General features: G+C 52.8%; 2 protein-coding genes and 1 pseudogene across 13 annotated transcripts; 2 read left to right on the forward strand and 1 right to left on the reverse strand.

Annotated features, from left to right (window-relative positions):
- Positions 1-22,789: 22,789 nt before the first annotated feature.
- Positions 22,790-39,975, forward strand: MDFI (MyoD family inhibitor). Of its 4 annotated transcripts, none has more exons than XM_009451234.5 (5): positions 22,790-22,979; positions 24,445-24,531; positions 31,878-32,055; positions 35,361-35,585; positions 39,055-39,913. In XM_009451234.5, exons 2-5 carry the CDS (start codon positions 24,502-24,504, stop codon positions 39,309-39,311), a joined length of 690 nt encoding a protein of 229 aa, XP_009449509.1. In that variant the 5' UTR covers positions 22,790-22,979; positions 24,445-24,501; the 3' UTR covers positions 39,312-39,913. The 4 variants fall into 4 exon arrangements, with proteins under 4 accessions (XP_009449509.1, XP_009449506.1, XP_009449507.1 ...); XM_009451231.5 differs by having other exon boundaries at positions 22,794-22,979; positions 31,873-32,055; positions 39,055-39,975; XM_009451232.5 differs by lacking the exon at positions 22,790-22,979 and adding an exon at positions 24,141-24,358 and having other exon boundaries at positions 39,055-39,912.
- Positions 39,976-52,415: 12,440 nt separating this feature from the next.
- LOC107975281 (nucleophosmin-like) lies at positions 52,416-54,163 on the forward strand (annotated as a pseudogene).
- A 15,439-nt stretch (positions 54,164-69,602) lies between these two features.
- TFEB (transcription factor EB) lies at positions 69,603-121,407 on the reverse strand. 9 transcript variants are annotated; one of them, XM_063813022.1, is made up of 10 exons: positions 119,879-119,988; positions 118,442-118,560; positions 76,676-76,910; positions 76,338-76,592; positions 75,397-75,477; positions 73,571-73,691; positions 73,416-73,472; positions 72,757-72,832; positions 71,714-71,861; positions 69,603-70,703 (listed from the first exon to the last, which is right to left on the reverse strand). In XM_063813022.1, the coding sequence occupies exons 3-10, from the start codon at positions 76,886-76,888 to the stop codon at positions 70,224-70,226; spliced, it is 1,431 nt and encodes a 476-aa protein (XP_063669092.1). In that variant the 5' UTR covers positions 76,889-76,910; positions 118,442-118,560; positions 119,879-119,988; the 3' UTR covers positions 69,603-70,223. The 9 variants fall into 9 exon arrangements, with proteins under 9 accessions (XP_063669092.1, XP_063669091.1, XP_063669093.1 ...); XM_063813021.1 differs by lacking the exon at positions 119,879-119,988 and adding an exon at positions 119,457-119,710; XM_063813023.1 differs by lacking the exon at positions 119,879-119,988 and adding an exon at positions 119,457-119,703 and having other exon boundaries at positions 118,442-118,532.
- Positions 121,408-121,896: the final 489 nt, after the last annotated feature.

The following is a 121,896-nucleotide window of genomic DNA, read 5'->3' on the forward strand; positions in this document are numbered from 1 at the left end:
GCTTTCAGTGTTCCAACATTTCCGGGGAAGTATGGACCAGAGATTGAACGACACTTCAGATTCTACCACACCCTCTGTTGTATTCATGCCTTCCCTTCCATCTGAACCTCTGTCCTAGGCAACTGCTCCAGAAACTTCCCTTTTCTTCTGAGGCCTCGGAAGGAATGCCCGCCAGCACATTGGTAAATTCATGCAAAAAGATGCCCAGAGGGGCCCCTAGTCAACCAGTTCTGCATATAGCTCAACTCGGAGTCCCAGTGTGGCTTAGCGAGGACACCCTGCTTGACTTGCTTGGGGACATATTAGCATGCTGAACAGTCAAACTTATCCCTCCCCTCTCACCCACCAGAGAGAGCGTCCAGCTAATCCAGAGGGAGGAGGGATTTCAGGGTCAGCTTGGTGACCCAAGAAGCATGTTGGGCGGGATGCCTGAGTCTGAGACAGAAAAGGCTGAGGGGAGCCGAGAGTTCAAGAGAAAGGAAGCAGATGACGCTTTCCCCAAAGGGAGTCTGACGTGATCCCTCAGCTCATGGAATCCAGCGGTTACCCTTCTGAGCCTTGGTTTTCTCATCTGTAAAGTGGAGCTGGAGATAACACTCTCATAACGCAAAGAAATGATAAATGATTGAGATGATGGATATGCTAATTATTCTGATTTGATCACTACACATCATATGCATGTATGAAAATATCACTCTGTATCCAGTAAATATGTACAATTATTACATGTCAACTAAAATTTAAAAACTACAACAAAGAAATGTTTATTTGTGCAGTTTCTACGCCAAAAACTCCTCAAACTTCAAACAAGAACGTGACCAATTTTACATGATCATATCAAACAGTCTCCCTTATTTTTAGAGCAGAAAGAGTCAATGGATTTAATTTAGCAAATGGCCGGGGCGGGGGATGCTTAAAATAATTTTATTATAAAGTTTTCATATTAAAAAAAGATAACACTCTCATAGGAATGTTGTGGGGAACATTGTGTTGTAAAAAAATAACACGTGGAAAGCTCTACACGGTGCAAAAATCACTTTCAAATGTGGTGACTTAAAACAGCAGCTAGGCTGGGCATGGTGGCTCACGCTTGTAATCCCAGCACTTTGGGAGGACGAGTTGAGAGGATCACCTGAGGCCAGGAGTTCGAGACCAGCCTGGCCAACATGGTGAAACCCCGTCTCTACTAAAAATACAAAACTTAGCCGGGCGTGGTGGCGGGTGCCTGTAATCCCAGCTACTCAGTAGGCTGAAGCAGGAGAATCCCTTGAACCCGGGAGGTGGAGGCTGCAGTAAGCCGAGATAGCGCCACTGCACTCCAGCCTGGATGACAGAGCGAGACTCCATCTAAAAAAACAAAAACAAAAACAAAAAAACAGCAGCTACCCATTATGTTTTGGCTGGCATTGCTCATTTGTTTGCATTCAGCTGGCCATTCAGCTGGGGTGGCTGGAAGGGGTGGAGGCTGGCTGACCTTCTTTCTCGAGCAGGGTGGACTGACTTCTTGTATGGTGGCCCAAGGCTCCAAGAGAATACAGGCAGAAGCAGCCAGGCCTCTTAAAGCCCAGGCTGGAACTGACACTGCAACACTTTTGGTGCGTTCTGTTGGTCAAAGCCAGTTCCAAGGCCAGCCCAGAATCAAGGGGAGGGGAAACAGCCTCTACCTCCTGGTAGGAGGAGTGACACGACCTAGGGAGAGGAGAAATTGTGGCTGTCTTTGAAAACAGCGTACCCGGCATGTAAGTTTGGACAAGTGGTGGAAGCCTGGCTTGCCCAACTGGACTAGCACCCTCTCCCAGACTTTCCCAGACCACGCTGACTGTACCACTGGGGTCCTGAAGATGATTTGGTGGACCTTGGGAAGCAGCAAATTTGCATTTTGAATTCTCTTTCAATTCTTCTGACACCATCAAAGAGAATCATCTCAGCCTAGTGCAGCCTGTCTGCAACGGCTCTCAAGCACCAGTGAATCGCTGGGTCAGAATTTAGCAGCATCTGGCAGCAAAAGTATTAAAATGTAGCACCTTGCTTTGTTTCCCCAGCATGTATTTTTAAGATTGCCAAGTGACACTGGCTTTCCGTTCCTGAAGGCAGTAGGGAGTTAGCTAAATAAAGAGAGCCACTTCAACACAGGCATCAGAGCCCAAGGGCTGCTCAGCTCCAGGCTACAAGCTGTCTTCTGATAACACCCCTTTGTCCCCAGAGAAATAGTCAATACCCACAGACCTCACACCCTTAATCTGTCCTCTTTACCACCCTCACCCATCAAACATTTCCTCCTCAATATTAAATTCCAGCCCCACAGAGCTTTTGTGGCATATTTGCAAGCCTCTTCCAGAAACTTCTCCATGCTGTACTCTCCCCAAACACTCTCCCCACTCTCTCTTCCCATGGAGGGTGGTGCAGTGGGTCCTGGGGCCAGAACACATGGGTAAAGTCCTGGGTCTATCACCTGCCGGGCACACCCCACCCCTCACATTTGCAGCCCAGGGCAAGAGTGCAAAGGAGCCTCCCAAAGGAGGCGTCTTGATAGTTAAGGGTTACAAATAAAGCTGTCCACCCATTACATAAACTATGTCCCAGCTTCCTAGCTGGCAAACATATCTTCCTAGTAACCAAAAAATACGTGTGTGTGTGCACATGCACCTGCAGAGCTAGGTTTTCATATGATAAAAGATAGCAAAATATAACAGTAATTGAATTTATTTATTTATTTATTTATTTATTTATCGAGACAGGGTCTCACTCTGTTGTGCCAGGCTGGAGTACAGTGGTGTGATCTCAGCTCTCTGCAACCTCCGCCTCCCCGGTTCAAGAGATTCTCGTGCCTCAGCCTCCCAAGTAGCTGGGACTATAGGCATGTGCCCCAACACCTGGCTAATTTTTGTATTTTTAACAGAGATGGGATTTTATCATGTTGGCCAGGCTGGTCTCAAACACCTGGCCTCAAGTGATCTTCCTGCCTTGGTCTCCCAAAGTGCTGGGATTACAGGTATAAGCCACGGCTCCGAGCCTAAAATCACCGAATTTAATTAATACTGCATGTCTGTGGGTCCTCTTGATGGGCTGTCAATGTTTGGATGAAAAATCAATAAAACATCTATGATTCATGAGGTATAATATTGTATTCTGTAACATTTCTTTTTCATGCTCTCATTTCAGTAAAATCAGGTATGTTTTTATAATCAAGATTTTCACGTAATGTATTAATAGTAATAATATAAAGATTAAAAATAAAATAATTGTGTTCAAAATATACATTTAAATGTATTATTATGAATGCATTTAAAGTAAATGTAATAAAATCAAAAATTAGAATCATTTACTTTAAAATTTCAATTTTTTATTTTAAAATATTCACCATTATCTATTACAATTGAAAAGGAAAAAATACAAATTATAATTGGTGAATACCAGTTAATTATTTGTCTGTACATGAATATCACACTGTAATTTTATGGTAAGTCTTGAAATCAGTTAGTGTTAGTCCTCCTATATATATATTTAATAGAAACAGGGCCTCACTATGTTGCCTCATCTCAAAGTCCTGGGTTCAAGTGATCCTCCCACCTCCACCTTCCGAAGTGCTGGGATAGCATCAGCCACCTTGCCCAGCCCATTTTTGAAAGGTGTTTTCACTGAGTATAGAAACCTAGCTTGACAATTTATTTTTTCTTTTGGTACTTTAAAGATATCTTCCCATTGTCCTATGGCTTCTTGCCATATAGGTCCTATAGTTTCTTGCAAGAAATATATTGTCATTCTTTTTCTTTGTTTCTCTGTGTGAAATGCTTCTTTTCTCTTTGGCTCCTTATGCAAGTTGAAATACACAGGTTTTCCAAATACAATTCAATACCAAATACACTGGCTTTCAGAATTTTTTTTTCTTTGTAGAGACGGGGTTTCGTTATGTAGCCCAGGCTGCTCTGGAACTCCTGAACTCAAGGGATCTGCCCACCTTGGCCTCCCAAAGTGCTGGAATTACAGGCCACTGTGCCCAGCCAGGTTTTCAGCAACTTGATTATGATGTATCTTTGTCTTTGTGTGGCTTTCTTCATGTTTCTTCTGCCTGGGTTTGTGAGCCTCTTGAATCTGCTGTTTTTAGTTTCCATCATATTTGCACTTTTTGGGGGGTGGCGGGGGTAGGACCGGGTTTCACTCTGTCACCCAGGCTAGAGTTCAGTGGCAAAATCTCGGCTCACTGCAACCTCTGCCTCCCAGGTTCAAGCATCCTCCTGCCTCAGCCTCCCAAGTAGTTGGGAATATAGGTGCATGCCACCACACCCAGCTAATGTTTGTATTTTTAGTGGAGACAGGGTTTTGCCATGTTGGCCAGCCTGGCCTTGAACTCCTGGCCTCAAGAGATCTGTCCACCTCTGCCTTCCAAAGCACTGGGATTATGGGCATGAGCCACTGTGCCTGGCAAATTTAGAAAATTTTTAACCATTATTTCTTCAAATATCATTTTTTATCTCCTCACCCTATCTGGGTCTCCAATTACACGTGTTAGATTGTCTGATATTACCTCCAATGTTACTGATGCTCTGTTTATTCCCCCCACCCTCATTTTCTCTCTGTATTTTATTTAGATTTTTTATTGCTATATCTTCAAAATAATTTATTTCATAGTATCTAACCTGCTTTTTATCCACTCCAGTGTATTTTTTATTTAATATACTGTATTTTTTTATTTATTTGAGATGCTGTATTTTTGTTCCTGGAAATCACATTTTCATTATTATAGTCATGATTTTCTCTACCTTCTTGAATATATGAGTCATATTTATGTCATCTCTTTCAGTGTCCTTTTCTGCTAATTTCTTCATCTCTTCATTTCAGGGTCTGTTTCTACTGATTGATTTTCCCATTGGTTGTGGGTCACACTTTCTATCTCTTTGTATGCCTTTTGTTGTGTTTGTTTGTTTCTTTGTTTGTTTTTAGATGCTCTTTATCAGATTGAGGAACTTTCTTTCTATTCCTAGTTTTCTGAGAGTGTTTATCAGGAATAAATACTGGATTTACCAAATGTTTTTTCTGCATATATTGCAATGATCACATGGTTTTCACTTTTTAGTTTGTTAATATAGTGAATTAAATTTGATTGATTTTCAAACATTAAACCAACTTTGTGTTCCTGAGATAAACCCCACTTAGCCATGGTGTATTATACTTTTTATATGTTGTTGGACTTGATTTGCAAAAATTTTGTTTAGAATTTTTGCATTTATGTTTATGAGGTAATTGATCTGTAGTTTGACAGGACTCTGAACATTGTGAACTTTACATTGTTTGGGGCTGCATTTTGTTGCATTCCTTTAAGTAGTGTCAGACTTGGTTCTGGCCACACAACACATTTGGAATCAGATTTTTACTTCTGATGCTTACTTTTAAGATTTGTTAGGGCAGATACAGAGGAGCTGTTAGTCTAAGGTTAATTTAGACCTCTACTAAGGCAATACCCGTTTGAGAATTGTACCTGATATCCCATGTATTACAAGGTCTTTTCGTTCTGCCTTTTGGGAACAGAAACTAATCTCAACCCTGTGTGAGCTCCAGGCACTGCTCTGCCTTCTGTGGTTCTTTCCCAGGCCTTGCCTTTCATGCATGTGCAAATCAGTACTCAGCCAAAGATTTAAGAAGACATCTCTGCAGATCTTTGGATATATGCTCAGCTCCCTCCTCTCTGGTGTTCTGCCCTGCAAATTCCAGCCCGTTGGCCTCTTGAACTCTGTTTTCTCAATCAGCAAGACTCCAAACTCTGTTTGGATTCCCTGTCCCTGTACTGAAGCCTACAAACTGCCTCAGGCCGTGAGCTGGAGGTAATTATAGGGCTCACCTTTTTTGTTTCCCTTTTCTCAGAGATCATAGTCCTGAGTTGCCTTTGTTCAAAGTCTGAAAAATCATTGTTTCATCTACTTTATCTGGAGCCCTAGTTTTTCAAGGCAGGACAGTAAACCTCATCTCTGTAACTTCACTGTGGCCAGTAGCTGAAGTCTTGCTTTGTTAGTAAGTTTGTTTTCTGGGTGGCTATGATGTGCAGAGCCTTCAAACATTCAGACCTCAGGTCAGAGGCCTCTCTGCCTATGTCTAAGAGCATTGCTAACTCATTGCATTACTTTGGGCCAGTTACCAGTCCTCTCTGTGCCTGAGTTTTCCCTACTGTCAAATGAAGGGAACAATGATTGTATTGACCTTGAGGGTGGTTGTGAGAAATGAGCAAGATATGACATGCTTAACACCTAAAACAGTGCCTGGCACACAGTGAGTGAATGTTCAATACATGTAATTATTTCAGGGACAATCAAGACCGTCCAGCTAGGGCTCCCTCAATCTACCCCCTACCTTGCCTCAGAGAAAGAGAGGTTCTGCTTTTTTCATAAGGCTGTCAAATCCCCTGGCTGATGAGGTAAAAAGATACTTTTTGGGGGCCAGGCAGGGTGGCTCACACCTATAATCCCAGCAGTTTGGGAGGCTGAGGCAGGCAGATCACCTGAGGTCAGGAGTTATAAACCAGCCTGACCAACATGGTGAAACCCCGTCTCTACTAAAAATACAAAATTAGCCGGGCGTGGTGGCGCATGCCTGTAATCCCAGCTGAGGCAGGAGAATTGCTTGAACCTGGGAAGTGGAGGTTGCGGTAAGGCGAGAACGCACCATTGCACTGCAGCCTGGGCAACAAGAGCAAAACTCCATCTCAAAAAAAAAAAAAAAAGATCCTTTTTGGTCATATTTCCTTTTCATTCCCTTCCCTCTACCTCTGATTTTCAGTCCCTCTCTCCACACTCCTTTTCCTTCAGACGAAAACATACTCCTGTCTACTGCCCTCTAAATGCAAACAAACAAAAACATTCCCTCTGTCCTCCCTCCCTCTCCAGCTCTTTTCCTCTTGCTATATTTCCTCTCACTGCCAAATTTCTTGAAAGAGTGCTCTGTGCCTTCCACCTTCCATTCCCCACCTAACGCCCTGGGACGTCTCCACAAGCCCCTGCAACACAGACACTGCTCTCTCACCAAGCCCCGGGCACCTTGTGGCCTCTCTTTTTTCTTTCTTTTTTTTTTTTTTTTTTTTTTTTTTTTATTAATTTATTTATTTTTATTGATCATTCTTGGGTGTTTCTCACAGAGGGGGATTTGACAGGGTCATAGGACAATAGTGGAGGGAGGGTCAGCAGATAAACAAGTGAACAAAGGTCTCTGGTTTTCCTATGCAGAGGACCCTGCGGCCTTCCGTAGTGTTTGTGTCCCTGGGTATTTGAGATTAGGGAGTGGTGATGACTCTTAATGAGCATGCTGCCTTCAAGCATCTGTATAACAAAGCACATCTTGCACCACCCTTAATCCATTTAACCCTGAGTGGACACAGCACATGTTTCAGAGAGCACAGAGTTGGGGGTAAGGTCACCGATCAACAGGATCACAAGGCAGAAGAATTTTTCCTAGTACAGAACAAAACGAAAAGTCTCCCGTGTCTACCTCCCTCTACACAGACATGGCAACCATCCGATCTCTCAATCCCTTCCCCGCCTTTCCCCCACTTCTATTCCACAAAACCGCCATTGTCATCATGGCCCATTCCCAATGAGCTGCCGGGTACACCTCCCAGACGGGGCGGTGGCCGGGCAGAGGGGCTCCTCACTTCCCAGTAGGGGCGGCCGGGCAGAGGCGCCCCTCATCTCCCGGACCGGGCGGCTGGCCGGGCGGGGGGCTGACCCCCCACCTCCCTCCCAGACGGGGCGGCTGGCCAGGCAGAGGGGCTCCTCACTTCCCAGTAGGGGCGGCCGGGCAGAGGCGCCCCTCACCTCCCGGACGGGGCGGCTGGCCTGGCGGGGGGCTGACCCCCCCACCTCCTTCCCGGACCGGGCGGCTGGCCGGGCAGAGGGGCTCCTCACTTCCCAGTAGGGACGGCCGGGCAGAGGCGCCCCTCACCTCCCGGACGGGGCGGCTGGCCGGGCAGGGGGGCTGACCCCCCCACCTCCCTCCCGGACGGGGCGGCTGGCCGGGCAGAGGGGCTCCTCACTTCCCAGTAGGGGCGGCCAGGCAGAGGCGCCCCTCACCTCCCGGACGGGGCGGCTGGCCGGGCAGGGGGCTGACCCCCCCACCTCCCTCCCGGACGGGGCGGCTGGCCGGGCAGAGGGGCTCCTCACTTCCCAGTAGGGGCGGCCGGGCAGAGGCGCCCCTCACCTCCCGGACGGGGCGGCCGGCCGGGCGGGGGGCTGACCCCCCAACCTCCCTCCTGGATGGGGCGGCTGGCTGGGCGGGGGGCTGACCCCCCCACCTCCTTCCCGGACGGGGCGGCTGGCCGGGCAGAGGGGCTCCTCACTTCCCAGTAGGGGCGGCCGGGCAGAGGCGCCCCTCACCTCCCGGACGGGGCGGCTGGCCGGGCGGGGGGCTGACCCCCCCACCTCCCTCCCGGTCGGGGCGGCTGGCCTGGCAGGGGGCTGACCCCCCCACCTCCCTCCCGGATGGGGTGGCTGGCCGGGCGGGGGGCTGAACCCCCCCACCTCCTTCCCGGACGGGGCGGCTGGCTGGGCAGAGGGGCTCCTCACTTCCCAGTAGGGGCGGCCAGGCAGAGGCGCCCCTCACCTCCCAGACGGGGCGGCTGGCCAGGCAGGGGGCTGACCCCCCCCACCTCCCTCCCAGACGGGGTGGCTGGCCAGGCGGGGGGCTGACCCCCCCACCTCCCTCCCGGACGGGGCGGCTGGCCGGGCGGGGGGCTGACCCCCCACCTCCCTCCCGGATGGGGCGGCTGGCCTGGTGGGGGCTGACCCCCACCTCCCTCCTGGATGGGGTGGCTGCCGGGCAGAGACGCTCCTCACTTCCCAGACGGGGTGGCTGCCTGGCGGAGGGGCTCCTCACTTCTCATATGGGGTGGTTGCCAGGCGGAGGGTCTCCTCACTTCTCAGACGGGGCGGCTGGGCAGAGACGCTCCTCACCTCCCAGACGGGGTCGCGGCCGGGTAGAGGCGCTCCTCACTTCCCAGACGGGGCGGCGGGGCAGAGGCGCTCCCCACATCTCAGACGATGGGCGGCTGGGCAGAGACGCTCCTCACTTCCTAGATGGGATGGTGGCCGGGAAGAGGCGCTCCTCACTTCCTAGATGGGATGGCGGCCGGGCAGAGACGCTCCTCACTTTCCAGACTGGGTAGGCAGGCAGAGGGGCTCCTCACGTCCCAGATGATGGGCGGCCAGGCAGAGACGCTCCTCACTTCCCAGACGGGGTGGCGGCCCGGCAGAGGCTGCAATCTCGGCACTTTGGGAGGCCAAGGCAGGCGGCATGCTTCGCCGGGTGGTCAGAGCTATTCGCCCATAGTCCGTAGCCCAGAGCCGGGGCTGCTCGGCTCTCCGTCCCGGGGGGCCGGGGCCGGGCTGGAGGCGTGCGAGCCTCTCATCGCCGCCTCCTTCTTTCTTTTTTTTTTTTTTTGAGACGGAGTTTCAGTCTTGTTGCCTAGGCTGGAGTGCAGTGGCATGATCTCGGCTCACCGCAACCTCCACCTCCCGGGTTCAAACGATTCTCCTGCCTCAGCCTCCCTAGTAGCTGGGATTACAGGCATGCGCCATCACGCCCGGCTAATTTTCTATTTTTAGTAGAGACTGGGTTTCACCATGTTGGTCAGGCTGGTTTCGAACTCCTGATCTCAGGTGATCCACCCGCCTTGGCCTCCCAAAGTGATGAGATTATAGGCGTGAGCCACCGCGCCCGGCCAGTGGCCTCTTATTTATCCTTGCTCCACTCAGCCTCCCTGGAGAAGAGGGAGAAAGGCTGAAACCTGTTCTTAGGGCTTCCATGATTCTATCCAAAATGGCCTTTAGACCTGGACAACCAGGGTCCCTGATAGAGCAGGGAGCTCACGGGGTCAAAGAAACACACCTCCCTGGGACGTGTAACTTGTCACTGGGCCATGGGCCAGGTAACCAATGTTTGGACATTATTTGCCCCAATAGCCCTAGGCTCTCTTCTAGAGCCTGCAAGGGCTTCCTCCCTCAGTTTGTCCTATTCTTCTTTTTTTTTTTCTTTTTTCTTTTTTTTTGAGATGGAGTCTTGCTCTGTCATCCAGGCTGGAGTGCAGTGGTTCGATCTTGGCTCACTGCTGCAACCTCCACCTCCTGGGCTCAAGTGATTCTCCTGCCTCAGCCTCCTGAGTCGCTGGGACCACAGGCCCGTACCACCACACCCAGCTAATTTTTTTTATTTTTAGTAGAGACAGGATTTCACCATGTTGGCCAGGCTGGTCTCAAACTCCTGACCTCAAGTGATCCACCTGCCTCAGCCTCCCAAAGTGTGGGATTACAGGCGTGAGCCACTGAACCTGGCCTGCCCTACTATTCTTTTTTTTTTTTTTGAGACGGAGTCTTGCTCTGTCGCCCGGCTGGAGTGCAGTGGCGTGATCTCGGCTCACTGCAACCTCAGCCTCCCAGGTTCAAGCAATTCCCCCTCAGCCTCCCAAGTAGCTGGACCTACAGGTACGCGCCACCACGCCCAGCTGATTTTTGTATTTTTGGTAGAGTCGGGGTTTCACCATGTTGGCCAGGAAGGTCTCGATCTCTTGACCTCGCAATCCGCCCACTTTGGCCTCCCAAACTGCTGGGATTACAGGCGTGAGCCACCGTGCCTGGCCTATTATTCTTTTTATTTTCTAAAATATTATTTCAATTCCTTGAAGCTTATTGAAGCTTCCACGTGCCCCAGCATATAGCTATTTTTTGTAACAGCTTTATTGAGATGTAATTTATGTATCATACAGTTCACAGATTTAAATACTATTCAACGGTTTTTCATTTATTCAGCGTTGTGAACCATCCCCACAGTCAAGTTTAGATCCTTTTCATCTCCCCAAAAAGAAATCCTGCACCCATTAGCATCACTTCCCCTTCCTCCCCTCCCCCAGCCCCATCATCTATTTTCTTTTTATCTGTCTGTTTTCTGTTTTTCTTCCTCCTCTTGCTCCTCCTTTTTCTTCTTTCTTGTTGATACACAAAAAACTGCACCCATCTCCTATATACAATTTGATGCATTTGGACTTATGCATATTCCTGTGAAAACATCACCACAATCAAGGTAATAAACACAGCCATTACCTCCAAAAGCTTCTTCATGCCCCTTTCTTTTTGGTTTTGTTTTATTTTCCTCCTTTTCCTCGCTTTGTCCTTATGAGGCTAAAGTGTGATTCTGGTACATGTCCCCTGGCCTAAGGAGTAACCAGGGGCAGCTGTTTATAGGTGGAGCTGTTTATAGGCCAGAGCCTGAAGGCATTGCTGGCACTCGCATGCTCATTCACATGACGCTCCTCACTCTGCAAGATAAGCCAGGAGTGTGAACAGAAAGAGGCTGGCTGTGAGCCAGAGGCGGTTCGTGGGGTTTCCTGGGTCCTGCAGATGTTAGGGGTGGGTGTGGTTCTGCCCTCTTGGCTTGCCTTCTGGCTCTTGGACTGCTTTTCCCTGACTCCACTGACTTGGCTCCCTCGCTTATCTTCCTAAAAAAGGATTCCTCCAGAGCCAGCTTTTCACATCCACAATTTCCTTCCTCTGTCCCCCTCTCTTGGGGCACTCACTGAGTAGTGAGGCAGGTCTCCATCCACACTTCTCCTTCCTCCTTCAGATGGGAGCTCCTGGTGGGGGGGCACTGCTAAGTCCCCTAGCACAGAGCTAGCACCCAATGGGTATGTGGTCAATATTTATTGAATGACAAAGGGAATGGTTAAATGCATTTCACTTATTGGCACCCATGATCTGAATTCACCCTGCTAAACTTGCATTTCCCCAGCAGATGTGAAGAAAAGATTAAGAGCGGGAGTTCTGTAGTCAGACTGCAGCTGTAAACCCAGCTTACCATTTATAAGCTGAGTGTTCTCTAGGGCAGGTCATTCAGCTGCTCTGTGCCTCAGTTTATTCTTCCGCAAAATGGGGACAATACTGGCACCTACTCAATAAGGATGCCATGAGACATAGAAGATCCATGGGCCTCTGTTTCCCTGCCTCTGTGCGTTTGCTTGTCCTACCTGGAATGCCTCTGGCACTATCTTTGCTTAGTGAAGCCTAACTGTTCTTAAAGGCCCAAGTTAAATGCGCCACGTCCTTGAAGCCTTCCCAGATTGCCACAGCCTTATGCCTCCTCCCCAGTTAAATAAACATGGTATGCTTCCTGAAGGCGGCTACAACCCACACTGCTCCAGGCTGTGGTTATGCCTGTCCACACCTCACTATCCCCACAGAGACTGAGCTTCTTGAGGGCAGGGGCTCAAGAGTTGGTGCTCAACAGATGCGTATTGAATGAATGAATGGTTCCAGGATATTCCAGATATTCTGGGGATGTTCTGTCAAACCTACGAGACTGTCTTTTAGATACTCTTGAACTGAGGCCTCTAAGATAGTAAACACACCACTCCAACTAATTCTTTGGATTTAAAGGGACTTTGGCTTACTGAAGAGCTTATTTTGACTTGTTGAGAGTTAATTATCAGCAAGGAGCTAACCTGGGAAAGAAGAAGGAAGGACAAGAGGTCTCTCCCTCTGTCTATGCTATTAATATAGAAAGAGTATTACATGGTGTGAAGATCACATGACACAACATTTTAAAAGGCCTAGCGGAGCACTTAGCCTGAAGTTGTCCCTCAAGAAATGGTAGACTCATTGATTTTTTTTCGTGGTTGTTATTGTTAGGAAAAACTGAGCTTGCAGGGATGGAGGGCTGATTCATTCGTAGTTGGTAAGTAGTCATTTTTGCTTTAGGACTATGGTTCCACTTCCAGCCTTGTGCTTGTCAGTACCTGAATTAGTTTCCTATCGCTGCCGTCATTCCATCAGCGGCTTTAAACAATGTGAGTTTCCTGTCTTACTGCAGTTCTGCAGGTCAGAGGCCCATCACGCGTCTCATGGGGCTACGCTGAAGTGTTGGCAGAGTGCCTGCCTTTCTGGGGCCTGGCTCCCTCTCTCCACCCTCTAAGGTGGCCAAGAGGGGTACAGTCCCCCACTTGCTGCCTGCCTCTGCCCTCTGCTAGGCTGTCATACTCTCTCTCTGATCTCTGCCAGAAAACGCTCTCCACTTTTTTTTTTTCTTCTTTTTTGAGACGGAGTCTCGCTCTGTCTCCCAGGCTGGAGTTCAGCGGCGCGATCTTGGCTCACTGCAAGCTCCACCTCCTGGGTTCACGCCATTCTCCTGCCTCAGCCTCCCGAGTAACTGGGACTGCAGGCGCCCGCCATCATGCCCGGTTAACTTTTTCTATTTTTTAGCAGAGACGGGGTTTCACCATGTTAGCCAGGATGGTCTCAATCTCCTAACCTCATGATCCACCTGCCTCGGCCTCCCAAAGTCCTGGGATTATAGGCGTGAGCCACCGCGCCCGGCAAGGCTCTCCACTTTTAAAGATTTATGTGATGAGATTGGCCTACCTGGATAATCCAGGCTAATCTTCCCATTTCAAGGTTCCACGCCCTTCATCACATCTACAAAGTCCCTCTTGCCCTGTATGGTAACATACTCATAAACTCCTGGGGCATCTTTGGGGGGACCCTTGTTCGGCCTAATGCAGTACACTATCTATCAAGCTGTCCTAAGCATGTTTTCTATGTGGACACTTATCTCCCCTCCAGACTGTCTCGGCATCATCACACTAACAGTAAATCATTATATAGGGCTTGCCACACGCCAGGCACTGCCCTAAGGACTTTACATTTCTAACCTTATTCAACATGCCCCAAAACCCTCTGAGCTCCCCACTCCTTAAGCATAGGCTGCACATAGTGACTTCCTTCCAAAGAGTACAGTTTGAAGAGGAGAGGGGTAACTTGACTGTGGAGAAACCTGATAAACACGATCTCAGCCAAGTGACCAAGGTTAACATCAGTGGTTATAAGTCATGGTTCGTAGGATGTGCTATTGATATGATTTGATGACTATTGTTTTCTGTTGTTGTCGTTTTTGAGACGGAGTCTCACTCTGTCACCCAGGCTGGAGTGCAGTAGCACGATCTCAGCTCACTGCAACCTCTGCCTCCCGGGTTCAAGCGATTCTCCCGCCTCAGCCTCCTGAGTAGCTGGGACTACAGGTCCATGCCACCACACCCAGCTATGTTGTCCAAGCTGGTCTCGAACTCCTGACCTCGTGATCCGCCCGCCTCGGCCTCCCAAAGTGCTGGCATTACAGGTGTGAGTCACCGTGCCTGGCCCATGACTATTGTACTTTACCTCTGTGGTCTTCCTCCCAGAAACCCATAAGCCCAGTCTAATCATGAGAAACGCATCAGGCAAATTCCAACAGAAGGACATCCTGCAGTATACCTGCCCAGTGCTCCTCAAAGCTCTCAAGGTCATCAAAAGTAAGAAAAGTCTAAGAAGCTGTCACAGCCAACAGCAGCGTAAGGAGACATGACAACTAAATATGATGTGATGTCCTGAATGGGAGCCTGACATAGAAAAAGAACATCAAGTAAAAACTAAGGAAATATGAATTAACTAGGGGCTTTAAAACAATACTAATAATGTATCAATATTGGTTCATTAATTGCAACAAATGTCAATAATTGGGAAAACTGGCAGTGACATAGATGGGAACTCTCTGTACTTCTTAATTTTTCTGTAAATCTAAAAGTGCCCTAAAAAATAAAGTTTGTTACAAAAAGTTTTAAATGTAATAAAATTCTAAAAACAGATGCTATCGGCTGTGTGGGGTGGCTCACGCCTGTAATCCCAGCACTTTGGGAGGCCGAAGTGGACAGATCACAAGGTCAGGAATTCAAGACCAGCCTGACCAACATGGTGAAACCCCATCTCTACCAAAAATACAAAAATTAGCCAGGCGTGGTGGCGCACGCCTGTAATCCCAGCTACTCAGGAGGCTGAGGCAGGAGAATCGCTTGAGTCCAGGAGACGGAGGTTGCAGTGAGCCGCCATTGCGCCATTGCACTCCAGCCTGGGCAACAGAGAGAGACTCCGGCTCAAAAAAAAAAAAAAAAAAGATGCTATCACTATGCCCATTTTACAGATAAGGAAACTGAGGCACAAAGAGGTAACTTATGCTATGAATGGCAGACCCAGGATTTGAATTCAGGCATTCTGGCACCAAAGTCCATGCTCTTGACCACTGTGTTTTCAACCTGTCTAGAGACTACTGTCCAATCTCCCCCATTAGCTCAGGAGTTCCCCAAGGGCAGGACTCTACCTCTACCCTTAGACTAGAGACAGGGCTGTGCCTGTCTCCCTTGAGGGACAAGGGCCGTATTTCTCTATCAGACTGGGCACCATCTCCAGGCCCCTAGACAGTCCAGAATAGAATACACGCTGGGTTTCAAGAACAGACCAGTACTTCTCAATCAGGAGTGCTTTTGAACCCCTGCCTCCCCCCAAGGCCAGGGGACATTTGGCAATGTCTAGTGGAGGTGTTTTTGGTTTCATGACTGGGGGTTGGGGGAGTTACTGGCATCTGGTGGGTAGCAGCCATGAATGCTGCTAAATATCCTACAATGAGCAGGACAGCACTCAACAAAGAATCATCCAGCCCAAAAATGTCAATAGTGCTGAGGTTGAAAAACCTTAGGATAGACCCTATGTCTAATTCTCTCTCCCGTTTCCCTCATAGGGACAGTCATATGTGTCTAACCACATGTAAGAATTTTTGGGTTGGGAAATATGGTCGCCATAAGTATAGGTGTAGCGGTGACTCTGCCATTGAGCGCTCCACCCTGGGGAACTGAGGAGGGAGGGGCCAGCACGGGCCTCACACCTGTCTCTCAGTCCCTGCCTCAGTTGCTATGCCCTGATTTCCATCATGGCCCTTTTGGCAGAGCCACCGGGATGTCCTATTTCTTGGAGCAGAAGGAAGTTACCAGCCTGTAGGAGGTCACGGCTGAGTCACCCCTTCTTGCCCTCAGCTCCAAGAGCACATGGAAACGTGAAAAAGGCATCAACGTCATGGCTTATAGCTTGCTTGGGGCAGCCAGATCCCAGAGATATGGCAGGGAGTGGGCAGCTGCCAAGTCAGCCCTGTCCTCAGCCAAGACCTTTCTGAGGCTAGCCAGCAGGACATGTCATGGCAGCTGCATGGCTTTGGGCAAGTCAGAGCTTTCTAGACCTTGGTTTCTTTGTATATTAAAAGTAGAGAGTGGGATGGGCTCATTCCTGTAATCCCAGCACTTTGGGAGGCTGAGCTTGAGCTCAGGAGTCCGCGACCAGCCTAGGCAACATGGCGAAACTCCCTCGCTACAAAAAAAAAAAAAAAAATTAGCTGGGCATGGTGGCGTGCACCTGTAATCCCAGCTACTTGGGAGGCCAAGGTAGGATGATCACTTGAGCTTCGGAGGTTGAGGCTGCAGTGAGCTGTAATCGTGCCACTGCACTCTAGCCTGGGCAACAGGGTTAGACGCTGTCTTCTCTCTACTTGAGAGAGGACAAAAGTAGGAAGAACATTTCTTTGAGCACTGGCTCAGGCACCTGTTCTAAGTGTTGGAGAAAGTGTAGAAGACAAGATAGAATCCAGTCCTCAAGGCGATCTGTTCTAGTGAGGGGAGACACAAAACACATTTGCAAACAATGCACTTACTTCTAGCGTAAAGGCTGTGAAGCAGTTAGGTTGAAAGACAATAATCTGGGGGAGGGAGGAGAGAAAGAGGCTGGGGTCCGCTTTAGCTACTACGGTGTGCTGGTCCTTTGCCTGTTGGCTCTGAGATTCATTCTTTCCTTTCTTTCTTTTGCAGGGCCCGGGAGCCTGCAAATGACACTTCCCGAACTCCAGTTAAGTTCAGCCAATGGGATAAAGTGGTGAGAGATGGGAAGGCATGAGGAAGGGAATAGCAGCTTTCTCTGCTTCTGGAGGTGACTTCCGCAGTGGCAGCAGCCGTGGAGGCCCTAGGGTAGGCGTTCCAGCAGCATCCCTGGGAGGGCAGGCTCCTTGGTTGTGGCTCAGTGGCAGCGTCCTGTCTCGGCAGCGGCAGTGGCAGCGTCCTGTTTCGGCAGTGGCAGTGCTTCCAGCTGCTCACCAACAAGTGTGTGCTTCTGGTTCCAGCCCACGGGCAGCAGCAGCTCCCTCAACTCAGAGCATCGCCTTCTCCCTTTGCGCATTCATTTTTCCAAGACATTTGTAACCAACTCCCTAAATTAAACAGTCTTCTCCTTGAGGTGCCTAGACTGCCTTCTGTTTTCCTGATTGGGCTCCAATTGATATAGAGGGCAATAAATGGGGTAATTAATGTGAAACTTATTTGCTTCTTCTTATTGCAAGGGCCAGAGCAGAAAGGAAACTCCAAACCCAAACTCTCAGTGATTCCCCCTTAGTGGAAATCTGATATCATCCCACCCATCAGCTTGACTGCTTTAGGCCAGGCCACCTGTCACCCCAACTAGAGTTCATGGGCATCTTCAGAGACCAGGATACACAAAAAAAACCCACCCAACGCTCTCCTCCACTCTCCACCTCCCTCCTCACCCACAGTCCTGTCTTATTCTCTTGGCTACTAGGAAGTGCTTTCTGATTATCCGACTCAATTCACTTTCTATACTTCCCATCGATTTTGCCTTATTTATTGTCTTCAATAACATTAGATTACCCTAAAAAACCTATAGACTTGAGGCTGGGCGCAGTGGCTCCCAGCATTTTAGGAGGCCAAGGCGGGCAGATCTCGAGGTCAGGAGATCAAGACCATCCTGGCTAACACGGTGAAACCCCATCTCTACTAAAAATACAAAAAAAATTAGCCGGGCATGGTGGCAGGCACCTGTAGTCCCAGCTACTCGGGAGGCTGAGGCAGGAGAATGGCGTCAACCTGGGAGGAGGAGCTTGCAGTGCAGCGAGATCGCGCCACTGCACTCCAGCCTGGGTGACAGAGCGAGACTCCATCTCAAAAAATAAATAAATACATAAATAATTAAAAAACACCTACAGACTGGAAACAGGACCACAGAGGTGGATGCAATTCTCTCTTCCCATCCCCAACACCACTCCCCAGATGCCTGAGTTTCCACCCTTGGAGCAGTCCTTCCAATTAAGGCAAATATTCTTCAATGGGGCTTTCTGGGGTGTCCAGGAATCTCCCCAGCTTGTATTGGAAATGCTACATTTTCTTAAGGGGGAGGTTTTTGGAGAGGGTGCTTATAGCTTTCATCAGATTTTCAAAGAAATGTGGGCTCCAGGAAAAGCTTAACCAGTAGGGTAAGGCAAGCCTGTTTGTTAAATACATATATTCCTTCAGTAGCACATCATTGTCTCCATAGTGGGGTTTAGGAAGAAACATATATTTACATTTACTTTTATTTATATTAGGTTCATTTACACTTACTTTTTATCTCACTTCTTTACTTTTCTACTTTGATCCAGCTTTTTCTGGGGAGTGTTATGGATTGAATTGTGTAATTTCCTGCAATATGTATAAAAATCCAAAAGATATGCTTAAGTCCTACCTCCCAGTACTTCAGAATGTGACCTTATTTGGAAATAGAGTCCTTTCAGATTTAACCAGGTTAATATGATCCCTAATTCAATATGACTGGTGTCCTTATAAAAATTTGGACACGCCGGGCACAGCGGCTCACACCTGTAATCCCAGCACTTTGGGAGGCTGAGGCGGGTAGATCTCCTGAGCTCAGGAGTTTGAGACCAGCCTGGGCAACATGGCGAAACCCCATCTCTACTAAAAATACAAGAGTTAGCCGGGCATGGTAGTGCACACTTGCAATCCCAACTGCTTGGGAGGCTGAGGTGGGAGGATCACTTGAGCCTGGGAAGTAGAGAGGATGCAGTCAGTGGAAATCACGCCACTGCACTCCAACCTGAGCAACAGAGAGAGAGACCTCATCTCAAAAAAAAAAAAATGTGGACTCAGACACAGACATATATAGAGAGACACTGATGTGAGGACACACAGGGAGAGACAGCCGTGTGACTGGAGCAATGCATCCACAAACCAAGACGATTCAAGGAGTGCTGGCAAGCCCCAGAAGCTAGGAGAGACAAGGAAGACTTCTCCCCCAGAGCTGTCAGAGAGAGCACAGCCCTGCCCACAGTTTCATTTTGAACTTCTTGCCTCCAACTCTATCAGACAATAATAAATTGCTACCAGTTTATGCCACCCAGTTTTTGATACTTTGTCATGACAGACCTAAGAAATTAATAGAAGGAGTTATTGCTTAATAGTTAGTTTCTGTTCGAGGTGGTGAAAAGTTTTGGAAATAGATGGTAGTGCTGTTTGCACAACATTGTGATATAATTATTACCACTGAATTGTACACTTAAAAATTGTTGAAATGGCCTGTAATCCCTGCATTTTGGTAGGCTAAGACAGGAGGATTGTTTGAGGCCAGCAGTTTGAGACCAGCCTGGACAACTAAGTGAGACTCTATCTCTACAAAAATAAAGTAAAATAAAATAAAATTAGCCAGACATGGTGGCATGCACCTGTAGCTCATTGAGACAAGGTCTCTAAATAAATAAAATAAAATAAAATAAAATAAAATAAAATACCATAAGTATGAGGTTAAGGGTTTGTAAATAAAACTTAGTACAACAGAAATGTTGCCCTTTGAAGCTTCCCTCCCCTGGGGAGGGACGTGGTGGGCAAGAGTTCCCATTTGCTGACAGCCAACGCCTTTGCCACGTTTAAACAGGAGAACTAAAGGCTTGGAGAGTTCAAGTGATTTGCTCAAAATCACACAGGGTGGTAGAAGTGATTGAGCCAGGATGCAAATTTGGTCTCCATGACACAGATCCAAGCCCCATTCTTCCTATATACCCTGCCAAGTTCCTGGTACCCCAACACAATGAGACAGAGGAGGGATGCAGAGGGCCATGTCCCTATCTTCAGCAACTAGCTTGGGGAGGGGGGCAGCACATGAAAGAGAACATCACAGTCCTTTCTACACGCTGAAGGCCATGCCTGGGATTGGGGTGAGTGCTGCGTTTGGCTTCAGAAAACATGGTCCAAGTCCCAGCTCCACCCATTACTAGTGGGTAAGTCTCTTCACATCACTTCATTGTACCTCAGTTGCCTCATCTGTAAAATGGGGTTAATAACTATGCTGACTGTTGTAGGCATTAAAGGAAATAACGAATCTAGAAGTATCTGGCAAAGGCTCGTCATATAGAACACGCTCAACACATGACCGCTGAAATTGACACGCCACCGTCATCCTCCATCACCAGGGGTAGCAGGGAGGGCTAGAATCAGGCATGGGGCCCAGAGCACCCTTCATCCTACTGCACATTCTTTTCTTCAGGAAGGGGGAGGGTTAGAGCCCCATTCTCTGCTCAGTGCCCATCCGAGATGGGGGTAGAAAGAAAGAGCTGGGGGCTCTCAATCCCCACCCAGCAGCTTCTCCTCACCCCACACAAACACACCCCAATTTATGCATCCCTCTTCCGGGAGGGTCCCATTCTCCCAGTGTCCTGACCCCATTCTCCAGGCACTGAGACCACAGCTGTAGTCCAGCTGCAGAAGCCAGCCCAGCAGACCGGCCCTCTGCCAGAGACAGGAAGTGGGGGAAGAGCTGTGCGTTCTGCTGGCCACCAAGGAGGGGTGGGCGCCAGAGGCTGGAGCTGGGCCAGACCTTGTGGTCTTGCGGAATGAACTGCAAGGGAGGAGTTGTGCGCTGGCTTGCTCCACTTTGAAGGGTATTGTGAGGGGCAGAGCCCATGCAAGGCAGTTCTGTCCCCTTTGTTGCCTGGAAGGCTCTGGGGTGGAGAGTGGGGAATAAGCCCTGGAAGGCAGGAAAGAATACTGAGGTGGGAGTCTGGAAAGCTGGGATTTGGTAAGGTTTTGCCACTAACTCACTACATGACTTGCATTAGCTCTTTCCCCTCTCTGGCCTCTGTTTTCCAACCTCTGAAATTGGAAAATGTATTGCACATTCTGTGGCAGACACATCTCTAGGGAATACACTAGTAGACAAGCCAGTCCCTGCTCTCAGGGCCTTTCACTCTACCAACAGATGAGCAAATATAGAATAGGCCAAGTGCTGAAAAAGTCTGGGTAGAATAATAAAATGGTGTTGGGGGCAGAGAGTGAGAAGTCTGGGATGGCCTCTCTTAGAAGCTGACATAAGCAGAAGAAACGAGGAAAGGGCCAATGTGGGTATCTAGGGGATGCACATTCTGGGCAGAGGAAAGAGCAAGGGCAAAGGCCCTGAGGCGAGAAGGTGCATGGCAAATTAACCGAGAAAAGGAAGTAGCATGGCTGGCAGGGAATAAGTAAGGGGAGATGAGGGCCAAGGCAGGTGGGGCCCAGTTCATGGAGACTGAGGGACTTTGCACTTTATTCTGAACTGATCGGTGGGCCCCGGGGAAGCTGGGCCTGGGCTTGGGTGCAGAGCCCACTTGGTGCTGTGCATATGTGTGTGTGTGAGAGTGTTGGGTGGGGGAACACCTTTGATCTCCCCTCATTTACCCTGGCTTCCTGGACAGGTCCTTCAGGAAGAGACAATAACAGGGCCGGGTCTAGGGTGAGGCATGTGAAACCTGGAGTGAATGAGGCACTTGGCTCAGGTTCAAAACTTAAGGGGGCATCAAAAAACTCAGTAATTAAGATAAAACAATATTTTCCTGCAATATATATAAAAATCCAAATTAATGCCAAAAAGTCTATGATAAACAAAATGCCAACATTTTAGATAAAGACAGGATCTGACCCTGAACTTGCATGATTAATTACCTTAATCCTGGTCCTGTTTCCAATAAAACTTTATTTACAAAACAAGGCAGCTGGCCCAAAGAACTGTAGTTTGCCCATTTGGTATATTAAAATATTGCCTTAAAATATTCCTTATCAGTCTGGGCACGGTGGCTCATGCCTGTAATCTCAGCACTTTGAGAGGCCAAGGCAGGCAGATCACTTGAGGTCAGGAGTTCCAGACCAGCCTGGCCAATATGGTAAAACCCCATCTCTACTAAAAATAAAAAAAATTAGCCAGGTGTGGTGGCAAGCACCTGTAGTCCCAGCTGCTTTAACCTGGGAAGTAGAGATTGTAATGAGCTGAGATCTCACCACCACACTCCAGCCTGGCGGACAGAGCAAAATCCTGCCTCCCCAAAAAAAATTCCTTATCTTGGCATCCCCAAAATCTTGCACACCAGGTGAGTGTCTCACTTACCTCACCCCAGTCCTGGTCCTGGGCCCCAGTGCTCATCCCTCCTGAGGCTGAGAGGCAAAGGGATTTCCCCAAAGAAATATAGTAGATGGTGGGTCTGGAATCTGAGCTCCCATGCCAGGCCTCCAGCCTGGCCATCATACCCTATCAGGCTCTGAACTGGAATGTTGATTTTAATGTGTTGATTTTTAAAAATTTTTATTCGAGTATAATAGTCATACAAACAAGTGCCTGCATCATAAATGTTCAGCTTGCTGCATCCTTACAAAATGAGCACACCTGTATAACCAGCATGTGGGATTAAATTTAAAGCATAATTTACATTTCCAACAAAACAGACATTAATACTGGGCCAGATTCAGAGGACTTTTGAGATCAAGCAGGCGACTTGGAATAGTAAGGCTCCGGGACTGAGCTGATGCAGAGTTTAGGGGCCCTGGATTGAGACTGAGAAAGCAGGGGGAGGGGTGCAGCACTGAGGTCTGGGGTTCAGGAGGGGGCCCTATACGCGGGAGGAAACGGAGAGAGACGGTGAGGATTGCCTTTGGAGGTGGGTGAGGCCCAGCGTGCGCGCCCAGGTAAGCAGGTAAGAATGCAGCAGCCTCCAGGCCCAGGCGCGGGCGCGTCCCGTCCGGGTGACTCAGCCCGTGCCAGGAAGGGGGAGTTGGCTCAGCTCTCCAGAGCTCCCGGACAGCAGCCGGATCCCGGCCGGCTCCTGGGGCACTAGGACAGACCCTCGCAGCTAGCAGCCCGGCCTGGGGGGCGGAACACTCTCTTCTTGTCCCGCCCCACCTTCCTCCGGGCCGCAACCACCCCAGCCCATCGCTGGGACGTGGCCGCGGGTGCCGAGAGCGCTGCCGGCGCCGTGGGGGCCATCCCGGTCCTGGCCCCGACGGCGCCCCAGGACCTGCGATAGCTGTAAGTAGCGACTATGGGGGCTAGGAGAGTCCAAGAAGTGGGGAGCTGGGACGCGCGGCCTCCTGCGTCCCAGCTCTCCACTTCCAGACCCGGCTGGACGCGGGACTAGAAAAGGTGGCCTGGTGCCGCTGCTGCCTTCCAGTGTGCTCACTGGCCCTCGTGGCGGGGAGCCCAGACGCGGCTCCTAGGCGGCCCTAGACAAGTATGGCCGAGACGCTGTCACCCCAGGGGGCTGCCCCACCTGAGCATCATCCCACGGGCCCGCCCAGCCCCACCTGGAGAGCCGCAGGCTCCAAAATCTTCCCCATTCTCGGGGACCAGGTTCCGGGGTCGCGCTGAGGGTCCCTGAACCCTCTCGGACTGCCTGGCAGCGGCTCCTTCCTACCACCACGGCTCACCATCCAGACGCGCCGCCCGGCTGGCCCCACCGGGAGAGGCTCCCTCCCTCCCCTTTCTCCCCGAACCCTCATCTTAGAAGCCCTCGGATTCAGTCTGGATCCCAAAGAAGGGCTGAATTCAGAGGACCTCTCTTTGCCCCCAAAGTCGGTTTTCTGACACACATTCCCACGCACAGCTGGTAGGGGGAGGAGGGTCGAGGATGCTCTGGGCTGCTGCGGCACAGGGCAGGCTGGTTGGTCACTAACCGGATTTCCCGGACAGACAACTCTGGCGCTGTGGACGGGTGGCCTGGGAGCCCAGATCCCTGTCCCTGGCTTAGGACCCCGGGAGGAGACCGAGGGGGTGGGTAAAACGTGACTGAGAAACTTGATCGCGCCCATCTTTGGGGCAAAGAGATTTGGAGGCCGCAATTATTCAGACAGTTCCACGAAGTGGTTGAGGTTTCTCTCTTTCTCCTGATTTTCCAGAAACTTTTGCAGAGTTTGGACAGGCAAAGGAAAACGTGCAGCCCGCGGATCTCCGGGCCTCAGAGAGCAGGGAGTTGGGGAGACTGAGGCCCCGCTCCGAGAGCGCGGAGGAAGCGCGCCCAGCCGGCTTCCTGTGGGGGCTCGGGCCTCGGGCGCCCCGCGGACAGACGTGTCCGGCTCCTGGCTGGGCCAAGCCCGGCGCGGGGGAGGGGACCCGCAGAGGGGCGACTGGGAAGGCGAGGAGGGGGCGGGGAGAGGGTGGGCCAGGGAAGAGGGGAGGGGAGAGGCGAGTAGGGGAGGAGCGAGGGGGGCTGGAGGGAGAAAAGGAAGAAGGAAGGGGCGAACGGCGTGAGCTGGCGCCGAAATGGGAGAAAGCAGCGAGTGAGAGGGGAGGGGGCGCCAGGCGAGCACCCGGGAGCCAGCGGGACCTGGGCAGGGGCGCCCGGAGCAGGCGCGCATGGCGGGGCCCGCGCGGGGATCCGGCTGGAAGAGAGCGTAGCGCGGCTCGCACGAGTGAGTGGACGTGGGAGGCGCGCATCTGCGGGGGAATCGCCCCCTGCCCGCCTCCGGCGCCGCCCGCTGAGCCCTGTTTTCCGCAGGTCCGGGGCCGATGTACCAGGTGAGCGGCCAGCGCCCTTCTGGCTGCGACGCGCCCTATGGAGCCCCCAGCGCAGCCCCGGGCCCAGGTAGGACCGGGAGTGGCGAGCGAAGCTGGACAGGGGCGGGTGGGCGGCTGAAGGGGCCGGTTATTAGTTCTCCTCTCCGTCCCCAGACGCGGGGAGACCGTTCCGGGGAGCTTGGTGGGGGTAGGGACGAAAAGTCTGGGTTTGAGGACTTGGTCCAAGGAGAGTAGGGGGCTGGGCGAGGGAGGCAGGGCCCTGAACAGAGGCTGCGGCTGCGCCAAGTTGGCTCCAACTCCCCGCAACTCCCGACACCAGACACACACACACACACACAAACACACACATACACTCCGCGGTGTCTGTCTGTCCGTCTGGGATTTGTGTCTCAACTGTTTCTGCCCAGTGTGTAAATATTTGTGGGGGCCTGGTGTGGGGGAGGGGGCGTTGTCTGAATCTTTCTCTACTGCCCTTCCCCCAGCCCAACCAGAGCCCAGCGCTTCCCGAAAACTTTTGTCTGCCGCGAGCGGCTGCAGGACCCAGCCCCTCCCCTCTTTCTTGCTATCCCTTCTCCCTCGCCTTCCTTCCCTCTCGTGCCGGCCAGCCCCCGCCGCCCCTGCCCTGTGCACACACACGCACCCCAACCCAGTGTCTTCAGCCCAAGTGAAATGCCCCGTCCCGCGCCTGGCGCCGTCTGTAACCTACCCGCGATTCCTGGGGGAGCCTCTCACGCCAAGGACGGTTTGTGACTCCGTGAAGGGGTTTGGAGTAGGGGCCTCGCCGGCCCTGGTTCTCAGTCCCTTCCCCTCACTGGCCAGGTGCCTAAGCCGAAGCTCCCAAATGGAAGTCCGGGTCAAGGAGAAGTCAGGAACCTCTGGGATGTGTTCAGGGCCAGGGGAACCGCGTGCAGGAGTGTGGACCCGGATTTCATCATTGGAATCTCCACTGTCTAAGTCGTTGCCTTCCTCCCCACCAGCGCCATTCCCCCTTTCCCCTCTTTGACTCTGAATAACGAAGGTCTGCTCCTGAACCTCTGACACGAGCTCCCTGCCTTGCCTTGGACAAGCTCCTTCCCTTCTCTGGCCTCAGCCTCCACATGCGCCCTCGAGGCCGGCCTGCCTGCCTGTTCTAAGAGGCCCCTCTCCACTCCCCACCTACTTGGTATGGACGCCTAGTTGTCTGTCTAGGACTCTGGTCCTCTAAACCAGAGTGAGGACAAGTGGAAGATGTCTGGCCAACAGCCAGCACATACATGAGGCCAGTGTGTCTACAGCCCATCTTGGCCAAGCCTCAAATTGCCTGCTGTCTCTGTGGGGCCCCTGCAACGGGGCCTTCTGCAGGATGAGCGCCTCCAAGAACTGGACTCCTTCAGCCCAGAGGGACAGCTGGGGGCAGGGCACTTGGAAGGGTCCTTCTCTGTGTCTGGGAACCTTCCCTGTCCTGCTGGGCCTCCCTCCTGCCTCCTCCCTTCCTCAGCCTCCTGCTCTCCCGTCCTCTTACTCTCTCCAGCTTTCTCCCTCCCCTTATCCATTTTCTCTGCTCTCCCTCCACTACCTCATTCCAAGATCCCCTTCCTTGTTGAAGCCACTCTCAGCTCCAGCAGCAAGAGGAGAGGGCTAACTGCACAGAACCGGGGCCAGCGTGGGCAACTGGGAGGGTTAAGCTCTGGGCTGTAACTTGAGGCCCCCCAGCACCCCAGCAGACCCCCTCCCCAGCCTGGGCTGGGCCAGACAATGCAGCTTTCATAACTCAAGGCTTCGCTCTGCCACCGCCTTGGGAGAATGAGCCTGCTGCCCAGGAAGCCCAAACCGCAGGAGACCCAGCCAAAACCCCACAGATGCCTGAATTTGAGACCAGAATCCCCCACGCTTTACTCCCTGAGTGCTGACAGAACAGCAAGGCCACAGCGCTGCCCCAGGGGCTCTGCTGGCAGGACAGCCAGGGAGCAAGTCGGTCCCCTCCCTCAGCCACCCCAGATGCAGACAGGGCACAAGCGGACTCAGGGCAGATCTGGTAGGGGCAGGTGGCCAAGCCCCCACACCTTTGGCTCTCCTAGTGGCCTCCTCCCCACCCACCCCTGAGAGCCCCAGGAGCCTGGCTCCCTAGCCCACAGGCACATTTTTGCCCAGCATTGGGGCGTCACATTCCTGTTCATGGCTCTAAATTGAATTTCCTGGGGATTTGGAGCCTTCAGACCTAAAATAAAACCAACTTGTCCCAGACTAACTGGCCAGCTCAGGCCCTCTTTAGTTTTCAGCTTGGTGGCCTGGGAGTGTGACCATTGGATTCGCATCAACCATGTGTGCATCAAAGGAGTCCACCCTCTCTGACTTTCTTGGGGTTCAGGTCCAGATGCCACCCCTAGTCTTCATTTCTTTCTCTTTCTCCTTCCCCTGACAGGGGCATTCCAAACTCCAGAAAGTACTCCCCAGTAGGCATTTGCCGAGTGCCCCCCTGGGGATGCAGAGATGAATATGGACACCACTCCAAGGGAGTGAGTTGGGAGGGCTGTAGTCTGGTTGAGAAGCCAGGATTTCACTAGCAAATTGTAATTAACAAGAGGGGACACTGGAGCTAAATTCTTAGCAACTGGGTCAGAGAAAGCTGTCTAGAGGAAGAGGTGAAGTTTGAGCTTGGTCCAGGATGAGTTGGGTTTGGAGAGTGGGAGGGGTAGGACCTTCTGGTCAACAGGAATAATATAAGCATGGGTGGACTGGTCAGAAGATCCGGCAGTGGCCCAGACCATGGGGAGGCCGGTCTGCCTGGAACACAGGATCCTGGTACATTGATAGATTGAAGGTCCAGACTGAGGCCTTGAATGCCAAGCCAAGGAAAGATTGAAGTGTGGGGTTCCAGCCACCACTCTCTGACCATATGAGGTTCTGGCCTTCCCTTTCCAGAGACGGTCAGAGTTCCAAGTGGGAAGCCCAGATCCACGGTCCACAAAGACAATGACAAGGGCTAAACTTAAGGCAGTAGGCCGTGGAGCTCTGGAACACAGGCCTCTCTCCACACCAGCCAGGGATCTTTTGGCTGAAACTCCCATGGGCACTGTGCAGGCTTGAAACCATCCCACCTGAAAGAGGTTCCCTCCTACTCCCTGTTGGTCCAGGACCACCCCTCAACTTGGTGGATGGCAAGCAGAGAGAACCCACAGAGTCCTTGCTGAGGGTGTGAGTCTCGGCCTTTCCTCTTGGGCTCATGGATTTAAACATGGCTCTCCCACTCCCATCTGGGGCGTCTTTCCAGAGCTCCAGGCATTTACCAGAATCTTACCCCGTGTTAGGAATGAGAGTGTATTGAAGCAAAGGGGCTGTTGCCTTTCCGTATCTCCCCTTTGTAGATAGCCACCCTTGAGAGAGGAGCACAGGGCTGGGGGCTTCTGCTCGGAGCCAGCATGTGTGGCACCCGGTGCAGATTAGAAAAAGGAACCCGCTTGGTCAGATGGAGCAGGTGCACAGTTGGGTGAGCAGATGGCACCTACTAGGAGGGCAAGGACTTCAGCCACATCCGCTCATCCCCTTGGCAGGCACCTTCTGCAGTACCTGAATTGCACATCCACACGGGGGGCCTCCTTCACCTTTGCTGGCCACCCCCTTGCCTCCTGCCCACCCCACACTTCCACCCTCCAGAAGTTTCTCCCCTGAGATGTTCTCCCCTCTGTGGCTGGACAGCGGTGTCTCTTGGTTACAGAATGGAAAAGTGGGCTCTTGGCGCCTCTGCCCCATCTGTTCCAAGCAGGAGCTGCTTCTCAGTCCACACCTAGGGGTCTGGGCCACCCGGGCAGTGTCTCCTCTGCAGACCAGGTCTTCCTGCAGCTGCTTCTTCCTTTTCCTTCTGCTTCCCTGTCTCTGGATATCTGGCACAGCTCCCTCTTCTGCCCTCCGTGCTGGTTTGCTGGGTCCCCTCTGTGGCCCCTCCTGGCTCCGGAGGTTCTCTGTCCCTCTGTGTGTCTCCAGGTCAGGATTATTGGACTTGGTTTTCTTTCCTTCCTCATTTTTCCTCCACGGTCTGATGCCTGGTAGGCTTCCTGCGGGATGGGCCTCCTCGGGCCTTGGTCTGCACTCTGTAATTTCCTGTTCCCACCAGATCCAAGGTCACCAGCCCTGTAGGTGACTGTCAGGAGAGGCTGCCCAGAGAGCGGAGACGCTTTGGGTAAGGCAGGTGGAGATGTGAACTCCAGGCTCCTTAAACCCTCTTCCTTGCCTTCTTCCCTCTCTAACACTGCGGGGAGGAGGGGGAGCAGGGCAGGGAGCAGAAGTCCTGGCTCTCTCTACCATAGGACTCACAGTGTCACCTCTGTGAGCCCTGGTGACCTCAGCAGGAAGCCTGGGAAGTGACCACAAGGCCTGTCATGCCCCGCTATCATTCTAGGCTTCCCAGCCTCAACACCACCCCGCAGCATGTGGCTTCCTTGCTCGCTCTGTAGCGGCTCACTCGGGGGTCTTGATTCCTGCTGCTCTTCTCAAAACTCCCCCTGTGTGCTGCTGATTGGTCAAGACTCAGTGTGAGTATTGCCTGCCCCAGGAAGCCTGCTTGACACACTCACCCATCTGGGCTAGGTGCCCGTCTTCTGTGCTTCCACCATTCTTCCAGATGCCCCAGTGTAACTCTTGCACCTCTGGGTATGTAAGAGCCACCGGCCCACCTCTCCCCTAACCGAGAACTCCGAGGCCGTGAGCTGGTCTTTCTCACTCGGGTATACCCAATACTTGTCATATTGCTGGGTGCCTCGTAGGTGCTTAATAAATGTTAAACCACACAGCACAGGAAGGAAGGAAGGAAGGAGGGAAGGAAGAAAGGAAGGAAGGAGGGAAGGAGGGAAGGAAGGAAGGAGGGAGGGAGGGAGGGAGGGAGGGAAGGAGGGAAGGAAGGAAGGGGAAAGGTCAGAAGCCAAACTACTCATTAAAAAAAAAGAGAGAGAGAGAAAGGAGGGAGGAAGGAAAGAAGAGAGGAAGGGAAGGAGGGAAGAGTAGTAGGGCTGTGGGTGAAAGGCTCGCGAACAACCCCCTGATGAGCATTTTCTTTCCTCCTTGAAACCCTGTGGCATGAGATTAGGACTGCCCTTTCCATGCAAAGTAACCCAACTCTGATAATTTGCCAGGCTGGTAACTGGTGAATGTAGGGCTTGGATCTTCTGCTCCTCACTCAGATCTTTCTGTCTCATTACACCCTGTGGGAGAGTCAGGTCCCCCAGTTCAGGGCCCAGGGCCATAGCAAGATGCCTCTGGGGGCCAGGGTCCGGAGCTAGGCAGGCCCCTGGTTTCCTGGAAATTAGGACCCTGAGCCTCCCTTTTCCTGGCAACTTGGTCTTAGCCTTCAAGAGCCATATCCGAGCTGGTGTAGACCAGGCTCAGGGCTAGGAGAGGCACCATCTAGCACCAGCGTCTCCACTTGCCTGCTCCCCCTTGTCAAAATCCTCTGATCGTCCAAAAGCTATTTGATTTCCCAATGATTAACCCAGCTATGAGGGGAGCTCTCAACAGGCCCAAAGAGCAGATGGAGCTGGAAGGAACCCACCCCTGCCTCCGTGGAGCCATGGGCCCCGGGAAGGGTTCCCAGCAAATAACTCTCCTGCCCTGCACAAATCCTAGGAGCGCCAGCCCTCCCTCCCCATTGCCCCAGCTCCTGTCTCCAGGCAAGCCCTGTGGTTTTTCCCTGGGCAGGTGACAGCATGCCTGCTGGGCCTGCCGCCCTCTGTGCTTCCCACATGGGGCCTCTGGGGTGTCCATTCCCCTGGCTGTGGGGGACCAGACCCCTTGGAACAAGGGTCATGAAGGTCACTGAGAGTCATGGCCACAGAGGGCTGTGCTCTGGGCCCAGGGAGGCAGCTGGGCCACAGGATCTTCTCCTCAGCATGCTTCCAACTCCCATCCCCCAGGCCTGCATGCCCAAGCCTCCACTGATCCCTCTAATTACCTCCCTCCTCTCTTCTTTGATCTCTCATCTCCCTCTCTTTGCCTCTCTCCCCCACCCCCACTCTCTCCCTCTCTGTGTCAACCCCTCACTATTCTCTGTGATTGATTCCATTTCAATTCCCAAGACTACCCTGTGTCTCTCTGTGTCTCTGTCTCTGCATGGACCTCTTTCTGGTCTCTCTGTGGGGTGTGTACTCTTTGGGCTTCCCTGCTGTTTCTCATCATCTCCCTGTCTGCCCATGTCCCCCTCTGTGTCACTCTGCCTCTTCCCGTGTTCCCCTCTGTGTCACCCTGCCTCTCCCCGTGTCCCCCTCTGTGTCATCCTGCCTCTCCTTGTGTCCCCCTCTGTGTCACCGTGCCTCTCCCTGCGCTTTTTTGGCCTTTGCATCTCTGAGTCTCTTGTTTCTGTGTCTCCTTGCTCCTTCTCCCAACATGATATTTGGGGAGGGGGCAGGTAGAAGGCCACCCTCTTTAGACCCCTGTCCTTCCAACTAACTGCATAGGCTGAAGTCTGATGAGAGGCCCAGGCTGCACCCTACACCCTTTCATTGCCACAGCCTGGGCCCGCCCCTGACCCCTGGCTGAGTGTGTGGAAGCTGGGACCCCTTTCTTCCTCCCTCCCTCACCTCCCATCCCCCGTCCCTTCTTCCCCCTGAGCCTAGGGGCCCTAGTCCTGCAGGCTGGGGAGCTGTGGGTTTGAAGGTGGCTCCATTTCTGCCTCCTGCCGCCCCTGCACAGTGCCACTGTAATTACATGTGGCTGCGGTTCACCTCTTCCCCAGTGCTCCGGACGGCTCCTTGTCCTCCTCCTGACTGTAGCCCCTCCCTGCTTCTCACCCCCAGGTTCCTCTGACTCCTCTACCATCATCCTCTCTGACCCAGTTTCTCCCCTGTCTCCCTCCGTGCTCTGTATCACACAGTGCTACCTTCTCTGTCGCCTCTGCCCCTGCCCCATCTCTATCTTTCTCTCCATTACTGACTTCCGTGCTATTGCTGCGTCTCACTCCCGTCTCAGGCTGTCTGTCACTGGGTCACTGTGGATCCCTTTTCCGTGCCCAATCTCTCGCAGTCCGATGCTCTATCTCCCTTTACCTCTACCTCTCACTGTCCCTTTGATTCTCCCTGTCACTCTCGATGCCTGTCCCTATCTCTCCGTTGCTGACCGTCCGTCTGTTCTCCCCTGTGTTGTGTTTCTGCCTCCTCTCCCTACTTCTCTTTATATTCTGCCATCTCTGCCCCTCCCGACACCACATGCACACGTGCACACACTCAAATGCATGCACACCCTTGCTCACTCCCAGATTGTGGTTTGGGAGCTTTCTATTTTGGAGCCCGGTGCTGTTGTCAGCTAGAGTAAGGGCTGCATAACTGATGCAGACAGACAAAGAATGAGGGTTCAGTGGGCATGCTGGGCTGTGGGGCGGGGCCCACGGCTGGGCAAACAGGAAGGCCCCAGGAAAATGGACCTCAGTCATCTGCTTTTTTCCTAGCCCAGACCCTATCCCTCCTTCCTGGGCTGGAGGTAGTAACAGGATCCACTCACCCTGCGGAGGCAGCACCAGAGGAGGGCTCCCTGGAGGAGGCGGCAACCCCCATGCCCCAAGGCAATGGCCCTGGCATCCCCCAGGCCCTGGACAGCACTGACCTCGACGTCCCCACAGAAGCTGTGACATGTGAGTCCTAGGGGGCCAGGAGGTTGGATGGCAGCATGTAGGGTTGCACTAGGGAACTCAACCCAAATGGGTTGGCAAAAATGGGTGCACCCGCTTGGCCAGAACCTTGAGTGTGGCAGCACAGGCAGCAGAAAGGGGAAGGGCACTGTCACTGTGCTTTCTGTCAAGGGGAAGACCTCCACTGCAAAGTGACTAGGAAGCAGGGAGTGTGGGCAGGCTCCAGGCAAAATGGCTCAGGACAGAGAGCATGCGGCTACCTGGAGAGAGGCACCCCCTGCCTCAGGAAGAGAGCTACGGGGCTGGGGTCGGGCAGGGAGCCAGGGCCTGATGCATCTCCATCCTTCCGGGAATCAGGGGTAAAAGGAAGAAGCCCCCAGTTGCTCTAGGGCGAAAAGAACAAAATTCAGCTCCATTCCCAGGCCTGGCTCGAGTTCTCCAAGGAGGTCCTGGGGGGAGGGAGAGAATTTTCCACCTTCACCCTCAAGAACAGGAGAAGCAACAGCTGGGATCATTTTATAACTAACGAAGATTTGCCCACATCTTTAGACACATTTTTACTTCCAACTTTCTTTCCCTGAGTGGGCTCACTTGCACTCCTAATCAGTCTGCAATGAGGCAGCAGGATGGCTACTCGAAGCCCATTTTAGAGATGAGGAAACAGGCACAGAGAATGGCCCACCCGGGTCCCAAGCTGGGAAACTCAGGTCTCCCGGCCCAACACTCTTTGCAGTGCCTGCCTGCATGCCCAGCTGGCATGACTGAGCTGGGAGCCTCCTCCAGCCAGGGCATCTGGGGCTAAGCTGGACTCCCTGGAAGTCAGGCTTACTAATCCCACTAGTGCACGGCCCTCGGTCTCCTCCAGCACACCCACTAGCAGAATTGAGAGAAAGAGGTCAGCACCTTGGCAGTGGAGGAGGGGGTCTGGTGGGAATGGGACAGACACTCCTGTGTCTGTGAGCCCTGAGTGTTTGCTCTGTGACTCAGCCCCCACGGCCATGGCCACAGACAAGCTCTGTGTCTGTCCACATCGCCCAGATCCTTCAGCTCACCGCACACTCCCGCCCTCTGGTCACTGTGCCCATGTTTAGGCAGAAGGGCAAGGGGCACTAAAGCTGGCCAAGGACTTGGCCCAGTCACCCTGTGTGGGGCCAAGAGGTGGGGGCCTGATGATTCAGGCCTGGCCACTTCCCATAGCCTTAACCCTGTTTACCCAGATGCAGGCACCAGCCACACCTCTTGCTGGAGGCTCCCAGCATGGAGCCTCTCCAGAACCCTGCTTCCCACCCTCCCCCGATCCCCCACCTTGTCCTCAGTTCCTTTCTCCCAATCTTCATGCCCTCCCCACTCCACTTCCCAGCTAGAGGACCTTTGGCAAGTTTTCCCCTCTCTGGGCCTCTGTTTTCTCATCTGTGAAATGGGGCCAGTAGTAGATCTATTGCGGTGCCTAAAGAAGCTGCTCCACCTACTCACGCCTGTAATCCCAGCACTCTGGGAGGCTGAGGCGGGCGGATCACGAGGTCAGGAGATCGAGACCATCCTGGCTAACACGGTGAAACCCCATCCCTACTAAAAAATACAAAAAATTAGCCGGGCGTGGTGGCGGGCGCATGTAGTCCCTAGCTACTCGGGAGGCTGAGGCAGGAGAATGGTGTGAACCCAGGAGGCGGATGTTGCAGGGAGCCGAGATTGCGCCACTGCACTCTGCCCTGGGCATGGAGCTAGACTCCGTCTCAAAAAAAAAAAAAAAAAAAAAAAAGAAGCTGCTCCACCTAAAGCTTCTAGCACTGTGCCTGGTACATAACACCAGTTATGAAGGTAGTGATTGTCATGGTAGTAGCAGCTTATTCCTCAGTCGCTTGTCTCCCAGCCTCTGCCCCCATGCTGGCCTCTGCCCTCTGAGCCCCAGCTCCTAATCTCTAACACTTGCTAGCTGTGTGACCTTGGGCAACTTACTGTACCTCTCTGACACTTGCTAGCTGTGTGACCTTGGGCAACTTACTGTACCTCTACCTCTCCGGGACTCAGTTTCCTCATTAGTAAAAGAAGACTAGCAATACTGAGGGGATCCGTGAGCAGCAAGTACTTAGAAGGGCTGGCGTGCAGGAAGCAGGCAGTGTGCAATGTTGTGACTGCTGCCATCACTGGAAGACCCGGCCTCTTCAGCCAAGGGAGGCACCGAGGCCACCCTCCCCTCTCCTTGGGCTCCAGGGCCCCCAAGACATCTCCTACACATTTCACATACACAGACCAGGCCTGGAGGGAGATGGGGATCCAGATCCCAGCTCCTGAGGGACTGAAGTGCCCCACATTTACAGAGGGTCCTTGGGGCCACAGGGTCCTGCCCAGGAGTCAGGACCCCTGCACAGCTGAGGGGCCCCAGAGCTCTCAGTGACCCCTCTTCAGTCCCTCCTCACTCCCCTCACCATACACACCTCCCCTCATCTCTTGAGAGCAGAACTGAGCCAGCTGGTTCTCACCCAGAACTGAACATCCCTGAGAGAGGAGCAGGAAGGAATTCGGGGTTTGGGGGGTCTCCAGGGTCACCTTGCCTGTACCCCATTGATAAAGCTGAAGTCTGGTCCCTCAGCCTGCAATGGGGACCCAGGGGTCCTGGCTTCAGGGGTCTCCCCACTGCCCTTCTTCTTGCCTTCTTCCCTCCCTCCTCTCCCAGACCCCTCTGCCAGCTGCCCATAGAGGCAGGATGGGGTTGGGGGTGCGGAGGGCAGAGGCTTGAGTGGAGGCACCAGGAGGAAGGAGCAGGAGGTAGAGGGGCTGCAGTGAGGAGCCCCTGGATTCCAGAGCCAGGCGTTCATCTCCAAACAGATGTTTCCAATAAATCACCCAGTGCGCCAAGGGCAATAACAGCTGGGGGCTTGGCAGAGGCCAAGGTGAAGATTAACTGCTTCACTGCTGCGCTCCCAACCCGAGCCAAACCACCGCTCTTCCCCAGCACTGCCACTGCCACCACTCTGCCAAAACCCCAGGATGACAAGAGCAGGAGAATGGACTTTGTGTGAGGAACAAAGGAGAGGTCCAGGGCTCCGAGCCCCTGCCCTTATACATCTGTCATTTCTGGACTGAGCACTGAACTGAGAGTCAGGAGCTAGGCCCAACTCAATTTCATGGCATGGCTCTGGACTAGTCATTTCTTCTCTCTGGGCCTCAGTTTCCCCACCTGCAGGATACAGGTCTGGCTGGGTGCTTTGGGGTGTATGTAAGAATGCAGCAGGCAGGATTCGAGCATAGCTCTGGGGGCTGAATGACCCCCACCCTTTTCCCATCACACTTTCTCTTCATCTCCCCAGGCCAGCCTCAGGGGAACCCCTTGGGCTGCACCCCACTTCTGCCGAATGGCTCTGGCCACCCCTCAGAGCTGGGCGGCACCAGACGGGCGGGGAATGGTGCCCTGGGTGGCCCCAAGGCCCACCGGAAGTTGCAGACACACCCATCTCTCGCCAGCCAGGGCAGCAAGAAGAGTAAGAGCAGCAGCAAATCCACCACCTCCCAGATCCCCCTCCAGGCACAGGAAGGTAAGCACCCATCCCATCTCTCCCTGGGAGAGGCCTCCAAAGCTGGGTTCCTCGAAGCATGACGCATGGGCCCACTGGAGCACCTTCACCAGGCTGTTGCTTAGAAATGCAGGATCTCAGCCTCCTTCCACGCCTACTGGATTGGAATCTCTGGTGGAGCTTAACAAGCCCTGCAGGGAACCTGACGCATGACCAAATCTTAGAACCTTGCAAAGTACACCTGTTGGGTAAAGGTGTACCTGCCTTCTCAAGGCCACCTCCCCACCACCCCCCAAACCCCTCCCCATCCCTGCTTTCCCAGAGTTGCTGTGACAAGGAACGGAGCCACCTGGGTTGATCCATCTTAAGCCACTCTGTTTCTGGAAACAGAAATTTTCTGTTAAGGGAGGAAAAAAGAAAATGTAGCAGAATAAAATGGTGCCAGGGCAGGGCTGCAAGGTGCAGTAGGAGGTCAGAGGATCCAGACACCCAGCCAGCCGATGCGCCTACAACACAAAGATCCTCTGCAGGGCCACAGGGGCAGCCAGTCCCCTCCTCATCAGCCATCAATTGAACATGGCCAACAGCTGCCTGAGCTCAGTGATGGCCTGACCTTTACCTCAGAATGTTCCAGTGATTCCTGTCCATGTGAAGGGACCCTGGCCTGGGCATCTGCAAAACACACTTGCACATAACATGCTCAGAAACCTTCCCACTCTGCAAAGCAGATTCTGCCCAACAGTCTTTTTCCTTTTTTTTTTTTTTTGAGATGGAGTCTCGCTCTGTCGCCCAGGCTGGAGCGCAGTGGCGCAATCTTGGCTCACTGCAACCTCCTTCTCCCGGGTTCAAGCGATTCTTCTGTCTCAGCCTCCTGAGTAGCTGGAACTACAGGCGCGTCCCACCACGCCCAGCTAATTTTTGTATTTTTAGTAGAGACAGGATTTCGCCATATTGGCCAGCTTGGTCTCGAACTCCTGACCTCAGGTGATCCACCCGCCTCGGCCTCCCAAAGTTCTGGGATTACCGGCGTGAGCCACCGAGCCCAGTCCCAACAGTCTTATTTATGAAGGAGCCATTTATTCATTTAAAATGTCCTGGCCAGGCGCGTTGGCTCACATCTGTAATCCCAGCACTTTGGGATCCACCGAGGCAGGTGAATCACCTGAGGTCAGGAGTTCAAGACCAGCCTTGCCTAAATGGTGAAACCCTGTCTCTACTAAAAATACAAAAAATTAGCCAGGCGTGGCGGTGGGCGCCTGTAATCCCAGCTACTCCGGAGGCGGAGGTTGCAGTGAGCCAAGATCGTGCCCGAGATTGCACTCCAGCCTGGGCAACAAGAGCAAAACTTTGTCTCAAAGAAAAATAAAATGAAATGTCCTAGGCACCTGCTATGTGCTGGATACCTGGTTCATGACCTCATAAAGCTCTCATGAGAGACGTAGATAGGTAATCGCCATACAATGTGATAAGTGCAATGATAAACTCACGCAGAGGATTACACAAACACAGGGGGACCACTCACACCAGCCCAGAAATCTGGGGAGGGAATCCTGGGAAGGCTTGGAGGCGATGTCTGAACATGCCTTAAAAGACCAGAAGGAGGCTCCAGCCAGGAGAGCATGAGCACAGAGCTGAGAAGTGACCAGTGTGGCTGGAGGGTGAACTGCCAAAGGTGAGACTCCTGGCAGGCAGGGGTCCTGGGAGGTCCTTACCAACCAGGCAGTGAGCCTAGACTATCTGGAGAGCAGTAGGGAGCCACTGAAGGGTTTTAAACAAGGTGGTGACCTCATTAGATTTACATTAGAAGATAACTACCCTATCCAGTTTGGAGAGAGATCACAAGACCCTAGTTCCCTCCACACAGGAATGCAGGAGAACAGGGTTAGACCCTCCACAGCACAGTGAACCTCCCAGGGGGCCCCCTGGCCAGGAGAGCTGCACGCTCTGCCCCATGGCCTGGCCCCAGCACACGGAGGGCTGCAGGACGTGGGTTCTAGAGCCAGCAGCCTGGATTCAAGTCCTAGCTCCACCACCTCCCAGCTGGTGCCCAGCGCAGCTTCATGCATTTCTATTCCATTCACTGAGCACCTCTATGTGTCTGGCGCTGTTCTAGGGACTTGTAATCTTTCATTGAACAAAATGGGCAAAGATGCCTGCCCTGCTGGAGCTTACATATCCGGTAGAAGGAGATGACAATGAATATGAGGAAACCGTGTAGTACAGTGGGAGGCGATGTCCTCTGAGGGAAGAAGAAGGCAGTCAGGTAGGGCCAGGCAGGGAGTGTGAGGCAGAGCCAGCCGGTTGCGGTATTGAAGTGGGTGGTGGAAGGCCTCGGTGAGAGAGGCATTTGGGCAAAGAAGGAGATGAGGGACTCAGCCAAGCACGTGCCTGTGGCAAGATTGTTCCAGGCAGAGGAATCAGCGCCTGCATGGCCAAGGAGCAGCCAGGAGGCTGGCGTGGCCAGAGCAGAGTGATCTGGAGGAGAAGAGTGGGAGAAGAGAACTAAGAGGGCACAGGGACCACACTACAGGGGGCCTCAGAGGCCACTTCAAAGATTTCAGCTTTTATCTCAAGCGACATGTGAACCATGGGAGGGGTCTGAGCAGAGGAGGGCCAGGATCCAACAGGTATTTCTAAAGGATCCCTCTGGCTGTGGTGTGGAGTGGAGATGCCAGGTGGCAGTGGTCAAAGGGAGACCCGTAAGCAGGCTGTCGAAGGTGTCCAGGTGAGAGATGAGCCAGGTGGTAGGATTCTGGGTGCAGACTTAACTACTCTCCCTCTCTTTTTTTTTTTTTTTTTTTTTTGAGAGAGAGTCCAGCTCTTGTTGCCCAGGCTGGAGTGCAATGGTGTGATCTCGGCTCACTACTACAGCCTCTACCTCCTGGGTTCAAGCGATTCTCCTGCCTCAGCCTCCCGAGTAGCTGGGATTATAGGTGCATGCCACCACGCCCAGCTAATTTTTTGTATTTTTAATAGAGATGGGATTTCGCCATGTTGGCCAGGCTGGTCTCGAACTCCTAACCTCAGGTGATCCGCCCACCTCGGCCTCCCAAAGAGCTGGGATTACAGGCATGAGCCACTGGGCCCGGCCGACTTCTCTTAACCTCAGTCTCTTCATCTGTAGAGTGGGGCTAGTAAAGGCCCCTGCCTCATAGAGTCATTGGAGGCCTAAATGAATGTAATTCATGCACAGCACTCAGAACAGTGCCAAGAACATGTATCACTCCATATGTTGGTTAAACAAATAAACAGAGGGTGGCTAAGAGCAAGGATGATCCAGACTGCCCGCTCCGATGTGCTTAACTGTCTGTGCCTCGGGGTCATCACCTAGAAAATGGAGCTGTGGGGACGGATTCGTGAGCTTCAGGCACACAGTGAACACTCAGCGTCCCTGCTGCTGCCGCTGCCACGGGCCCCCACACCCCCGGCTATTTCACACACGCTCATCCCTCCCCTCTCACCCCTCCCCCTCTCCACCGCCACCCTGCAGACTGCTGTGTCCACTGCATCCTGTCCTGCCTGTTCTGCGAGTTCCTGACGCTGTGCAACATCGTCCTGGACTGCGCCACCTGCGGCTCCTGCAGCTCGGAGGACTCGTGCCTCTGCTGCTGCTGCTGTGGCTCTGGCGAGTGTGCCGACTGCGACCTGCCCTGCGACCTGGACTGCGGCATCCTGGATGCCTGCTGCGAGTCCGCGGACTGCCTGGAGATCTGCATGGAGTGCTGTGGGCTCTGCTTCTCCTCCTGAGCCTCTGTCGGGGGCTAAGCCAGCCTGGCGCCCCTGCAGATTCCAGCAGGGTCCCTCTGAGTGGGGCCAGGCCCAGGACTGTCACACAAGGCTTGAGAAGCCCCCTCTCCTACCCACCCATGTCCTCTCAGAACCCCAGCCTTGAAAATAGTGGGGGGCACTCAGAGGGGCCACCTCCTCAGCCGTGGGTGGTGGGCCCATGGCAGAGAAGCCTGAACTCTTTACTGGGTTACCAGATTCATACATTGCTGAGGACCTGACAGGACAACCTAGGGGCAGGGCTGGGGTGGGGGCCGCAGGGGGCAGCCAGGGCTGCGGAACACTGTGAAAGTTACTTGGGGAGGGTGGGCCGGTGGGGCCGTAGCTCTCTACCTCTCCCTGCTCCTGGTGCCTGCCTCTCTCCTCCACCCCAGGCTTAGAGGACAGAAAAATGTGAAAAGAGACGCCCCACCCACCCTCAGCCAGCCCTCTCCAGTCTCCTTTCCTAGGCTTTTGTGGGGGCCTAACCCACGCAGTGACCCCAGAGGGCAGGGCTAGGAGAGAGCCTGGGGTGGGGCGGGAGGGGGAACAGTATGGAAAAGACTGGAAGGGGAAAGGAAGGGAAGGGAGGGAGGGAGGGTCTGTTCTATCTGTTGCTGTAAATAAAGATATTTGTCCATCTCAGATTTCCTCAGGACTCATGACTAATTGCCATGGACCCTGACTCTCAAAAGCAAACGCCCCCTACCACCCCTAAAAAGCACCCACATGGACGAGGCTGCCCTGCCTTCTGGGGGCCCTGCCTCTTCTGCTTTCTTACCCCAGAAACTGCCCTGCCCTTCACGTTCCCCTCCCTTCTTCATGTTTCCCACTAAGGGAAGAAGGTTAAGGGGGTGCTGTCTCCCACCATTATTTCCCTCTTCCCACCAAGGGGAGGGGAAGCCCAGAGGGAAGAGTTAACCTTGGCATGGAATTAATTAACAGCAGATGTGTTCGGTTTTTGATTAATTAATCTCCTGCTGACTTCAGCTTCTCCAGCTCTTCCCCATGAAGTCGCTCCAAGGCATAGGTGATGCCCATGACAGTGCCAGAGGGGTGCCTGGGAGGGGGCTACTCCAGGCCTGGGGCAGCCCAGACTTGCCCCTGGGCTTCACTGGAGGCCCAGTGGGGGTCACACACCCAGCCTCAGGCATCCCCCTATTGCCAGGCGTCTGAGAAAGAAGGAAGCCTTGTCAGGACTGCATGGGCCCCTACGGCCATCTGTGGGGCGGCCTTGGAGTGCAGAGGGAATGGCCTGAGAAGCAATGGCGGCTGTGAGGACCGCAGGGCCACACTGGGGGCAGCTGGACCAGCACCCCCCACACATATCCTGGACCTGGAGGAGGCCAGGAGAGGTCCAAGGGGCATGAGAGGCTCTGAGACAGTTAGGGCAACTTGGAGAACACTCAGCTGATGAAGGCCTTGAGACGGGGGCTGCAGGGGTATTAGTGGGCACTGCTTCCAGGAATGAAGGCTTGGAGTGGTTCCGAGGGATTCTGGAAGGAAGGAGTGGGGACTGGGGAAAAGGGCCAGATGAAATCCAAACTCTCTTAAGGAATGTCACAGGAGGGAGCAGCCTATGGCCTTGGGAGTGGGTTTCATTGCAGCAGGAGGAGGAGGTTCTAACAGGCAATGCAAACTAGCCCCCTACCCCCTCCCCACTCCATCCCCATGCACACACGCCTCACCACCATCTTCAAGGTTTTCTGACCTCTGAGAGCACACAAGAAATGCAGGACACAGAGAGGAAGGGACCTGCCTGGGGTCATACAATCAAGCCGGTAGAGGGTCCCCGAGGCACCCCCAGCACTCATGTATCTATTTGTGCGTATTTTTATATATTTTCTTAGTTATTGCCTACCCAAGGTACGGAAGGTTTGAAAGTCTGATCTGTGCACACACAAGCATTTACATGTATGTGTTTTCTTTTTTTACGAAGATGTGAGGATCCTGTACACACTGTACTGTACCCTGTTTTTCCCACCTGGCCATGTCTTGGGGAGCTTCCTTCCCAGCACACGGAGAGCTGTCTGAGTTGCCCTGGATGGATGCGCCACAGTCCAGGGACCCCCAGCTCTGCTTAATCCGCTCTCAAGCGCTTTGGTACAAACCAGGCTGAGCGAGGCACACCCTTTTGCATGAATGAGCTGTATCGGCAGAATGTTCGTGAATGTGGGATTGCTGGACCTACCATTGACAGGACTGCCCGGCTTTCCTCTGTGAGGGTGTTCCAGCCTCGGCTCACTCAGCCTCGGGGGCATCCACTTCTCCCACTGCCCTCGAGAGACAACGGTGGGAGGGTTTCCCATTCAGTCCTCAAGGCTGGGGTCTGAAGGGCGTTAGGGAGGCCAGATCAGGGGGTGAAGGGGCTCCTGACCAGCTCGATATCTGGTCCAGGTGGGCAGGAAGGCCTGCTCCTGGCCCTCCCTGCTCCGCAGGGCTGTGGCAGGAAGAGGCGCCTCTGCAATCCAAACAGCGATTTCCTGCTGCAGGCTCCAGGCTGTTTTCTTTAGGACAGTGGCTGAAACCCTAGAGGCTAAGCTGGGTTGGGGCGGGACAGGGGAAGGATTTAGCCAGCCCCCCAGCACAGACACACACACACACACACTCACACACACACACACACTCTTCACACCTGTATGTACACACACATACACTCACACAGACTTTCCATACAGTCACGTACTCACATACATTCCGCAGGCTCATGCATTCCATCACCCGCACCACACACACACTCACACCACATCTACCCACACACAGACACACACTCACACATTTCACAGCCTGCAGCCGCCGCCACCCCTGGCCAGCCTGAGGCTGGGCTGTGGAGACTCATGCCTATCCATTCAAGCTTCGTCCCACACCTGCCCTGCCTTCCTCACCTCCCTGTCTTTGCCCAGGTGGCCCTCATCCCTGCCGGGCAGCAAATGGCAAAAGCCCTGGCTCTGGGCCCTTCCCTCTCCTCATGGTCTACCACAGGCTCCCAGGCTCTGCTTTCCAATGACTGGGCTGAGCCAGGAGACAATTTTAGGCCTGGCTGTGCTGTGGGCCCCGGGGAAGAGGCCCTTTCCTCCCCAGGCCTTAGTTCCCTGTGTGTACGACGGAAGAGTGGGTAGACTGCAGCCGTAATGGTGGCCACAGTGTCCAGGGAACACCTGCCTCTCTCCAGTCTTCTTTCATCTTTGGAGCAGCAGATCAGGCCACTTTTGCCTGGGAGACATCTTAAGAGGCCACCCCGCCCCCTGGGTTGTCTAAACCAAGGCAAGCACCCCCTGCTTGTGGGAGAGAAGGTGGTGAGGCCAAGTTTAGCCATCTGTGGCTAGTACTGTCCATGACCACTCAGTGATCTTGTGCGCCAAACCTAAGAGGGGTGGCCCCACGGCAGAGCAAGTAGCTGAGCCAGGGGCTGGTTTGTGAGGGGAGGGCAATCAGCCGGACCCCTCTGCCTCCATAGTCTCCATCAGCTTCTCCCTGTATTTGGAACTTTAACTGGCATAGCCTGTTCTCATACTCAGAGCGGGGCAAACTGAGCTTCAGGCCCCGTGGCCTCCATGGCTCCAGAGCTGCCAGGACAGAACACCGCTAAGCAGTTCTGACACTGGGCTGAGCAGGTCCACCCCTGCCCCGTGCCATCACCCTCAACAGCTTCACCTGCTCCCCAGGGTGATGGTCCAGTTGTGGGGGCTGGGGCTGGTCTCTGGGGTTTTCAGGCCAACTGCTGCACACAATCCCAGGGCTGAGCAGGGGGCAGCGGGACTCCACTTGTTGACCGAGCTGGAAAACAGCTTAGTCGTCCTTGGGGCTGGCCCTGGGCAAAGAGAGGTGAGGGAGAAGCAGGGACAGGAGGCTCAGGCCACAGTGGGGGAGTAGCGGGTCATGGGGACAGAGCTCACAGAGCCGGTCCCTTGTCATCTCTGTGCAGATGCTCCTCTGTGCTCTGACTTTCCTAGGCTGGTGAGGACACACGGTATGGGATGGCACCCGCAGTCACAGCCCTTTCATCACCTCAGCCTCCTCTGGAGAAAAGCCATCTCCCAGCCCTTCCTTGCCTCTCACCTGGTTTCACCGCTTTTCCCCAGGCCGTAGCCACCGTCCCATTCACAATCCCTGCCATCTCTGGGTCTGCTTCTTTCTGGGTGCGGGGCACATTTCCTCCTACTGCAGACAGATACATGTGGAGTGGGAAGGGGTAGACACACGGTCCACCTGGCACCATCTCAGTTCTACTGCCTTGGGGCCACATAGCAAAGGCCAGGGAGGCACTCTGATTGGCCCCGCACATCAGCAGGTTCATCCCTGAGCCAATCACGGTGCCAGGGGACGGAGGGCTGCGGCTGGCCAGGCCTCGTCGTGTGCTGCCTCTGTGGCCTGGGAGAGTGGGCTACTTGGCCACCCCTCCAGACCCTGATAGAATCAAGGAAGGGAAACCTCCCAAAGAGGTAGGGGTGTTATAAGAAAAACGAGGGGAAAGCTAACAGATTAAAACAACAGAAGTTACCGTGGGGTCAGACTACCGTGGGTGGTACAGAGAAGTCCCTGAGTAGAGGAGACCCAGCTGGAAACCTAAGTTGTCGAGTGCAGCTCAGCACATTTGACTGGAGAAGAGAAGGCAAGAATGGCCTTCAAGTACCTGGAGCTTGAGGAGGAGAATGCGGCTTATGTTCAGCCTCCAGCAGGTTGGGGTAAGACCGAGAAGCAGACATAACAGAAAGAGCATTATTGACAGGGCGGCAGAAAGGACAGATGGTGGAGAGTTTTTACAGGTGGCCCCACAATTCCTTCTAACTCAGATCTTCCATAGTTAACAACATAGACTGCGGCCATCTGATAAGAGAGAAACACAGGATTGAAGGTAGTCGGGGAGATGGAGTAAGATGAAGAAAAGCAGACAGAGACAAGGAGGCAGACAGGAGGGTGCGGACAAAGTAAGGCCCTTGGAGACGGAAAGGTGAAGCAGCAGGCTGCAGGCACACAGCCCCCGGCCCCTCCCAAGGTCGCCCGCTGTGGGCTGTGGGGGCAGTGGTGCCCCTTAGCCCGGGTCCCTCCCAGGCATGGAGCCTCCGCAGAGCTGGGCAGCTCAGCATTAATTAGGACCTGGCTAATGGCTCGGAAGATTGGCCAGTTCTAGGGATGCTGATGAATAGAGACCGCGCTGAGATTTATTCCTAATTATCTCATTTGTCTCCCCCCATTACTCTTTATGGCTGGGATTTATGGGACCATTAGGGGGGCCCAGCCAGGCCAGGACGAGTGTGAGCCTCGAGATGCTTCATGATAATAACAATAACAATGGTCCTCTTGGCCCGGATTAATGGAGGACTTACCTTCTTGCCCTCCCCATCCCCTATTCTTGGGACCCCAGACACTAGCTGCCCCCATGTTCCTCTCCCGTCCAGGACCCCTGCCCCTCAGCCACCTGTGGAGTTCAAGCCTGTGCCCCCCTCTGCCTCCCGCTCTACCCCAAGGGTTCAAGGTAGTAGTGGGAGGACCTGATTTCAAAGGTGGTAACACCTCTGGGACAAGGCTTGTATCAATATTGATGTGTTCGGCAGCAAGCAGCAAAGAACCCAAATAAATATGGCCTCAACTATAAGGACATTTATTGTCTCCTTAACTAGAAATGCAGAAGTGGGTGAGCCCTGAGCTGATCAGGAAACTCCAAGACACCATCAAGGATCCTGGCTTCCAACCTTCTGCTCCGTCATGCCCAGAATGTGGTCCATGGCTCCCCTCCTAGTCACAAAATGGCTACTGCAGCCCCAAGCATTGTGTCTTTACACATGGCATCCCTCGAGAACAAAAAGGGCAGGTGGGCTGGGTGCGGTGGCTCATGCCTGTAATCCTAGCACTTTGGGAGGCCGAGGCAGGTGGATTGCCTGAGCTCAGGAGTTCGAGACCAGCCTAGGCAACATGGTGAAACCCCATCTCTACTAAAAATACAAAAAATTAGCTGGGCATGGTGGTGCATGCCTGTAATCCCAGCTACTTGGGATGCTGAGGTACAAGACTCCCTTGAACCCGGCGGAGGTTGCAGTGAGCCGAGATCACACCACTGTACTCCAGCCTGGGCAACAAGCGAGACTCTGTCTCAAAAAAAAAAAAAAAAAAGGCAGATGGAAGAGGGGGCCTTCTCCTTCCTCACCTTTTACCAGAGCAGGGAGGGAACGATTTCCAGAAGCCCCAACAGGCTTCTACTTACATCTTTGCCCCACTGGATCATATTCCATCTTAGGTTGGACTCCTCCAGAAGCTGACTCTAGACAAGAATTGAAGTGCAAATAATTTGCTTAGGAGGGGGTTCCAGGAAACACCAGTAGGGGAGTGAAGAGTGTTATCAAGCTGGTTACCACTGTGGGCAACTGGACACGTGCTTCTGAGGGAACTGCGATATTTACACAGCAAACCCATGGTTGCCGGTTGGGGACCGTTCCCAGCAGGGAGTGTTCTCCAGCGCTCCTAGCCTGCTGGGCTGTGGAAGAAAAGCCCCCAGAGGCAGAAGGGGGCCAGGGTGCCCCTCCCTGAGAAGGACCAGTGACCAGGCAGGCATTGGCAGAACCTGCCCTCACCCACCAAGGGGAGTGATGATTGATGGCCAGACAAACCCAACTCACTGCTGGGCAGGGAGAAAGGGGGCTACCTTTGGGGACTCAGCCCCAGGGTCTGCCACAGAGCCCCTCCCCACCTCCTCTCCCTTGGACTCTACTACCCGGGCCAGCCACAGGGGATGAGCTTCAGTGTGAGGTGAACGTGGGAACAAACCACATAGAGAAGGTGAGTTTCAGCCCCTGTCCTGTTTAGAAGGTTCGTGTCAGAGCCCTCTTCAAGAAGATTCCTGGAAGCCACTGTGTGAAAGTTCTGCGAGCTTCCCATTAGCCAGAACTTAGTCACATGGCCACGTTCAGCTGCAAAGGAGGTGTATTAGTCCATTCTCACACTGCTATGAAGAAATACCCGAGACTGGGTAATTTATAAAGAAAAGATTTTTGAAGGGTAATTGACTCACAGTTCCGCACTGCTGGGGGGGCCTCAGGAAACTTACAATCATGGCAGAAGGCAAAGGAGAAGCAGGCACCTTCTTCACAGGCGGCAGGACAGAGTGAGTGCAAGCAGGGGAAATGCCAGATGCTTACATGTTCATCATCAGATCTTGGGAGACTCACTCACTATCACGAGAACAGCGTGGGAGAAACTGCCCCCATGATCCAATTGACTCCACCTGGTCCCACCCTTGACACATGGCGATTATGGGGATTATGGGGATTACAATTCAAGATGAGATTTTGGGTGGGGACATAGCCAAACCATAAAAGGAGGCTAGAAAATGTCATCTTTATTCTGGGTGGCCAAATGCCCAGCTGAAATTTCTATTACTGTGGAAGAAAGGGTGACTAGATATGAGGGGACAGCTAGCTGTCTCAACTACCCTACCCAACAGCCATTGGCCTCTTCTTTTTTTATTTTATTTTATTTTTTTTTGAGACAAAATCTCTCTCTGTTCCTCAGGCTGGAGTGCAGTGATGCTGCAGCCTCGACCTCCCAGGCTCAAGTGATCCTCCCACGTCAGCCTCCCAAGTAGCTGAGACTAAGGCATGCACCATCACACCCAGCTACTTTTTTATATTTTGTAGAGATGGAGTCTCATTATGTTGTCCAGGCTGGTCTTGAACTCCTGGTCCCAAGAGATCCTCCCACCTCAGCTTCCCGTAATGCTGGGATTACAGGTATGAGCCACTGTGCCTCGCCTTCTTCCTTTTTTTTTTTTTTTTAACAGACCCCTGATTTAGTTTACTCTTCTCCAAGCAGCCATGAGATTCAAAGAGAGCAGACCCCAACTCCAGGGGATGAACCATGATTGCTCTATGCCAACCATGGTGGTCTCATCCCCCCGTCAGTGCCTGGTTTAGGAATGAGCATGTGACACCATCTTGGCCAATGAAACATAAGAGTAAAACTCTCCAGAGGCTTCTAGGACATCAGACAGGGACATTCCCATTTCTGCCCTAAGTGGTTGTTGTCCATAACCCAGACAGAACAAGCCACCTTGGACCTATTGAAGGGAGCCAGTCTAGGATGTCAAGATAAGCTCCCAAGAACTCCAGAGTGGAAAGAAGAAAACTATCTACTCCTTATGACACCTTCACCCCTGAATTAGCCAACCCTGGAGCCACACTACCTGTGAACTTCCTGTGATAGAATCATTCTTAAGCCACTTTAATTGGGTTTTCTACTATTTGTAGCTAGAAACATACTGACTGATGCACTCCCTTCTCTTGGCATTAGTTTCTCTGTGAGACGAATGGAGGGGTTGTCCTAAAGTCTCACTTTCCTGGTAAGGAATTCAGAGAGCCCTGTGTCTACCATGTTAGTGACAGAAATCCTGTGCAAACCAACTTAAGCACAAAAGGAATTTATTGGCGCTCATGGCTGGAAGGAACACTCTGGTATTTGTAAAATTAAAGAAAGAGCTTCAGGAATCAGGATGGGAGCTGGGGACCCAGTGCCACTGGGATTCTCTCTGTCTTCTTCCTTCTGTCTCAACTCTGAGATTCCCTGTGTGATGGCTTCAATGTCTCCTATTGAAGATAGATCTCCTCCACATTGGTGGGTGGGAAGAAAACAAGGTGAACAGAAACCAAAGATCTTGGCAACCCTGGTGAGAGAAAGGACCCTTTGCATAGTTTCTCAATCCCAGGACAGGATGCTGGATGGCTCTCTGGGATCACATGCCCATCCTCTGGGTGAATCAGTGTTTCATTGGATACATTGATTGGTCAAGCCTGGGTCATCTCTTTACCTCTGCTGGAGAAGGAGCTTTGGTAATTGATGGATTCATCAGAACCACATGGAGGAGGAGAGGAGCAGCTCCCAAAGTGTGGGGTATACTGTTCCAGAAGAAGCAGGGAAGCATTGGGAGGACAAAACAAAAACAGATGCTCAAGACATATCTCATTCCCCGAAAGACAGAGGCCCCAAGTGATTTTTTTTTTTTTTTTTTTTTTTTTTTTTTTTTTTTTGAGACGGAGTTTCACTCTTGTCCCCCAGGCTGGAGTGCAGCAGCGCCATCTTGGCTCACTGCAACCTCTACCTCCTGGGTTGAAGTGATTCTCCAGCCTCAGCCTCCTGAGTAGCTGGGATTACAGGCACCTGCCACCACACCTGGCTAATTTTTGTATTTTTAGTACAGATGGGGTTTCACCATGTTGGCCAGGCTAGTCTCGAACTCCTGACCTCAGGTGATCTGCCCACCTTGGCCTCCCAAAGTGCTGGGATTACAGGCGTGAGCCACCATGCCCGGCCCCAAGTGATTCTTCCTACTAAAATCTGCCTTGCATCTTGCCAGTATATTAAGTGAAAGCAATCCTGCTATCCAGAGAAGGGCTTCAATTCTATATGAATGGTGCCCCTTGACGTGGGACAATGTGGCATCCCTGAACTGGATAATACCTTGAACTTGGACTGCAGATGTGTGGCTGAGCCATAAAGGAGGCCTGCCACCTCTTGGGGATCTTTTCCTAAAACTCTAGCCAAAGCGGGTATTCCATTTTGGATGATGAATCTATCAGTTGGAGCCAGTTAGGACAATTCAGCGTATTCCAAATTATGTGTGTGTGTGTGTGTGTGTGTGTGTGTGTGTGTGGTGGGGGAGGCTGTTAATACAGGGAATAGGTTACATGAATGATGGAAGAACCAAGATGCCAATGGTATGATGAGGCACCCCAGAGATTAGCAATACCAACAAGTGATAGGGAGAAAATAGGAGGAGGTAGTGTTAGGTGTTACCAGAGCCCAGAAGCCAGAACCATGTGGAAAGAGCTAAAACCACAGTGGTGAGGGGGCTGCCTAGCAGAATCTGTGGTTGTGGAAGGCGGCCTGGGGAAGCTGGAGCCGCAGAGGAGACAGCTGCTTCCGGAGAGCCCACCCAAGGCAGAGAAAGGGAGACAAATTCCCTGTCTTCTCCCTTCCTTCTAGCTTGTGAACTCCTTCCAGTGGCCCCGCTGGCTGAACTCAGATGGAAGCCAGCTGAAATAAGAGCCCGAGAAACAGAGGCTGCAAGGGCCATCATCCCTGTAGGGCGGGGCAGAGCAGAGCAGACAAAGGGCAAGGAATGTGTCTGAGGATACATAGGCAAATGACAGACACAATGGCCAACTGACCTGCGGTGCACATGTTTGTGTCCCTCAAAATTCATATATTGACACACCAAGCCATCATAGGATGGTATTAGGAGGTGGCGCCTTCAGGAGGTAATTAGGTCATGAGGGTGGATCGCTATGATGGGATGAGCATCCTTATAAGAAGAGGAAGAGAGCAAGCTCTCTGCTTTCCACCACATGAGGATACAGTGAGAGACAGCCATCTGCAACCGGGAAAAGAGTCGCCACCAGAACCTGGCTATGCTGACACTTGACCTCAGACTTCCAGCCTCCAGAACTGTGAGGAATAAATTTTTGTTGTTTATAAGCCACTCATTTGTTACAGCAGCCCAAGTGGACTAAGACGGGGCCCCATCAGATCCTCTGCCTTGCAAAGCATGAAGGCCACTAGAATCATTTTCACGAAGCCTGCTGACATCCCAGTTCTGGAAGCTTGGAGCCCCTGAGTGACTACAGTGTCTGCACATTCCTGAAAGTCCCACTTGAGCCCCATCTTCTGAAAGGCCCTTACCATACACATTCCCAGCCAGGATCACCCTGTAGTTCTGTAGTCTCCAGATCCAGCCTGGGCCGGCAGGGTTGCTGCCAAAGCCCCGGCATCCAGCTGCAGGGAAAGGAAGGAGAAAGTGGGGACCCTGCAGAGGAGGGGGCAGTCCGGGGTGCAGGCGCAGGGTTGCAGGAGGGAGGCCCTTTCATGGCTTTCTACCCCCACCACCACCACACACCAAGAAATATTTTGGGCAGAATGAAAATAAAAGCAAAACACAGCATATCAAAATTTGTAAGTTGTAGCCAGGCACGGTGGCTCATGCCTATAATCCCAGCACTTTGGGAAGCCGAGGTGGGCAGATCACTTGAGGGCAGGAGTCCGAGACCAGCCTGGCCAACATGGTGAAACCACATCTCTACTAAAAGTACAAAAATTAGCCAGGCGTGGTGGCATGCACCTGTAATCCCAGCTACTTAGGAGGCTGAGGCAGGAGAATCACTTGAACCTGGGAAGTGGAGGTTGCAGTGAGATGAGATCGTGCCATTGCACTCCAGCCTGGGCAACAGAGTGAGACTTCATCTCAAATAAATAAATAAATAAATAAATAAATAAATAAATAAATAAAATAAATAATTGTAGGTTGCAGCTAAAACAGTAGAGGGAAATTTATACAACAGAATCTTTTTATTAGAAAAAAGAAAGGTTTCAAATCAATGATCAAAACTTCTACCTGACAAAACTAGAAAAAGAAAAGCAAATAATCCCCCAAATATGCAGAAAACAAACATTGAAGAACAGAGCAGAAATCAATGAAATAGAAAACAGACTAACAATAAATCAAATGAATGAAACTAAAAGCTTATTCTCTGAGAAAAATTGATAAAATGTATAAACTGCTAGTCAATCCAAAATTACTTGTAAAAACATTTATAATAGCATCAAACACTATTAAATACTTAGGAATAAATCTGAAAAAAGATGTGTAAGACTGGGTACACTGGAAAAGTAAAATATATTGCTGAGCGGAATTAAGTAAGAAATGGAAAGATATACTGTGTTTATTAATAAAAAATCAATATTGTGAAAATGTCAATTCTCTCCAGAATTGATCTATAGATTCAGTGCAATCCCAGTCAGAATCCAGCAGGATTTTACATGGAAGTCAATAAGCTGATTCTAAAATTTATGTGGCGAGAAAAAGGACCTAGAAGAGCCAAAAGACTCTGAAAAAGAAGAAGTTTGGAAGACTTATACTACCTGATTTATAAAGCTACAGTAATCAAGACAGACAAATAGATTTGCAGAATAGAAAGTCCAGCAATGGACCCATACATATATGATCAATTTATTTTCTTTTATTATTATTTTGAGACAGAGTCTCACTCTGTTGCCCAGACTGGAGTGCAGTGGTGCCATCTTGGCTCACTACAACTTCTGCCTCCCAGGTTCAAGTGATTCTCCTGCCTCAGCCTCCCAAGTAGCTGGGACTACAGGTGTGCACCACTATGCCTGGCTAATTTTTTGTATTGATATATATATATATGTATTTTTTTTTTTGAGACGGGGTCTCACTCTGTCACCCAGGCTGGAGGGCAATGGTGCCATCTCGGCGCACTACAACCTCCGCCTCCTGGGTTCATCCTCCTGGGTTCATCCTCCTGCCTCAACCTCCTGAGTAGCTGGGATTACAGGCGCCTGCCACCATGCCCAGGTAATTTTTGTATTTTTAGCAGAGACAGGGTTTCACCAGGTTGGCCAAGCTGGTCTTGAACTCCTGACCTCAGGTGATCCACCTGCCTCGGCCTCCCAAATTGCTGGGATTACAGGCATGACCCACCACGCCTGGCCAATTTTTTGTATTTTTAGTAGAGATGGGGTTTCACTATGTTGGCCAGGCTGGTCTCGAACTCCTGACCCCAAACAATCCACCAGCCTCAGCCTCCCAAAGTGCTGGGATTGCAGGCATGAGCCACCGCACCCAGCCTTGATCAATTTATTTTTAACAAAGGTGACAAGATGATTTAATGGAGCAAGATCATATTTTCAACAAATGGTCCTAGGACAATTGGCTATCCATCTGCAAAAAAAAAAAAAAAGAGAGAACCATACTTTGCACCATACGCAAAAATTAACTTAAAATGGATCATAGGCCTAAGTGCAAAATCTAAAACTATAAAACTTCCAGAAGAAACAAAGAAGAAAAATATTTGTGACTTTGGGTTTGCTACATATTTCTTAGATGGAACAACAAAAGCACAGATCTTTTTAAAAAATTGATGGATTCAACTTTATCAAAATTAAGAACTTCTGTTCTCCAAAAGACACTATTAAGAGAATGAAAAAACAAGTCACAGTCTGGTATTACATATTTGAAAATTATTTTATAACTTTCTGATTATAAAAATAGAGCCACCCTGGTGTGACTCTGTCCTGTGCGGCTGTTCTCTCCAGCAGTGGTCGTTTATCTCCATCTGCCTTCTCTCCCACCTAAGTGCGTGGCACCACCTGATGGAAGATTTGATGGACGTGGACATGAGCTCACTGAGGTCTCAGAACTGTCTATTCAGTTGTGAACTAAAGGCCAACAAAGATTATCACTTTAAGGTGGATAATGATGAAAATGAGCACCAGTTATCTTTAAGAACAGTCAGTTAAGGGGCTGGTGCAAAGGATGAATTGCACATTGTTGAAGCAGAGGCAATGAATTACAAAGGCAGTCCAATTAAAGTAACACTAGCAACTTTGAAAATGTCTGCACAACCAACGGTTTCCCTTGGGGGCTTTGAAATAACACCACTAGTGGTCTTACGGTTGAAGTGCGGTTCAGGGCCAGTGCATGTTAGTGGACAGCACTTAGTAGCTGTGGAGGAAGATGCAGAGTCAGAAGGTGAAGAGGAGGAGGATGTGAAACTCTTAAGTACATCTGGAAAGCAGTCTGCCCCTGGAAGTGGTAGCAAGATTCCACAGAAGATAAGTAAAACTTGCTGCTGATGAAGATGATAATGATGATGATGATGAAGAAGATGATTTTGATAATGAGGAAACTGAAGAAGCACCAGTGAAGAAATCTATACAAGACACTCCAGCCAGAAATGCACAAAAGTCAGATCAGAATGGAAAAGTCTCAAAACCATCATCAACACCAAGATCAAAAGGACAAGAATCCTTTAAAAAACAGGAAAGACTCCTAAAACACCCAAAGGACCTCGTTCCGTAGAAGACATTAAAACAAAAATGCAAGCAAGTATAGAAAAAGCACATGGAACAGTCCTGGGCACTACTGGTAAATTAAGCCCAAAGATGGGGAGACAGGAAAAGGAGAGACAAATATAGTCCATACTGAGTGTCACCAACAATCCAGACTGAAGTCTTCTATTTTAATATCAATCCCCTTTTTTGATTTGCCACCATGGCTCTTCAGGCTGGAAACAATTTGGTTCCCAAAAGCACTTTCTCTGACTGCTGTGATTCAGTGAACCTTGCCCTTTGCTTTCTATTACTTGTGCATTTGCCTCACCTCTGACCATGTTTTAAATCACCTTTGTATCTCCTTAACTGCTCAAAAAAATATTTGAATGAATTTTTTTAAAAAGAGCCACCTTGGGCCTATTGAAGGGAGCCAGTCTAAGAGGTCAAGACAAACTCTCAAGGACTCCAGAGTGGAAAGAAGAAAACTATCTACTCCTTATGACATCTTCACCACTGAATTAACCAATCCTGGAACCACACTATCTCTGAACATCCTGTTATAGAATCATTCTTAAGCACTTTAGTTGGGTTTTCTATTATTTTTAGCTGGAAACGTATTGACTGATGTACTTCCTTCCCTTAGCATTAGTTTCTCTGTGAGAAAAATGGAGGAGCTCTCTGAACTCCTTACCAGGAAAGTGGTAAAGGATTTGATATCTGATAAAAGATTTTTATCAAGAATGCATTAGGAACTCTCAAAACTCAATAAAGAAAACAAGCAACCCAACAAAACTGGCAAAAGATTTGGACACTTCCCCGAAGCAAAAATACAGATGGCAAATAAACATATGAAAAGATGTTCGACATCATTAGTTATTAGGGAAATTAAAATTAAACCCACCATGAGATATCACTATATATCTATTAGAATGGCCAAAATTAAAAACTGACCACACCAAATATTATTGAGGCTGTGGAAGAATTGGAATTCTCATATATTGTTAGTGGGAATGTAAAATGATATGATCACTTTGAAAACATTTTGGCAATTTCTTTTTTTTTTTTTTTTGAGACGGAGTCTCACCCCGTCGCCAGGCTGGAGTGCAATGGCGCAATCTCGGCTCACTGCAACCTCCGCCTCCCAGGTTCAAGTGATTCTCCTGCCTCAGCCTCCCAAGTAGCTGGGACTACAGGCTCGTGCCACCATGCCCAGCTAATTTTTTTTTTGTATTTTTAGGGAACGGGTTTTCCCCATGTTGGCCAGGATGGTCTCAATCTCTTGACCTCATGATCCACCTGCCTTGGCCTCCCAAAGTGCTGGGATTATAGGCGTGAGCCACCGTGCCCGACCAACAATTTCTTAAAAAGTTGAACATACACCCATCTCATGACCCAGCCATTCTACTCCTAGGTATTTACTGAAGAGAAATGAAAGCACTTGTCCCTACAAATATTTGTAGACAAATGTTCATAGCAGTGTTATTCACAATAGTCAAACTTCTAAACAACCCAATGTCTTTAAATTTGAATGAATAAACAAATTCTGGTATATCCATACAATGGAATATTACTCAGCCATTAAAAGGGAAAGAAATACTGATACATGCAACAACATGAATGTGTCTCAGTTATGCATCTCATTAGATTCACAGATGAAACTAATTATGCCTACTAAAGGAAGCCAGAGAAAAATAGGTGCGTTCTCTATGATTCCAGTTTTGTGAAATTCTAAAGAGTACAAACTAATCTATTGCACAGAAAGCACATCAGTAGTTGCCTGGGGTTGGAGGTGGGATAGGGAGAAACAAAAGGGAGGGATCACAAAGGATCATAAGGAACCCTTTGGGGGTAATGGATATGTTCACTATCTTGACTGTGGTGATAGCTTCATGGGTGGATACATACATCAAATCTTATCAAATTGTACACTTAAATATGTGCAATAAATGGCTTTATATCTCAATAAAGCCATTTTATTTTTTATGAAGTAGACTTTTTTCTTTCTTTCTTTCTGTACATAGCATGTTTTTGGTTCTTTTTTTTTTTTTTAATTTATTTCCATAGGTTTTTGGAGAACAGGTGGTATGTGGTTACATGAGTAAATTCTTTAGCGGTGATTTGTGAGATTCTGGTGCACCCATCACCCAGGCAGTATACACTGAGCCAATTTTTAGTCTTCTATCCCTCACCCCCTTCCCACCCTTTCCCGAGAGTCCCCAAAGTCCATTGTATCATTCTTATGCCTTTGCATCCTCATAGCTTAGCTCCCACTTATAAGTGAGAACATACAATGTTTGGCTTTCCATTCCTGAGTTACTTTACTTAGAATAATAATCTCCAATCCCTCCAGGTTGCTGCAAATGCCATTAATTCATTCCTTTTTATGGGTGAATAGTATTCCGTCGTATATATGCCACAGTTTCTTTATCCACTCGTTTACTGATGGGCATTTGGGCAGGTTCCACATTTTTGCAATTGTGAATTGTTCTTCTATAAACATGTGTGTCCAAGTATATTTTTCGTATAATGACTTCTTTTCCTCTGGGTAGATACCCAGGAGTGGGACTCCTGGATCAAATGGTAGTTCTTTTAGTTCTTTTGTTTGTTTGTTTGTTTGTTTTGTTTTGTTTTTGAGATGGAGTCTCGCTCTGTCACCCAGTCTGGAGTGCAATGGCGCTGTCTCTGCTCACTGCAACCTCAGCCTCCTGGGTTCAAGCAATTCTCCTGCCTCAGCCTCCTGAGCACCTGGGATTACAGGCATGTGCCACCACGCCCAGCTAATTTTTTGTATTTTTAGCAGAGACAGGGTTTCACCATGTTAGCCAGGATGGTCTCTGTCTTCTGACCTTGTGATCCACCCACCTTAGCCTCCCAAAATGCTGGGATTACAAGCATGAGCCACTGCACCCAGCCAGTTCTTTCAGTTCTTTAAGGAATCTCCACACCGTTTTCCATAGTGGTTGTACTAGTTTACATTCTCACCCACAGTGTAAAATGTTCCCTTTTCACCACATCCACGCCAACTTTGATTATTTTTTAATTTTTCGATAATGGCCATTCTTGCAGGAGTAAGGTGGTATTGCATTGTGGTTAGGAATGATTTCAAAGAGAAGAACTGAGGCAGAGCAATTTAATGGAAAGGTACAATATGGAATAGTGTGTGAGCACTCAAGGTCGGACTATCTGCCCCAGCTCCGATTGTGTTGGACGTTGTAAATGACACCACGATGGACATCCTTGAACATAAAACCTTCAAGCACATCTTGGATCATTTCTTTAGGGTAAATTCCTATATTTAACTTGACCTCTTAGTACCTCAGTTTTCTCATCTGTAAAATGGGATTAACAATGATGCCCATATCAGTGGGTTGTGGAATTTAATAAAGCTGTCTGTGCCTGTGTATGTGTGTTACCTAGAACAGTTTCCCACACCTAGTAATTCCATGTTACCAAAAGCTGGATGAATTCGCGGGAGACAAAAACACAGATGTCCCCATATCCCTGTGGTGTTGGCTGATGGTTTCCAGCTAGATTGCCAGCTCCTGGAGCTCAGCGACCAGGAAGGGCACACAGCCCAGTGGAAGCCTGAGGAGAGACAGGTGGCGGGAGGCGGTGTTAACAGAGGCAAAAGAGAGCTCAGAGCACCCAGCTTGTCTTCTGGGCAAAGCGTCTGAAACAGAGAAAATTCAATTGTTGTGATCATGTATTTTTCCCCCAAATTTCATGCTGGTAGAACTACCGGCCAGTAATTACCTAGCAAATTAGAGAATCTACCAGGTCCCCGATTAGGTACCCAAGGACATAATTGGTCCCTAATTAGAAAAAGTTGCCAAATGGGAACAATTATCTCTGTTCTCCATTTCATTTCCTCCCTCCTCGAGCCAAATCTCTCTGCTTCCCTCCCCCAGTGGGTCTTCCTGCTACCCCTTTGGGGTTGGGGGATGGGAGGAGGGAGACGAAGGCTTGTGCCAGTCACACCAGCAGTGCCCACCTTGGAGGTGGTGCTGGGGGCCTCTTCTTTGCATTCCCAGGAGCCCCAGGCACTCCCCACGTTGCTTCCTAAGGGGCTGTTTACTAAACTGTAGGCAAGGTTTAGTCTTATTCATCTGTCTGTTTCCTGATCTAGGTCAGGGCCTGGCATTCAGAAAATGCTTAGAAATGATTGTTGAAGTGCAAGGACGGCTCTGGGTCAGAGTGACGGTGCTGAGTGCCTCCTTCCATTCAGAGAGTAGGGGGCTTACTGCACAACCCTCACTGACCACACGCTGCCATGGCCCAGCAATGCCATCCCGCCAACACCTGGCAGGAAGTCAAGCAGGAGGCATAATCTCTACCAGCCTTCTTCATCCTTTGTTCTGAAGTTGGAAAACATCCCTCTGAGAGGAGGGAATCAGGAAAAGTTTCATGGAGCAGCTGGTGTTTGGTTTGGGAAATTTGGAGTTCAGAGGAAAATCCAACAGAAGCAGTTGCAGAAGGTCAGAGATGGGCACCTCTGGACAGGAGAGGAGCCTTGTTCAGCTGAATGATTGGGGGAACTCAGAGAAGTAGCCAACGGCCAGGCTGGGGATGTGACACAGGGACCACCAAGGATTGTGGGTTTCCTCGCGGAAGCACCAGGGAACTGTCCAGGTCAGAACTTCCTGGAAGGTGGAGCCAATTTGTGCTCATAATACCATCAAGAGTAAAAAGATGAAAAGCAGAAGAAGCAGGCATGAGGCGGCTGCAGCAGGTTGAACAGACACTACAGAAAAGAGGCCGTCAGGGCAGCGATGGCCCCAAGCAACTCTGATTAGATGGCAAGGGCAGAGGGGGGTTAGTAGAAGATCAAACCAAAAGCCTCATCTTTTCTCTTAGTCATGTCCTAAAGAAATTATCCAAGATGTGCTTGAAAGTCTTACGTTCAATGATGTCCATCATGGACGAAGGGAGTGGTAAAAAGACTAGGGACGGCCAGGCATGGTGGCTCACGCCTGTAATCCCAGCACTTTGGGAGGCCGAGGTGGGTGGATCACTTGAGGTCAGGAGTCCGAGACCAGCCTGACCAACATGGAGAAACCCCGTCTCTACTAAAAATACAAAATTAGCCAGGCGTGGTGGCACATGCCTATAATCCCAGCTACTCGGGAAGGCTGAGGCAGAGAATCGCTTGAACCTGGGAGGCGGAGGTTGCAGTGAGCCAAGATCACGCCATTGCACTCCAGCCTGGACAACAAGAGCAAAACTCTGTCTCAAAAAAAAAAAAAAAAGAAAAGAAAAGAAAAGAAAAAGAAAGTTACCCAAAAGCAGATGTAGAGAACCAGGTGCAGTGGCTTAAGAGGGCCTTCCACAAGAACACCACAGGGTAGCATCACTCTGGGGTGAGCAAGCCCTGGTGGTAGAAGAGAGCCTTGTAGGGCCCCAAAGTCGTCATGACCAGGGCCAGTCGGGTGGGGCTGGGGGCAGCAAGTCACTGATCCCAGAACTGGGAGGGGCACAAAAGGAAGTGGGGCCCCCTCCACACCCACTGTCCCCTCTTCCATCTGCCTCCCGCTCCCCCACCTTCCATTCCAGAAGCTTCCAGCAGGAGGGTCTTTCAGGCTTCTCTGAAGAGGGGACTAATTAAACCTTAATTGACACAGCACTAATTAACTTCTTAATTACACGGAACCACATGATTAGCCACGCAGCAGACACTAATTGTTCATTAGGAGGCAGTCCCCTCTGTCCCCCACCCCTTTCCTAGGACCTACCAGCTAAGGTACCTGAGGGGCGCAGAGTTGGTGGCAACCTCATCACCCAGCCCAGTGCCTGAGCCCAGCCTGCTCCAGAGCCTCAGCTGGAATAGCACTCACCACCCTGGCCTGAAGCTAGCTGCCCTTCCATAATCGTGACACAAATGATCACTGAGCGCCTTGGATCCTGGCCTTTGCAGCCCTCCTCCTTCAAACCCCTGGCCAAGATGAGGAGTAAAGCAGGTGTTCCAGAGCGCTGAGTTTCTTCCTCCCTGAGGTGAGGGGAGCCCAGGACAGGCCCAGCTCAGAGAGTGAGAGGGAACCAGCCTTCTCGAAAGGCCCGCCTCACGCCAGTCGCCTCCCACAGCTGAGAATATTGAACCTCCCGATGCCCAACGGAACAGGCCTCTTCCACATTGAGGAGACCGGCTCCACAAAATTGAGAAATATACCCAGGAGGTTCACACTGCGAGTGAGGGGTGGAGCCAGGTCCAAGCAGGTCTTCTCCAAAGCCAAGCTGCTCTCCCCTGGCCCGGCAGCCTCCTGCAGAATTTCCCGGGTCCCACAGTGTTGGAAACTGGGACCTGGGCTGGGAAGGGGACTTGCCCCTTCCATGGAGCCATCTGCCCCCCAGCAACACAGCTTAACTTCTCTGCAGAGCCAGGAGAAGGGAGGGCCCCCAGGGAACAGGAGCAGGCTGCCTGGGCTCAAATTTCAGCTCTTTCCTTCCTAGCAGTGTGGCGTTGGGCGAGTTACTCAACCCCTCTGTGCCTCAGTTTCCTCCTCTGTACAATGGAGACAAGGATAGTACCCTCTCCATAGGCTTGTTGTGGGGATTGGATGAGCAAATGCATGAAAAGTACTCAGAGCAGTGCCTTCTTTGCCAAGCAGGTGCTCCACGAGGGCGGCTGTCACTGTGATCTGGAATGGAGGTTGTTCATACCTCCAAGCCTGTCTGCAGATTTGAGTCCCCCCACTCTACTCTCCCACCCTCAGATTTCCTCTCCTCTGTCTAGGCTTGGGGGCCACTCCCAACAGCTCCACCTTCCTTGTGTCTAGGATGTCACCTCCGGCTCCTGAGACTGCTCCCACCTCTCTATACACCTCCGCACCCAGCCTGTTCTGCTTCCCCAAGGTGGCCCAGCCCTAGCCATTCCATGTGTGTACACAGACGCCCCAGCCCATCCCACCAGGCAGGATGGACAGAAAGGCTACAGACACTTCATAGACCAGTGATCACTCATCTTGCTGCTCCCAAGACAGTCCCAGTTGTCATGTGTTGCCCTGGTGTGATCTTTAATAGTGTCCCCTTCCACTTTCAGAGTCTCCTGATCTGGACAATAAATGCTGTGATCCCTCCTTGGGTAACACCCCCACCCCAGCATGGGCCAAGTGCTTTGCTGGATGTGATTCACACCAACCCTAGAGACACCCCAGCCTGGGAGGCTGCCTTGTTGTCCCCACCTGACCAAAGAGGAAAAAACAAAGGCACAGAGATAAGGGTGGAGGACTTCCCCAAGCCCCGACACTAGGAAGGGGAGGAGGTGGGATGCCAACCCACGTCCCGGGCCTCGGAAGCCATGGCCCTTCCCCTCCTTCCCCACCTAGCCCCCCACCTTCTCTATGCTAGCAAGATAAAAGGGTGGGTGTGTGGGTGAGGAGGGCTAGAGGTTATTTGTGGGGTTGGGGGACAGGAGGCTATTTGTGGGGTTGGGGGACAGGAGGCTATTTGTGGGGAGCTGTTTGCTGAATGTCAAGAACTGCACTACAAATAGGAACAGCCCATGAAAAACACTGAGGGGAAAAAATCTATGATCTCTTCAAGGGGTGGTGAATGAGCTTGTCAGGCCCTGCACAGTTTAATGGACATGAGGCAACAGGGATATTAAGGCCGGTTTGAGGGGAGCCTCAGCTCCTGGCCCACAGCTTATTCCTCATGTAGGCATCTCCAGGAACCAGCCCTGGGGTGCGGCGGTGCTGGCTTCAGGGTGGAGTGGGCAGAGATTTGCTCACTGACCCCTCACCAACTCCTCCATGCTTCTCACCTGTCCAGGTCCCTTTCCAGGGATCCAGGCCTGGTCTCCAGGGCCTAAGCGGGAGCACCCACCTCTTCCCGAACTGGGTCAGGCCCTGGCTCTTGGTGGGAGAGGGGGCAAGGGAGGTGAATCAGATGCCCAGCTCTGGCCCCTGCCCTGAGCATGCTGTGGGCAGTGCCAGCCGCTCCCATCCCCCACAGGTCCCTGTTGTCACTGCAAGAGACACAGCAATTAGGTCAGCCCCCCCTCCAGATGCTCACCCCCTTCTCATTAACTGGAAACTATGACAGTGTAGCAAGGAAGGCCCTCTGGGTGTGTTTCCCATCTGTTGCTCTATTTCTAACACAAGCTGCACATCCCGCCTGGAATTCCTGTGCCTCTTCTCCTTCTCTTATCTAGGCCCTTGTTGTCCTTGGACGAGTTACCGAGTCTCTCTGCACCTTTTCCTCCTCATCTCTAACATGGACATAACCATGGTCACCTCCCAGGGTTCGCAGAAGGCTCACTGGGATAATTCATATAAAGCACGTAGCACAGGGCCTGACACAGAGCAGGAACTCAGTAAACGAAACTACAGTCTTTCAAGGCTCAGCCCTAATCCCGCTTCCTACAGGAGGCCCTCCTTGACTGCCCCAGCCGTATATGAGTGTTCCCTCCTCTGCCTTCCACTGCCTGCTCCTTGGTGCTTGCCACACCCCGAGGTATGTTCCTTTGTTGTAGTTGTACACCTTATCACAACACTCACTGGGGCTTACTACGTGCCAGGCACTAAGTGCTTTACATCTGTCAACTCATTTAATCTGACAGCATCCCTTGAGGCAGAGGCACTCTTATTATCCCCATTTAACAGAGGAAGACAATGAGGCACAGAGAGGTTAAGTAATTTGCCTGACGTCACACAGCAAATAAAGTGATGCAGAGCCCAGGCGGTCAAACGCCAAAGTCTATACTTTTAACCTCTACCGTAATCATAGAATTGATACATATTTTTGGGGGGGAGGAGGAAGGGATGTAGTATATACACATGACAAGTACCCACGGGCTTTGTGGGGTTTCCAGTTTCACTGGCAGGTACACTTAGGGTACTGCACAGGTGCTGTGATGTGTATTCACAGCATGTGTACAGTGTGTGTGCAGAGATGTGTCTAAATACAATGTTGTATGTACAGAGAGCTTAGACGCCACTTGGACAGTGCATGCACACTCATACAATGCATATACGTGCACCCAGTGTGTGATTCTGCCGGGGGTTTGTAGGAGGGCACGTCACAGTCCTTTGTGTGGCTGTCATTCTGCCTTAACAACAGTTAAGTGCTGGGGAGGGAAGTGGAGTAGTGTTTATTTCCCCTTCTTTAGAGATTGAGATGCCGAAGCCTGGAGAGGCTATATGCCTAGTTCCCCATGTAGGAATCTAGGCTTCCTTCTCCATGATATCCTGCTCACCACATGTGAGGGGTGCAAACACCATGTGACACAAGTGCACATCTGTGTGTACACACCAAGCACACCTTGCATATGTGTGTCAGCAATGCGTAGGTATTTGAACAATGCCTTTGTATGCGTCTTTGGGTGCACAGAGGATCTACGTGATCTGTGGGTGATGACTGTGCACATGTGCATGCATGCGTGTGTTTGTGCAGTGAGAGGTGTATATGCATGCATACATAGGAGGAAATATGGGGGCTGGAAAGGTTGCAAAGTAAAAACAGCTGGATTCCAGTCCTGTCTCTGTCACTGCCTAGCTGTGTGATCTTATACAAGTTGCTAAATCTCCCAAGACTCAGTTTCTGTGTCATCAAATGAGAATAACACCTATTTCAGAAGAGTTGGGAGTAGAGTTGGCAGACATAGAGCTCATAGAGCACAGTAGGCGCTCCACGTGTGTGTGCTCTTTGAGAATGTATTTGTGTGCACGTGCATGTGTCTGTGCTGTGCAGGCTGTGTATATGGAGCAGTGTGTATCTGCAGAGTGTAGAAGTGTATGGGGGAGCATAACGGGTGAGTGTGCATGTGTGTGTGTGTGTCTATGCGTGTGCTTTGTGCATACCGGGGGAGTGCCCAGGCTGTGGAGTTATGTGTGGAGTGGGGGTGGGGGTGCACAATGGTCTGACTGTGGCATGTGTGACTATGTGTTTTGCATGCCATGTGTGCATGGGGCAAGGGGGCTGTGCCCAGGCCCCTCATTCTAGGTGAGGCTGAAGTCGAGGGGCCTGGCTGGGTGGAAGTGGGTATCTCTGGCTGTCAGTCCCGTGCTGGGTGGGGGGTGCCCCCGCCAGTGGTGATTGAGCCCCCACTCTCCCACCAGGCCTGCCAAAATACAGCAAGACAGGGTGTAATTACCGGCACTTACCGCGGCCATTACCCCCCTCGCTGCGGCGCGTGACACACGACCCGTCAGCTCCGCGTTTGCACCATTAAGGGGCCTCATTAGCATCCCGGCTCAGAAGCAAAATTACCCTCACTGCTCATTTCAAGATGTCATCAATTTTAATTTAGGGCCCAAAGATAGTACAATGGAAAGGCCCTCCCCGGCCCGCCGCACATGGAGAGAGAGGAGAGGGTGGGGGAGGAGGCTGCTGCGGGGGAGTCAGGGTGGAGGGGATGTTGCATGAAGGGAGAAGAGGGACAGAGGCAGGGAGTGGGGAAAGATGGGGCTGAGCCATGAGGGGAGGAAAATGTTGATATTCCCCCCAAAAAAATGTCCCCAGGGTAGGGCCTTTGCTGGCACCCCCTTGAGAGGAAAAAGGAATTTCGGGCACAATAGAAGGCATGGCCCTGACCCACCCACCCTCTCGAGGGCCATGTACGGTCTAAGATATCTGGAGCCACATCATGTGCAAAATGCAGGGCCGACTTCTTCCCTTCAGTCATTCCTTTAATTCCTACAACATCCTTAGGAGGTAGACACTGCAATCTCCCATTACAGATAGGGAAACTGAGGCACAGAGAGGCTCCATCACATGGCAAGTCATGGCAGAGCCAACGTTTAAATGCAATCTGGGCCCAGCGTGCAATACACCAGCTAACGCCTGGAATCCCAACATTTTGGGAGGTTGAGGCAGGAGGATGGCTTGAGCCCATAAATTCGAGACCACCTGGGCAACATAGTGAAACCTAATCTCTACAAAAAATACAAAAACTAGCCAGGTGTGGTGGTGTGTGTCTGTAGTCCCAGCTACTCAGAAGGCTGAGGCAGGAGGATCCCTTGAGCCCAGGAATTTGAGGTTGCAGTGAGGTATGATCACTCCACTTCTCTCCAGCCAGGGCAACAGGGCGAGACCCTGTCTCAAAAACAAGGGAAGAAAAGCAAGTCTATTTGGCTTTGCTGCTCCCTGCCTTCCTGGACCCGACCTATGGCCTTGTCTTCCTGTCAACATGCCTGGGCCTGTGGGTGGGGACAAAGGTGGCCGCCCACTCGGCCTCATCTACTGTCCCACCATCCCCTCTAATCTGCAGGTACCCCCCTCTGTCAGGCCTTTGCACACTCTGTGTCCAATGCCTAGAATGCCCCTCCCTCTCCTTCCATGCGCCTTCCCTCTCCCCTTGTCAGTCTGGTCCCTCACAACCCAGCTTAATGTCACTTCTACTCCTTTTGCTGAACCCACACGGAATCATGATTGCAGGCTCACATCTGCCTCCCTGTGCCCACTCTGTTACCAGGACCAGCTGGCCTTTATCCACCCACATATCCCCACACCCAGCACAGGGCCAGCTCAAAGTGGGTGCTCAGGGTATGCTGAGTGAATGAGCACCCACTTTGCTCCACAAACCCACCGCATCCCAGCCAGTCTTCTTGCCTTCAGGTTGAGTTAGGACTGCTGTCTGGACAGAAAGGGACCATGGAGCTCTCCCCACCCCACCCTCCATTGCTTAGATGAGCAGCTGGGGCTTAAGATGAAGTGGGCAGGGGCTCAAGAGGTGATATTTAGGTCTCTCTGATGGCATAAGAGCAGGTGTGCCACAAATGTTTGTTGAATGAACATTTGACTGAGTATGAATAAATGAATAAATGGGTGAAAAGCACCACTCCCTGGCCACTTTCAGATCCCTCCAGGGACAGAAATCTTAGGCCTCACAGCAACTGGAGGTATCAATACTCCTGGGGCATTTTCATTTTATAAGCAGAGGCTGGGCACACTATACACCCTGAAAGAGCCTCTTTTGGAGATGGAGAAGCTTCCCAGGCAGCTCCACAGACCTCTGGCTGGTGGAGATTTTCCAGAAGGCCTGGTTTGGGAGGTATTAGGGAGGTCCTTCTTGTCTTCTCGGTATTTCCAGCCAGCTCTGCCACTTCAGTCTGTCCTAACCCACAGTGGGGCTAAGGCATGTCCCTGAAGCCCGTGAGCCTTAGTTTCTCCAAGTGTAAAGAAGGAGGCCATACCCCACACCTCAGCTCTTCAGGCCACCATGGCATGAGGCTTGGTGACATGGCAGCAGGAGGGCCAGACCCGGGGGTGGAGGAGACAGGCCAAGGGGAAAGGCCAATACCTGCACCACCCTCAGCCCTGACCAGGTCCGGCCTGTCTTCTTTCATGCCTAACAAGCCCCTAGCTCCTTGGCCACTGCATGGGTGAGAGGAGAGGGAAGGGCCCCCCATCCTGAGCCCTGCGCCAGGGTCCTCGCTGGCGGCAGGCGCCGGTCTCCGGCCTCACAGAAGACAGATCACTCCCTTAATCACTCTGGAAAAGAACCCCAAGCCGATATAATATTATAATTAATTAATTCACTAAAAAGGTATTAAATTTCTCTCCCCCCTGTGGATATTATCTGAATTCATTGACCTTTAGAAAAATCACCCTCTAATTGTAACCAGGTCCAAAAGCATTTGCAGCCCGTCCCTTTTACATTAATAATATCTTCCCAGACTCGGCTCTGGCTGCTTAAATATTGTATAAATTCCACTGCCCCCCTCGGAAAGAACAGAGCAAAGAAAAAAGATGAGGCTGGAGAAGTCTGAGAGGGGGATGGGGCCTGGGCCCCGAGAGGTAGGAGTCCCAGGAGGTGAGGGGCAGGAGGTACACCCAGGTGCCTGGGAAGGGGCTCTCTGGCGGCTCCAGCTGAGCCAGGCAGCTTGAAAGACAGGGGAGGGGCATGGGCTTTGAGATGGAGCACGGGGCATGAGTTGAGAGCTTGAGTGTTGAACCTGAGGTTAGTTTTTAGGAGGCTATGTGTGCGTTTGTCTGGGGAGAAGGTGTGTAGCATGTATCAGACTCTCATCTAAGTTAATGGCGTCAAACAGTAAAGGAAGAATCTCTGCTTTAAAGGAACCATGGATAATGGAAACATGGCATTCCAAGCAGCACATTCCAAGGCCCTGCAACCCCCTCCCGGGCTGCCACTCCAACTCTAGCCTCCCAGGCCCTGTTCTACAGATGGTGGAGCTGGCCGCCCAGCAGATGCAGTTGGACATGCAGAACTTCCTAAAGCTGAAGAGGTAGGTACTAACGCAGGCCGAGCAGCTGGTGGGGATAGACAGATGCAGGAACTGGAGCTGAAGACAGCAGGGTCAGGGGCTGGGGCTCTGTCTGCATCCTCCACCCTCACCACCTCTGCTACCCCAGCAGCCTGGCTCCTGCCGAGGGCCCCACAAGGGATCCAAGGGAGCTACTGCTTCTCATCCTCTTAGCTTTGACCTCTTTCTCTGCTTCCTCTCCCACTGTACGTGTCTGTTTGTTCTCTAAGCCTCCCTAAAATGAAGGGGCTGGACAGGCTCATCCCTCCTGTGTCCACACCAGCCAATGTCCTTACTCTGCCTTTTTATTTTTTAGAAACAGTGTCTTGCTGTATTGCCCAAGCTGGAATGCAATAGCATGATCATAGCTTACTGCAGCCTCAAACTTCTGGGCTCAAGCAGTCCTCCCATTTCAGCCTCCTGAGTAGCTAGGACCACATGTGTACACCATCATGCTTGGCTAATTAAAAAAAAAAATAGAGTTAAGGGTCTTGCTATGTTGCCCAGGCTGGTTTTAAACTCCTGGCCTCAAGCAATCCTCCTGCCTCAGCCTCCTGAGTAGCTGGCATTACAAGTGCAAGCCACCACACCTGGCCCTACTCTGCCTTTTAAAAAAGAATTTCCAGGCTGGGCACGGTGGCTTACGCCTATAATCGCAGCACTTTGGGAGGCCAAGGAGGGCAGATCACCTGAGTGAGGTCAAGAGTTCAAGACCAGCCTGGCCAACATGATGAAATCCCATCTCTACTGAAAATACAAAATAATTAGCTGGGCGTGGTGGCAGGCGCCTGTAATCCCAGCTACTCAGGAGGCTGAGGCAGGAGAATTGCTTGAACCTGGGAGGCGGAGGTTGCAGTGAGCTGAGATCACGCCATTGCACTCCAGCCTGGGCAGCAAGAGCAAAACTCCATCTCAAAAAAAAAAAAAGGCCGGGTGTGGTGGCTCACACCTATAATCCCAGCACTTTGGGAGGTTGAGGCTGGCAGATCAACTGAGGTCAGGAGTTTGAGACCAGCCTGGCCAACATGGTGAAATCCCATCTCTACTAAAAATAAAAAATTAGCTGGGTGTGGTGGTGTGCGCCTGTAGTCCCAGCTACTCAGGAGGCTGAGGCAGGAGAATCGCTTGAACCCGGGAGGCGGAGGGTGCAGTCAGCCAAGATTGCGTTACTGCATTGTAGTCTGGGAGACAGAGTGAGACTTCATCTCAGAAAAAAAAAAAGAATTTCCTCCATGGACCTGACACTTGGAAAGGTGTTGTCCACCAAATAAATATTGCTGAAGGATGCATTGCCCTCTTATTGAATCAGAGTCGTTCATAATCACCAGCCAGATTCCATTCCAGCCACAAAGTGAGGGTCCTTCAGGCTGGTCTCAGAAACAGGAACACTTTCTGGTGGCTTATTGAAATACCGGAAGTAGTCCCTGGGCCGGCATCAGCCAAATCGGTAGGACTGCAGGACTCCCAGGCAGGATGGGAGCCACCCAGGCAGACAGCTTGGAATGTACAATGAAGCTGAGACTCCCCCACTCCCACCAGCCGCGGCGGGCAGCTGCCTAGTCCTGGCCCAGGGCACCCTCTTGTGGACAGAACCCCACTCACACCCTCTGTCCTGTCGAATATGCAGTCCATACTCCAATGCCAGAAGTAGTGGCCAGGCTGAAGGAGCCCAGGGGCAGGAAAGCAGCAGGCAGGTGGAGGCGGGGATATCAGTGATCTTTTTCTTTTTTTTTTTTTTTTCCTTTTTAAAAATGTTTTAAATATTTATTTCTTTTTAGCAGACATCTGCTGGCAGGAAGGGCTATCCGTGATCTTGAAGGGCTGTGAGAGGAAGCAGGTGGGCAGCCCTCCACTCCACTAGGTCAATCCCCAGGGTGAAGTGGAAGAGCCAGTGGGGTCGGGAGAGACTTCTCAGGGGCCTGAAGGACCGGCCCTGGGACTTCCCGGAGCCTTCATCCCCCGGCCAAGGCAGGCCAAGCCTAGTTAATCAGGTGTCTCACAGAGTTCAGGGCTTGACCCAGACGGGGCTCAGAGGGGTTTCCAGGGCATGGGTAAGTCCCAGGTGGTGGGGTGGAACCTGGAACTAGGAGGAGGCGCCAGCGCCCCGGCTGGCTCAGGCTCCACAAGGTCATCCCCGGCCCCATCTGACCTTGAGATTAATCCTGCAGCCTGCGCCAGCCCGGCCACCATCAGCGCCCAGCCGCCCGGCCCATTTTCCTTCTCTCCCCTCGCACGTTAATTGCTCAACGTTGATTTGATCTCCCGTTCGGCACAGAGGAAATTGCCCTATTAGCCATTTTCATCCCGGGATTTTTTTTTTTTTTTTTTTTTTTTTTAATTAGGCCCCTTCAGCCTCTCAGGGCGATGACGGGGAGCCATTTTGGTCTCTGCCTGAAGCGGCTGTGGAGAGCAGAGGGGAACTGGATGAAGCCCGAAAAGCCCTCTCCCTGTTCCCGCCAGGCACCGGGGCTCGAGCAGCCGCCACTCGAACCCTGACTGTCCCCAGCCCATGTTCCCCCTCCTAGGCGAGGTCATAAACACCAACGTCTCCAAGCAGAGGCCCAAGGACTGCAGCTCGGAGGAAAGGCCGCGCCCAGGCCTCGCTGCCAGAGCCAGAGCGGGGCGGGGGGACCCGGGCCCATAACCCCCCACGCGCCGTCCTGGACTCCTGTCTCCTCCCTGTCTAGCTCACGGGGGTCCCTTTCCCCAAAGCCCTAGCAGGACGCAGCCCCTCAGTTACCGGGAAGCCCGTCTGGCAGACAGAGCGCGAGCGCCGCCTCCAGAGCGCCCAGCTACAGCTTCTCAAGCCGGGTGGCCGCCCACCTGGGGAGGTCACCCCCAGAACAGGGGTGGGACAGAAGAAGCATGCCCCCCACCCCGGGCCCAGGGTGCCCCAAATAAGCAGCTAAGGGCGGCGCACTTGGGTTTGTGAGCAACCCGCTCGCCACATCAACTAGTCTCGCTCCGGCCGCCGCTGGAGGTGTGGAACCGGCGTGGCCGCAGCGCCACCTCGTGGCCGTGAGGAGGGACCGTGCCCCCATCAGCACCCAAACCCCTCGTCTTCCCCGGGCAGGGCTGAGGCGTGGGGACACCAGGTGACAAGCGTGTTCCCTCTTCCCTGTACCCCCCACCCCGACTCCCTTCAGGCAGCATCCGCACTCTGGAGGGAGCCCGCTGGGTTGAATCCTCCCGTTCGCTGTCAGCCCCAGACCCACTCCAAAGAGACAGGACCAGCAAGTACAAAGCACAGTGTTTACTAAAGGCACAAAGTGAGGGGTCGGAGGGCAGCTGCTCTTCCGGCAGTGACCCCTCCCGCTTCTGGCAGCCCCCGCGCTCACACCACCTGGTGGAGAGCTGTTAGCACCAAAGTGGGGGGTGCCCACCTGTGGGAGAGCCGAGGACCAGGCTGCGGGGTGGACCTCCTGCCATCTGAGTCCCAAAAAGGCAGGCCTGAGCACCCCCAGGACCAGTTGCCTCAGATGAGGAGCTTCCCGAACCCCTCAAGCATGTCCTTCACTGGTAATGAGGGGCTCGGGCTCAGAAGACAGGGCATCTCCACCAGGCCCTCTTCTCACCGCTAGAACACCCTGCCCCTCCCTGCCCCGCGATTCCATCTCCAGGAGAGGGGCTGAAGGCCTCTTCCCACTGTGCCAGTCAAGAGGGCTGCCCTGGGGGTGCTTCTCCTGACCCCACAGGCTGCCAGACAGGCACTAAGTCCAAACAGGGGCCAACGGGGAGGAGGGAGGCAGGGCAGGTGGCTACTTCACACACAGTGCAGCCTGAAGGGTGGGAGGGAGGTGCCCCCGGCCCTCCCAGCCCCCAGGCCGGCCCCTGTTCCCTGGCACAGGGGCAGCCAGGGTCACAGCACATCGCCCTCCTCCATGCTGAAGCTGCTCCGGCGGCTGCTGGCCTTGGAGGCCTCGGGGGACATGGTGGACAGAAGTGGATCAGAGGCCAGCGGTAGCAGTGAGTCGTCCAGGAGCATGAGGTCCAGATCCTTCTTGGACAGGCTGGGGAATGGGGAGCCATGCCCCGGCGCCAGGGGTTCGGGGTAGCCCGGGGGACCCTCGTCCTCCCTGCCCCCAAAGCTCAGGCTGTGGCTGAAGTCCAGGTGATGGAATGGGGACGGTGGCTGGGTGGGCAGGGGCAGCGGGGCTTGCGGGGGCAGAGCTGGCAGTGGCTCAGGGTCAGGGACCTCAGCCCCCAGCATCAGGGCCTCCCCTGGGCCCTCTTCGCTAGGCAGCTCCTGCTTCACCACCTGCTGGGCCAGCTCAGCCATGTTCATGCCGGACGGGGAGGCGGTAGGGAGGCCGTGCACTCGAGCCTGCATCTCCAGCTCCTGCAGGGGAGCAGACAGAAGGCTGAGGAACACACCTATGGGCACCAGCCACCAGGACCCCTCCCCTGGGCCTCTATCACAGCACTTGCCCCTGCCCTACGGCACCCAAGACCCAAAGTGTTTCCGCTGGAAGAAAGCATAGGGTAGCTCTAGAGTCTAGACCAGTGTTTTTTCAGACTACAAGTCGTAACTCATTAGTGGGTTGTGAAGCCACTGTAGTGAGTCTTGACCAGCTTTCTATTTTTTTAATTGAAATTGACTTGTCTAGACTAGACTAGAATAGAAATTATTAGAATGCATTGCATCTGTTAAGGATGAGCGGAGCGTTACTTCATGAAACTGATTTTTCACTTTGTGCCTGTGTGTGCTAGATTTTAATGTAAATTGTATCATCTACCATAAGAAAGAGAAACAAGGTGCAGTCCAATCGCCTTTTGTGTAAAGGGCCAGCCGCAGGTCTAAAGAGGACAAGAGGCCCTCAACTCAGAGCCAGGACTAGAACTCTCAGTTCCAGCTGGTAGGGCTGACTCTGCCAAGCTCCTGGTTCCTTAGGTTGGCCCTGTGGAGATTCCTAGTGCCACCCACCAAATGATTCCAGCTCTCTACCTTCCAGGCACATGATAGGTTTGCATTTTCCTGCCTCTTGAGGTTGAGTACTTGTAGAGTGTGCTTGCATTGGCCAAGCCCATTGAACAGAAGTGACATGTGGCACCTTAAGAGTGACAATGGCTTTAAGAGCCAGCTCTAGATATGCCATCAGAGAGCTGGGTCCCAGCAGCGTGGGTGCCAGAATGAGGGTCTCACAGAACAGAACCTCCAGCTGATATGTGTTGCTTAAGGATGCTGAGGATTGTTTGTTACCAAAGCAAAACATCCTAACTGACACATCCTCCTTCCTAATGGGCATCATTCCTGTGTCTCCAACTTCAGAAGTACAAGTACTGCCCCGTGGGGCCAGGAGCCAGGTTAAGGGTCAGAGTTACCAAAGAAGTCCAAGTTCAGGACCAGACCTGGATACGGAGCCAGAGCTGCTTGTTGGTCATCTCCAGGCGGCGAGAGTGGTTCTCCAGCTCCCTGGACTTTTGCAGGTCCTTCTGCATCCTCCGGATGTAATCCACAGAGGCCTTGAGGATGGTGCCCTTGTTCCAGCGCACGTCCCTGCAGCAGCAGGCCAGGCAAATTAGAGGTGCATGCTCAGAAGAGTGGCCAAATCCTTGCTACTGCTCTGGTTGCAGAGCTTATGTGGCCTGTCCCAGTCTTACCCAGCAACCCCAGACCTGGAGGTGGAGGTGGCTGATCTCAGTTTGCACAGAATGGGCCCTCCCTGGTGACTTCTGTTGCCACTGCCCACCTCATTAATCTCATGAAACCAGGCAATTCAGAGCAGCCTCCTTCCCAAGACTACCGAGACTCCAGCCCAGCCTACCATGGATTCTCAATCCTCCTGCCCTTCAAACACCTGTCTTTTTTTTTTTTTTTTTTTTTTTTTTTTGAGATGGAGTCTCATTCTGTTGCCCAGGCTGGAATGCAGTGCAGTAGATCTCGGCTCACTGCTACCTCCACCTCTTGAGTTCAATCAATTCTCCTGTCTCAGCCTCCCGAGTAGCTGGCACTGTAGGCACACACCACTGTGCCCAGCTAATTTTTGTATTTTTAGTAGAGATGGGGTTTCGCCATGTTGGCCAGGCTGGTCTTGAACTCATGACCTCAAGTGATCTGCCTGCCTCAGCTTCCCAAAGTGCTGGGATTACAGGCGTGAGCCCGGCCTCTTGTCTGCCAGCCCAATGGCCTTAAGAAAACTTTCTCAGCATGACTGCTCCTCCAAGAAGCCTCCCTTGACCTCAGCCTTACTTCCAGGACAGAAACTCATCTGTCTTGAGCTTTCCTGATTCTTTCCTGATTTGGGAGAGGGAGAGATCTTTTCTCAAATAGATGACCTTCTAGAAGGAATTCTCCTCCCATCCTAGTAACTAGCATGGGGCTGAGGGCAGATAATACTTGTCAGCTGCTGCCCACCCAGACCCATCACCCTCCCCCTCAGAAACCTGCTCACAGGTCATTGGCCTTGGGGATCAGCATTCCCAACTCCTTGATGCGGTCATTGATGTTGAACCTTCGTCTCCTTTCAACTAAAGGTAACAGATTCCAGAAGGAACAATTAGAGGGATGGGGACCCCCCACCCCATGGGGAGAAGTACCCAGCCCAGGGAGGGGTGCTTCAGGGCAACCTGCAGCTTAGATTTAGTTCTTCCAGGAAGTAAGAGGTGACCAACAGATTGGGATTTCTACAGGGATTAGGGGGTCCAGGGCAAAGGCCAGACACAATTAAGAGCACTGAAAGGTAGAATCAGCCATGGTGATGCTGGCAGCACAGCAAAGCTGCCTGGGGTAGGACTCTTCCCTGCTACACAGAACTCTGATGCCCCAGGTTCCATGCCTTAACCCAGAAAACAACCTGATAAACTGGGGGTTTCATGAATATCCCTTACAGGAATCCTTCCTACCCACTCCTAAAGAGGCCTAGTGGAAAGACAGCACTAATAGTCCCAGGCACCACTGAGCGACAGCAATGGGAGGGCTTAAACCATCTGCAAGTGAATTGGCCTTGAGCAGGGAAGCCTTCCACCAGTGCAGGTCAGGGAGTGGCTTTTTAGCCAGCCCAGGTGAGAACAAGGAAGAGGGAGGCAGGGAGAGGGGCGGGGCAGGACTCACTTAAGTTGTGATTGTCTTTCTTCTGCCGCTCCTTGGCCAGGGCTCTGCTCTCAGCATCTGGAGGCCAAAAGAGAAGGAGAGAGGAGCTGGGAGGGAGGGAGAAAAGGAGGGAGGAGTCGGGTATTCAAAGGCACAGGGGTAGAGGGAGGCAGTACCTGTGAGCTCTCGCTTCTGGGTCAGGTCCGCAGGGCAGGAGCTGCTGGTGACACCCACCAGGGAGGCTGTGACCTGGGGGTCGCTGCTGTACACATTCAGGTGGCTGCTGGACAGGGGTAGCTGTGGGGTGGGAGGTGAGGGAGACCCATGAGTATCCCCCTCTCCATGGGGAGCCCCCTCTAGGGCCTATCATCCCAGGAGCAGTCCTTCCTGAGGACACCTGGAGTGTCAAAATTCACCTTGGACCCTTTCACCCAGCAATTCAACCTGAAGGTCTGCAGAGTCCAGATCTATTATAAGATGTAGTCCCTGCCCTCAAGGAGCCCCTGGCCTAGAGTGCCTGAGAGAGTGATCCAACCAATAATATGTGATAGGATTAGGCCCCAGGCATTATGGAAGCCCTAGAGCAGGTCATCTAATCAATTCTAGAGTTTCTGGACGGTTTCCTGGAGGGTGTGGAACTCTGAGTCTTCAGCAGAGATGTGAGGCAAGGCACTCCGGGCAGCCACCAGGGCACAAGCAGACAGGGCAGCTTGGCAGAGCACAATTCCAGCAGCTCAAGGGCAGAAGTGGTGGGGGTGGAGGTGCTGCAGGCAGGGCAGATGTATCTGGATCCCCAGTACAGTGTTTGACTTGCAAGATACTGGAATTTTGGAATGGGCAGCCAAGGGAAGTTTAAGCAGGAGTCTGACAGGGAGAGATCTGAGCTCTGGAAAGATCTGCCACAGAAACATGCAGAACAAATCACAGGACCAGACACCCCACAGTGTACACAGGAACTACTAAAGGGACCAATCACTTGCATCCTCCCTCCCTCCTCAGCCCTCGCTGCCCCTGCTAGCTGTAGGTTTGGACCCAACCAGTCCCGGCCAGCTCCTACTAAGCCACTCAGCGATGTCACCAGGGCAGTGGGGACAGAGGATTGACTCCCCACCACAGGAACTGGGGACTTTCCCTTGGTGGCATGGGCTGGGGCCAGGATCAGGGTGAAAGGCTCATGCCCAAAGGCAGGAGTAAGTAGCTCAGGTTCAGGAGCTCCAAAGAAAAGTGGGTGGGAGGGGCGCTGGCAATCCCACCTGCTCAGCGTACACACCTGCCACCTTTGTAGAGAGCTTGCCCTCAATTCCTTCCCTCATCTAATCTTCCCACAATCCTGTGGGTAGAGAGCATCACCCCCATTTTGCAGCTGAGAAAACTGGGGTTTAGTATGCTTGAGGGATTTCCTAAGGTCACAGCAAAAGCCAGAAGCCAGGCTTCTTGACTCCAAGCCCAGCACCTCCCCACCTGCTACCCCACCTCTGCCAGGAGACGCAGGAAGCTGCCAGAGGGAGTGTTCCTGTGGTTGGGGACAAGGCCAGCCCCAGATCACTTGCCCCATGGAGTAAGAGACACAGACAGGCTTTTGCCTGTTGGGCCCTGGGTTTGGTAAAGGAGGGGAGGCCCAGGTCCCCAAAGGAGCTCATTAGTTCCACACCTTCCTATAGACACACTGCCCCTCCACCCATGCAGTGCTCTCCCTGCCTCCCTCTGCCCCTTCGCCAACCTGGAAAGCTCCCCCCACAGGCCCGCTCTGTGTCCCCAGCCCCTTGTCCCCTCTGAAGCCCCATGGTGCACAGAGGCTGAGGCACATCCTTCTTGCTTCATAATTCCTCTTGGCCCCGGCCCTTGTCACATTATTTAGTGAAAATGACTCATCTCTACAGAAACATGCCAGCTCTGCCCAGTGAGAACCCTGTCTCCACTCTCTCCAGGCTCAGAGCCACGGTGGGTGCCCCCCTCCCTAGAACCCTTCCTTGCACACCCACCCCACCCTAGCCAGGAGTACCGTGTTGGGCATCTGCATTTCAGGATTGATGTAGCCAAGGACATCGTCCAGACGCATAATGTTGTCAATGACATCATCCAACTGGAAAAGAGAAAAGTCCATCTGGGGAGGGCCCACCACGAGGTGGGCAGGGGAAAGAGGCATTGGGACAACCACTGACCTGGAAGGACCTTGGAGCCCACCTCACCCAACCTACTTATCTGGGGAAAGAAGAAATAGGCCCAGAGAAGAGATGAGCTGTCCAGGTCCCACTGGCCCAACATGAAGCTACGGTTCTTGCCAAGGAGGCTACCTGCCCAGGGAGCTTCCTTGATCTCACTTCTGTCTCTGGCTTGGGGAGTGTGCTGGGCTTTCCTGGATAAGTCTTCTGTTTCTCCCTAGCAGAGCTTTCTTTTTTTCTTTTTTTTTCTTTTTTTTTTTTTCCCAAGAAGGAGTCTCACTCTGTCACCCAGGCTGAAGTGCAGTGGCTCGATCTCAGCTCACTGCAACTTCCGCCTTCCCGATTCAAGTGATTCTCCCGCCTCAGCCTCCCAAGTAGCTGGGATTACAGGCGTGCACCACCACGCCCAGCTAATTTTTGTATTTTAGTAGAGATAGGGTTTCACTATGTTGGCCAGGCTGTTCTCAAACTCCTGACCTCAAGTGATCTGCCTGCCTCAGCCTCCCAAAGTGCTGGGATTACAGGCGTGAGCCACGGCACCTGACTTCCTAGCAGAGCTTTTGAAAGTAAGGATGGCATTTCCTCTTGTGAGGCTCCGAGGGCAGGGCTGTGTCTTCCCCCCTGAGATTGGGGCTCCCTGAGAAGGGCTCTGTCCCCACCTCAGACTGAGTCTCCCTGAAGGTGGCACCCCTGCCTCTGCCATTAGACTGGGAGTCTCAGAAGCACAGCAGTGGGCATGAGCTCTGCAAGCAGCATGGCCACTGGCCAGCTCCTCACTCACCTCCCTCTCAGGGTTGGAGCCAATGTGCAGCATGGCCATGGGGCTATTGGGAGCACTGTTGCCAGCGGAGGAGGACAGCACGTGTCCAGCTCGCACCCCTGGGGAGGCGGCTGGTGGGGGTTTCGGAGAGCCCTGGGCCGGGCTGATGTGGGCAGCAAACTTGTTCCCATAGGTCTCGGACAGGTACTCCCGCACCTTCTGATGCTGCGACTGCTGCAGATGGTAGGATGTGGGATTCTCCAGGTAGGACTGCACCTGGGAGGGGGAAAAGGCAAGGGCTCTAGGGGAGGTTGGGACTAGTGGGGACAGGGTGGGGGGCAGGCCAGAACAGGCCCTACCTTCAACACCTCCCCAGGCACAGGTGGTGGCGACTGGAAGTGGACGGGGGTATTGATGGCCGGGGTGGGCGGCCCTCCGAGCTGCTGCTGTTGCTGCTGCTGCTGTTGCTGCATGTAATGCATGACAGCCTGTTGCTGCATGCGCTCCCGCTGCTCCTCCTGCTGCGCCTGCTCCCGCATGAGCTGCATGCGCAACCCTATGCGTGACGCCATGGTGGCTGCCGGCGCTGGCTCCCTGTGGATGAGAAGGGGCGGCAGGTATATGAGGCACGTGTCCTCCTCAAAGCACAGGGGCTGGCAGGGGGAGGCCAGAATGACTGGGACCGCATCCATTTTAGAGGAGAAGACACCGAGCCCTGAGAGGGGAAGAGATTTGCCCAAGGTCGCTGAGCAAGCGGGTGACAGCTGAGACATGAATCCAAGTTTCCTGGTTCCTGGACCAAAACTGAAGGTTCTGTCTTCTTCACTCATTGCAGTTGGTAAATCCCAAACTCTAAGAGTCAACTTCCACTCCTCTCTGTGTCACGCCCACATCCTGATCCTGTTAGATCCGACCTCATATCCATCCTCCTTTGCTGCCACAAGGTGGGCCCAGCCTATCCTGGGTCTTACCTGGAATCCCACAGGAGCAGCCCAGTGTTCAGACTGCCTCATCTGGCTTGCCCTAGGACGTTCTACTGGCAACTCAGTAGAGCAACTCATTTAACTCCTGTTAAATCCTAAGTCAGATCCTGTCTTCCCCTCTGCTCACAACTCCCCATGGTTCCCACCTTCCTCAGGGGAAAAGCTAAAGTCCTTACCATGACTGGAAAGGCCCCCTAGGATCTGGCCCACCTCGTGTTCCCCTTTGACCCCATCTGCCAGCTCTCCCTCTTGTTTTATCTGCTCCGGCTACATCCTCCAGGCACTTTGAAATCCCTGAAACATCCCAGGCATGCCCCCACCTCAGGACCTTTGCACTTGCTGTTCCCTCTGCCTGGAATGCTCTCCCCTCAGATGACATCATGGCTCACTCCTTCACCTCCTCCAAGGCTCAAATGTTACCTTACAGAGACCTTCTAGGACCACCCTATTAAAATTACAAAGCCCTCCACCACCACTCCCTATGCCCCTTCCCTTTTATTTTTATTTTCCTCCATATCACTTATCACCATCTTAAATACGATGCATTTTTGCCTAGCTATTTCATTCATTGTCTGTCTCTTTCTTACTGGGAATGCAAACTTCCCTGAGGGCAGGCATTTTCTGTCTTTTTCACTGCTATACCATGGGACTCTGGCTCAGGACCTGGGACATGGCATATGCTGAATGCATGTGTGAAGAAATGTATCTTATCTGTGAGCCAGGCAATGGGGATACAACTGCAGTTCCTGAGCTCATGGAGCAGTGTAATAAAGAGAAGGGCAAGTCCACAGGCTTAGGAGGGCCTGTATGGGGAGGGCCACTTCCAGGCACCTGGCACTGCCAGGGCCCAGAGAGGACTTCCCACCAGCACATCAGCCCTAATCTTCTACAGGTCTCAGTGGGACAGGTGTGACTTAAGCCCCCCAGCCCAGTCTGGAAGGAAAGACAGGGAAGAATGAGTCCTACAGCTGGGCCCACTCTGTCCCTAGCTCATTGACTGACCCTAGGTAAGTGACCCTGGGTAAGTCCCCTCCCCCTCTGAGCCTCCATCTCTCCATGCACAAAATGAAAGGGTTGGACCCAGTAATTTCTAAGGTCCTCCCCAGCTGAGACAGGCTGAAACTCTGAGAGGTGCAGGGCTCCTGAGTGTGTCCAGACTCCATGAAGGTCCTGGTAGGGGCTGGAGGGTCCCATCTTGGGGATATTGCAAGAGGCAGTATGACTTTGTGGTTGAGCAAGGACTTTTGAACTGAGAAAATATGGGCTTGAATCCTAGTTCTGCCACTTCTTTGCTGTGTGACCTTGGGCAAGTCACTTAACCTCTCTGAGAGTCAATTTCTCATTAGTAAACAGTCTCTGCTTCAGAAGATTGGAGCACTATATGAAATTAATAGGTCTTGCACAGTATGTAGCACCTGGGAGGCTGAGTGCATGAGACATGGATGGGCACATGACTGGCAGGCAAACTGATCAGTGTGGACCAGAAGCCAGAGCTGTGTCTCAAGCTCCTAACAATGAGGCCCAGACCTCAGGGGGTGGCAAAGGGAAGCAGCAAAGGCTGACATGTTCTGGCTAATGCCAGACACTGGACTTAGTCCGCATTAGCAAAAAGAACTGGCAAATATTCAGTGAAAATCACCAGATAATAGAAATAAGAATAACTTGAATTTATTTGAGCATTTACTGTATGTCAGGCAATGTTCCAGACTCCTTCACCTGGAAGAGCCCTATGAAGTAGTTCTGCATATTACTCTCCTTTTATAGATAAGGAGAAACAGAAGCACAGGAGATTAAGTGTCTTTCAGCAGCGAAAGGGACAGAGCTGGAACCCAGCCCCAGGCAGCATGGCCTCTGAGCCCATGCTGGGGAGGAGAGGGTCTCCACACAGAGCGGGGAGGAAGCTTATTGCAGGCTGCCTGGCTGCCAGGCCCAGGAATGGAGCCCATGCCACCTGACTGCCAGCCAGGGCTCCTCCCACCACCACTGTGCCTTCCCAACAAGGTAGGAAGGCAGGCAGTGGCCCTCACCCCACCCTCCTTCCTTCTCTGCCCCTCTACACCATGAATCAGTAAAGGGGCTGTCTCAGCTCCTTGGGTCTCTCCACCCAGCTCCCAACGGGGCAGTCCCCAGAAAGAAAGGAGCAGATGCCCACCACTCCCTTCCCATCCTGCAGCAGGAACACAGCTGCAGCCTCCACCCATGCCTTTGCCCACCCCCTTCCTATGCTGTTACAGAGGGTTATCCCTGTCTTTGTACCCCCACTGCCCACCACACACACACTAGCCCTACAGACCTCATAGGCTCTGACCCCAGCCCAACCCACCCCCTCGCAGCTGTACCCCCTACACACCCACCCACACGGCACTGGCTCACCCCCCCACCCTTGGGGACAATCTGACTTCAGTTGGCCCTGGTGGGGGTGTGGGCACCAGGCCTGGCAGTGCCAGCCGGCACAGGGAGGGCTAGGAGAGAACGATCCCCTTGTTTCTCTGACAAAGAGCTGAGCATCTGGCCTGGCCTTGCGTGGTCTGGAGCTGGCTTTGCTATGAGGAGAGCCTGGGCTGGACCCTGCCTCTCACTGGCTGGTCCAGCCTCAGTTCCCTCATCCGCACAATGGACTTGGGAATCCCTGCCCCACCGCCCCCTGCCAGAATCTGGGTGAGCCTCCTGGGAGAGGACGGTGGAGAAGTGGACACAGCGAGGTGTCTGTGCATCAGTGGGTGTCAGTAGCCTTAGCTACTGTCCCCTGACAGAGGCTGGCAGGGTAGTGAGGCTCCCCAACCCCACCGCTGGAGCTGTCACACCCACAAAGCTTGTCCTCCAGTGAAGCTCCAGCCCTCTCCCCTGGCCCTGGTTGCCAGCCTGGGTTGCTGAGTGTGGTGTAGGTGGGATGGGTATGGGGTAAGGGAGGGACCTGAGGGGATCAGAGAGCGATGGGGGTGGTCCAGGACATGCTAATCTCCCCATCCTTAGCCTCCAAGCATGCCTACTCACTCTAAAATCCTGAGGGTCCACTCACAGCCTCCCCTGACACCCAGTCTAGCCAGGAAGAACTAAGAGGATGGACGTGGGAGAACCAAAATGTCCCTGGCCCCTCACACCATCTGGCCCTTCAGACCCACCATGCCTGGAAAGGGTCCACTGTGCACAGGTTCAGTAACACTGGGGGCCTGGAGTGCCTACTGCATGTAGACACCAGGGATGGGGTATTTCCCTGGAGAGCCTTCTCCCCTGCCCCTCCCAGGTAACACCCTCCTCCTGAGAGGAAGGGTTTGATGCCCCCAGAGAATCCCTGCCTCTCCCCAATCACGTGGCTGCCCCCATCAACACCCCCAGGACCCTCCAGCTGCCTCCTGCTGCTGTCCACCCACAGCCTCTCAGCTGACTCTGCCTCAAAGCCCAGACTGGGTTCCAGCTTAGTCATGTCCAAAATGAGTTCTGTAATCCCACAGGCTCACTGCCCCTACTGGCTAGGCGACTTCAGAAAGCTATTTCACCTCTCTGTGCTTTGCTGTCTTCCTCTGTAAAACGCAGCACCTGCTAATCACAGCACCTGCCTTTTGGGGCCACTGGGAGGATTCAAGGTAAGTGTGTGGCAGTCGCTTCATAACCAGGGATCCCGGTCTCCTCTGGTCAGGCCAGAGCTGGTTTCATCCAGCCTGTGTGTGGGCCTTGCCTGTCAGTCATTTACACCTTAGTATGAACCAGTCTTGTCAGAGCCGTACCTGAGGGAAGATGTGGACACAGGGAGGAGAAAGACAGGGAGAAATCACTGGTCTCCATGACAGAGGCAATGAGAAAGAGGAGCCCAGAATAGGAAAGTCTCAGACGTAGGAAAGAAGATATCAAAGATACAGCATTGAGTGGAAAAGGTAACCTGCAGAATAAAATGCACAGCTTGAGCCCATGAAGCATGAAATGGTATACGTGTAGACAACAGGAAGATCAGAGTACCAACCGCTAAATGCTTCGTGAATGATTGCCATGGGTCAGGGCTGGTCAATGTGCTTTTCCTAATGTTAATTCTGTTTTTTCTTCCCAACAACCCAATGAGCTGAGTACTAGTATTATCCCTATTTTTCCTGGAGGAAACAGAGGCACAGAGAGGTGAAGGAACTCACTCAAGGTTACACAGCTGATTGAGTAGCAGAATGGAGATTTGATCCAGGCAGGCTGGCTCACAGCCCCCACTCTTTAACTACTATTCTGGGCTCTCCCAGCACCCCAAACTGTTCAGAGTTGTTACCGCTGGGGAGGGGAGTGGGAAGGGGCAATGGAGGGGGAGGGATAAAGAGGGATTTTTATAGTTCTTCGTTCCACTGGAGAAGCACTCAGCTCTTACAGTGGGAATATGTGCGACTTGTGTGATTCTGTTAACAGGAGAAAGGAAGCACAGCAGCTTCTGGGGGTTTATGGGGGGGCCCAACCTGCTTCCAGGGCTTCCAGTCATGTCCAAAGGTGGGTCGCCAAGGGGAAGGAATCCCCCCAGCTCCACCTGGGCTGGCCCAAGCCCTGCCCTGCTCGGTGCAATGGTCATTAGGCCAGCCGCGGTCCCTGGGTGAGGACACTGAGTGGCCAGCAGAGGCACAGAGCCAGGGCCAGCAGCCACCAAGCATTTGGAGCTGGAGGGCCAGGGCCCCACTCAGTTTCTACCACAGCCCCAGACAAGGGCTTCTGAGGGGAGTACCATCTTCATGCAGTGCCTTCAAACTATTGTCAGCTGACGCCAGTCCATTCAGCGGCTTGTGAGGCCTGAACTGCCTTGGGGATTTTTCTGCCCTCTAAATGATCCTTTAAAACTTGGAGCAGGAAGCTGAAAACACACTCCATGACCCATGGACCCCCTCCTATGCATGCCCAACAGAAAAGCATCCACGTGTTCACCAAAGCACATATACTAGAATGTTTGCGTGTATAGGAACCAAAACTGGAAACCACCCAAATGTCCATTAAAGAAAGATAGATAAAGAAGTGGTGGGCCAGGCATGGTGGTTCACACCTGTAATCCCAGCACTTTGGGAGGCTGAGGCGGGCAGATCACTTGAGGTCAGGAGTTCGAAGCCAGCCTGGCCAACGTGGTGAAACCCCATCTCTATTAAAAAATACAAAAATTAGCCAGGTGTGGTGGTGTGCACCTGTAGTCCCAGCTACTCGGGAGGCTGAGACAGAAGAATCGCTTGAACCTGGGAGGCAGAGGTTGCAGTGAGCTGAGATCATGCCACTGCACTCTAGCCTGGGTGACAGAGTGAGACTCCATCTCAAAATAAATAAATAAATAAAATAAATTGAAGTGGTGGTACATCCATACAATCAAATGCTACAAAGCAATGACAGCAAATGCACTGTTGTTACACATGACATAGATGACTCTCACAGACATAATGTTAACGAAAGAAGCCAGGCACAAAAGTGTATACAGCATGCTCTGCGTATATGAGTTCAAAAAAACGCAACATTAATCTACTATGTTAGAACTCAGGATCCTAATTACCCTTGGGGGAGTGCCTGGGAGGGGACACAAGATGGCTTGGTGGGTAAGAGGATTAGGAAAGTTCTGTAATTTGATATGGGTGTTGGTGCCATGAGAGTGTCATATTTACAATAATTTGTACAGCTGCTCCCTTACAATTTATAATTTTCTGTATGTGTGTTGTATTCTCATTTTAAAATCACATAAGAATGAGGGCAGACCAGCCTGGCACAGTGGCTCACGCCTGTAATCCCAGCACTTTGGCAGGCCGAGGCAGCCAGATCACTTGAGGTCAGGAGTTCAAGACCAGCCTGGGCAACACGGTGAAACCCTGTCTCTACTAAAAATACAAAAATTAGCCAGGTGTGGTGGCACATGCCTGTAGGCCCAGCTGCTTGGGAGGCTGAGGCAGGAGAATTGCTTGAACCCGGGAGGCAGAGGTTGCAGTGAGCTGAGATCACACCATTGCACTCCAGCCTGGGCAACAAGAGTGAAACTCCATCTCAAAAAAATAAAAAATAAAAAATAAAAGAATGAGGGCAGACGTTAAATAGTTTAAAAGAAGAGTTAGGGAAACTACCTTCACCAACACCACCCCTTCACCAAACCCCCCCCCCCGCCCCCCCCCCACTTCCCCAAGTGTGTCTATGACTTTAAAATGCCTTTGGTACAGGCACCTTCAACACAACTGCCAGAGCATACCTTGGTACAACCTCTTTGGAAAAGCAATTTGGCAATATATGTCAAAGCCTTGAAAAATATTCACCAGTCCAAGGAAGTAATCATAGATGCAGAAAAGGATGTTGTGCATAAAGATGCACTTCACATTATACAGAAAAAAGTCAAAACTAACCTCAATGTCCAGTTATAGGATAGTTAAATAAATTACGGTGTGTCCCTCCTGATGGACTGCTATACTTACAATAAATAACATGAGGATATGTCAGGTGACAAAATGTAGGATGTAGGGGGAAATTGTGTATAAAATCTGATCATCACAATGTAAAAATATGTATAGAAAAACCTCTTGGGAGGAAATATACAAAATTATTACTGACTTCTTTGGATGATGTAACCATAAGTATTTTGTGTGGTTTTAAAAGCCTTTTGGAATGTTATTCTTTCTCTAGAATGAAGATGTATATCTTTCTAATTGAAAAAAAAATATTTTATGCTAACAGCTAATGCTCATAGAATGCTTACTGTGTGCTAGGTACTGTTCAAAGCACCTTATGTAATTATCATAATTATTTCATGATATGAGTGACGTGGGTACCATTATTGTCCCCATTCAAGGAATGAGGAAACACAGGCCCAGAGAGGTGGTCACTTGCTGAAGGTCACAGAGCTAATGAGTGGCAAGGCTGGACCCTGGCAGTCTGGCTGCACCGCCCCAACCCTGGGGCTGGGAGTTTGGCCTCAGTCCTGCGTTCAGGGTGAGGGCGGCCACGTTTTGTTTTAGGAATTCTCACTGAAGAAGCCTCCCTGCGATCAAAGAGTTTCAGCAGCTGATCTCGTTCATCCAGCCCAGGAGCCAGAGGGTGTCCGGGATGATGGAACAGTCTGGAATCCCCAAACACAGGCAGAAAAAAAATTCTACCCTTCCTCAAAGAGCAGAGATAATTTCCTGTATTCCCAGAAAAACATATGTCTGGCGGCTGAAACAACAAAGTGTGCAAGCCCAGAGGCTGGGAGGCCTGTTTAAGCCATTGATGACGCTCTGCACCTCTGTGGTCGGAAGAAGTTTTCTTCTGATTCAGTCTGTTACACTCTCAGTCATGGGGGAGCTGCCCGGTCAGTCCTGGGGAAAGAAACTGACCGCTAAACAAAAGCTTCCTGAACAGGTGCGAGATTCCTGGAGGCAAAGGAAGGGCTTTGTGGCCTCCTAGGAACCTTTCAGCCTAGGGAAGGGAAGAGAGAAAAAAATACCAAACTTGGGATTTTTCTCAGCCCCCTCTGGCAGAGGAGGCAGCAGAGGAAGTCCTGATGAACTAGGAAACAGAACAAGGACATCACATAATCCTCATGGACAAAGCCATTCCAAATTACGGAGGTGGTCATGAGTCATTGTAGGGCCTGGGGAGTGGGCATCAGATGGCCCAGACCCAAACAGAGTGAGGGGTGGAAAGGTATCCTATGACTCCCAGGAGCCAGCAGTCCTGCCCATATGATGCTGTGGGAAAGGCCAAGTGCTTGGGTTCAAGTCTTAGCCTTGGGCTGGACTCAATTGTCTGGGCATGGCCTCAGTCTCCCCATCAGTCAAGCAGGGCTTGCCAGCTGGGGCCACGTCTACCTCATAGCAGTTGTGCTCTAAGTGAGGAGGCTGGGTGTGAAAGTTGTCTGCAGGTGTGAATTTGTGGGCAGAGGGGAGGTGTCACCATTCTGGTCACTGTTCAATGTTGCTCCGTCCAGGCCCACTGGGGGCATCCCTGCATAAGTTCCTTTGGGGAAAGTGTCCCATCCATTCACCCATTCATTCACACATACACACACACACACCATCTGAAAGCCCAGACTGGGGCAGAGCAGCCTAGTGGTAACCCCAGCCTCAGTCTCTCCTTACTAGATAGGGGCAGGAAGGCCTCAGGCCAGCTTTTCCTATTACCAGGAGCCCTCTGTTTCCTCTCCAAAAGCCTTGGGTCTTTTAAGATTTTCTTTTCCAGAGCTTGTATATCATGTCATTCACTGCAGGAGATGAGAGAGGCAGGTGAGCAATAACAATGTCCACTCCTTTGGGTTCTAAGGGATAAGTAGTCGGAGTGTTTTACCACAGTTCCTGGCACACTGGAGATACTTCATAATATAGCCTTTTATTATATTAGCTGGCAACTTCCGATACAGAAACATAGCAAACCCAAGACACCTGGTAAGTGTGCACTGTTTGATTGAAAGGTCCTTGATATCAGAAGCAGAAATGAGGTCAATGGGACACGCACATGCTTTTAACAGTTTTAATGCCATGTTTTGGTCTTTTTCCCTTTTAGTGAAGTGTAACTTATCCTAGCAAGATGCATAGATTTGTAGTGTACAGCTCAATGAATTTTTACAGGTGTGTGGCCTTGTGTAATCACTGTTTAGATCAAGATGGAGAATGTCACCATCACCCTGGCAGGTTCCCTCCGGGACCCTGTCCTGCATCACCATGGCTGAGTGCTATGGTCTCCAACAGCACACAAAGGCTGTCATGCAGGATGTGGTCTTCAGTATATTTCATGAAATGGAACCGCTCTGCCAAGTGGGGACACTTACTGAGGACTGACCAACCCCTATTTGTGATGAATAAAGATCAAGAAACAAAGAGGCCGGGCGCGGTGGCTCACGCCTGTAATCCCAGCACTTTGGGAGGCTGAGGCGGGCAGATCACAAGGTCAGGAGATGGAGACCATGCTAGCTAACACGGTGAAACCCCGTCTCTACTAAAAATACAAAAAATTAGCCAGGCGTGGTGGCAGGCGCCTGTAGTCCCAGCTACTCAAGAGGCTGAGGCGGGAGAATGGCGTGAACCCGGGAGGCGGAGCTTGCAGTAAGCCGAGATCTCGCCACTGCACTCCAGCCTGGGCGACAGAGCGAGACTCCGTCTCAAAAAAAAAAAAAAGATCAAGAAACAAAGAATGAATTACATGAGGAAGCAGAGGCTCCAAAAGGGAGATCTGCACAATGCGCTTCAGTGGCAGCAGAGCAAGACCCCAGGTTGCGTTCTGCACCGCCTCTCCCAGACCCCCTGCAGGAATGCGCTGCGGGAGACTGCAGGGCTGGGGGCAGGGGGCAGTCAGGGGCTTGTTTTTAAATCTCTGAGCACCAGCAGGAGGTGGGGAGGAGGGAAAGGAAGGAGAGGAGAGAGGAAGGGCGGTCACACAAGCTCCTGGCCCACTTAATGGCCTCCTGTTCCCACAGCTCAGGCCCATCAGCCCCAAGTTTCAGCTCACATCCCACAGGAAAGGGTGGGAACTGGGGCCTCCTGGCTGGTCAGACTGTTGGCCCGGGACAACAGGGGGAGCAGCTTCAAAGGCCATTGCAGACCAGGGAGTCGCCCTGTCCTGTCCCACTGGGACCAGCTGGGCCCTGGCAAAGAAGACTGCCACTGGGCATGGCAGGACAGGGACGAGGGACATGTAGCTAATAGGAACATGAAAGGAGAAACTAGAAAAGGATTCCACCCCTGTGATATGCACGGACCGGCCCAGCCACCCATGTGGACCCTCTGTCTCTCCGTGTCTGCTTCTCTCTTTCTCTCTTCTCTCTCACACACATGCACGCACACATGCACACATGTCCATGTGCACACACGTGTAGCCGCATCCCTCAGGTGCCACTTGCAGTCTAAGGATCCCCTTAGCAGGCAGCCACCTTTCTCCTGGGTTGGGGAGTGGTGGGACTGAACCCCCACCCCTTGTGCCCCTGCACCCGCCTCCTGGGCACTCCATCTACTCCAGCCTCCTGCCTGTGTCTGCTATGCTTTGTTCTCTAGTTGTTTCCTTGCCACCTACCAGTCTCCTCAGCTACAAGGAAGTTTCAGAGAAATCACTTTTCTTCTTCAGAACCTCCACACCATCCCACCCATCAGACTTTCCAGAAAGAGATGCACGGCCCTCAAGGGCTGCTGGTCCAGTGACCCCCACACACTCAGTTATCACCCACTTGGCAAACGCTCCGAGTCCCTCCCACATTGCACTGCGCAAGGGGCCTCTGTTCAATCACATTCATCCCCACGAACACTTGATGGGATAAACAGCAACACCAGCAGGATAGGAAACCGAGACTCAGAAAGGTTAAGTAGGCCGGGCGCAGTGGCTCATGCCTGTAATCCCAGCACTTTGGGAGGCTGAGGCAGGTGGATCACTTGAGGTCAGGAGTTCGAGACCAGCCTGGCCAACATGGTGAAACCCTGTCTCTACTAAAAATACAAAAATTAGCCAGGCGTGGTGGCACATGCCTGTAGTCCCAGCTACTTGGGAGGCTGAGGCAGGAGAATGGCTTGAACTCAGGAGGCAGAGGTTGTAATGAGCTGAGATCGCACCACTGCACTCCAGCCTGGGCGACAGAGCAAGGCTCCGTCTCAAAAAAAAAAAAAAAAAAAGAAAGATTAAGCAGCTTGTCAGAAGTCACACTGCAAGAACACAGTGAAGTGGGGGTTCAAGCCCAGGTCTCTCAGGTATGTGACCACCACCAGCTCCAGCCCAGGAGAGGAAACCTGGGGCCCATAGGAAAGGTCTCCCCATGTAGATGGCTTGTTGTCCCCTGCACTCCCAGTCCTGCGCCCCCCTCATCCCATGTTACCCTCAGCGAATCCTACAGAGGTTCCCCAGAGAGGCCTGCATGCTCCTCAGCCCTCCCAGACCCCACCCACAGATACTTTTTGCTAAATAGCCAAGACATCCATGCCCAGGAGGCTCAGAGGGTGACAAATCTGAATCTCGCTGAGACAGTTAGCCCACCCGAGAGCCTGGGTCGGAGGGGGCGGAAGGGGAGGCTATATGAGTTGGTCAGACAGAAATGTGATTCCAGGGATCAGAGATCTGGCACCAGACCATAGTGAGGTGAGGGTGGTAAGGGTTGGGGGAGGAGTGGGACTCAGCCATAGATGGCTCCTAGGACAGGAAAGGGGCCTGAGGGCGATAGAGGGGTTTAGAGACTGAAACTCCACTTGCCCCAAGTACCCTCTGGCCCACCCCAGCGAACCTGCTCATTTTCCCTGCAGGAAAGATCAGCTAAAGTTTTCATGGATGCTACGTCAGCCTATGTGGTCAATGAGGTCCCTCCCCAGGGAAGGTGAGGCCTAAGACTCTATCTGATTGGTCAGTTCATGCCATTGTGGACTTGGGGCCCACAAGCTCTGACTCTCTGAGATGAGTCTGTTTTGCAAGGACTCTCTCAGCCTCCATGGGCCCAGCACAAAAGCCTACCTAAGGCCAGAGTGGGACTGGAAGACCTGCATCGGTATGCACCACCCAGCTGCGTGACCTTGGGCAAGTCCTGTCCCCCTCTCTGGGCCTCAAGACCCTCACAAATAACATGCAGAGGCTGTGTGGGACCTCTCATAGGCTCTCCGCCGCCTGCCTGGTGTGCTGATGGTTCTGGCAGCATGGATGTGTGGAGGGCTGGTCTGGTGGAATCGGCCTACAGGGCTGGGAGGGGAAGAGCCAGGCACCGGTTTCACTGTCCCATGTGCTGGCTGCCCCGGCACTGGGGAGCTCCCTCTTCAGAGCCATGGCAGCCTTAGGATCCAGCCTTTGCTTTTCCATCTCCTCAGGAGAAAAGAATCCACACTCCAGCATCTTCTGCTAGCTGCCAGCTGCTTAGGGCAGGGAAGGCTCGTTGACTCCAAGTGTGAGAAGAGGCAGGCACAACAAGCACAGCTGGGCACACAGCGGGCATGCAGAGCAGCTTCTGGCTCCTGGTCCCAAACCCAGCCGCAGGCCCAGGACCCCCTGCATCTGTCCTGAGTTCTAATAATGGCTCTCAGGGTCCCAGTGCCTAAGCCACCCCCGCCTCAGCCCTCCCTGCCCCAGGCCCAAAGTCCTCAGAGCACTCCAACCCCACCAGTGCCTGGCTCCTGCCCCTGCTCCTGGGGCTGCTCCTCCTCCGTCGTCTGCTGCCCCAGCCTCCCCAGCCTCCCCAGCCTCCCCAGCCTCCCCAGCCTCCCTGTGGCTGGTCTGCTGTAAAGAACGACTCCCTGGCTTTGTTTTTGAGAGTCGAACCTGCTTCTGAGTACTTTGGAAACAACCACTGTACAACTGAAGTAGCCAGGTCTTCCTAAACAAAAGAAGACAGTGGAGAGGGGAATGGAGGAAGAAAGGACAAAAACACCTATGAGCATGGACGATTGCATTAAATTCACAGAAGGTGGCCTGTTTTCTCTCAGGTGCAAACCAAGAGGCATTAGTACTATGCACACTGAGTGCGTACTCTGCACCAGGCACTGTTCTGCATTGATATGTGTTACTGATTTAATCCTCACCACAGCTCCATCCACCATGATGGAGGCGTTCACATATCCCCTGTTTTACAGAGGGGGCAACTGAGTCACAGAGAGGCTGAAAACTTGCCCGAGGTCACACAGTTGGTAGGTAGCAGAACTGGGGCACCTGGTCTCCCCACAGTGTGCTGGGTGCCCCTGTGGAGAGTCTGTCTGGAAAGTGCCAGAGGAGGCAGGTAGGGGGTCTTGAGCCCATTAGTGAAGGGGCTCTTGGCTAAGCAGGTGGGTGCAGGACACCAGCCTCCCCTCAGCTCTTGTTTCCTCTAGAACTACTCCCATTCAACCCTCCTTCCCCTCAAGATATCCTTTCCACCCAAAACCACCCAGGACTACCCTTGCAGTTCCCCAACAGAGCCTCTGACCCCGCCTCCACCTCCTCCGCGTCATCTGTCCTGAGTCCGCCCTCTGGAAGACAGCCGGGCTTAGTGGATCACGAATATGCTCTGGACCCTGACAGACCAGAATTCAAATCTGGCTTTGCCATTTGTCAGCTTTGTGACTGGGGGCAGGTGCTTAACCGCTCAGAGCCTCAGTTTCCCCATCTGTACAACAGGATGGCGGTAATGCCACCTTCCTCAGAGTCAGTGAGGGGGTAAATGGAACTGAAATATGTGATGTGCCTAGCACCTTGGAGGTGGTCTGTGAGTACTAGCTCCCTGCCTGGGTGACCACCAGCCATCTGGCTGGACGGTGAGGGCCTTAGATGGGAGAGGGCCTCTTAAGGCATTGCACGCCCTGTTTGCTGGTTAGAAACAGGCTCTCAGGCCCTGCCCAGACCCACTGAGTCAGAATCTGCATTTTAACAAACTGCCCTGGGAGATGTGTGGGCACATTAAAGACACTTTACTTGTTGCCTTCTGGGGACTTAGTTCCCTGGTTCCAAGCATGAAAATTGGTGGCGGGTGGGAGAACACAGCAGGGAAGCACAGGCCCCTGGTGGAAGCACAGAGCTATTTTAAAGGACAGGCAGGGCCCTTCTGAGCCCCACAGGGAAATTAAGCAGCCTGATTCTCAGGCCCAAGAGCCAAGGTGGAGGCCAGAATGCAAGGCTGCAGGTGCGCTCTGGCTCGCTGGGTGCTGGGGCTCTGGCCCGTGCAGGAGGGGAAAACAATCCAGGTCTATGGGGAAACAGCTTCAAAGCCAAGATGGTTACCAGTGGAAAAGCAACCCAGACAGACCATATGAGACACACCCATTCATGCAAACACCACCTCTCACACATAAGCCACTGTCCACACATACACACTCACCAGCACACACACACTGCACCAGGACTTGCCTGCCTGCCCAAAGAGCGGCTCCAGAAGAGAGCAGACAACCTTTGGGACAGTGTGTGCCTGGGCCTGTGTGCTCTGCAGGAGGCCTGGGAGTGCAGAGGCTCCCACAGCAGGTCTAGGAGCCCACTCTCTCCTCCACACGGCTCTGCCTCTGCCTCCCACCTGCCTAAACCCCAGCTCCATCTGAACAATGAGAAACCTACGTCCTGCTCACCTGAGGTTGGCAAGGACCCAAATTTTAATTGGTCACCTGCCTGCTGACTCCCCTCTCCCCCAGTACACCACCATCCTCCTCACCAGGTTGCTGGGGGGTAATCAGCAGAGTGGAGCTCTGACTTCAGGGTTCCCTGAGAGGCAGCCATACCGCAAGGCCTGTGCCCACTCCCATGTACACTCACACGGGACAGCTGTAAAGTCCACCCTCTTCCCAACGACACAGCTTCTGAAGGGCCAGGGACCCTCATCCACCCTGTCCATGAAGAGGTGACAGCTCTCAACTCCACACCCATTTTCAGCTCAGAAACACACACCCACTGACCTTCTTCACCACTGCAGGCTGGACCTCTTCCACCACCACAGGGCCCCCCAGGCTCAGATGGGCTCCAAAGAAACCCTAAATCATGGGGCCAGAATCCCAAGCAGGCCTAGGATGTCCAAAAAAGAATCATCAACTAGGGAGGGTCAGTCTGGTCGCAGCAGGGTGTGTGATTTCATGGGTTCTGGAAAGGCCCTCGGCCCCAAAATATCTTCCCTCTGGGTCCGGAAATCCCTCCCAACCCTCAGATTCACTGCCGGGAGAGGCTCCCACCTGAAGCTCTCGTCAGCTCACACCCCTGGGAGAGGCAGCTGACAGCTGGCCTGAGAGCGGCCAAAGACGGGCGGGGGAGAGTGGGTGCCAGGCCTGGTGACCGTCATCTCGCCAGGGCCGCCCTGCCCACGAGTTCCCACCAGGAGAGGGCGCTCTTCCTCCCCAACACCAGAGCACGGGTCCCCAGAATCCAGCACCTCTGGCCAGGGAGAGGGGCCTAGCAAGGACAGGGGCCTCAGCATGGCCTTCCATGTCCATGCCAGGGGAAACCAAGGCCTGCCCCAACTGTCCCCTTGAGGAAGCTGAAGTGCCAGACAGCTGGAGGGGATGGGAGCCCTGAGAGCAGGGAGGTGGGGGGCAGAAGGGGGAATTAACCAGGTTCCAAAATAGCACAGTTGGTTCTGCCTCACTTCACCCTGTGCAGTGTCTGGCAGCTTCTGCTTTCGATCTGAGTCACGCCTGGTGGGGGCAGGACGGGGCAGCCAGTGCTGGCAGAGGCCACTAGACAGCACAGGCAGTGGCCCAGGAACTCAGCGGGGGCTCTTCTCCCCTCACAACACACACCTACACCCACCCCCAACCACCCTTACACCCCCCCACCCCCATCCTGCCCAAGAGTTGGGGTTCTGGGAAGAGCTAACAGGGGCCCACCCCAGGATTCCCAAATGCTGTCAGCTGCCCTAGACCCTGAATTCAGCTTTGCTCCTGCCCTGTCCATGTGCGCTCCAGCTGGCATTCCCACCCCATCTCTGTCAGGGAGCCACAGGAGGAGACCTGACCTGGAAGCCACCATCTCCCCCCGATAGAGGAGAAATGGCCTCCTATGGCAACATTCCAACAGCCCACCAAGTCACCCACCCACCGGATGGAGTGAGTGAGCTGTCCCCCAACCTGCCCCCATCTCCCCCCGCCCACACCCAGGTATGAAAGGAACAGGAAGCAAAATTCACACACACACACTTCCAGCCCTTTTCCTGTCCTTAAACACCATAAGAAGCACTCTGCCTTTACCAGGACAGAGCAAGGAGTGGGGTGTGTTGAACTCTGCATGTGATGGGGTCGGGGGAGGAGCATCGGGAAGTCTGCTCTCTCATCATCATTCTCTTCCACTCATCTGGGCTCCATGCCCTCCTGCCTGCCCAGCCCCAAGGCTCGGAGCTGCTCTGCTTTCCCCCATAGAGTTGAGACTCAGGCAGCAGCTGCCTTACACCTTCTCCCTGGACCCAAGATGCTTGAGCTCAAACCTGAGACATAAACCCCACCTTCCAATGCCTGAACCGATCCTCTCTGTTCTCCTCCCAACAACACACCTGCCTGGAGTGAGTGCAGCCACCTTCCTATCCAAGTGGCGGAGTGGGGAGATGATAGACTCGGGCTGCCATGGCTGGGCCTGCCCACAGGGTAGGGAATGGCACAGGCAGACACACTCCTACCCCTGCCACCCCAGCACACGCACCCAGAGCAGACCTGGTTTGGAAATGAAACATCAAGGGGAAAGGCTGGGGCTGGTGGCTGGAGGAAGAAGTCAGAGGGGCTGTGACTTGGCGTGCCTGCCTGTGGCCCAGGACCACGTCTCCAGGGGGAGCACACCACCAGGCCCAGCCCCTGCCCCATCCCCATCTCCTGCCCTTCCCCTAGCCCCCACCCCAGAAGGCCTTACCTACACGCCACTTCCCTCTTTTAATTCTTCCCATTCCCTCAGCCCTATAGGGTGCGAGACCTGTAGCCTGAAGCTGGGAGGGCTGGGGATGGGAACAGGTGGAGCCCAGGGGAAGAAGGCTCCTCTCCAAGAAGCAGACATGACAGAGCCTGTGCCAGGGCAAACAGGTATGCCACCGCATGAAATTACTCCCCCACAAAAATGTCCCTGAATTGTATCCTGTTCCTGACAGAGACACAGAGGGAGGCTACTAGGAGGCTCAGTTCCTGGCTGACTAAAAGGCAGCCACGTGGCGGCCATGGGGCTAGGGGAAGAGGCAGGGGCAGTGACAGAAAGGAAAAGGAAGTCAGAAAAACCACTACAATCACAGTCTCAGGATGCTAGAGTTGGGAGGGAAGTGGAAGACGGCTCTAGGCTCTGTGGCGCCCAGCACGTCTGTACCTCCCTCTAGGAGAGGATGCCATGCCACAGGGGCATTGCTGGCCTTGCACAAGGCCTGGGATGGGCGAGCCAGTGTCTGGCACATGGCAGGCGCCTCAGTCGCACAGGTCACTTTCCTCTGCTGTGAGTGCCTGGAGGCATCCTGACAGCTTCCTCTTTTTGTCCATGGCACCTTGTAGATGCTCCCTAAGTATCTGTGAAACACAGTGAGCGTGGAACTGGCGACTGGGGAAGGGTCTGCCTGGGGAAGCCTCTTGGACATAGAAAGGGAGATGTGGGAAGAGGGCTTGGCAGACCCCCAGGGCTGGGCTTGATGAGGTGGCAAAAGCTATCAGGGCCCTAGCCACATGCTCTGGGCCCTCACGATGTCAAAAGTGCCCACCTGAAGATTTCCAGGTGCCAGCACCTGAATTGGTGCCTGAACCAATGAAGTTAGCTCCCTCCCTTCCCCACCACCTCTTAGCCAAAGACACCTATCACTTGACTGGGGAACTCTAAAGCATATTCTGCAGAGGCCTCCAATGGCAGTGAGCCTCAGATGCCCACAGTCACCTTGCTCCTTCACACACATTTTATCAGCTTCCTTGCCTTCCTGTCTCATGAATCCTACTCTACCACTGGTGCTCCCTGGGGGAGCCTCCCAAATAAACTGTTTGCACTCATATCCTTGCCTCACCCAATGGGCCCTGAGGAGGCAGTTATGACCTGATACTGAATAGCTAACTCTAAAGCTTAGAAATAGGGGCCAATAAAAGGGTCAGAGTAATGCAAGCTAGCCCACCCTACAGGGAAGGAGAGAGGCAGGTGTGAGCTAGGGGAAGACCAGTCACTGGGGAGACTGGTCAAGCTGGATGCAATGGCCAAATGTGTACTTGGAACTTCCCCACTTGGCGGAAGGTTAAGACTGCCCTCAGAAGGAGAGCTGGGATGGTAGAGAGAAGAAAACAGGACTTGCCAGAGTTGCAAGTTGCATGGAGAAGAAACCTCCATACCGGGGGTAGTGATGGCAACATTAGGTTGCTGGTAGCAAATGCCAATAGGACTAGAAGCCCAGCATTGCCTTCTGCCCCCAGGCTGCTCCTAGGATAGAGCTATAGAGCTCCAGCATTCCAGAACCTTGGCATGCCCGTTCATTCAATAACACAGCTATTATGTTCCACACTTAGAACTAGGCACTGGTGACACCAACAGAGGCCATTTGATTAAACACTAAGAGTGTGGGTTTTGAACCTAGTCAAGCTGAATCCCAGATCTGTCACTTTCTAGCTGTGTGACCTTCATCAACTTACTTAAATTCCCAGGGTCTCAGTATCCTCATGTGTAAAATTAGGACAATATCCATCCTGGAGAATTTCTGTAAGGATTAAACATAAAGTATCTAATGCAGTACCTGGCACAGGATAGGTGCTCAATAAATATTAGATGGATGCATGTATATAATGGATGGATGGACATAATGGATGCATGCATAAATGGATGGGTGGATGCATGAAAAAGTAGATATAATGGTGGGTGGATGGATGGATGGATGGATGGATGGATATAATGGATGAAAAGGTGGATATAATGGATAGATGTATGCATGGATAGATGGATGGATGTTTAAAAGGAGATGAAAAAGGCACTAGTTGTCTGCATTGTTCCCATCTGGTTCAATATCCCTTTCCATTAAATTTATTTTTTATTTTTATTTTTGAGACAGGGTCTCACTCTGTCATCCAGGCTGGAGTGCAGTGGCGCAACCACATCTCACTGCAGCTTCACCCTTCCAGGCTCAAACGATCCTCCCACCTCAGCCTCCCAAGTAGTTGAGACCACAAGTGTGTGCCACTATGCCCCCACTAATTTGTTTATTTTTTGTAGAGATGGGGGTCTCATTATGTTGCCCAGGCTAGTCTTGAACTCCTGGCCTCAAGCGCTTCTCCTGCCTCGGCCTCCCAAAGTGCTGATCTTTCCACTAAATTTATAAACGAGAAAATAAGATTCCATCACTCCCTAATTTATCTATTTTGGAAATCTACATTTTCATTAAACAGGTTGATAAATATAAAGTAAGATCCTTCTAATGGGCCTTAGCCACATAACTGGGGCAGAGTCATTCCCTGAAGGATGTATAGAGTTACGTCAGAATACAGGATATCCTCCTGGCTCAGTTGCCTTCATACCAGCTCCCACCATGTGGTCATGCCATGCCAGTACCCATCTCTCAGCAAGTCCAACTCCACCCAACTCCTATTCCAGAGAAGGTGGGTCAGGGACCAGATAAAGGAAGGGGAAGCCAGGTAAAAGCACAGCAGGGACAACAGGCCAGGATGGCCAAGGAGAAGAAGCCAAGAACAGAACGCAGGGATTTGGGACAGGGGTGACTAGGGATCAGAAAGAAGAGGCTGAAGAGCAGAGAGGATTTATTGTCTTTGGAGAAATGAAGAAAGAAAATATTCCTCAGAGAACAAGGGAGCAAAAACAAAATGAAACAGATGGAGCAACATAGAAAGACCATTTTTTTCCTGCTGCATCACCCCCAATTGCTCTCCACTACCTACCAGATAAAGTCCAAGCGCTCTAGTTGGGCCTCCAAAGCATGCAGGATCCCTCTCCCTAAACAAACACTGGGTGCAGCCAAGGGGACCTCCTTGCTCTCTCACCCCAACCCAATCTGGGCCCCCAGACCCTCCCCCAGTTCCTCTCCCACAGATTATCCAACTTCTCCTCCTCTCTGGAAGCCCTGCTCCAGGGTCTCCTCCTCCTCCAGACAGCACACCCTGACTTCACCCACCTCTAATCACCATTTGGGCACAATTACTTACTCTGTTCCAAGCCTGGTTCTGTGTCTGAAACAGGAATACAAGGATGAGTAAGACAGCCCTTGCCCTATGGTTCTTACAATCCAGCTTGGAAAAAACATCATTACCTGATAGCATATATTGTATTTCTTCTACCACTATGGATACTACTAAAACTTGTATTGAGTTGTAAAACCATCTATCAAGGATGGCTTCTAAAGCCATGATAGAGCCAGTGCCTGGCCCTTGGCTTTATCATGTATTAATTCATTTGGCCTTCCCAATGACACTAGGAAGTAGGAAATACTACTGTACTCATTTTACAAATGAGAAACAGGTACAAAGAAGTCACCTCTCTGGTTTTCTCAGCTGCAGTGTGAACTCCTTGAGGGCTGTCCCTTGGTTTCCTCCTCTCCCACACAGGCTCCAGGTAGAGGACACTCGGACATGGCCCTCTGGGCTCAACGTCCCCACCGCTGTGGCCTTAGGTGAAGGTGTGCTGACTGGTGGGTGGGAATAGTATACATGCAGGAAAATGAGCGCCAGCAGAATGGAGGAGACTGGCCTCCCAGGTGGGGTATGAAAGGACACAGTCTCGGTGTCCCCTTCCAGCATCTCTCTTCCCTGCCTGTCCCCAAGGTCCAGCCCTGGCATTTCACAATCCTGCAGTCACTGCAGAATTCCCTGTCCCTTTGCTAAGAGCGCTGAGGTGGTATAGAAGGAGGGAGCCAGGCTTCATGCCCAAGACAGACAGGGGAACAAAAGGGTGGGCCGTTGGAGAAGGGAGGAGCCTTTCAGCTCCCCCAAGCCCCAGCGGGTCAAGCCTCTCTGAGTGAATAAGCCTAGCCTGGAAAGTAAAACACAGGGCAGGCCCCAAAAGGGTCATGTCTGGGCACCCTCACCTTGGCAGGGGGGTGGGGGAACATGGGCCTGCGGCAGAGGCAGGGCCCTCATGGCACCGCGCTGGGCTGCCCCCTTGGCAGGCTCACCCAGCTCAGAGGCCTCTTCAGGCTGGGAAAGCTGAGGAGGTGGATGGCTCAGACCCAACTTAGAATAGAACCATCATGGGGCATTGAGCGGGGTTCTGGGTTGGTGAAGGGGGCTTCGCACCAGCCTACAGAGCTCAGCAGTGGGGGTCCAGTCCCCAGCCCCGGCCATACCTCACCTCAATATTTCTATCCCCTCCTAGAAGGCACAGTGGATGTACAGTGCAGGTAGAGCAGGGAAACTGAGGCACAGAGCCTGTCCTCCAGCTCTGGAAACCTGCTCTGCCTGTCTGGCCACCAGCACCATCCTTGAAAATGAACCCCCATATTTCTCACAAGCACACAGGACTCCAAATCCTACCATTCCAGGGTCCTACAGGACTCCAGATCCTACCGTCCCAGGGTCCTCTTCTACCCTGGGGACATATATTTTCGAGAAAGAGGCTCCCCAAAGTGGGGCTGTGGAAAGAGGGCACTGTGCCTTTTCCTGAGTCCTGGTCTGGGATTGGGTGACGAGACCAGTAAAGGGCTCAGCCACAGCTCTGGGCTCCAACCCTAGCTCTGCTTCTCACTAGCCATGAGGCCTTGGGCAAGTTACTGAAGCCTCTCAGGGCCTCAGTTTCCTCCTCGGGGAACAGGACTAAGTCTCCCTGCTCTTGTCTCTCATAGTTGATAGTATCCAAAAGGTCCTGGTACCCCACCCAGGACTCATACCCTTAATCACTAGTCCTCCCTCTTCCTCCTCACCAGGGGCCCAAGGGCTCAAGCACTGGCAGGGGCTGCTGAGGAGCTGACGGAGCCACTGCTGTTGATAGAGCCGGTGCCAGGCCCTGGGCAGGCACGGGGCCCAGGCACACAATGGGGCTGTGTGTGCACCCAGCGTTACTCTGGAGTGGAGCTGGGCAGGCAGGCTGGCATCTGGGGTCAGGCCAAGAATTCATGTCTCTGGAGAAAGCCTCCCCACCCCCTCCCAGGCAGCACAGCTCTTTCCAGGGGTGAGCAAGCACCACCCACTCCCCCACCCGGCCTAGGAAGGGAATGGGAACTTGCCCTGGTGGCAGGTACTGGGGAATGGGGACTCCTGAGTCTAGCCACTGGCTGGGCTGCTCGCTTGCGAGGCATTTTGGACCTATTACGTAATCTGGGGTTGCAGCCTCCTCTTTGGCCAGAGGGAGGGTGAAGTCTGCGGGGGCCAGGAGAAGGAGCAAGAGAAGTCTGGCTGCGACCCCCATCCCATACAGAGGGCCTCAGTCCTCCCTCCCCAGCTTACCAGGGCCCTGGGCTCAGCACAGGTTTTCTGAGGCACCCAGGACTCCTGGCCACCCAGGCTGCACCAGGGTGCTGGGGTACCCCAGGAGAGGAGCTGGCTCACTCCCCAGGAGAATGAGTCACCAGCTGGCTGCAGCCAGGATGGCGAGGCGGGTGGTGGGCAGGTGGAGCTTGTCCTCTCCTGTCCCTGGCAGGTCTTCTCAAGCTGGAAAGCCACTCAGCTGGTATCAGTGCTGACCACAGCATCCCAGCCCAGGCCTCATTGGGCCACTTCTTCTGGTGCAGGGACCGTCTGGCCGCAGAATTCAGAGAGACTTGATCCCCTCCGGTCCCTACGCTGACTCACTCTTATAGCTGTAGGCATGGGCAGCCTACTCCTCTAATTGTCTCTGAGAGGGTGTCAGGCTGCAGGGAAGGGCAGCCACCTACCCCCAGGGAGAAACGCAGTCTGAGGCGAGGAAGGAGGGGAGAACTCAGGCACCTGGTGGGCAGCAGGGAAAGGCAGACAGCCAGGCCACCTTACTCCTCAGGCTGTGGCCAAAACAGGGAGGGCCCCTTTGCATGAATCATTTTCTATTCTCCCCAGAGCCAGGAGGCACCCAGGAACAGGAGCTAACTGGCCCTGCTCCCTGGCTGGCTAGACATGTGGCACCCTCCCTCACGCCCAGTCATAACGACACAGATAGGCGTCCTGATGCATGCCACCCACATTCCCTGAAGGTCATACACAAAGTCACAGTGGCGGCCCAGCCCAGTGGACACAGTTGGATGGCCACCCATCCCCTGACACCCACAGGAACCCCCCAGCCTGAGCTAGAGTGGGCCACACCACATCCTGTAGGCCCCAAACAGTGCTGAGTCTGGGAGCACCTCAGCTCCGAGGGCTCCTTCCTGGTCAGAGGGCAAGGACCTTTCCCAGCCAAGACCACTGCACTGAGTCCCGTGTGTGCGTGTGTGTGTGCACGTGTGTGTGTGCGTGTGCATGTGTGCGTGTGTGCGCATGTGCATGCATGTGCGTGCATGTGCGTGCGTGTCTGTGTGTGTGTGTGTGTATGCATGTGCTTCTACCACCCCTACCCTGAGAAATCACTCCCATCCCCTGAGAAAAGAGACGGTGAGAACCAAAGGGCCTTCGGAACCTGAGCCCATCGTGTTTGTTTTCCAGATGAACAAACTGTAACTTACACTGGGGAAGTGTCTTTGTTCTAGACTATGAATAAGGCTGAACCTGGAACCCAGGCTGGGGTAGCTTATGGCTAGTCAGACAAAGCAGAGGATGGGGAAGAGGGAGCAGGGGCGAGAAGGAAGAAAAGGGAGGCGAGGGAAAATTCACCACCACATCAGAGGTGCGGCCTTGATGGTATCATTCCATTCATTCATTTCAAATATTTCTTGAGCACTTACTACATGCCAGCACTCTGGCAGGGCCTTTCTGCCCATATCACCCCTCTCTCCTGTGAGACACTGCTTCTGAGACGGACTATTGTCTTCAGGGGACCCCCATCCCGAGGGTGCAGGGAGACTGGGGCAGCGCTGGAAGCTCTACCCTTGAGTGGCGGCCCGGCCCCAGAGAGGCCCTGGAGGCAGCCTCCTCTGCCCTCCACACCTCAAGGGACTCCAGCCCTCAGGGAATCCAGTGACCACAGCACTCCAGACCCTGATATACAGGTTGGCACTCCTCCGGGAGTCCATGCCAAGTCAGAGGGCACAAAATGTCAGACGACAAGGAGCCTGGGAGTCACCTACCAGAAAGTCCCAGGTTGATTTTAGCAGCAACACTCCCATTTTCAGACAAAGTCGGCCTGGACCCTTGATATGTAAAACATGAGGATGAAGCAGCTCCATGGAGCACCAGGAGTCAGTATGAGGAGCAGGAGAGCAGCATGGGGAGTGGGAGGACCACCCCACCTGGCCTCCAACCAGGGCCTCCTCCACGCTCCCAGACAGTACCCAAGGCACCTTCTGGGACTGTGACGAAGAATCTGAAAACCACAGTTTTCTCTGGCCTCTCCATGTTGCGGAAGTCTGGAGGAAGCAGGGAGTATGTGCGGACCACACAGCTTAGGGAGAGCTAGGACCACAGCCCTGGCCCTCCCAACTTCCAGGCCAAGCTGTTTCCCAAGACTCTCAAGACAACAGGACCCCATCCTCCACATGGGAAAGGGACACAGCAACACCCCCACTCCCAAAAAAGTCTCATGAGCCGGGCGCAGTGGCTGACACCTGTCATCCTAGCACTTTGGGAGGCTGAGGCGGGTGGATCACCTGAGGTCGGGAGTTCAAGACCAGCTTGACCAACATGGTGAAACCCCATCTCTACTAAAAATACAAAAATTAGCCGGGTGTGGTGGTGCATGCCTGTAATCCCAGCTACTCAGGAGACTGAGGCAGGAGAATCGCTTGAACCCAGGAGGCGGAGCTTGCAGTGAGCTGAGATCACGCCACTGCACTCCAGCCTGGGCGACAGAGCAAGAATCTGTCTCAATTAAGAAAAAAAAAAAAAAAAGTCTCACGGATTCAGGTCCTCCCATGCTCCCAGTACAGGGCAAAAAGCTCCACGTACATCATGCCTATGACCCAGGTATTATCATTTCTTTCTTGTATATAAAGAAATGGGCGTTCAGGAAGATTAAGTGACTCATCCAAGGTCACCCAACCTGTGAGTGGCAAAGCCCAGATTCCAACCCAGCACATAGCTCTTGACCCCCACTGCAGCCTTGCAGACATCACCACTGTCGTGGTGCCTGGCTATAACAACTTCCTCTGAGCCCCACTGCAAGCCTCATCTCACTCAAAGAAAAGCTGAGAGGTCTCCTACCCAACTCACCCCAACAGGATGTCACATACGGAGCTTCTCAGTAATATAGCACTACCACTGCTACTAATACCACCACCTCTCTATTATACAGCACTTTCTATTTAGGCAGTTCATACAGTATTATCTTACTTAATCCTCACAACACTACGCTCCCATCTCCATCTCACAGAGGAGGAAACTGAGGCATACAGAGGTTGATGAGTTGCCCAAGTTTACACAGCTAGGAAAGAGCCGAGCTAGGATTCAACCCCAGGCAGTCTCACCCCAGTGGTACACCCCCTCCCTGTAATGTCTGCTGGCTCCTCCTTCAGTGGTAGCTGTCACAAGCACCCTAGTTTGGGGCTTGCCTCCCTCCTCTGAGGCCTCTCTGCAGGGGTCTGAGGCCAACTGGACACCTGAGGGGTGGATGTGGGAAAGCCTATCTGATGAGCACCTTCAGCTCATCCTCTCCAGCCGTGGTAACACCATCCCCACCACCCACCCACTCACAGGAGCTAGAGCTGGAAGGATGAGATCCTGGGAGAGCAATCAACGCACAAGCATGAATAGGACACCTACTGCATGCCAAGCTTCAAGCTGTGGCAGGTGCAGGAAGTAGAAGATTCTGTCCTTGCTCTCCTGCCAGAGGCTCCAGTCCCCAGAAATGTCCAAAGGAGTAGCCCCTGCCACCCCCACCCCCTTTAGTGCTGGCTGCACCAGATGTTGGCAACACTTAGAAACAGGGCTAAAAATAGACTCTATAATGAGTCTGTGCTAAGAATAACTTGGGCAAACAGCCCTCCAGGAGAGGACACTCTCTGACAGGGAGCCACCACCTCCTCCCACCTCACAACCCAGCCTGGCCTACCCCCTGGCCCATCACTCAGAGTCCCCCACAGCTAGCAGAGGACCTGGAGCATTTCGACCCTAACTGCTGTGTTGATGGAGGCATCGGCATGCCCGCGTGCACCCTACATCACAAGCCAGGTGACCAGCCACCCTCCATGAAGGGTGGGGGCATCAAAGGACTGGGCAGAAGCTGGTGGGAACTCCCTGCTCCAGGCAGAGCTGTACTGAGGCACCAAGTCACTTGAGTTGTTTCCCCACTCTAACACCAACTCCCAGCAGGAAACTAGGAAAATAGGGCCCCCCAGCTCGAAAATCGTGCTTCATTTCATGTCTCACCTGTGACATGGGTCCCTCGAGTCAGCTAGACCGGCCCACTTCAGACATGTTCAGGGGAACTGAGAGCAGAGAGAGGCAGCAGTACACTGAAAAGCAGACACCAACTGTGGCCGGGGGAGGGGATCAGAACTTTAGGGCCCCAACCATGCTAGCTCCCACAGCCAGGGCCTCCTTTTCCCATGTCCTCACTGCCCCCAGAAATTATAAGAACTGTCCGACTCATGGATATCTGCATATGGATTGAAAATTAGTAGAGCACGTTCATGTATGATATCAGAGCTGAACTTCTCAAAAACTCCAGAAGACAGACAAGATGATGAGTTTCATTACACAGTTGAGGAGAATGAGGCTCAGGAAATGGAATTAACTTGCTAGGGGCCCTGCAGCTGGGATGAAGCCTTATTGCTATCTATTAGTCTGAGAAGGATCTCCCAGCAGCCATAAACTAGGCATAGCTCCATCTCATAGCAATGCCCAGAAGGAAACAGACACCCTCTAATGCTGGGAGCCAGCAGGAGGGGGCCAGAAAAAGGTAAGGAGCTCTCAGGAGGAAAGAGCAGCACACACAACACTTCTCTGAGGACAAAGGAAGAAGGAAGAGGAAGAGGTATCCTGGGCAGAGCACTGGCCGTGGAGTCAGGAGCAAGGAGTCTGGCCCTAGCTCTGTAACAGGTAACTGCATAACCTGGGAAAATCCCTTCCTAAGTTTCATTCCAGGTCTTAGTTTCTCTATCTGGAAAATGGGGCTTTAAACACCAGGCCTTTGAGATACCCTAGAGTATATATCATGACCACATATTGGAGATGTACAACAAAAATTAGCATATCACAGGCTCTGACAAGCCCTACAGCAAAGAAAACCATTTGCGGTTTTGTGTAGTTGTATATATTTATGGAGTACAAGGTGATGCTATGATTTATGAGCACCATGTGGAATAATTAAATCAAGTTAATTAACATATACATCACCTCAAATACTTGTCATTTTGGGTGGTAAGAACATTTGAATTTTGGGGGTGTTTTTTTTGTTGTTGTTTTATTTTGTTTGTTTGTTTGTTTGTTTGTTTTTGGAGACAGGGTCTCGCTCTGTCACCCAGGCTAGAGTGCAGTGGAATGATCACAGCTCACTGCAGCCTCAACCTCCCAGGTTCAATTGATCATCCCACCTCAGCCTCTCCCATAGCTGGGACTACAGGCATGCATCATCACACCCGGCTAATTTTTGTATTTTTTTGTTTGTAGTAACAGGTTTCACCACGTTGCCCAGTCTGGTCTTGAACTCCTAGGCTGAAGTCTCCCGCCTCAGTCTCCCAAAGTGTTGGTATTACAAGCATGAGCCACCACACCCAGCCTAGAACATTTAAAATTAACTCTTAAATGATTTTGAAATATACAATAATTACTATTTACTATATTCACCATGCCGTACAATATATCTCAAGGAAAAAACTTATTCCCCCTGTTTGAGGTTTTGTACCCTTTGACTATCATCTCCCCATTCCCCCAACCCCTATTTTTCTTTTTTTTTTTTTTCTTTGACTTACAGTCTCCTGTGCCTGCTTGACCTCTAAACCTTTCCACAGAAAACATCTTGGGAAACCCTGGAATAGATTTGGAGCCACCAACTCAAATGCCTGCAGGGGCCAACAGGAAACATGAAAGCCTGAAGCAGGCCCAAACACAATCCGTTGGGACCTGCAGTTAGCTGCAAACCCTAAAGAATTCCTGACAGCTCTGGAGATTCAAGTAGTCTAGCACAGGGGTCCCCAATCCCCAGGCCATAGACCCATACTAATCCATGGCCGGTTAGGAACCAGACCACACAGCAGGAGGTGAGTGGTGGGCAGGCAGGCAGGTGAGCGAAGCTTCATCTATATTTGCAGCCACTCCCCATTGCTCACATTACCACCTGAGCTCCACCTCCTGTCAGATCAGCAGTGGCACTGGATTCTCATAGGAGTGCAAACCCTCTTGTGCATTGTGCATGTGAGGGATCTAGGTTGCATGCTCCTTAGGAGAATCTAGTGCCTGATGACGTGTCACTGTCTCCCATCACCCCCAGATGGGACCGTCTAGTGGCAGGAAAACAAGCTCAGGGCTCCCACCAATTGTACATTATGGTGAGTTGTATAATTATTTCATCATATATTACAATGTAATAATAATAGAAATAAAGTGCACAATAAATGTAATGCTCTTGAATGATCCTGAAACCCTCCCCTGCCATCCATCCATGGAAAAACTGTCTTCCACGAAACCAGTCCCTGGTGCCAAAAAGGTTGGGGACCGCTGGTCTACCACTTCTATTTCACTGAAGGTCTCCTTCAGGACCCATCCAACATCCTCAACAACCCTATTGAGAGGAGCAAGGAAGGGGTCAGTGCCCTGTGTCACACAACTGAGGAGACTGAGACCTAGGAGGCCAGACACCCGGCCCAGGGTCACACGGCAGTTACTGGCATGCAGGTCATGCAGCAGGTCCCATTTATTCGGCCCTTATTGTGTACTATGTACTTCTCAGTCTTCATCTCACATAGCTCTCACAACAACCCTTTGAGGAAGGCACAGAGGAAGAAACCAATGGTCAGAGAGATTCAGTCACTGTTTGAGGACCCACAGCTAGAAAGTGGCACTACCCAGATTTGAACTCTAGTATCCCGAATCCAGAACTCAGGCCCTCAGGCCAGCTCTCCCATTTACTAGCTAGGTAACCTTGGGTGAGAGATTTAACCTCTCTGGGCCTCAGCTTCCTGAGGCCCATTTTATTATCCCTGTAAAATGGGATAATAAAAAGACCTGCATTTGGTTGTTGTATAAAGTTTGCAAATATATAAAAGTGCTTAGCACAGCGCTGGCACACAGGAGTGCCAATATATGTGACCTGTCATTAAACACCACATTCTACTGTGGGAGCTCATGCCTGAGCCTCTGGGCTCTGTGCTCAGTGGGTTGGAAGCCACCCACAGCCTCCTGGAAACTGGCCCCTGCCAATCAGTCCTAGGTTACTGCCTCTCCACCTGCCACCACAGCCCCTCAAGCTGGGACTCCTGGGGTACTCAATGAAGAGTGGAGCTTTAGAGGTTGGGGGTTCCCAGATTTAGGCCAGATCTGGGTCTCATCATCTGAGACCCCTACTGGGCTGCCTGCACTCAAAGCTGGGGATATCCCCAGCCTGCCATGGGTCACAGGCTTCTCCTCCCACTGCCCTAGGTCACAGGGTAGGGAGGCCAGGGGCTCTCCAGACAGGCAGCTGATGTCCTCATGACCTTCCCCAATCCTCCCAGCCTTAAAGACGACAATCATAACCCACCCAGAGCTCTTCACACTTCCTGCAGCCGGTTCATCCACAATAGGTCACAAGATGGGCATCACCACCCAGGAGGATGGCTGCTCAGGGGACAGTGTGCCTCCTTTACAGATGGAGAAACTGAGGTCCTGACTAGGCCAAGCACTTGCCAGGGCAGGGATCTAAATAGTGGGAAGTCTTCTGGCTTCTGGATAGGGCTCAAGCTGAGAGCCAGGTTGCAGGCCAGGCCCACGTGGGTCTCACCCATAGTGACTACAGATCCTGCAAGCTGGGGGAGGGGGCATCAGTAAGGCCGAGTCCTTCTCTACCCCACCCCACCCCAGCCAGGGAGACTGGCACAGCCCTCACCCATATATAATTATTCCATCATATATTACAATGTAATAATCATAGAAATAAAGTACACAATAAATGTAATGTTCTTGAATAATCCTGAGCCCCCAACCTCCACCCAACCCCCTGTTCCAGCGAGCATGGGCAGCTCCTGCCAGGCCTGACCCTGCAGCCTTCCACTGACGGCAGCCTCCCACCTTTCCAGGTAGCTCTCCAGCCCCCAGCCCCAGCCCCCAGGACCCAGGCCAACCATTCACCCCAGGCATCACCCCCTCTCATCGTCCCCACCTGACACAGGGTCATCACCCAGGAATCCCTCTCTGACCACTCTGCTCCCTCCCCTGCTGACCCACAGTCTTGGTAACCACCTTGCTAAGAACTGGGCCCTGATTCTCCAGTCAGACCATGACGTTTGCTGAGGACAGGCACCCTGGCCATAGCACTGCTGCTGCGCCTTATATTCAGTAGGTGCTCTATAAACATGGCACAGGAGGGACAGAATCTCTAATGCAGTGGCGCCAAAGTTTTGGACCATGGCTCACAGAAAAATATACTTTATTTGACACTAGGCACACATACACACAAACACACACACACACAAAACATGTTCTACACAACAATGCTTACTGATACTGAGTAATACACTTGAATATTTTCTAGTCTCTTCTTTTTCATTAAAAAAAAATTCATGGAGACCCACCAAACTGATTTCATGGCTGAAGTAGGGTCCAATTAGTGGCCCTGATCCACAATTTGAAAAACCTCCCTCCAAAAATATCTGTGCAGCCCAACTATCTGCCTGGCGCGTGGCCCTCTCTACAACAGGTGCCTAATAATGGCATCCATCTGTCAGACACTTACTCCAGGCCAGACCTGTGCTAAGCATTTTACTATGGTGTCTTATTTCATCCTCACCATCACCCTAGGAGATAGGAACTGCTATCACCCCCATTTTAAATGTGGTGAAACTGAGGCCTGAGGCCAAACAGTAACTGGCTCAGACAGAGCTGAAAACCAGGCCTGTGTGAATCTGAAGCCAGATTCAGAACCACTGCACCCTCATGCCCACAGATGAGTGGCCTTCAACTGCTCTCTCAAGACTACACACTGGCAGGGAGCTCACTCTCCTAGGAAGTCTCTTCCAACTCCAACTACTAATAAACCATTCCTTATATTATTATTATTATTATGATTATTATTAAGGCAGAGTCTCCCTCCGTCGTTCAGGCTGGAGTGCAGTGGTGCAATCTAGGCTCATTGAACCCCTCCGCCTCCTGGGTTCAAGCGATTCTCCTGCTTCAGCCACCCAAGTAGCTGGGATTACAGGCACATGCCACCACGCCCAGCTAATTTTTTGTATTTTAGTACGGACGGGGTTTCACCATGTTGGCCAGGCTGGTCTCAAACTCCTGACCTCAGGGGACCCGCCCACCTTGGCCTCCCAAAGTGCTGGGATTACAGGCGTGAGCCACCGCACCTGGCTCCATTCCCTATATTAATTTAACTCTTTATAGCTGTGGGTTACTTTGATTACTTAATTGGGGATGGCACAGAGAAAAGAAAGGGCTCCCTGGCCAGAGCCCACAGGCTGCAAGGCCAGCCCTCACACCCCTCCCAGCAGACCCTCCATCCTCCTCCTCTCCCATACTTCTATTGGAACCCAGAAAAGGGGCAGGGGTGTGGGTGAGGGGCCCACCTGTGGGCTGAGTGGACCATTCTGCCATTCTCCCTCACTGATGTAGCTGCCCTGGAGCAAGTCACTCTAGCCCCTGGGCCTACATGTCCCCATCTGCAAAATGGGAATGATAGCAGCATCCCCCTCATGGGGTGACTGAGGGTGAAGGGGCTGGTACAGGTGAATCACTGGGCACAGTACCTGACATGGAATAAGGCCAGGTAAACATGAGCTCTTACTATCAATCTCAGTTCCAGCTCAAACTTCCACCATCAAAAATGATCGTCAGGAGCCCTGGGCAGTTTTTTGCCATCTGCACACAAACATGCTATGTCCTGGTGAAGTGTTAACCTGTGCAGGCACTTAGTGGGAGGCTGGCTCTATTCTGAGCACTTTATGTGAGTAAAGTCTTTTACTCTTCAGAACTCACAAGGTGGGCACTATAACTGTCATCTCCATGTTACAGATGAGGAAGCAGAGGAGGGTAACTTGCCAGCATCATGAAACTGCAAAATGACAGGGCCAGGATTCAAGCAGGTGGATGTAGAGCATATGCTCCTAGCCCCTAATGTAAATGGGTATTCACTGTGGCCTGGCCGGTGACATGCTAAGCACATCCTGCCCATGACCTTCTCACTTGACCCTTGAAATAAGCCTGGAGAGATGAGGAAACTGAAGCACAACTCTGGCTGACTCCTGATTTTCCACGCTGTCCAACCTGCACTCCAGAGCTTGGCCACCTTCTTCCCCATTCTTTCCCTCACCCCAGCCTTGGCCATGCTCAGAGACCCCCACCCCTCCCCAAAGACATCCCAATGCCAGTGCAGCCTGAGGGGCCTCATCCCTACCCACCCACCTCCCCAAAGACACCACACACATGCACATACACTCACACAGATGCACACAGGCTAACACACATGGACACACATTCACACACATGCTCACACACATGCACACACACACACACACATGCACGTGTGTGCTCTCATACCTTCGAGAGGGCAGCCCCCTGGAAGGAGGCCCCTGGAATGCTCAGCTCCTCCAGGGGCCGGAGCCCAGGGCCGCACCCCAGCCCCAGGGCCGGGCTCAGTTTCCTCATTTCCCCGGCGGCTGCTGTTTCTCACCCAGCCCCCTGCACCTCAGCCGGAGAGGAAGTTGCACAATCCCCTGGGAGCTGCAAATGCGGCCGAGGATTACTCACAGCACAGAGGGAACTGCGCCCCGACGGCACAGTCACACACCGCAGCCTACCCAACACAGACTGCTTCAATCTCACCCGCCCGGCTCCAGGCGCCCACAGCGCTCCTCGGTCCTCCCACAGGAGGCCTCTCATGGCCGCCCTGACCCCAGCCTGACCTCAGAGGGCCCTAGGCAGATGGAGAGACACAGAGCAGCAAGAATTTCGCCAGAGTCCCAATCCCACCAGGTCCAGGGTGGGCCTAACCCTAACCCCAGCCCTGCTTCCTAGAGACATGTGTCCTTCTAGCCAGAAGCCCCACAGCTCACCATCTTCCTGACTGGCCATACACCTGCAGTCTTGGCCTTGGGCCTTCCCAGGGCCTCCAGACACCCAGGTCGAGGCCGTACTACAGCCCACCTTGAAATGGAGCCTGAGATCAAGCAGAGCCCTGGGCAGCTCTGGGAAGATCCACACCACCGCACACTTTTCACTTGTGCAGAAACTGTTCTTGATACACATGCAAGTTCAATGGTTCCTCAGCCCCCCAGCACTTTTTTAGCAGCCTGCCAAAGAGACCGGGAAGAGATTTCACTTAGTGCTTCTTTCTGGTGGCCAAGGGATTCCCATCTTTGATAAGCAAATACCCTGTATTAAGAAAGGTTAAGCTATTATCGGTCGTCTGCGTCTCAGGGTGGATGAGTTTACTCGGCCCTTTCGTGAGTGCAGGTTTCAGGAAGGAAGCGGGCAGCAGAGAGGAGATGAGGCAGGCCGTGGCTCCTGGAGAAGGCAGGAGATGCCAGCAATGTGAGGGAAGCCCAGAACAGTGAGGCCAGAGAGGCCCAGGGAGGATGGACCCAGACTCTGGTCCAACCCTGGTCCTCCCTGGGCTGGCAAATTCTGGAAGGACACAAAGGATGAGTAGGAGCCAGGCCTGGGTGTGCAGAGCCCCCAGGGAGGACCTCTGGCTCCCACCCCTTGCTGCCCAAGACCTGCAATGGGGCCTCAGATAAGGAACATGATAAATACCTCTTATCGCCCCCACAACCTTGGACTCCCATCCAGCTAAGGACAAAGTTGGAAATGTTTTTGTCCTGGGCCCCAAGGCTCCCAGAGAACCCCTCGTTTCTGCAGCCCTCATCAAAAGGCTGGGGCCCGCAGGGACTGTGGGGGAAGCGCCTCACAGCCCCTGCAGCAGCACGAACCAGGACTGAGGTTCACAGCGGTCACCTGATGCCTCCAGCTTGGTGGACAGGGAACACAGTCAAGGAAGAAGGGCCAGTGCTGAAAAGGCCTGGCTCTACTGGAACGCAACAGCCACAAGGCCCCTTTGCAGGGAAGCCTCCCCCAAAATGCCTGTACATTCACCATCTCCCCCATCCTGACAAGAGCCCCATGAAGGGGAAGGGCAGCAACGCTTGCTACCCATTTTTCAGATTCCAAGGAGGCTGAGGCTCAAATCACTTAAGTGACTTCCTCGAGGCCATGCAGCAAGTTTGTGGCAAATCTGTTTCCTGGCTCTTTTCCTAGATCAGAGTTTCTCAACCTCAACACCAGACACTCAGGGCCAGGTAATTAGTTACAGGGGCTGTCCTGTGCATTTTAAGATGTTTAGTGGTATCCCTGGCCAATATCATCAGACATTGGCAAATGTCCCCTAGGGGGACAAAATCACCCCTAGTGGAGAACTACTGCCCTAGAAGCACCTAAAAGATGGGCACCTGCCAATTCCAAATTGAACGGTACACCTGCTGAGGGCTCTAGCCTGAGAGTCTCCCCCTCTCCCCCACCAGATGTGCTAGGCAAGAGGGCCTGAAGGGTGGTGGGTACTCTGTGGTTCAGTACCCTCTGGGAAGAGGCTTCTTAGCCCCAGCAGGCACTGCCACTTAGGGGGTCTCCCCACAAGACCAATATCACCTTCCAACTCCCAAGCTACATGCCAACCCCCTTCCTGGCATTCAATATTACCCTGATCTTTCAACCGTTTTGATCATATATTCCTATCAGTAAAAACTTTTGAGCACTCTCAATATATGCTTCTTTCCTTATAAACTGCTTATATATACCCCAATGCATGAATATATTATAGATGTCAGCAAACATACCCCAAAATTATATATTTTAAAAATGAGAATGAAAATGCAATACACCAGGATGAGACATGTTACACACTCACCATCATGGCAGAAATTAAACTGTCTAACAAGACCAAGTGTTGATAAGGCTAAGGAGCAACAGGAACTCTATGGGCCACTAGCAAGGAGTAAAGTAGTACAACCACTTAATAAAATATTTACTGAAGTTGAAATATACATTAAAGGCCAGGCCTGGTGGCTCACGCCTGCAATCCTGGCACTTTGGGAGGCCGAGGTAGGAGAATCGCTTGAGCTGGGGAGGTGGAGGTTGCAGTGAGCTGAGATTGCGCCACTGCACTCTAGCCTGGGCAACAGAGCAGACTCCATCTCAAAAATAAATAAATAATAAAAAGAAAAGAAAGAAAATTAACAGACTACGGCTATACACAACATAAGTGACTCACAAATACACTGTTGGGTGGGAAAAGCCTGACGTAAAAGAACATGTCCAGCGCCATTCCATCTGTATTAAATTCAGCATCAGGCAAAACTAAACTCAGCTAAGGGATGCAGACATAGGTGGTTACATGATAAAAGAGGCAAGGAGCTGATTATCGTACAGTCAGGATAGTGATTACCTCTGGGGGTGGAGGGCACATGAGTTGATTTTGGCGTACAAGCTACATTCTGTTGTTTATTCACCTGGGTGATGGTTGCCTAGGGGTTCACTTTTTTTTTCTTTAGATGGAGTCTTGCTCTGTCGCCCAGGCTGGAGTGCATTGATACGATCTTGGCTCACTGCAACCTCCACCTCCCGGGTTCAAGCGATTCTCCTGCCTTAGCCTCCCAAGCTGGAATTACAGGTGCGTGCCACAACACCTGGCTAATTTTTGTATTTTTAGTAGAGACGGGGTTTCACCATGTTGGCCAGGCTGGTCTCAAACCCCTGACCTCGTGATCTGCCTGCCTTAGCCTCACAAAGTGCTGGGATTACAGGCGTGAGCCACCGCAAGCAGCCAGGGGTTCACTTTTATAATTATTTACTACATTATATGTGTATGTTTATGCTTTTTTAAGCAACTATGCTATATTTCACAATTTTAAAAGAAAGAAAAGAATGAGATATAAGTAAATAGATACAGTATTTTCTTCCCATACCTAGTTTTGCAAAACACTATAATTAGATCCAAAGAAGTGGATGACAACCTATAGTTAGGCACAGGTCTGGAGTAGTGATAATGCTTGGGGCTGTCTAGGGAGGGTCCCTTCCCCCAGTTGGCCCAGGCTGCTGGCTGCCCCTCAACCCACAGGAGCCGACTACCATAGCCTCTTTCACCCGCCACCCCGCCCAGGATGTCCCAGCCACCACACACCCCTTCCTGGCCATGGGTAGGGGGTTGCGTCAGGCTGGGCACCTTCGCAGCCACCTCACCCTACCGTGGACCATTCCTCTGGGCCCCTGACAGCAGGACTTGGAGGCTGACTGTGAGAAAGGTACTGGTGGGGCGGGCCCTGGTCATCCTTTGAACACATCAAAAGAAGGAAGGTGGCAGAAAAGGAAATAAAGAGGAAGGAGAGAAGGGGAGACAAAGAGCAGGAGAGAGAGAGATAGTCCAAGGCTGCAGATGCTGTGGAACTAGATGGAGGCTCAGAGGGTGGTGGAGGGTGGAGGGGAGAAAAAAGGCTTGTGGCCAGGCAAGGTGGCTCACGCCTGTAATCTTAACACTTTGGGAGGCCGAGGCGGGTGGATCACTTGAGCCCAGGAGTTTGAGACCAGCCTGGGCAACATGGTGAGACCCCATCTCTACAAAAAATTTTAAAAATTAGCCAGGTGTAGTGGCACGTGCCTCTGGGCCCAGCTACTTGGGAAGCTAAGGTAAGAGGATTGCTTGAGCCCAGAAGGTTGAGGCTATAGTGAGCCATGATTGTGCCACTGCACTCCAGCCTGGGCAACACAGAGAGACCCTGTCTGCAAACAAACAAAAAAGAAGGTTCTGGAGGTGGGAGGAACAGAGGCACTGCCCCCAGGTTCCAGGCCCAAGCATGGAGGCTCAGTCACAGGCAGGTCCAAGAAGGCCTGAGCTGTCGGCCCTGATCCAGCACCACATCTCCCCTTGGCCCCAGAGCTTCCAAGTGGCAGGTGGGTGGCTCAGAGCCTCCTTTCAAAGGCTCCAGCAGCCTCTAGTCCTCCTGGAAGGAAGGACTTGTCCAGAACGGAGCCTGCAGAGGTGACCCCCAGGTGAGAGGGCCCAGGGAGCAGTAGAGTTGCCCTTCCTGGGGCCCAGAGGGTGGAAAGGGCTGAGGGCCTAAACCACGCTGAGTCAAGGTCTCTGTGCCAGCAAGAGGCCCAAGGAGAATGCTCTTCAGGGCAAAGGGCAGGTATCACCGCGCTTATGTTGTTTAGTACATTAGTCTATACTAGCTTCTCGCATTCTGCTCCTCTCTGCCCTCTGTGGTTACTAAGATTCCCTGGCTAGGACATCGGCACCTTGCGGGAGAAGCTGTGATCTTGTTCCCACCCGCCCTGCTTGGCCAGCCCAGTGCCAGGTACCTCTGATGTGCTCAGTACATGCCTGTTGACACTGAAGGCCTTGTGCTGCTGAATCCCTGGGCCTCGATCCCCTCCTCTTGACAACATGGGGGCAGCGCCAGCTGCCCTCTGACACCCCCAGCTCTATGGCTCCAATTAGCCCCAAAGCAAGGCCAGCCAGCGCCGTCCTGGCAAGGCAGCAGAAAGTGCACCTGGCTAGAGCTGGGAGGGGACAAGAGGTGGCAGGGGGTGGACAGTATAGTGTGTCACCTCCTGGCCACTCTGCACCCCTCAGGGACTGTGGGGGGCCGCGGCAGGTGCTGTCCTCAAAGCAATTATAAACAAGGCAAAGGACAGGCTGTGACTTCCCTTGGCAAACAGGAGAAAACAAACCGGAGCCCCACCCCACAGACCCACTGGTAGAACTCGGGGAGGGGGGGTTGGGGGAGGTGCTGGCAGACTCTCTGTGGGGAGGAACAGACTGTGAGCCCCACACCAGAAGGAGGCTGGGCCTGGATCACTGTGCGGGGAGGGAGACAGGGCAGAGGTAGAGGGCTCAGCACCTTGTGGACCTGTGGGCGAGGCCCCTGGGTGTTAGCTGGTGAAGCACCTGCAGGGTAGAGACGGTAGACAGAGCATTTTTTTGGTGTCTGCATTTCTGGGCACACAATGGGGGCTCAATCCCATTCTCTCATCCATTCCACAAAGATTTATTGAGCAGCCACTATATATGAGGCTCTCTTCTAGGTGCTAGGGGTACGGCATGGACCAAAACACACCAAACCCCTGTGCCCAGTCACCTGAGGACTGGCGGGCTCAGACACCAATTTCGCCCCCACTCCCGGCCCCGCCTCGCCTCCCCTGCAGCAGGGCTGTGGGACCTGCCACCTCTTCTCACCTCCTACCAGGCTTCACCCCAAATCCCTCCAGTTTCCACAAACAACTCCACACCCCTGCCCCCAGGGGCCAGCCCCCAGGCTCTCCCAACCATCCACTCTCTCAAGGCCCAGGACCACCTAGAAGATGACAGAGACTCCACTACCTCCAGCAGGGACCCTCCCCCTACCCTCCCTACATCTCTGGTTGGGAGAGGAAAGGAAAAGGGAACAGCTTATTTCTGTGTGTGTCTGTATCATTTTTATTGTTAACAACAACTGCGATTCAAGCTGGAATCAAATACTTGCCCTCCATAGGGTGGGAAAGTGAAATAACAGGAAGTATTTTAAGAGCCTCCCTTCAACAAAGTGAGGGTCCTCTCTGAACACCTCCCCAATTATTGCAATAATGCTACTTTAGCTCCAAGCACCTTCACAGCAGCTTCAGACCCTGACGCATGTTCTGAGGCCCCTCAGCTAGTGCCATCCTTGTTTGTCCGCCTCACCCTGCCTTCATCAACCAGTGCACAGTTTTAAGCACTTGTCCCAGAGAGTGGGACCAAGAGCTGCAAGGCCGAACAGTGGACAGTTTCATGGGAGGTGGGGACAGGTGGAGAAATGGGAAGGACTGACTGTAGAGGGGACACCAAATTTTCTCAGAAGTGGTCCATGCCCCTGGCGACCTGCCTTCAAAAGGGGACAGGCCTACCAGGCCCAAAGTCAGAGACACAGAACCCAGGAGAAGGACGGCTCTCACCTGGGTAGCTGCAAAGTGGCAGGACCCGAAGGCAGTGGTTTTCCAGGTGTGCTCTGGGGACCAGCAGCATTAGCATCAATAGAGGACTTGTCAGAAATTCAAATTCTAGACCACATGGAATTTGCAGAAATACCGGGAGGGGCCCAGCATCTGTGTTTAAACAATTCCTCCAGGGAGTTCTCATGCATGCCCAAATTTGAGAACCACTGCCCTAGAGAAAGGGCATCGGAATCATCCCAGAAAAAAAAATATTAAATAAAGATGCCTAGGCCCCTCCCCAAGAGATTCAGATGCAATGGTGTTGTCTAAGAGTTCTGCAGGTGATCATAATACCCAGGCTGCAGTAAGATGGAACAGTGCCCCGGTCTCTCTGAAATGTGTGCCCTGATGGAGGGAAAGATTTGCTTATAGGGAAGGAGCAAGGAAGGGCTATGAGGAGGGAATATGAGCCATGGGTTTCTGGATGGAGAGTCTGGTGGAATTCCTGGATTAATCCCTACAGCACCACATCTTACTCTGGGACCACCGCTGTATGCATAAGAGCCAACCAGGTGGCCTGCATGGCCTGGCAAGCAGGTGCTGGATCTTATGGGGCCAGGTGGCTCTCCCCATAAGAAAGCTGGACAAAAGATGGGTGGCCAGACCTCATTTTTCCTCCTTAAGCCCACACTGAAGAGCCAGGAAGGAAAGCTGGTGATGACCCTGCCTGTTGCCTCTGCTCCTCTTGGCTCTCACCCATGGCTTTGCCACTTCACAGCAAAGCATTTCCTGTGGGCATGATAAGTCCCAGATCCTACCCTATCACTGCGATTTTATCTCTGCCCCCAGTGACATCACAGCCAAAGGGATCTGTATCTCTGGTGCAGTGTGGAGGAGGGACAGATGATAGGAGAGCAGGGGACAGCCACAGCTAGGAGTGCATGGTCAGTGGCCAGGCCAGATGCTACCCAGGGAAACCCAAGTGGCAGGGCAGGGGTGGTAGAGATGCCTCAGGCATTGCCAAGCCCCCGTACCGTCTTGTTCAACAAGGAGAGGAGGCTGGTGTGGTGGGACAGAGAGTGGTGGGAAGCCCCACGTAAAGCATTACATCAGAGAACGTTAGACACATGGGGAGGCCTGTTTGCAACCCATAGGTCTTTATTCCTTCCCTAGAGCTCTCCATGCCTCTATTTCCTCACTTAAGAATGAGAAATAAATAACTCACTGAGTCATAACAGTTCATTAGGCGCTATTCTAAGTACTACATGTGCATCAATATCGGCATACTCAGCCCTCACGACAGCACTAGTAGGTGGGTGCTGCAAGAACCCTCACTTTTTAGGTGTGGAAACTGAGGCACAGTGGGGTTAAGCAGCTTGCCGAGACTCACACAGTGTTAAGTGGCAGAGCTGTGCAAGCCACATAGCCTGGCCCCAGAGCCCATGTTCTCAACAACCCCCTGACCAGGTGACACTGGTCCAGTGCTCAATATATAGTGGCTTATGGCTGTCCCAAGAAAAACTTCCTGGTTGCTTCACCAGGACCAGTCTTTAGCTAAAGCTCAATTCTGTGGACTGCAGCATCTTCCAAACACCCCTAACAACCCACCCCCACCACCCCTTGCTTTCTCTTCCTTTTTCTTCCTCCCTGGTGCCTTTGGCAAAGATTTGTAGAAGGTTCGCTTTGGAGGGAATCCCACAGATGATCCAGATTCACAGATATGGAAACTGAGGCTGAACAGAGCAGAGACCTGCCCAGCCACACAGCCAGTGAGAGGCACAGTGGGGTCTCTCGACTCCTGGTCCAGTGCTCTTATGACTTTACTGCCGTCCCATTCTCACCCAATGATCCCCACAGCCTCTTCTGCACATCTGATTAAACAAGGGCCTGCTGAGGGCTGCACTGTACGTTAATGGACGTGGAGTGCATGGCACAAAGCCGGGCACCTAGAAGGCCATCAGTAAGGATGCCTCCTCCCTTTCTGGGTGTCTGGGGCTTCCAAAGAAGCCCAGGAAGTCTTGCCTGAACCAGTCTCCTTCCCTGGCCAGTCAAGACAGGTTCCAGCCGGAGGTCCTTTGGTCACCCATGCTGGCAGCTCAGAAGAAAGGCCAGGAAACAGGTATGGTGCTCAGACAGGGGCCTCAGCAAGTTCCCACCCTGCTTTTTTATTTTTATTTTTTTCATACAAATTCTTTTTTCAATTGAGTCCAGGTCTCACTATGTTGCCCAGGCTGGTCTCGAACTCCTGAGCTCCAGCAATCCTCCCACCTAGGCCTCCCAAAGATCTGCTTAGAGCAGGAAACCCTGGATAGAGAAAAGAAGGTCCCCAGACCACCACACCCCCACCTTTTAAGAGAGAACTCCTGGGAAACCCCTTGAAGAAGTGGTCTTCTTTAGGGACTGAGAACACAGACTTTGGAGTCAATTGGACCTAGGTTAAAATTCCAATCCTGTCACTTCCAGGCTGTGTGATTTTAAGTGACTTGCTTAACCTCTCTGAGTAAGTAAGTGTAATGCAAACAGTAATTCCCACCTCACTCTAAACACACAATAAATGTTGGCAACTATTGTATAATCAATCTTATTATAATATTGTTCTAGTATAGCATAAAAGAAGAGATGAATATTCTATTAATATAATCTTGTTTTATTGTTACACTCTCATAGACACACATGCACAGTTCATCTCTACCCACATTCCTAGACACTTTAACCACACACACAAACTCACAACCATTACACAAACCCCACACCAACCCAGAAAGCAACATCATGTACTCACCATGTACCAGGCACTGCCGCACCCTTAGTCCTCACAACAGCCTGTGAGGTGGGTGTGTTTTCATCTCCCTCCTCTCAGATGAGGATCCACACTGTACATGCATATATGTTCACTGCATCCTGGGATGTGAACATTTCTGGCAGCTCTGGGAACCCTGAACTCCCGCCCTCCGATCAGAGGAGGCCAACCCAATTTCCATGGTCATCTCCAGGGCAGCCCCAAGCCGGGCCCCAAGTGCTGACTGCCCTCCATCCCCAGGACAAAGGCCCAACCTGGTTTTCATGACAGCTGTGGTTGGGGAAACCCCTGTTGCCTGCAGAAACCGAGTTGACTTTGAAAAGGAAGAGACAGAACCCAGGGGGTGGCTGGGCTACTCCCTGTGGGGGCAGGTGCTAAGTAACTCTATTAACTCTGGCTAATGATGCAATTACAGCCATAAACAGAGCCCCAGGAGGGCTCAGGGCCAAGAGCTAGACCCTCAAAGGGCAGCCAGACTTGAGGGGTGGGAGTCCCCTTCCACCTACTTCTCTGCTTTCCAGAAACAGGCTGAGGAGGCCTGTGACAGCGCACGTGGGACCCTGGAAGGGCTCCTGCCTGCCCTGGCCCACTCCCTGCCCACCTCTGACTGTGAGTCACCAGGCCATTAGCCCGTAAAAGCCCAGTTGGCTCTCCCTAGATTCAGTGCCCACCTAGGGTGTCCCCTGCCCTATCCCCTGAACTCCTTCCAGGGCACCCGGAACCAAGATACCTGGGTCCCCATTTGGCTCCGCCTCCCAGAGCTGAGTAGAGGACAAAATAACCCTGCAGCTGTAACAAGCCTTGTAAATGGTAAGCACCATTGGCTTCCCTCGGGGAGAAGCAGAGCACGGAGTCACCCAAACAGCTCTGCCCTTCATTTACACCCTCTGGCTCCCAGCTCTCCGGGCCCCGCGGCCAGGAGGCAGACGGAAAGAAGGAAGCCAGGCGAGTTGCTCGTGGTCCTGGGGCTGGGGTCACCGGCATGGTGAAAGCATACCGTCAGGTTAGCAGGCAGGGACCTCAAGGCAGCTGACCCTTCCCCTTCCTCTGCCTCTGCCTCTCCTGGCCGGCCAGGAACTATTGCTGGCTGTCCCTCCCCGGACAGTGAGCTCCCTGAGGGGAGGGCCTGAGGACTGTCTCCCAGTCGTGGCCCTGGGAACTGCGTTCTAACCGAGCGCATCCGCATCTGTCCACCCAGAAGGAAACCAGAGACCAGCCTCCAACCTCATCCCCAGCTGCCCAACAGTGCCAGGTCTGGGCCAATGGAATCTCGGCCAGGGCGGGTGCAGGGGCCTGAGGCCACACCCCAGAGGTGTCGCTGGGGGCCTGCATCCGTCTTGTCCCTTTCCCTGAGGGATGAAGCAGCCCCTCACTCGGGATGGGGGGAGCGCAGGGGATGGGAGCTGGGCAGTAATTAACCTGCACTTCCCCAGCGAGCTCTAAGCCAAAAACTGCGCTCAAGTTGAGTGCAGAAGCTCCGCGCTGAACCCTCCCCAGAACAGACAGGCGAGAGAACGACGGCTGGAGCTGAGGGGGGTTCGGGGGAAGGCGCAGCGGCCAGGGGCTGGCGGAGAGCGGAGGGCGGGGGCCTGGGCCCAGCGGGGTTCGCGCAGACAAGCCCCGCCCCGGGCTCCCTCCCTTCCTCACCCGGGGCGCGGGGCTGGGGCGCGCCAGGCGGCTGCGGCGCGAACCTGCTCGCGCAGCCCGGAGCAGCTCGGGGCAGCCGTGCGTGAAGCCGGAACCCCGCGCGGGGAGGGGGCCGAGCTGGCATCTGCCCGCTCCCTTCCAGGAGGCGAGCGGACGCGCTGGGCCAGAGCTGGTCGGGACAGCCCAGGGGTGGGCAGCACTGACACGGACTCGGGGGATCGGGGGGAAGGGGGCGTGTTTTCCGGGATTCGGGACCGAGACGGGGGGAGGGGGAAACTCGGGGGGCGGGCAGGCAGCTGGGAACCCGGGGGGAGGCAGACAACGGGGCGCACGGAGGGAGCCCTCCGGGGTTGGTGTTCCCCAGGGTCATAGAATAACCCACGGGGAGAAAGAGACTGCCCAGGGACTCGAGGGGACGGGGCCAGGGGCGGCTTCTTCAAGAGACCGAGCTGGAGGAAGGGACGGGAAGGGAGGGAGAGATGGTACTTCCACCCGCCCCCCCATCAGCCCAGCCCCCGGGGCGTGGCGCCGCTCTGGCCCTCCCACTCCCCCGCTGGCCTGGCCAGACTCAGCCCCCGCACACCTCCCCTACCTCCGACCCCCTCTCCGGCATCGCCGGCCCCAGCCGTGTCCGGTGGAGGGGGAGTGGGCGCGGGGCCCGCGCGTCCCTCAAACTTCTTGCGAGTTCACCATCACGCCTCCCGCCCCTTCGACTCCCAGCTCCGGGCCGGGAAGGCCCATGCCCGCCCGGCCCCTCCCGCCCGGTTACATAAGGTCGCGGAGAAGCCGCCCCCGGCCCGCGCCTGAAGGGAGGGGCCGAGGGGGCTCCCGGCTCGGCGGGCAGCGCCGCTCGGGCCACGCGCTGGGCGCCCGGGGGCGGACGGACTGCGGGTGGGTGGCGGCGCGCACGGTCCTGCTTCCCTCTCCTGCCGGCATCCCCCACCCGCCCACCTGTCTCTGGGACCCACGGGATAGGGGCCAGGGAGCCTGGGTCGGGGGTCCCGGGCCCTCCTAGCGCCTCTCGCTCCCCGGTCCCGCTCACCTCGCTCTGAAGGTCAATCTGTCCGCCGCCCGCGCCCCGCGGCTCCGGCAACTTGTCCCAAGTTCGGGTGCCTGGCCCGCAAGCTGTGCCCGCCACCTGCTCCCGGCCTGCTCCGGCCCCGTGCCACCAGGGAGGCCCGCCCCGTCCGCCCTTCCCGCCGCCGTCGGCGCCGCGGCCGCTCCCTGCGTCCCGCCCGGGCCGCCGCCTCCGCTGTCACCGAGCCCCGCGCCCGGCGCCCGGGCTCCGGCTGTCACTCCACGCACACTTCCCTCCGCGCCCGGCAGAGGGCAGCACCCGCCCCGCCTCCCAGCCGCTCTGCCGCGGCGCCCACTGGGAAACGTAGTTCTCGCTGCAGTCCCGCTAGGCACGCCGGGATTTGTAGTCCCGTTTCGCGGACTAAGGCTTACAGGGAAAGAGGCTCTTGACTTGGAACCTCTGATCCACTTCTACCTCTTTGCAAGTTTTCTTTCTCCTCTCAGTAATGTCCCAAACCAGGGCTCACTACGATACATTCTGTAGCCTGTCCGACCCCCTAAAAGGAACCTGCAGCCTGCTGTCCTTCGGCAGTCTAAGAAAGAGAGGGTCCCAGATGGTGTGCTGTTGCCATAGAAACTCCACCTGTGGCAAATTCCAGCTTCTCTTCAGGAGTAGGGTGCAGGACCTGGATCTTGCACTTTTATCCCTGCCCCGATCATAAGGGGCAAGGCCAGGGTGAGCCTGGCGAAGGACAGGGTAAAATATGACGGTA

This window comes from Pan troglodytes, chromosome 5 (assembly GCF_028858775.2).
Source record: "Pan troglodytes isolate AG18354 chromosome 5, NHGRI_mPanTro3-v2.0_pri, whole genome shotgun sequence".
NCBI lineage: Eukaryota > Metazoa > Chordata > Mammalia > Primates > Hominidae > Pan > Pan troglodytes.

Excerpts from the sequence above, each read along its gene's own strand:
- MDFI (XM_009451231.5), top strand. The coding sequence starts at position 24,456 with ATGTACCAGGTGAGCGGCCAGCGCCCTTCTGGCTGCGACGCGCCCTAT. Across the intron at positions 24,532-31,872 it reads CAGCGCAGCCCCGGGCCCAG|CCCAGACCCTATCCCTCCTT; the intron begins GTAGGACCGGGA and ends CTTTTTTCCTAG. Across the intron at positions 32,056-35,360 it reads CCCCACAGAAGCTGTGACAT|GCCAGCCTCAGGGGAACCCC; the intron begins GTGAGTCCTAGG and ends TCATCTCCCCAG.
- TFEB (XM_016955458.3), bottom strand. The coding sequence starts at position 76,888 with ATGGCGTCACGCATAGGGTTGCGCATGCAGCTCATGCGGGAGCAGGCG. Across the intron at positions 73,692-75,396 it reads AAATGCAGATGCCCAACACG|CTACCCCTGTCCAGCAGCCA; the intron begins GTACTCCTGGCT and ends CCCACCCCACAG. Across the intron at positions 72,833-73,415 it reads GAAAGACAATCACAACTTAA|TTGAAAGGAGACGAAGGTTC; the intron begins GTGAGTCCTGCC and ends TGTTACCTTTAG.